The 107311-nt window shown below is 58.7% G+C and overlaps 8 protein-coding genes and 2 long non-coding RNA genes across 17 annotated transcripts; 6 read left to right on the forward strand and 4 right to left on the reverse strand.

Annotated features, from left to right (window-relative positions):
• The first annotated feature begins 14720 nt into the window (after window positions 1-14720).
• On the forward strand, window positions 14721-42381 carry CADM3 (cell adhesion molecule 3). Its single transcript, XM_068174821.1, has 9 exons — window positions 14721-14897; window positions 28317-28457; window positions 29566-29718; window positions 31421-31558; window positions 33537-33707; window positions 34631-34721; window positions 36003-36172; window positions 38511-38636; window positions 39278-42381. The coding sequence occupies exons 1-9, from the start codon at window positions 14822-14824 to the stop codon at window positions 39394-39396; spliced, it is 1185 nt and encodes a 394-aa protein (XP_068030922.1). The 5' UTR covers window positions 14721-14821; the 3' UTR covers window positions 39397-42381.
• Window positions 42382-43082: 701 nt separating this feature from the next.
• ACKR1 (atypical chemokine receptor 1 (Duffy blood group)) lies at window positions 43083-45534 on the forward strand. The gene is made up of 2 exons (XM_068174830.1): window positions 43083-43760; window positions 44594-45534. The coding sequence occupies exons 1-2, from the start codon at window positions 43740-43742 to the stop codon at window positions 45524-45526; spliced, it is 954 nt and encodes a 317-aa protein (XP_068030931.1). The 5' UTR covers window positions 43083-43739; the 3' UTR covers window positions 45527-45534.
• A 2049-nt stretch (window positions 45535-47583) lies between these two features.
• LOC137463566 (serum amyloid P-component-like) lies at window positions 47584-48852 on the forward strand. Its single transcript, XM_068174835.1, has 2 exons — window positions 47584-47662; window positions 47865-48852. Exons 1-2 carry the CDS (start codon window positions 47599-47601, stop codon window positions 48482-48484), a joined length of 684 nt encoding a protein of 227 aa, XP_068030936.1. The 5' UTR covers window positions 47584-47598; the 3' UTR covers window positions 48485-48852.
• A 54-nt stretch (window positions 48853-48906) lies between these two features.
• On the forward strand, window positions 48907-50165 carry LOC137463567 (serum amyloid P-component-like). Its single transcript, XM_068174836.1, has 2 exons — window positions 48907-49062; window positions 49486-50165. Exons 1-2 carry the CDS (start codon window positions 48999-49001, stop codon window positions 50079-50081), a joined length of 660 nt encoding a protein of 219 aa, XP_068030937.1. The 5' UTR covers window positions 48907-48998; the 3' UTR covers window positions 50082-50165.
• A 2553-nt stretch (window positions 50166-52718) lies between these two features.
• DUSP23 (dual specificity phosphatase 23) lies at window positions 52719-54140 on the forward strand. The gene is made up of 3 exons (XM_068174838.1): window positions 52719-53050; window positions 53741-53922; window positions 54029-54140. The coding sequence occupies exons 1-3, from the start codon at window positions 52781-52783 to the stop codon at window positions 54045-54047; spliced, it is 471 nt and encodes a 156-aa protein (XP_068030939.1). The 5' UTR covers window positions 52719-52780; the 3' UTR covers window positions 54048-54140.
• A 2658-nt stretch (window positions 54141-56798) lies between these two features.
• On the forward strand, window positions 56799-74646 carry LOC137463766 (transgelin-2-like). 6 transcript variants are annotated; one of them, XM_068175150.1, is made up of 23 exons: window positions 56811-57138; window positions 57547-57738; window positions 60920-61072; window positions 61201-61352; window positions 61507-61624; window positions 61759-61900; window positions 62060-62205; window positions 62311-62453; window positions 62948-63088; window positions 63166-63282; window positions 63658-63808; window positions 63907-64030; window positions 64102-64277; window positions 64369-64619; window positions 64703-64787; window positions 65143-65313; window positions 65441-65486; window positions 66100-67296; window positions 67806-67951; window positions 73513-73722; window positions 73803-73977; window positions 74048-74150; window positions 74228-74646. In XM_068175150.1, the coding sequence occupies exons 1-22, from the start codon at window positions 57087-57089 to the stop codon at window positions 74112-74114; spliced, it is 4155 nt and encodes a 1384-aa protein (XP_068031251.1). In that variant the 5' UTR covers window positions 56811-57086; the 3' UTR covers window positions 74115-74150; window positions 74228-74646. The 6 variants fall into 6 exon arrangements, with proteins under 6 accessions (XP_068031254.1, XP_068031255.1, XP_068031252.1 ...); XM_068175151.1 differs by lacking the exon at window positions 74228-74646 and having other exon boundaries at window positions 56809-57138; window positions 74048-74151; XM_068175152.1 differs by lacking the exon at window positions 57547-57738 and having other exon boundaries at window positions 56812-57138.
• A 1496-nt stretch (window positions 74647-76142) lies between these two features.
• On the reverse strand, window positions 76143-95136 carry LOC137463539 (Fc receptor-like protein 5). Its single transcript, XM_068174780.1, has 14 exons — window positions 95013-95136; window positions 94299-94319; window positions 93981-94211; window positions 93557-93823; window positions 93161-93439; window positions 92024-92326; window positions 79860-79880; window positions 79541-79771; window positions 79118-79323; window positions 78690-79032; window positions 77868-78137; window positions 77476-77778; window positions 77268-77351; window positions 76143-76614 (listed from the first exon to the last, which is right to left on the reverse strand). Exons 1-14 carry the CDS (start codon window positions 95041-95043, stop codon window positions 76505-76507), a joined length of 2700 nt encoding a protein of 899 aa, XP_068030881.1. The 5' UTR covers window positions 95044-95136; the 3' UTR covers window positions 76143-76504.
• LOC137463572 (uncharacterized) lies at window positions 84575-85045 on the reverse strand. The gene is made up of 2 exons (XR_010993944.1): window positions 84953-85045; window positions 84575-84867 (listed from the first exon to the last, which is right to left on the reverse strand). It is a non-coding gene; the product is annotated as an uncharacterized lncRNA (long non-coding RNA).
• FCER1A (Fc epsilon receptor Ia) lies at window positions 85605-88303 on the reverse strand. Of its 2 annotated transcripts, XM_068174837.1 has the most exons (3): window positions 88119-88303; window positions 86584-86841; window positions 85605-85974 (listed from the first exon to the last, which is right to left on the reverse strand). In XM_068174837.1, exons 1-3 carry the CDS (start codon window positions 88165-88167, stop codon window positions 85667-85669), a joined length of 615 nt encoding a protein of 204 aa, XP_068030938.1. In that variant the 5' UTR covers window positions 88168-88303; the 3' UTR covers window positions 85605-85666. The 2 variants fall into 2 exon arrangements, 1 of the variants encoding a protein (XP_068030938.1); XR_010993941.1 differs by lacking the exons at window positions 85605-85974; window positions 86584-86841 and adding an exon at window positions 87296-87420 and having other exon boundaries at window positions 88119-88256.
• Window positions 95137-100387: 5251 nt separating the features above from the next.
• LOC137463573 (uncharacterized) lies at window positions 100388-101229 on the reverse strand. Of its 2 annotated transcripts, none has more exons than XR_010993946.1 (3): window positions 101177-101229; window positions 100683-100703; window positions 100388-100594 (listed from the first exon to the last, which is right to left on the reverse strand). It is a non-coding gene; the product is annotated as an uncharacterized lncRNA (long non-coding RNA). The 2 variants fall into 2 exon arrangements; XR_010993945.1 differs by having other exon boundaries at window positions 100683-100795; window positions 101177-101200.
• Between the last annotated feature and the right edge of the window lie 6082 nt (window positions 101230-107311).

A 107311-nucleotide genomic window follows, 5' to 3' on the forward strand; every position in this document is an offset into this window, starting at 1 on the left:
GCCATGTCCAGGGATGTTCTCCTGCTGGATGTCACCTGGTGTCACCCAGGCCATGTCCAGGGATGTTCTCCTGCTGGATGTCACCTGGTGTCACCCAGGCCATGTCCAGGGATGTTCTCCTGCTGGGTGTCACCTGGTGTCACCCAGGCCATGTCCAGGGATGTTCTCCTGCTGGATGTCACCTGGTGTCACCCAGGCCATGTCCAGGGATGTTCTCCTGCTGGATGTCACCTGGTGTCACCCAGGCCATGTCCAGAGATGTTCTCCTGCTGGATGTCACCTGGTGTCACCCAGGCCATGTCCAGGGATGTTCTCCTGCTGGATGTCACCTGGTGTCACCCAGGCCATGTCCAGGGATGTTCTCCTGCTGGATGTCACCTGGTGTCACCCGGGCCATGTCCAGGGATGTTCTCCTGCTGGATGTCACCTGGTGTCACCCAGGCCATGTCCAGGGATGTTCTCCTGCTGGATGTCACCTGGTGTCACCCAGGCCATGTCCAGGGATGTTCTCCTGCTGGATGTCACCTGGTGTCACCCAGGCCATGTCCAGGGATGTTCTCCTGCTGGATGTCACCTGGTGTCACCCAGGCCATGTCCAGGGATGTTCTCCTGCTGGATGTCACCTGGTGTCACCCAGGCCATGTCCAGGGATGTTCTTCAGCCTCCTGAGCAGGATGCCCATTGCAGGGTCCAGCAGTGTCCCTTGTCCCACCAATCCCAGCATGATCCCAAACCCTGGAGCTCCAGCTCTCCCCATTCCAAGCCTGTGACAGTTATGATGTCCAGCAGTGCCTTTTGTCACACCAATCCCAAAACGATCCCAAATCCTGGAGCTCCTGCTCCACCCATTCCAAGCCTGTGACAATTATGGGGTCCAGCAGTGCTCCTTGAACCAATCCCAAAAAGATCCCAAATCCTGGGGCTCCTGCTCCACCCATTCCAAACATGCATATATATAATATATAGAAATTAAATTAGAATAAATTATAACCAACATAAATGATAATAAATATAAATTTAATTTAATATAAATCAGATTAAAGTATAAAAATAGATATTAAGTATTTTATATTATATTATTTATATTTAATGCATTATATGAAATATGAAAATATGTATTTTAAAAATATACATTTTAAAAATAAAAATAGGAGCACAGGCTGGAAATTAATAGGATTTTAACCACCAGAGAAACTGGTTCTGAAAACCCCAAGCCAGGCAAGAAACCCTCCCGATTCCAGGATGGATTTGCACCTTTCCTGGTTCGTGGGAGGACAAGGACAAGAGTGGACGAGGCTTTAATGGCCAGAAATCCGTGTGTACAAACACTAAAAACACAGCAAACAGGAGGAGCTCAAATTCTTCACACAAAGCAAAATTCTGATTTAATTGGCAGAACAGGCTCGTTGGGATAACTTCTGTCTGGAATATTAATATCCGACTGGATATTGTGAGGCAAGGGCAGGCAAGGAGAAAAAGGAGGATCTCAAGAGCAGAGGTGCACACTGAGCAGGGGGCTGAGAAGGGAGGAGGCATTTAATGAGAATTAAAGAGGGGAAAAATGGGAGTTGCTACAGCAGAGGCACCAGGAATTGGCTGGGAAGAGCTATTTGAAGCATTTAATTCTTAAAAAAACAGGATTTGGTGGTAGCAAGGGATTTCTCTCCCAGGTGGGGCTTGGGATTTATCGGGGAGCCTCCTTTCTCTTTCCTCTTCCCCTTTCCCTTTCCCTTTCCCTTCCCCTTTCCCTTCCCTTCCCATTCCCCTTCCATTTCCCTTTCTCTTTCCCTTTCCCCTTTATCTTCCCTTCCCCTTCCATTTCCCATTTCCCATTTCCCATTTCCCTTATACTCTTCCCTTCTTTTCCCCTTTTCCCCTTTTCCCCTTTTCCCCTTCCCTTCCCTTCCCTTCCCTTCCCTTCCCTTCCCTTCCCTTCCCTTCCCTTCCCTTCCCTTCCCTTCCCTTCCCTTCCCTTCCCTTCCCTTCCCTTCCCTTCCCTTCCCTTCCCTTCCCTTCCCTTCCCTTCCCTTCCCTTCCCTTCCCTTCCCTTCCCTTCCCTTCCCTTCCCTCCTCTCTCATTCCTTCTGTCTCATCCTTCCTCTCTCCTCTCATCCTTCATCCTCCTCTCTCATCCCTTCTCCTTCCTCTCTTTCCTCTCATCCTTCCCCTGTCCTTCCTTTCCCCCTCTCTTTCTCCCCTCTCCTCCTCCTCTCCACTCCCATTTTCCCAGGACTCAGCTCTGTCCACGGATAACTCCTGTGAAATCCCAAAGCAAAGTTTTTTTTTGTTTTTGTTTTGTTTTTGGTTTTTTTTTTTTTTTTTTTTTTTTTTTTTTTTTTTTTTTTGTTGGGGAGGAATTTGGGCTGTGAAATCGGGCTTAAAAACGAGCAAACCCGACCCCCTTAAGTGTGGAGTCCTGAGCCGGGTTTAAGAGGCTGCAAATCCCCGCCTGCCACGGCGGGGGATGGCCCGGGAGGCTCGGACTGGTCCCACCCCAGCTGCCAGGGCTGCCAGCCTGGAAATAATTTGCCTTTCCTCTAATTAATGACTCCCGTGTCTCACCCAAAGTGTCGGATCTGCTCCTTCACATGGAAAATTCCCCCTGTCCGTGCTCATCCCGGCCCTTCCTGGGAACAGTGAAGGGCTGGAGCAGCTGCCTGAGGAGCCCAAAGGCCCCAAATTCCAGCTGGAAAAGGAGGTGGGAACCTGGGGGAGATGGGGCTGAGGTTTGCGACACCACCAGGGGGTGAAGGAAGAGCTGCCCTTCCCCCAGAATTCCACAGAATTCCACAGGTTCCCAAAGAATTCCACTGAATTCAACAGGTTCCCACAGAATTCTACAGGTTTCCTCCTAATTCCACTGAATTCCACAGGTTCCCACAGAATTCTACAGGTTTCCTCCTAATTCCACAGAATTCCACAGATTCCCGCAGAATTACACAGAATCCCACAGATTTCCACAGAATCACACAGATTTCCACAGAATTCCACAGAATTCCACAGATTTCCACAGAATCCCACAGATTCCCACAGAATCCCACAGATTCCCACAGATTTCCACAGAATTCCACAGAATCACACAGATTTCCACAGAATCACACAGATTCCCACAGAATTCCACAGAATTCCACAGAATCCCACAGATTTCCACAGAATCACACAGATTCCCACAGATTTCCACAGAATTCCACAGATTTCCACAGAATCCCGCAGATTCCTGCAGAATTCCACAGATTTCCACAGAATCCCACAGATTCCCACAGAATTCCCCAGAATTCCCACAGGAGCAGAACGGTGTGCTCTCAAAACCAGGAGGAGAGGATTTAAAGATGAGAAAATGAAGTGATGCTCACACAGCAGGAAGTGAGAGGAGGGTTAGGTGGGATTTTGGGAATAAATTCTTGCCTGTGATTATGGCGAGGGGCTGGGATGGATTTTCTGTGGAAGCTGGAGCTGCCCCAGCCCTGGAAGTGTCCAAGGACGGGGCTTGGAGCGGCCTGGGATGGTGGAAGGTGGCCCTGCCATGGAAGAGAGGTGGGATGAGGTGATATTTAAGATTCTTCTGACCCAAACCATTCTGGGATTCTGGGGTTCCAACGGAGAGTGAGGAACTTGCTGCTGGAGCAGACAGAGGAAATCCAGGGTGAGAAAAGCACCAGAAAATGGCAAAAATCCTTCAGCAGAACCTGCTGGCAGCACACAGGGACATCTCCAACATCCCCGACCCAACAACTTCCCAGTATTCCTGCCCTGAGCCCACTCAGCAAGGCCAGGAATGTCTGGGATCCTGGGCTTTGCCATGAGCTGTTCCCTGACCCCAAGCTGAGGACAAATGTTGTTTTCTCGTAGGAGCAACGCAGCTGGAAGGCAGGAACCAAAATATTTATCAGTGATTCAAGCTCTGGAGTCTCACTTTTTGGAAAGATGATTTTAAAGCTGTGTTTTTAGGTGATGAACTCCTTTGGGAAAGTGATTCTTCAGGAGGGGCAGCTCCCTGTGAGCAGGTCAGCACCCCAGGATGCTGGGGATGTGGCAGGGGGGCTTAGGAGGATTTCAGGATGGAGGTTTAGGAGGTTTAGGTTGGATTTTAGGGAAAGGTTCTTCCCCCAGAGGGTGGCAGAGCTCCCTCCCAGGCACAGGGTGGGAATTCTGGGGCTGTGCATGGCCCGGGGATGGATTCAGCCCTTGTGGGGCCCTTCCATCTCAGAATATTCCATGATTTTATGAGGATAAAATGCTTTGGGAGAGCCAGGCATGTTTCTGAGCTGCTTTTTGGGATGAGCTGCTCTGAGCATCCAAAAATCATCCCTTTTCCCCCCTCCCCTGAGCAAGATCTGTGTCCTGCTCCTCCAGGACTCAGCAGGGTGAGGATTTCCACACTTCAAATTTCCCTGAAATGTTGTCCCAGTTCTGGAAATTGGGATAATCTGGGAGGGTTTTAGGGGTCAAGAAGGATTTGGGGATGGGGCTGGGAGGGCCGAGGATCTGGGGTATCCCCTTCCCCAAATTTGGGGAATCTTTGGGATAATTTAGGGGGGGTCTTGGTGTCATTTTTAGGGGGGTATGGGGGTCTTTCTTGGGGGAAGTTGGGGGAAATTGGGATAATTTTGGGAGGGTTTTGGGGTCAAGAAGGATTTGGGGAAGAGGCTGAGGGAGTCAGGGATTTGGGGCATCCCCACCCCAAATTTGGGGGTCTTGGTGTCATTTTTAAGGGTTTATAGGGGTCTTTTTTGGGGGAGCTTGGGGGGGGGATTGGGATAATTTTGGGGTCAAGAAGGATTTGGGGAAGAGGCTGAGGGAGTCAGGGATTTGGGGCATCCCCACCCCAAATTTGGGGAATCTTTGGGATCATTTGGGGGGGGGTCTTGGTGTCATTTTTAGGGGAGTATGGGGTCTTTCTAGGGGGAGGTTGGGGGAAATTGGGATAATTTTGGGGGGGTTTTGGGGTCAAGAAGGATTTGGGGAAGAAGCTGGAGGAGCCGGGGATTTGGAGCACCCCCATCCCAAATTTGGGGGGGGGGGGTCTTGTTGTCATTTTTAGGGGGTAGTTTTTGGGGGAGGCTGGGGGGAAATTTGGATAATTTTGGGAGGATTTTGGGGTCAAGAAGGATGTGGGGATGGGGCTAGGGGGTGGGGATTTAGAGCATCCCCACCCCAAATTTTGGGGGTCTTGGGGATCATTTTCCCGACTCTCCCGGCGTGGGAATTCTCCTTCCCAGTGCCGGGGGAATGGGACGTGGCTGGAATAACCCAGCCCTGAGTGGGAATCGCTGCGGAGAGAAGGAACCGCTCGTTTCGCGGATTTTGCTGTTTTTTTGATGTGGATGTGCCCCTCCCTCGCTCCCTGCGGAGCTCGGGGTGGGGACAGGGGCTGGGAACTCCTCCCGCTGGGAAATCCCGGTGATTTACCTCTTGTTCTCCATCCGTGCCCGTTCCCCGGGGGGAAATGTCTCGGTGGCAGGGCAGGAGCAGATCTTTTCCAGCCTGAGATCATTCCCAGCTCCAGGCAGGATTTTGTGTGATTGAAGCTGTGCTGGACACAGCCCAGGCTGCTCTCAAGGGAAATCTAGAAATCTCTGGAAAGGGTTAAATGGCTGAGGGGGTTGGGAATGGGGCTTAGCCTGGAGAAAAGGGGGATCATGGGGTCCTTGTGGCTCTGCACAGTTCCTGACAGGAGGGGACAGCCGGGGGGGTCGGGCTCTGCTCCAGGGAACAGGGACAGGAGGAAAGGGAGAGATTTAGATTGGATATTAAGAAGAATTTCTTCCTGGAAAGGGTTTTCAGGCCTTGGAAGGGGCTGCCGAGGTGGAGTCCCCATCCCTGGAGGTGTCCAAGGAACATCTGGAGGTGGCACTCAGTGGGGACAAGGTGGGGATGGGGCACAGCTTGATGATCCTGAAGGTCTTTTCCAACCTCAGTGGTTCCATGATTCACCCTGAACTGAACTTTCTGGGCCGTGATTTGGGCTGGGACCTGGTTTTGGGCAGGCCCTGCTTCCAACCCTCGGGCTCATGGGGAGGTGGATCCATGAGGAGACAGGAAGGGATTGGATCCATAAGGAGATGGGATTGGATCCATCTCCTCTCCCAGGTGAGAAGATTCTCCTCCTCACCTGGTGGGAAATGCCAACCCGGTGGTGTCACCTCTCTTGAGGCATTTGCTCCACTCCCTTCCCTTCTCCCCGAGCTGGGCACTGCCTCAAACTTTCCAGAGCAGCCAGTCCTGCCCTCCTGGCCAGAATTCCCATTCCAGCAGAATTCTCCTTCCTGCAAAATTCCCATCCCTGTAGAATTCAAATTCCTGCAGAATCCCCATTCTTGCAGTCCTGCCCTCCTGGCCAGAATTCCCATTCCTGCAGAATTCCCATCCCTGCAGAATTCTCCTTCCTGCAGAATTCCCCTTCCTGCAGAATCCCCATTCTTGCAGTCCTGTCCTCCTGGGCAGAATTCCCATTCCTGTAGAATTCCCATTCCTGTAGAATTCCAGTTCCTGCAGTCCTGTCTTCCTCACTAGAATTCCCATTCCTGAAGAAATCCCGTTCCTGCAGAATTCCCATTCCTGCAGAATTCACATTCCTGCAGTCCTGCCCTTCTCACCAAAATTCCCATCCCTGCAGTCCTGCCCTCCTGGCCAGAATTCCCATCCTTGCAGAATTCCCATTCCTGCAGAATTCCCATCCCTGCAGAATTCCCCTTCCTGCAGAATTCCCATCCCTGCAGAATTCCCCTTCCTGCAGAATCCTCATCCCTGCAGAATTCCCATTCCTGCCCCAGCCATTCCCCTGCAGCAGACACCATCCCCTCCCTGAGCTTCCTTTGGATCTGGCTTCCCAGGGATTTCAATTGGATGCAATCTGCCATTCTCTGCATGAGCATCATGGGACCCTCTTCAGCTCCTTGCATTCAGCCCCTGATTTGGCTCTCCTGAATCGTTTTTATCCCTCCAAATATTCCAGCTCCCTATTCACAGCCTCCCTGAATGCTCTGAATGCCATCAGAGCCCCCTGCACGCTGCCAGAGCCTCCAGACTCCTGCAAACAAACCTCAATCCATGGTCTCTCAATCCCTTCAGCCCTTAAAAATCACCTTTCTGTAGGTCTGGGATGTGGGAATTCACCCGAAATGTGCCAATCCTCATGGAAAACGGGGCTGCTCCAGCCCTGGAAATGTCCAAAGCCAGGCTGGAGGGGCTCGGAGCAATCTGGGATAGTGGGATGGGATCAGCTTTAAGGTCCTTTCCCACCCAAACCCAAATTCTGGCATTCCATGAGTTTCAAGGGTACAAACTTCTCTGAGCTCCCACATTTTTCTCAAGGAATAACCAATAAAACCCCAAATAAATCTCCAAATAAATCCAAATAAATCTCTTAATTCCAGCAGCCATTAAAGGTCTCCCACCTCATTTTTTCCAGCAGTTTAAATATCAGCTCTGCTCCCTAAAGCCCTCTCACCCCCTGACATCCCATCCCTGCATCCCACAGGGGTTGGTTTGGGTAGGAAAGCACCAATCTGGGGGTGGATAAAGAGATTTGGGGTGAAATCATGGGGTGAATTTCCAGCCTTGGAGGAATCCCCAACCCCGGGGAGGTTTAAAATCCACCTAAATGTGACACTTGGGGACATGGGGCAGTGGTGGCTCGGCATGATGACTTTAGAGGGCTTTTCCAAGCTCCGTGATTCCAGGGTTGCTCCAAAAGCTCCTCAGCATTTGGGTTTTTGAGGGCTCCCCAGCCCTTGTCCCCCTGGACAGGGGACGCGGGGATGGCCCTGGGAGCAGCAGCTGGTCTCTGTCCGCTCCCTGCCCCTGACGGGGTGGAGTTGCCTGGATTTGCCTCTAAAAATTGTCCTCATCAAAGGATTTTGAACCTCAAAATGCGGCGGCAGAAAGGGAATGAGAACAAAACCTCACTGGGAGCAGGGGGAGCTCAGCCCGGCAGGGTTGCTCCATCCTTCAGCCTCCATCCAACAGCAATTCCTGCTCCCAGAGCTTACAGAGCTCCCAGAGCCCCCATTCCTGTTCTCAGAACCCCCATTCCTGCTCCCAGAGCTCCCAGAGCCCCCATTCCTGTTCCCAGAACCCCCATTCCTGCTCCCAGAGCTCCCAGAGCCCCCATTCCTGCTCCCAGAACCCCCAATTCCTGCTCCCAGAACCCCCATTCCTGCTCCCAGAGCCCCCAGTCCTGTTCCTAGAGCTCCCAGAATCCCCATTCCTGCTCCCAGAACCCCCATTCCTGCTCCCAGAGCTCCCAGAACCCCCATTCCTGCTCCCAGAACCCCCATTCCTCCTCCCGGAACCCCCATTCCTGTTCCTAGAGCTCCCAGAACCCCCATTCCTGCTCCCAGAGCCCCCATTCCTGTTCCCAGAGCCCCCATTCCTGCTCCCAGAGCTCCCAGAACCCCCATTCCTGCTCCCAGAACCCCCATTCCTCCTCCCGGAACCCCCATTCCTGTTCCTAGAGCTTCCAGAACCCCCATTCCTGCTCCCGGAACCCCCATTCCTGCTCCCAGAGCTCCCAGAACCCCCATTCCTGCTCCTGGAACCCCCATTCCTGTTCCCAGAGCTCCCAAAACCCCCATTCCTGCTCCCAGAACCCCCATTCTGCTCCCAGAACCCCCAGTCCTGTTCCCAGAACCTCCATTCCTGCTCCCAGAACCCCCATTCCTGCTCCTAGAACCCCCATTCCTGCTCCCAGAACCCCCATTCCTGCTCCCAGAGCTCCCAGAACCCCCATTCCTTCTCCTGCTCCCAGAACCCCCATTTCTGCTCCCAGAACCCCCATTCCTGCTCCTGCTCCCAGAACCCCCATTCCTGCTCCCGGAACCCCCATTCCTGCTCCCAGAGCTCCCAGAACCCCCATTCCTGCTCCCGGAACCCCCATTCCTGCTCCCGGAACCCCCTTTCCTGCTCCCAGAACCCCCATTCCTGCTCCCAGAGCTCCCAGAACCCCCATTTCTGCTCTCAGAACCCCCATTCCTGCTCCCAGAACCCCCATTCTGCTCCCAGAACCCCCATTCCTGCTCCCAGAGCTCCCAGAACCCCCATTTCTGCTCTCAGAACCCCCATTCCTGCTCCCAGAGCTCACAAAACCCCCATTCCTGCTCCCAGAACCCCCAGTCCTGCTCCCAGAACCCCCATTCCTGCTCCTGCTCCCAGAACCCCCATTCCTGCTCCTGCTCCCAGAACCCCCATTCCTGCTCCCGGAACCCCCTTTCCTGCTCCCAGAACCCCCATTCCTGCTCCCAGAGCTCCCAAAACCCCCATTCCTGCTCCCAGAGCTCCCAGAACCCCCATTTCTGCTCTCAGAACCCCCATTCCTGCTCCCAGAGCTCCCAGAACCTCCATTTCTGCTCTCAGAACCCCCATTCCTGCTCCCAGAGCTCCCAGAACCTCCATTTCTGCACGCAGAACCCCCATTCCTGCTCCCAGAGCCCCAAAACCCCCATTCCTGCTCCCAGAGCTCCCAGAACCCCCATTCCTGCTCCTGGAACCCCCATTCCTGTTCCCAGAGCTCCCAGAACCCCCATTTCTGCTCCCAGAACCCCGATTCCTGCTCTCAGAGCTCCCAAAACCCCCATTCCTGCTCCCAGAACCCCCATTCCTGCTCCCAGAACCCCCATTCTGCTCCCAGAACCCCCATTCCTGCTCCCAGAGCTCCCAGAACCCCCATTCCTGCTCCCGGAACCCCCATTCCTGCTCCCAGAACCCCCATTCCTGTTCCCAGAGCTCCCAGAACCCCCATTCCTGCTTCCAGAATCCCCATTCCTGCTCCCAGAACCCCTATTCCTCTTCCCAGAGCTCCCAGAACCCCCATTCCTCCTCCCAGAACCCCCAATTCCTGCTCCCAGAACCCCCATTCCTTCTCCCGGAACCCCCATTCCTGCTCCCAGAGCTCCCAGAACCCCCATTCCTGCTCCCAGAACCCCCATTCCTGCTCCCAGAACCTCCATTCCTGTTCCCAGAGCTCCCAGAACCCCCATTCCTGCTCCCGGAACCCCCATTCCTGTTCCCAGAACCCCCAGTCCTGCTCCCAGAACCCCCAGTCCTGCTCCCAGAACCCCCATTCCTGCTCCCAGAGCTCCCAGAACCCCCATTCCTGTTCCTAGAACCCCCATTCCTGCTCCCAGAACCCCCATTCCTGCTCCCAGAGCTCCCAGAACCCCCATTCTGCTCCTAGAACCCCTATTCCTGCTCCCAGAGCTCCCAGAACCCCCATTTCTGCTCCCAGAACCCCCATTCTGCTCCCAGAACCCCTCCTGCAGCTCCAGCAGGTCCTTCCCTGGCTCCAACCCCTGATCCCCCCGGATCTCCTGCTCCATCCCCACCCCTTCCCGCCCACAGCCCCACCAGTGCTCCAGATGTTCCTCCAGAGCTCCTGCAGCACATCTGGGCCAGCAGAGGACACGGAATCCTGGCTCCAGAGCTTCCCTTTCGATGCTCCCCACGGCAGAGCTGAGGATTTCATTCCCTTTAATCTCCTTTTAACCAGCTTCCTCTTTTTATGCCATTTCAAGACGTTTTGCAAATTCCTGCAACTTTTCTTGGCTCCTTCCCCTCCCAAGGATGTTGGATTTGAGTACATTAGACTCAGTGTATAAATACATATATATATAAAAAAAAGGAAGCATCTCTTTGATAGTGAAATATTGATCCAGGCCCTGTTTATTACCTGGAATAAATCAAAAGTTATTTCTCCCTGTAAGGACTTGGCCTGGCTGCCTCACCAGTTGTCATTTCCAGTGTTTAAAACTCATTTTCTGCCCCCACAGAAGCTCCTCCAACCTCGAATTTCACCCAGTTGTTCAAGGTATTTTCCCCAGAATAACAAAAATCTCATTTTCAGAGGTGAGGACGGCAAACGTGGCTCTATAAAATGTCAATGTTTCATGGATTAAACCAGAATTTCACTTAGGACACACGTGGGGAATAACCAGGAGTTCCTCTAAACAAGCTTCTGAATTGTGCTCTGAAGTGGGAGAGTTACCAAGGAGAAAGTTCTGCTGCATTTATCTTTTTTTCTGCTAATTTTCCTGACAGCTTTTCAAAGCCCATTTTCTTTTGGCCTGTTTGTTTTTTTTTCCCCTTGGTTTGCAGCTCACTTTTGACATCAGATGCGCTCATATCAAATACGCATATAACATTAAATACATATTATTATTATTAATATAATATTAATTAAACAATATAAAAATTAAAATAATTAATATTAATAATATAATATGAATATATTGCAGAATTTTCCCCATTCCCAGAGTGGATTTTTCCTGTTCCCAAAGAAGATTTTTCCCGTTCCCAGAGTGAGAGGGAGGGGAGGGAGGAAGGGAGGGAGGTGGGGATGGACCCAGCACCACAAATTCTGCTCCGCAATCTGCGAATTCTCTGCAGGAATTTGATTTAGGCCATTGGTGATGGAATGATGCCTGAGGATTTTAGCTTTTCTAATTGTCATACGTTTGTAATCCTGCAGTTCTTTAGTGCAGAACTCTAATAACATAATAATTCTAATATAATAATATATAATAAACATATGTAGCTGTAATAAATAATATAATACAAGATAATATAATATAATATAATATAATATAATATATAATATTTATATAAAATAATATATTATATATTATAAAATATTATATATTATACTAGATACTATTTATATTATATTATATTATATTATATTATTATATTATATTTGCAATATAATACACAAGATTATAATATACAATATATATAATGATATTATACAATATATAATATACAATGGCATTATATAAGATATAAGATATAAGATATAAGATATAATAAATAATACAATATATTATATATTATATGCTATACATTATAATACATTATATTATATCCCAATTTATAATATAAAATATATAATATAAATATATAAATGTTATATTATATATATATAATATAATATATAACATAATATATAATATATACTGTATTATATATAATGTATTTGTATAATATATAATATATAATATATAATATATTATATATTATATATTATATATTATATATTATATATTATATTATGTGTATATATATATAATATAATATAGTATATTGTATATTATATATTATACATTATATATTATATTATATAAACATATACAATATAATTATACACAATAATTTACACAATTATATACAATATAATTTATATACAATATAAATAATTATGTACAATATAATTTGTATTTTATATTATATTTTAAAAATTTTATATTATATATTTTTTATTTTATATAGAATATATAGAATATATATTTTATATTATATAAATAAAATAATTCTTAGTGTATAAATCTGAACTCCATATGAGGGTTTAGAGAAGAATTCTCTGCAAGAATTTGGGACTCTGCAACCCCCCCTGCTCCTCTCTGCTCTGCTGCTGCCAGCCAGGAGTGAGTTCTGCAGGGTGGAAATGGGTTCAGGGGAGATGAGAGACCCCAAATGAGAAGCCCTAAATGAGAAGCCCCAAATGAGAAGCCCCAAATGAGAAGCCCTAAATGAGAAGCCCTAAATGAGAAGCCCCAAATGAGAAGCCCTAAATGAGAAGCCCTAAATGAGAAGCCCCAAATGAGCTCCGTCGAGCACGGACATCCCAGGGAGGCTGGCGCATCCCAAAAAAAACCCCAGGAGAGCCAGCGCCACCCAAATCCCCCCTTTCCTAGAGGAAACGCCCCCCCAGCGCTGCGTGCGGGGCCAGGAGCCACCCACACCCCCCAGACCTGCCCCAGCCCCCCCATCCCACGGGAGCCTCTCCCTGCTCCAGGATTGTGACTAACGGAGCCATCTCTGGCACAGCTCCGGTGCAGGAGCCTCGGAGCAGCTCCTGAGAGGAGCCCGTGAGGGGTTGGTGCCTGTGGGAAATGGATTTGTCGAGTTCTTAGGTTCATTGGAATGAAAGTTTTTAAAGCGCCTCTCAGTTGCCCCATCTCTGGGTCAGAAAAGGGAATTGTCCGACAGGTGCCGACCTGGGGAAGGGCTGCACGTGAACACTCCCACAAGGGGTTAATTCTCCTCGGGAAACGAGCTGGGGATGTTCCCCCGGAGCCCTGAAATCCTGCAGAGCTGGAAACGCCTGGGTTGGCATGAGCCAGAGCCCGGGGGTGATGGGTGAGACACGGTTGGGTGAGGGTGGAGAAAGGAGTTGCCAGGGAGATGCCAGGGGACAGCCAGGACTGGACTGTGACTTTTAGGGATTGGCACAGAACGGGCTCCAGCTGCGAGGTGCGTCGTGGGACTGGGTGGGACAAGCTGCAGGGACAGGGACAGGCTGGGCCACACAGGTGACACCCCAGCATAGGTGACAGCCCAGCACAAGTGACATCCCAGCATAGGTGACATCCTAACATGGGTGACACCCCAGCACGGTGACAGCCCAGCACAAGTGACAGCCCAGCACAGGTGACACCACAGTGAGAGGGACACCTCGGTGACATCCTAGCAAGGGTGACATCCCAGGACAGGTGACTTCCCACTGAGAGCAACACCCCACCACGAGTGGCACCCGAGCATAAGTGACATCCCAGCAAGGGTGGCATCTTAACATAGGTAACATCCCAGCACAGGTGACACCCCGGTGAGAGTGACATCCCAGCACGGGTGTCATCCTAGCATAGGTGACATCCCAGCAAGAATGGCATCCTAACACAGGTGACATCCCAGCACGGGTGACATCCCAGCACAGGTGACATCCCAGCAAGAATGGCATCCTAACACAGGTGACACCCCAGCAAGAATGGCATCCTAACACAGGTGACACCCCAGCACGGGTGTCACCCTAGCATAGGTGACATCCCAGCAAGAATGGCATCCTAACACAGGTGACACCCCAGCACGGGTGACACCCTAGCATAGGTGACATCCCAGCAAGAATGGCATCCTAACACAGGTGACACCCCAGCACGGGGGACATCCCAGCACGGGTGACATCCCAGCAAGAATGGCATCCTAACACAGGTGACACCCCAGCACGGGTGACATCCCAGCACAGGTGACATCCCAGCAAGAATGGCATCCTAACACAGGTGACACCCCAGCACGGGGGACATCCCAGCACAGGTGACATCCCAGCAAGAATGGCATCCTAACACAGGTGACACCCCAGCACGGGTGTCACCCTAGCATAGGTGACATCCCAGCAAGAATGGCATCCTAACACAGGTGACACCCCAGCACGGGGGACATCCCAGCACGGGTGACACCCCAGCATCTCTGCTCCGGCCCCTCTCCCTGCCAAGGGGACCCTACTCCATCCACCCAGCTGGGTGACAGTGACAGGGCCCATCCCGGGGACACCGCGAGCCCAGAGGGGACCCGACCCAGCGGCGCCCTGCGGTGGGACCGGTCCCGCTTCCGCCGCCAGACCGGCGAGACCCCCTGCCTCGGCGGGGATCCGGTCTGGGGACGACACCCTGAGGCATGGGCGCTCCGCTCGGGGGCGGGATGGAGACCGAGGGCACCGCGGGCACCACGGGCGGCCCCGCTCCCGCCGCCGCCCCGCGCGCACCTGCCTCCCGCGGGGAGCCGCGCATGCGGCGCGCACCACCGCGCCTCAGCCCGCGGGGGGGGCCGGCGGCCGGAGCGGGCGTGTTTACACGGGGGCCGAGGGGGGCGGCATCGGCGCGGCCCCCCCCGCCCTCCCCCCCCGGCACGAATGGTCTCTTCCTCGCGCTCTATTTAATCCCCGCCGCTGCCGCACCGCCGGCTCCAGAGCGGAGGGAGCAGCGGAGAGAGCAGCGCCCGCCGCCCGCGCTGCGGCTCGGTCGCGCCGGCCCCGCGGGCTCCCGCCGCCGCCGCCGCCATGCAGCCGCCCGCCCTCGGCATCCTCCTGCTCATCGCCTGCTTCGGCAGCGCCCGGGGAAACCTCTCCCGCGACGGTGAGTGGCGGCACCGCGAGCGGGAGAAGCTCCCTCCCCGTCCCCGCCGCTCACGGCGGGGGATGCGGGGAACCGAGCGACAGGTGCGGGGAGCGGCGCCGATATGTGGGTCAGGCAGGTGCCGCCCGCCCCGCCCCGCCCGGCCCTCGGGGCCCGCCCCGCCGCCGCCTGCGGGTGCGGCTCCCCGGGCGGCCGGCGGGGCTCAAGGTCACGGCGGCGCCGGTGCTGCCCGTCGTGTCCCCCCATGGCCGCGGCGGAAGGTTCCAGACATGCCCCGGCGGGCGGCGGCGGCGGCGCTCGGCCCCTCCCGGCGCTGCCCGCGGAGGAAGGGGGGGGGGGGGCGGATGGACAGTCCCCGGTGCGGCGGAGCCGCCCCGCCGCGAGGGTACCGGAGCTCGGCGGTGACCCGCGGAGGGGGGACAGACACCGCGGAGGGGCGGATGGAGCCCCCGGGGAGCGGCGGTGACATCCGCGCCGCGGTGGGGCGGGTCCCTGGTGCCTCCGGTGGGAGCCGCCTCCCCGGGATGGGCGGGGGGCTCGGCAGCGGCGGCCGCTCCCCGTCCCGCCGGGATGTGCGGGGCGCGGCGGAGCGGGGCTCGCCAGACAAAGGGGGTTCACCGGCGGCGGCGGGCGGGGGTGATTTCTGTCGGGGCTCGCCGGTGGCAGCGCCGCGTCCCCCGTCGCTGCGGGTCCCTGTGGGGTGGCCCCGGTGGCTCGGACCCGCCATCCCTGTCTGGCTGCTGGCGGCTCCGTTTGCCGTGTCGGGAGTCGTCTGTCGTGACAGAACCGATGCTGCTGCGTGTGTTTGGGTGGGGAGGTGCAGCCGCCGGCCGGGGGCTGGGCTGGACCCGCCGTGTTGTGGTCTGGGGGTGCTGGGGGGACTGGCGGTGGCTCCGGTCTCCATCCACATCCCTGCGGCCCATCCGGAGCAGGGAGGGGGTTCTGGAGCAGCATCGAGGGTCCCGAGGGCTGTGCGGGTGGGAGGTGACACGGTGGGGACAAGGGCTGAGCCCGCAGCCCCCACGGCTCCCCCGCACCCATCTCTGTTGCTGTCACAGCCTCTGGGGGCTGGTGGCTGCATTCCCATCCACGAATCCCGGGATTTGTTCTGGTTTTGGCCACGGTCCTCCCACGGGCACCTGAAAGAGTCATTTAGGTGTGGGTGATGCTCAGCCCCACGGTGTGGGGACGCCCTGGCAGCCCCAGTGTGGGGGTGCTCAGCCTGTGGGGCTGGGGATGGCCGAGCATCCCGGGAGGGGACGTGGCCGTGACCCGGAGCTGTCCTGGGACAGGATGCAGCCTGGATGGTGACACTGCAAGATTTCCTCCTGGGCTGGCCTGTGCTGTGGCCCAGCCCTGGCCACCAGTGGCAGGGTCCAGCACAGCTGGACAAACAGACCCTCAGAAAAATCCCTTAGGAGCAGAGGAGATGCTTAGAAAGAAGTTGTTGTGTTTTCATGGTTGGTGTCTCATCCTGGAGCCCCTGAGCCATCCCAGCGTGACATCCCCTCCTTGGCACCTGTCCTGGGGAGGGATGGAGTCTCCTCCTTGGAGAACATTCCTCCAGAGCTGTGGATGGCTCCACTACAACCATGGCAGGGTGTGGAGGAACCTCTGGAAGCCACCCAGGCCCTGCTCCTGCACAAGAGGGCCCTGTCTGAGCTCTTGGCTGCTGTTGTGCTGCTGTCGGCACATTTGGCTGTTTGGGCTGGTGCGTGGTTGTCCTTGTGTGAGGATCATTCTCTCTCTGCAGGGTTATTCCACTCGGGAGTTGTGTAACCCTTTTGTTTGGACAATGCCCTGGGAGGCCACCACGGGGCCAAAACCAGATGACTTGGGGCTTTTTTTTCCCCTGGGGCATTGGAGGACATGGGGAGGTTTGCAGAGAAGCAGGTTCAGGTCACTGTCCCTGTCCTGCAGGGTGGTTTTGTCTCTCTGGAGCTGCTGGAGCTCTCTGCTTGACCAGGCCATCCAGAGAAGCTCCCTCTCTCCTGGGGAGATGCCCTGATGTCCAGGGAGCAGCCTCCCAGCCTGCCCTGCCCATGTGGGATGGGGTCTAGCAGGCTGGGAGAGGCTGAGCTCCCATGGGGCTTTTGCCATGCCCAGCCTCCGAGCAGGTGACATCTGCAGGTCCAAACCCTTTTGTTTGGACAATGCCCTGGAAGACCACCACGAGCCAAAACCGGATGACTTGGGGCTGGTTTTTTCCATGGGGCACTGGAGGACATGGGGAGGTTCAGGGCATTATCTGTGTCCTGCAGGGTGGTTTTTTCTCTCTGGAGCTCTCTGCTTGGCCAGGCCACCTAGAGAAGCTCCTGTGGCCTGGGAAGATGCCCTGCTATCCAGGCAGCAGCCTGCCCTGCCCGTGTGGGATGGGGTCCCACGGGGCTTTTGCCATCCCCAGCCTCCAAGCAGGTGACATCTGCAGGTCCTGGAATGTGGGAGAGCCCAGGGGCACGGTGGGATGGTGGGAGCCTGATGTTGTCTGGAGCAGCAGAATTCTTTGCTTGGTGCTTTTCCCCGAGGAATGTGTGCGAGAGCCCCCGTTCCCAGTGCCATTAGGGCTGTCCATATGCTCCCAGTGCTTGTGCCAGCAGCAGCCCTTGGCTCCAGAGCCGAGGAAGCAGTGACAGCCCTGGTGAGGCACGAAAGAAAGGGAGGGCGACCTCTCTGCATCACTCACTACCTGCTTGGCCTGATTTCGGATGACTTGGATCAGCTGCCTGGGGGAAAGGAGCTGTTCCAGGGCTGGGATCAGTACTCAGCCAGAGGAGAGGGGAGGGAGCAGAGCATCCCTGTGCAGGCAGCTGGCTGGAGAGCACGGAATCCACCACTCAGCTGTCTGGCACAACGCGTTAGGCTCAACAGGCAAGGCTGGATTTTAGGACAAAGCCTGGGATCAGGCTCTGCAGAGGTGCCCAGACGGTGAGGGATGTGCTGGCACCGCTGCCAGGACAGGAATTCTGCCGCTGGCCTCACAATGCCGTGGGGTTTGGCATGGCCAAACCTCTGTTGGTGCTGTTTGCTGGGAGCCTGCCTGGCCTGCAGGCTGGAGGAGAAACCCCAAAGGAATGGGGAGATGCTGCCAGAGCACGAGCTGAGCATCCCCAGGTGTGGGTACCCATCCTCCTCTGGAGGGAAAACGCCCTGTTTGTCCAGGATTCCCTGCCTGGGAGGTCTCCTGCCTGCAAGATGCTGTGCCTGACGTTCTCGCCTCTCCAGGGGTGTTGGGATCACTGGAGGAACCGGAGGCGGCTGCATCTGGGGAGTCACCCCGGTGCTGGCACGGCAGCCGTGCAGCCAGATGGAGGGAGCTGCAGCAGAGCTGTTCCTGTTTGTTTTCCCTGCGTTGGTTCCTAACCTTGTTTTATGCCAATCCAGGGTGTCTCGTGCCCATCCGGGTCCCTGCAGGAGAGGAGCAGGGCAGGATGTGGGCCCCTGTCAAGGTGGTTTTGGTGGTGGTGCCAGCTGGGAGCTTGGTGGGCTCTGCTTGTGGTGTTGGGCTTGTTCTCCTGTGCCAGTGTCTGGCCTGGCACTGCCTGGTCTCCACCTGAGCTGCTTTCCCAGCCCTGCTGATGCCTTGGCTGTGCAGGTCCCCCAGTGCTGGTTCTGCACAGATTGAGTGGAGTCCTCGTTGCTTTGGCTCTTCGGTGGGCCCTGGAAGGTGCTGCCAGCTCTGTGACACCCCCACAGTCAGATGGATCTGCTCCTCCTCCTCCTCCCAGTTACTGGGTCAGCTCAGCTTGAACCATCTGGTCCAGTTCTGGCCCCTCTGCTCTTGGCTGGGCACCGGCAGCCCAGACCAGCAGAGCCTTCATCGGGTGGTGATGCTGGGGTGGGAGTGACCTCTCTGGTGCCCCAGCTCCTCCACCCACCTGTGAGGGGCTGCGATTCTCCATCCCCCTCCCAGAGAGCTCCTATTCCCCCCGGGGGGATGGGGAGCCCAGGCAGCGTTGGAGGTAGGAAGGCTCCGTGCTGTGTTTGGGCAGCACCAACCCAGACAACCCAAAGGCAGCCGGGGACAGCGGAGGGAGGCGGGGAAGCCGAGGCTGTGAGGAGGGACGGGCAGGAATGTGTTTAACCATTCCAGTCACCTGCCCAGTCACGCTCCGCCTGCGCCGGGATGCGGCCGAGGGCGCAGGACCGCGGGCAGGTGGGGGATGCTGAGGCTCCCGCGGAGCCTCTGCGGTGTCTGGACGTGCTGGAGGGTGGCAGGGCTGGCAGCAGCAGCATTTCCCAGGAGTTTGGCTGGGGAGCAGCTGAGCTGTGTCCCTGCAGCACTCCGGGAGCTGCCCCGTCCTCGGGTGATGCTCCAGGCGGTGCTTGAGCTGCAGATGCTTTTCCTCACCTCCAACACGAACGGCGTTTGCTGGCAATCTCAGCTTTTCCAGACCGCTGCTTTCAGACTGGGATTTCCAGGGAAATGACTTCTCACACTGCTGGTCCGAGTGGCCACTGGCAGGGAGAGCAGCAGGTCGCTGGGCCAGGTGCTGCTCAGAAGACAGGACTTGCTGGGACCCCCACTGACCCCGGGGAGATGTTCCAGAGCTGGGATGTGCTTTGGGGTGTCTGCACTGGTGTCCAGAGCTGCAGCTCCTCCTTCTCCCCCCTGCTGCCACCAGGATCTTGCTCTGCTACTCCTGCTCTGAAGCTACGAGGAGGTGGATCCAGGAGTGCTCCCGAGGTGCTCCAGCATCAGCTGCTGCTGCTCTGAGCTTCCCTGAGCACCTGCACCCCCGTGGCACTCCTGGAGGCTCCATTTTGTCTCACCAACTTTGGGTTGTGGGTTTTTTTTTGGTTTTTTTTTTCTCCCTGTGGTTCTGGGCACTCCAAAAGGCACAGAACACTCTGCAGCAGCAGCAGAGGTGACCTGCTGGGCCACAGCTGGTGTGGAGCACATTCCTGGTCATCCTTTGGGATGTGGGGAGTCTCCAGGACCTGCTGGAATAACTCGAGCTGTCTTAGGGCAGGTTTAGGTTGGATATCAGGAAAATCATCTTTCCCCAGAGGGTGGTGGAGCACTGAGCAGGCTCCTCAGGGAATTATCACATTCCCAAGGCTGCTGGAGCTCCAGGAGAGTTTGGACAACGTTCCCAGGCACAGGCTGGGATTGTTGGGGTGTCTGTGGATCCTTTGCCACTCTGGCCATTCCATGATTCTATTTCTGGCAGGTCGGGAGGAGGCGTTGGCTGTGCTGTCCCCCAGGGGAGGAGCAGAGCTGCCAAGGCTTCCCCATGTCTCAGTTCTGTTTAAAAATAAATATCCTCTCACACAGCCCCCTGTGGTTCATCCTCGGGCACCGGGGGGTGCCAATTGCTCAGGACACCGGGGTCGAGGTGGCTTCAGGGCCACCAAACCCCGTGCCAGGGCATCCAGCTGGGCTGAGACACCTCGTTGGGCAGGGAGATCCTTAAAGCAGAACTGTCAAAGCACGGAGCTCGTTCCCTTGGCAACAGTCATGTTGGAGATTGGCCTTAGGGTAGGAGCTAAAAACCCACTCAAAAATAGGAGTTCTCAGCTCCTGGCTGGCACACTGAGGGAGGGTGCTGGCACAGGGGTCACCCTACCCTGTGCCCCGGGGTCTTGGGGGAATTCTCTCCTTTTGGGGGCCCTCGGGGAGCTGTGACACCGGGAAATGCTGGTAGGATGCTTGGGGGATTTGGGGTGGCTCAGAACTGGGGGGGTTTCCCTGTGCTCTGCCCCCTCTCAGCACTCAGGGTGTGACCAGCTGGCTCTTGGCTCTTCTGCTGCAGCTCTGAGCCTTGGTGGGGTGGCAGGAGACCCCAGGAGCTGTGGGGTGGCATTGGAAGGAGGTGATGCTGATGTCCTGGGATTTCCTGAGGATGCCACTGCCTTTTCCTGAGTGAAGAGAGCACCAGCCTGGTGTGAACATGGAAATGGGGCCGTCCAAGGGGTTCCCCTGATCCCATCCCAGCTCCCCTCTGGCCCTGGGGGTGCTGGGAGAGCAGGGGGGGTTAGGGAGGAGGAAGAGGAGAGAAGCTGCAGTGAGGATGGAGCTGGAGTCACACTGGGAATGTTGGCTCTGAGAGCATCTGGCCAGGGCTGGAGGAGGAAGAGGAGGAGGAGAGGAGCATCCTGTGGTCCCAGAGCACTTGGAACCAGCCTCTCTGGAGCTGCTGATTAATGCTAATTGCTGGCTGTGTCTCAGCTGCCGAACCCTGGGCAGGTGTCACCAGCAGCTCTTGGCTGTCCCCTGGGCAGGTGTGGCAGGAGGTGACAGTGTCCCTCTGGGCACAGGGGTTTGTGGGGTCACATCAGTGCCCCTCAGGCCAGGAGCCTGCCCTGGGGGCTGCTGGGGCCCATCCCCGTGCCTTGGGAGACCCCAGGGTTCAGAGCAGGTGGTGATGAGAAGCTGTGGTGTCTCTTGCTGTTCCCCTTCCCAGGAATGCTCATTTTCAGGGAAATCCTCGGGATTTTGGGGTTTGGGGTGAGGATATTTCACGTGGGAAGGTGTGCAACCCCTGGAGTCAGGGAATGCTCATTTACAGAGAAATCCTTTGGGGTTTGGGGGTTTCCTGTGGGAAGGAGTAAAGCTCCTGGAGTCAGGGAATGCTGATTTACAGGGAAATCCTCTGCAATTTGAGGTTTGGGGGTTTCATGTGGGAAAGTGTGCAGCCCCTGTAGTCAGGGAATGCTCATTTACAGAGAAATCCTCTGGAATTTAGGGTTTGGGGTGAGGATATTTCATGTGGGAAGAATCTTCTTGCTGTTCCCCTTCCCAGGAATACTTATTTGCAGTGAAATCCTCAGGAATTTGGGACTGGATTTGGGGGTTTCATGTGGGAAGGTGTGAAGCCCCTGGAGTCAAGGAATGCTCATTTACAGGGAAATCCTCTGGAATTTGGGTTTGGGGTGAGAATATTTCATGTGGGAAGCATCCTCTTGCTGTGCCCCTTCCCAAGAATGCTCATTTACATGGAAATCCTCGGGAATTTGGGGTTTGGGGGTTTCATGTGGGTGGGTGTGAAGCCCCTGGGGTCACAAGCTGTGGGATCCCATCCTGCTGGAACATTGGGATCCCCCATGAACCTCTGGATCTCACAGGTCCCATCACCCCTGTCCGTGGCACAGCCAAGCACACTCAGGGCTGTGTTTCCCACTTTTAGGGAATATTTTCATTCCTGTGACAGTCCCTGTCACCGTGTCACCAAACCCTTCCCTTGTGGGAGGGAGGGAGTGGCTGTGGGGGCTGGAGGTGCGAAGGTGGGAGCTGCCAGAAGGAACTTGAGGCACCAGTGGAGTTTCTGGATGGATTTATCCCTGTGAGGAGAACAGGAACACGCTGAATTCTGCAGCTCCTGCGTCCTGCCCGTACCCACACACGGGATGTCTGTTGGAGTCCTAAATGCTAAGAATTTCAACTTTCTGACCCCAAAGAGAACGCTGCATTTTACCTAACCCCGCGTGGAGCCCTGTCCTCGATCCCTCCACCTTTCACTCCAAGCCTGCTCCAGCATCTTCTCCCTGCCTGGATCTGCGTTTTGGGGACAGCCTGGGTGGATCCCAAGGGACATCTGGATGCCACTGGACTGGGGAAGGAACCAGCCCTGGAGCTGTAGGAGGAGCTCCCAGAGGGATGGGATGTCACTGTCACAGCACCGAGGTGGAACAGAGCAGATGCACCCAAACAGGAGCAGGCTTCCCTCTCCTGGGAAATCTGGAGCTGCTCAGCTGCCTGGAATTTGAGCTCTGGCTATTCCAGACTGTGGATTCACACCCTGCAAAAATCAGCCTGCAAAAGGATGTGCACAGCAGATGTCTGAGGTTTCCTGATCCGTGAGTTCAAAATTCCCACCCTGCCAGGGCTGATTCCTGCAGGAAAAGTGGGGATGGAGCTGAGGAGGGAATTCCTGGAACACAAAGTCCTTGGAAAGGAGAAAAAGGAGCCTTAGAAAACATTTGTGCCCACGGGGATGAATTGGATCTTTGTGATGCTGAACCCGGAGTAAATGAAAATGAAGGAGGGAAATGAGGATTTTTGGGAAAGGAGGAGGGAAAGGAGAAGGGTTTTTTGGGAAAGGAGGAGGGAAAGGAGAAGGGTTTTTTGGGAAAGGAGGAGGGAAATTTTGGGAAAGGAGGAGGAAAAGGAGAAGGGTTTTTCTGGGAAAGGAGGAGGGAAATGAGAAGGGGTTTTCTGGGAAAGAAGGAGGGAAATGAGAAGGGTTTTTTTGAGAATGAAGGAGGGAAATGAGAAGGGGTTTTCTGGGAAAGAAGGAGGGAAATGAGAAGGGTTTTTTTGAGAATGAAGGAGGGAAATGAGAAGGGGTTTTCTGGGAAAGAAGGAGGGAAATGAGAAGGGGTTTTTTGAGAATGAAGGAGGGAAATGAGAAACATTCTTGGGCTGTGACTGTAAACCAGAGGTGTTGGAGGCCTTGGAGCAGTGGGAGGTTTTCCCTGGGGTTATTTCTGCCCCAGAGATGCTTTCCTAGCCTGGAAAAAAGCTGGGATGGGGTGGACACTCCTTGGAGAGGATCCTGCAGCTCCAACCTCATCCCCCACATCTGCTGGGCCCTTGCCAGGCCTCTCTCCCTGCTTCCCTGAGGATGCTTCAGGTGAAGAAAAACTTCTCATTTTTTATCTCTAGCAGGTGAAGCTGCTCTGGGCAGGCAGCACCGTGGCTGTGGTGCAGAATTTCTGGGATGCAGAAAATCAATTTTTCCTTGTGGGAGCAGAGGCCCAGAGCTGCAGAGCTTTGGGGACAATCACTCCTGGATGGGAACACTCCTTGTTGGATGGGGACAATCACTCCTTGTTGGATGGGGACACTCCTTGTTGGATGGGGACACTCCTTGTTGGATGGGGACACTCCTTGTTGGATGGGGACACTCCTTGTTGGATGGGGACAGTAATTTCTGGATGGGGACAGTAATTTCTGGACAGGGACACTCCTTGCTGGATGGGGACAGTAATTTCTGGATGGGGACACTCTCTGTGGGATGGGGACAGTAATTTCTGGATGGGGACTCTTGTTGTTAGCTGGGGCCAGTTGCTTCTGGATGGGGACAGTAATTTCTGGATGGGGACACTCTTTGTGGGATGGGGACAGTCACTGCTGGATGGGGACACTCTCTGTGGGATGGAGACAGTAATTTCTGGATGGGGACAGTAATTTCTGGATGGGGACTCTTGTTGTTAGCTGGGGCCAGTTGCTTCTGGATGGGGACAGTAATTTCTGGATGGGGACTCTTGTTGTTAGCTGGGGCCAGTTGCTTCTGGATGGGGACAGTAATTTCTGGATGGGGACACTCTTTGTGGGATGGGGACCGTCCCTCCTGGATGGGGACACTCTCTGTGGGATGGGGACAGTAATTTCTGGATGGGGACAGTAATTTCTGGATGGGGACACTCTTTGTGGGATGGGGACAGTCACTGCTGGATGGGGACACTCTCTGTGGGATGGGGACAGTCACTGCTGGATGGGGACATTCTTTGTGGGATGGGGACCGTCCCTCCTGGATGGGGACACTCTCTGTGGGATGGGGACAGTAATTTCTGGATGGGGACACTCTCTGTGGGATGGGGACACTCTCTGTGGGATGGGGACACTCTCTGTGGGATGGGGACAGTAATTTCTGGATGGGGACAGTAATTTCTGGATGGGGACACTCTTTGTGGGATGGGGACAGTCACTGCTGGGTGGGGACACTTGCGCTGGGCTGCAGGAGCAGCAGAGATGTCAACATCATTTTGCTCCATCGTTTTTCCCCTCATAAATATGAGCACAGCCCCTGTGTGAAAATGCCCGGCTCTAATTAATGAAATATTGATTTTTCTGGAGCTCCAGATTTTCCCTGGCTCCGCTGCACCAAACCAACACGGGCAGCAGCTCTGGAGATTTTTTGGGGTGGCTCTGACTGGTCCTGGAGCTGGGGCTGTATCTGAGCCCTCCTGTGCCAGGTCTGGTCCCTCTGGATGGTTCCAGGGAGGGGTGGCAGAGTCCCCAGGCTGCCAGGAGGCCTTGCTGGAATGAAGTTCTCCCCTTATTAAAAAAAAAACCAACAAAAAAAAATTGGAAATTACATAAATATATACAAATATATGTTAAATTTGTATAAATATATAAATATACAAAAGTATCTAATACATAAAATATATTAAATATATAAAATATATTAATATATAATAAAATATATTTAAAATATAACATATCTATAAATATAAAATATATTAAAAGATAAAAATATATATTTATATATAAATATATATTTTATAGACATATATTTATATATATTTATATATAAATATATATGAAATCTATATAAAACATTTTAAAATATATATAATATATAAAGTATATATTTAAAATATATATTACAAATATCTATATAAAATATATGTAACATCAATAGAAAATCAATATAAATATATAAAATATCTAATAAAATAGAAAAATATTTTATATATATATATATAAAAATATATTTAAAAAAAAATATATATATTTCCACTGAAAAGAACTTCTCCATCTCCCTGAGCAGGGGCTGGAGGGGGCCCTGAGGGGTCCCTGCAGCCCCCAGGCCGTGGCAGTGGCACGGAGGGGGCGAGGGGACAGTGCCAGCCCTGTCAGGTGGCAGCAGCCCTGAGCTGGCAGCGCTCGCTGGCACGGGCAGGGCGGATGCTCCCGGAGCGCCCAGCACCTGGCACAGCTCTTGGTGCCAGCACAGCCCAGGAGCTTGGCTGCAGAGGGGTGGCACCCAGGGGACAGTCCCTGCTCCGAGGCCCCTGGGCTGGGCTCAGGCTGGTGCTGCTGCATTGGAATTATTTCTTTATTTGCATTTATTTATTATTATTTGTATTTATTTATTGGAATTATATTTTATATTTCAATATATATATAATTCTATTTATTTGTGAAATCATTGTTGCTTTTATTTGTTTTTATTATTAAATTTATTTTTATAGTGGTATTATTTTTTGTTTGTTTGTTTTAAATAAATTTATTTATTTATTTACTCATTATTTATTCCTTCCCAAAGGAATTCCTCTTTTCCAAGGGTGGGCAGGCCTGTGGCTGCTCCATCCCTGGCAGTGCCCAAGGCCAGGCTGGGCAGGGCTTGGAGCAGCCTGGCACAGTGGAAGGTGTCCCTGCCAGGGCAGAGGGTGGCACCTTTAGGTCCCTTCAACCCAAACCATCCTGGCATTCCACGAGTCCCTCCCTGGCCAGGATTTCCAGAGAAACCTCAAACTGGGAATAAAACCATTCCCAGCGTCCCTTCATCCCCATCACCACTTCCATCCTCGCTGGCCGAGTTTCTCCTGCTCTTTGCCCTTCCCTGACCCATCCCCTGCTCTCTCCATGCCCTGGCAGGACCCCCAGGACCCCCACGCTGGGCATGGCATGGGGCGAGCAGGACCCCAGCAGTGCCAGGGTGGTGCTGTGCCCCCCTCCTCCCCCAGGTGTGCCCCAGTTTTGTCACTTCCAGAAGCTTCCAGCTGTGGGGTTGGATTAAATCCTGGCCATTCCCATCTGTTCTGGTGGAGCCCCCCAAGGATCTGGGTTGTGCCCCCCACCCCAGCGTGGGGGTCCTGCCAGGGCATGGAGAGAGCAGGGGATGGGTCAGGGAAGGGCAAAGAGCAGGAGAAACTCGGCCAGCGAGGATGGAAGTGGTGATGGGGATGAAGGGACGCTGGGAATGGTTTTATTCCCAGTTTGAGGTTTCTCTGGAAATCCTGGCCAGGGAGGGACTCGTGGAATGCTAGGATGGTTTGAGTTGAAGGGACCTAAAGGTGCCACCCTCTGCCCTGGCAGGGACACCTTCCACTGTGCCAGGCTGCTCCAAGCCCTGCCCAGCCTGGCCTTGGGCACTGCCAGGGATGCAGGGGCAGCCACAGCTGCTCTGGGCACCTGTGCCAGGACCTGCCCACCCTCACAGTGGGAATTTCCTTCCTAAAAATTCTTTCCTTGGCTGCTTCCAGCCCAGCCTTTCTGGATTTTAATAGGAAAGCTCAGCAGCCTTGTCATGCCCTCCTCCAAAAGCTCCTTCCTGAGCTTTGAGGAGTTTGTGATGGGAGCAAAAGGATAAATTTCCCTTCACCTTGTATGTGGAAAATGAGGAAATTCAAAACCAGGTGCTTCCAGCCCTCTCCATTTGCTGGGCCTGGCGATTGTGCCATGTCCCCCTTGTCCCTCTGCAGCTCCACTCCTTGGCACGGCAGCTTCCCAAAAATAGCTGTCCTTGGGCTGGTGGGGGGTTATCTGATCCTGGAGCTGCTCTTCCCTGCCCTTGGGCTGCTCCAGGAGCTCGAAGGAAGGGGAGGAGGAGGAGCTGAGGGAACACAGCCTGGGCAGGGACACGAGCACGTCCTTGCCCTCCGGAGTGGGACACTGGCACCCACAGGTGGCACTCCATGGGCTGGCGGTGCCTTTGCCAGGTTGGAGGTGGTGAGTGGAGCTCCCCGGTGCCTGGCAGGGAGCCCCAGGGCTATGGGTCAGGGCTGGGTGCCTCCCCAGGTGCCTCCAGGCAGTGCCAGGCTGGGCAGGGCTTGGAGCAGCCCAGGACAGTGGAAGCTGTCCCTGCCATGGCAGGGGTGTGTGGCAAGCACATTTCTCTCTCTCTCTCTCTCAGGATTTTTCATAGAGGTGCACAGAGAGAAAGAAAAGCAATTTGTATTTCTGCTCCTTGTTTTTCCTGTGTGGAATGTGTTTGGAGAATTGTTTCCCTGGGGTGACTGCTTGGTTGGATTCTGGTGAGGATTGTTTGAGCTGATGGCCAATCCAACCCACCTGTGGCTGCACTCTCAGAGAGGGTCACCAGTTGTTAGCTGGTTAGAGATGGTAATTAGAAAAGTAGGTTTGTAGTTTTAGTATCTCCTTTAAACAGTATATTAATGTATTATAGTATAGTTATAATAAAGAAATCATTCAGCCTTCTGAACTGGAGTCAGACATCAGCATTTCTTCCCACTGGGTTCACCTGCATTAACAATAGGGGGTGGCACCTTTAGGTCCCTTCAACCCAACCCATCCTGGCATTCCATGAGTCCCTCCCTGGCCAGGATTTCCAGAGAAGCCTCAAACTGGGATTAAAACCATTCCCAGCATCCCTTCATCCCCATCACCACTTCCATCCATCCTCAAATCCGGGATGCTCTGCAGGGATCTGCTCCTGGCAGGATCCTCCAGCAGCTCTGAGGCCGTTCTCCTGTCCCTGTGAGCCTCCCTGGGGACAGCAGTGTCCCCTGTCCCCGTGGGTGCTGCAGGTGGGGTTGCAGGACCCATCCCAGCCTCACTCCCTGCTCAGGAATGGGGCGAAACCCCCCTGGTTTTTGGGACAGGGAAAAAGCCCATGCCTACAGAAGGACAGGGGCATCACAGAGCTGTGCTCAGGTGGCTTCTGGGGACATTGCTGGAGGGAGGTGACACCCAGGACCCCATTCATTCCCCTTTTCCATGTGCAGAGAGCCAGCCTACGACATCGGACGAGACCGTGGTGGCCGGGGGCACGGTGGTGCTCAAGTGCCAGGTGGAAGATCCCGATGACTCCTCGCTGCAGTGGTCCAACCCTGCCCAGCAGACCCTGTACTTTGGGGAAAAACGAGGTAAAACCCCATTTCGAGGTAAAATCCCACAGTTGGGGGAAAAAGGAGGTAAAATCTCAATTCGAGGTAAAATCCCACAGTTGGGGAAAAAAGGAGGTAAAACCCCAACTCAAGGTAAAATCCCACAGTTGAAGAAAAAGGAGGTAAAATCCCAACTTGAGGTAAAATCCCACAGCTGGGGAAAAATGAGGTAAAACCCCAACTTGAGGTAAAATCACACAGCTGGGAAAAGAAACGAGGTAAAATCCCAATTTGAGGTAAAACCCTAACTCGAGGTAAGATCCCACAGTTGGGGGAAAAGGAGGTAAAACCCAAGAGCTGGGGAAAAAGGAGGTAAAATCCCAACTTGGGGTAAAATCCCACAGTTGGGGAAAAATGAGGTAAAATCCCAACTTGGGGTAAAATCCCACAGTTGGGGAAGATGAGGTAAAGCCCTACAGCTGGGGGAAAAGGAGGTAAAACCCCAAGTCAAAGTAAAACCTCACAGCTGGGGAAGAAAGGAGGTAAAACCCCAAAGCTGGGGAAAAATGAGGTAAAACCCCACAGCTCCAGGATGGAGCCACGATGGGGTGGGAAATGGATTTGTAGAAAATTCTCAAAACCTAAAAGAAGGCTTACATAATGTGCATCTGTATGTAAACTTTGAGACAAAAAATTATTATTTAGAAATATTATAGAATAGGACAGACATTGTTGAGAGAGAAAAGGAGCTAGAAACACATTTTAAAGGGTGGTTTTGTAAATAAGACTAGGTACTTCAGAGAAATAGAATTATTAAAGTAATTTTAGATTATTTGCTTTAAGGTATTTACAGCATGGTGTGGCTAAAGCTGATAGGCCAAGAAATGCTTCTAGTGTATTATTAATTAGGAAATAATTAGCTTCTGATTATGATAACGTGAATTATAACATCTGTATGTCTCACCCTTCAAATGAGACTAAAAATAAGTTTTTAGAGCACCTCTCAGTTGCCCCATCTCTGGGTCAAAAAACAACGTAGTCCAACACGAGGGGACAGCAGGGAGGGTGACATCCCTGGTGCTGCCACCCCTGGGTGCTGGTGATGGGTGGGGTGGAGGCACTGAGCCCGTTGTCCCTTTGCCCCCAGCTCTGCGGGATAACAGGATCCAGCTGGAGAGATCCACCCCCAACGAGCTGACCATCAGCATCAGCGACGTGGTGCTGGCCGACGAGGGCGAGTACACCTGCTCCATCTTCACCATGCCCGTGAGGACGGCCAAGGCCCTGGTCACCGTGCTGGGTAGGACACGGGGACAGCCCTCAACTGTGCCACTCTGGCTAAAAGATTTCCCTCTGTTCCGAAAATCCAGACTGTGCCACCCTTGCTAAAAGATTGCCCTCTGTACCTAAAGTCCAGACTGTCCCTAAAGCCCCAGACTATGCCTAAAATCCAGGCTGTGCCACCCTTGCTGAAGGATTTCCCACTGTCCCTAAAGTCCAGGCTGTGCCTCAAGTCCAGGCTGTGCCACCCTTGCTAAAAGATTTCCCACTGTCCCTAAAGTCCAGACTGTCCCTAAAGTTTGGACTGTGCCAGCCTTGCTAAAAGATTGCCCACTGTCCCTAAAATCTAGGCTGTGCCACCCTTGCTAAAGGAACTTCCACTGTCCCTAAAGTCCAGACTGTCCCTAAAGTTTGGACTGTGCCAGCCTTGCTAAAAGATTGCCCACTGTCCCTAAAATCTAGGCTGTGCCACCCTTGCTAAAGGAACTTCCACTGTCCCTAAAGTCCAGACTGTCCCTAAAGTTTGGACTGTGCCAGCCTTGCTAAAAGATTGCCCACTGTCCCTAAAATCTAGGCTGTGCCACCCTTGCTAAAGGAACTTCCTCTGTCCCTAAAGTCCAGACTCTGCCACCTTTGCTAAAAGATTTCCCAGTGCCAGGGGAAGATTTTGGAGTACCCAGGGCCAGGATTTGGGATGCCAGGGCCAGGATTTGGGATGCCAGGGCAAGATTTGGGGTTCCAGGGGCTGGATATGGGGTGCCAGGACAGGATTTGGGATGCCAGGTGCAGGATTTGGGATGCCAGGTACAGAATTTGGGGCACCAGGTGCAAGATTTGGGGTTCCAGGGTTAGGATTTGGGGTGTCAGGGTCAGATTGGGGGTTCCAGGGTTAGGATTTGGGGTGTCGGGGCAGGATTTGGAGTTCCAGGGACAGGATTTGTTGCGCAAGGGGCTGGATTCGGGGTGCCAGGGGCAGGATTTGGAGTTCCAGGGGCAGGATTTGGGATGCCAGGGGCAGGATTTGGAGTTCCAGGGGCAGGATTTGGGATGCCAGGTGCAGGATTTGGAGTTCCAGGGGCAGGATTTGGGATGCCAGGTGCAGGATTTGGAGTTCCAGGGACAGGATTTGTTGCGCAAGGGGCTGGATTCGGGGTGCCAGGGGCAGGATTTGGAGTTCCAGGGGCAGGATTTGGGATGCCAGGGGCAGGATTTGGGATGCCAGGGGCAGGATTTGGAGTTCCAGAGACAGGATTTGTTGCGCCAGGGGCTGGATTCAGGGTGCCAGGGGCAGGATTTGGAGTTCCAGGGACAGGATTTGTTGCGCCAGGGGCTGGATTCGGGGTGCCAGGGCAGGATTTGGAGTTCCAGAGGCAGGATTTGGGATGCCAGGTGCAGGATTTGGAGTTCCAGGGGCAGGATTTGGGATGCCAGGTGCAGGATTTGGAGTTCCAGGGACAGGATTTGTTGCGCTAGGGGCTGGATTCGGGGTGCCAGGGCAGGATTTGGAGTTCCAGAGGCCGGATTTGGGATGCCAGGTGCAGAATCTGGGATACCAGGCCAGGATTTGGCTTGCCAGGGCAGGATTTCCCTGAGGACAGAATTCCACAACCGCCCCATCAACAGCTCCCAAATCCCATCCCCGTGTGCGTGTCACATTTTGGGGTGGCACTGCACGCCCAGCTCCCAGATTTGTGATTTTTTGCCTCCTCCTCCTCCTGCAGGAATCCCCCAGAAGCCCCAGATCTTCGGCCACGAGCAGCCCATCGATGAGGAGAAGGTGGCCCGGCTCCTCTGCCGCTCGTCCGGCAGCAAACCCGCGGCGCAGCTGCGCTGGAGGAAGGGCAACAGGGACATCAAGGGTGAGTGGTGCTGTCCTGGCGCGGGGACACCGCGGCGGTGGCGTTGTCGCCGTTGGCAGTGGCGGGTGGGGCCGTTCCCGGTTTGGGGACGGTTTGTGGTGTGGATGAATGTCAGGTTGGGAGGTTTCGGAGGAGGATTTGGTTACAGAGCAAAGGCGGTCGCAAGGTTCGTTGTTAGGAGATAATGTGTAAATTTGCTATAATATAACATAAAACGTAAGTTAATGTAATATAACATAGCATAACATAATGTAATGTAATATAATATAGTGTAATGTAATATAAATTTAATTATATAGATAGTATATTATCATGTATTAGGTATATAATCTATAATATATTAATATAATATACTAAAATTATATTATATTATATTATATTATATTATAGTATAGTATATTATAGTATATTATAGTATATTATAGTATAGTATATTATAGTATAGTATATTATATTATAATATAGTATAGTATATTATAGTATATTTATTATAGTATAGTATATATTATGGTATATTATGGTATATTATGGTATATTATGGTATATTATGGTATATTGTAGTATATTATATTGTAGTATATTATATTATACAATAGTGTAGTATAGTATATTATAGTATAGTATATTATAGTATATTATTTAAACTAGAAAATATAGACTATATAATATAATGGTTATATAATATATAATTAGGTGTTATATTATATAGTCTATATATTATTATATATTAAAATATACCTTATTATATAATATATAATTAATAACTTTCTCAACTAATATATAACTTTCTCAACTAATATATAACTTTCTAAACCAATAGACAGTTGCTACAGATTTTATTGTATTTTTCTAACCTATCACCTTTACTTAACTTCTGCTGCACTGAGGATACATTTATCCGGTGGCTTCTGTCTCCCTTCTGTTATAACTTCTAAACTGTTCGCTTATTCCATACACCATAAACCCTTCACCCTCTTATCTAAAGTTTCTCACTTATTTAAAGCATATTCTCACTTACAGCTCCAAAAATATAAATTAATGATTTTTCTGCTTAATGTCTGTGTCTTGTATTTTTCAAATTATAATAATACAGTTATAATGTGGTTTTAATACAATTATAATACAGTTATAATACAATTACAATAATATTTATAATTTCTCACTTATTTAGAGCGTACTCTCACTTACAACTCTAGAAATATAAATTGATGATTTTTCTGCTTATAGTCTGTCTTGTGTTTTTCAAACTATAATACTACAGTTATAATGTGGTTTTAACATAATTATAATACAGTTATAATGCAATTACAATAATATTTATAATTTCTCACTTATTTAAAGCTATGCTTTAACATACAAATATACAAATATATATATTCTTACTTACAAATATAGAAATGTAAATTTATTATTTTTCTGCTTAATGTGTGTGCATTGTATTATTACAATTATAATAATGCAGTAGTAATGCAGTAGTAATGCAGTAGTAATGCAGTAGTAATGCATTTATAATGCCATAATAATGCATTTATAATGCAGTAGTAATGCAGTAGTAATGCAGTAGTAATGCAGTAGTAATGCAGTAGTAATGCAGTAGTAATGCAGTTATAATGCAGTTATAATGCAGTTATAATGCAGTAGTAATGCAGTTATAATACAATTATAATGCCGTTAAAATGCAGTAATAATGCAGTAATAACATAGTTAAAATGCAGTTATAATGCAGTTATAATACAATTATAATGCCGTTATAATACAATTATAATCTAATTATAATACAATTATAATTCAATTACAATACAATGACAATAATATTTTTACAATATTTCCATCAATCCAAGCTTCTCCTGCAGCTGCAGCTCAAGCCCTTCCATGTCTCTGGAAGTTTCTATTTTTCCCCATGCCCACCCACCCAGGGCTGTCCCCTGCTCCATGTGACACGTGTGTCCCCAGCTGTGACTGTCCCCTGTCCCCACAGACTCGGGCACCGAGGTGGTGGAGGACCCCAACGGCAAGACCTTCACGGTGACCAGCAGGGTGGAGTTCCGTGTCACCAAGGAGGACAACGAGGTCGAGGTCACCTGCACGGTGGACCACGAGTCCCTGCAGAACTCAGAGAGGTCGACCACACAGAAGCTGCAGGTCCACTGTACGTGGGAGGGGACATTTGGGGTGTGATGGGCCTTCAGGAGACCCCACACGGGTGGCCTGGTGTGCTCAGGGACATGCAGCCATCGTGGTCCTGTCACCCTCGGGCCACAGTGACACTTCCCCTGCATGGTGACACACACCCCCTCAGCTTCCCACCCCTGTCCCCAAATCCTGCTTGTCCCCATCTCCAGGGGTTTGTCCCTGCACCACTTCCCTCATCCTGTCCCCAAATCCTGCTTGTCCCCATCTCCAGGGGTTTGTCCCTGCACCACTTCCCTCATCCTGTCCCCAAATCCTGCTTGTCCCCCATCTCCAGGGTTCCAGGGGCAGGATTTGAAGTGCCAGGTGCAGGATTTGGGGTTCCAGGTCAGGATTTGGGATGCCAGGTGCAGGATTTGTGGTGCCAGGGCAGGATTTGGGGTTTCAGGTGCAGGATTTGGGATGCCAGGGCGGGACTTGGAGTATGAGGTGCAAGATTTGGGATGCCAGGGCAGGATTTCAGGTTCCAGGTGCAGGATTTGGGATGCCAAGGCAGGATTTGGGGTTCCAGGTGCAGGATTTGAAGTGCCAGGTGCAGGATTTGAAGTGCCAGGTGCTGGATTTGGGGTTTCAGGGGCAGGATTTGGGATGCCAGGGGTAGGATTTGGGGTTCCAGGGTCAAGATTTGGGGTGCCAGGTGCAAGATTTGGGGTGCCAGGGTTAGGATTTGTCGTCCCAGGTGCAGGGTTTGGGGTGCCAGGTGCAGGGTTTGGGATGCCAGGTGCAGGATTTGGGATGCCAGGTGCAGGATTTGGGATGCCAGGTGCAGGGTTTGGAGTTCCAGAGGCCAGATTTGGGATGCCAGGTGCAGGATTTGGGGTTCCAGGTGCAGGATTTGTGGTGCCAGGCACTCACCCCAGTGTTTCTCTCCCCTTTTTCCAGACAAACCCACGGCGAAGATCGAGCCGCACCCGCAGTACCCACGGGAGGGGGAGAAGCTGCAGCTGCAATGTGACGGGCAGGGCAACCCCATGTAAGGTCTTCCTCACCTCCCTCCTCCTCCTCAGGGCCTCCCCTCCCTCCGCCAGGTCCCACATCCCACCCCAGGAGGTGCTGGCTGGGTTTGGGGTCTCCCTGTACCCGGGGGGTTCCATGAGAGCAGACAAAGCTCCCTGTCCTCTCCTGGGGCAGCAGATCCACCCTGGCTCGTCCCTAAATTAAACATTTCCCCCTCTGTGTCCCTGGGTGATGCCTCAAGGAGCTGGAACCAGATGGATTTAAGAGGAATAAAGTGAATTTTTCTTGAAATGCCATCAAAAATCACACCCTGGCAGTGCCCAGATGGCTCCAAGATGGCAGCAAAAGAGGGCTTGGTCACGAGATCTCACATTTTGATAAGTTTTAGTCTAGTTTGTAAGTTTTAGTCTAGTTTATAAGTTTTATTTTGGTTTATTTGCATATAGGAGTTAATTGTCCAATTAATAGAAAAACCCCAAGGAATCAGCTGACCCCATCCCGTTCCTATAGGATTTTATCTTCCCCATCCTCTGAAAAGATCCCAGTAACATTAATATAAAACTAAAAGCTGCACACCAAAACAGAACAGAAAAACTGAAACCCAAGGAATCAGTTTATCCCCATCCCATTCCTATGGGATTGTTTAATCTTAACCATCCTATAAAGAGATCCTAGTAATATTAAATACAGCTAAAAAGAAAAACCCCAAGGTATCAGTTTACTTCATCCTATTCCTATAGGATTTTATCTTTCCCACCCTGTGAAAAGATCCCAGTAACATTAATAGAAAAACAGAACAGAAAAACTTAAACACAACAGAAAAACCCCAAGGAATCAGCTGACCCCATCCCGTTCCTATAGGATTTTATCTTCCCCATCCTGTGAAAAGATCCCAGTAACATTAATATAAAGCTAAACAGAAAAATAGAAAAATTTAAAACCCAGGGTATCAGTTTATGCCCATCCCATTCCTATGGGATTGTTTTATCTTGTTTTACCTTGTTTTATCACCACCCTGTGAAAAGATCCCAGTAACATTAATTCAAAGGTAAACAGAAAAACAGAACAGAAACCCTGAAACCCCAAGGAATCATTTTGTGCCCATCCCATTCCTTTGGGATTTTTTCTTCCCCACCCTGTGAAAAGATCCCAGTAACATTAATTCAAAGGTAAACAGAAAAACAGAGCAGAAACCCTGAAACCCCAAGGAGTGAGAACAGAAACCCTGAAAGCCCAAGGAGTCAGAACAGAACCCTGAAAGCCCAAGGAATCATTTTGTGCCCGTGCTGTGTCTCAGCCCGCAGGAATTCCTCTGGGAGAAGGAGGGCAGCGATGCTCCCCTGCAGCTCAGCTCCGACAGCGTCCTCATCTTCCCCTTCCTCAACAAGAGTGACAGTGGCACCTACGTGTGCACGGCCACCAGCTCCATGGGCAGCGTGGTGGCCAAGTACAACCTGGACGTCAGCGGTGAGTGTGGCTGGAGTGGCCAGCTGAAGGGGCACGGGGTCACTGCATCCTGTGTGCCCAAAAAGTGTCACTGTGTCACCTGTCCTGGAGTGGGAAGGGGCACACGGTGCTGTCCCCTGACTGTGCTCTGCTTGTCCCCGTGTCCCCGTGCCATGTGTCACACCTGGAGCAGGGCTCTGTGTGTGTGTCCCCAAGTCCCGGTGTGTCACATGTGGTTCAGGGCTGTGTGTGTGTCCCCGTGTCCCCGTGCCATGTGTCACATGTGGTTCAGGGCTGTGTGTGTGTCCCCATGCCGTGTGTCACATGTGGTTCAGGGCTGTGTGTGTGTCCCCATGCATTGGTGGGACAGGGTTCTGTGTGCGTGTCCCCATGCTGTGTCACACATTGAGCAGGGCTGTGTGTGTCCCCATGTTCCCTTGCCGTGTCACATGTGGTTCAGGGCTGTGTGTGCTGTGTGGTGCTGCCAGTGCCCACCCCTGGCTGCCATCCCAGCTCCCCGTGCCCATCCCAGCCCTTTCCCACACCACGTGATCCCATTTCCCTGGGATTTTCCCTTGCATTTGGAAAATCCAAAAAAAATCCAAAGGTTCCCGCTCTTCTCCCCCCTCTCTCCCTCTCTTTCTCCCAGCCTTGGACTTTCCCTGTTCCAGCTCTTCCCTTTCCTACCTCCTTCCCCTGCAGTGGCACCTCAGTGGCACTTTGTCCCGTGTGTCCCCTCATTCAGCCTGTCTGGAATGAGCACCCAAATGCCCAATGCTGTGCAGTCACTCCTGTGTCACCCTTGTGTGTCCCCTGTGTCCCCTGAGTGAGCACCCAGAGCTCTCTGCACCCATCCAGGAGCTCACCCCGGGTGCCTTGTGCTGTCCTTGAGAGGTGCCACCCACTGTCCCTTGCCCACCTGGTGGCACCAGCCCTGTCACAGCAGATGAGCTCTGTATCCAGGCTTGGTGGAATTCCCACTTTTGTCCCTAAAGCCACTCATGTCTCAGGCCCTGGGAGCCACCTCCATGCCCAGCTGAGCTCTCCAACCTTGCCCACCTTGGTGCCACCCCTGCCCAGCACCCTGTGGTCCCCAAGGATGTGCACAGATGGCACCTCGTGATGGGTGACACCACAAGGGTCCCTCAGGGGGTAACCAGGGCCTGGCAGGACAGGATATGGGAGAGCAGAGGGACCTGTGGGGTCCCTAAAGCTGCTCGTGTCTCAGGGACTGGGAGCCACCTCCATGCCCAGCTGAACCCTCCAGTTTGCCCACCTTGGTGCCACCCCTGCCCACCACCCTGTGGTGACACCTCACCATGGGTGACACCACAAGGCTCCCTCGGGAGGTAACCAGGGACAGACAGGACAGGAGATGGGAGAAGATGGTCACAGCGTCCCAAAGGTTGGTGGCAGAAGCAGAGGGACCCATGGGGTCACGGATGGACCCGCTGAGGGTCCCCTCAGGGCTCTGTCACCTTGCTGGACCTTCGTGGCATTGATTCCTGTCCTGTGTTTTTGTTGTCCTCCCCAGATGTTCCCCAGCTCCCTACCCCACACGTTCACTCCACTCGGGGCCCTTCCCAGCCCATCTCTCATGCTTCCATGGTCTCCGCTCCATCCTTCACTCCAGCTCCCATCCAAGGTACTGTAAGCTCCTTTTCTGTCTCTTTGCGGACCCGCTGCTCCCCAGCCCGGCTGGAGAAGCTCCACAGGAGGATGGTGGCCCTGCCTGGCCTGGGGACAGCCCTGCCAGGTGGCTCCAGTCCCTCAGTGTGTGTGGATTTTGGCGTTTTCCACGAGGAACTCTGAGCAGCAGCTCCCCGAGCTGTCCCTTGTCCTGTGTGTCCGTGTGCTGTGTTGTCCCTCTGTGCTGCTGCCTCCCCTGTGTCTCTCCAGCCTTGTCCTTCCCAAATTTGGCTCTGTCCCCACCCTGAACTGATGGGGCACAGCGAGAGGAGGATTTGTCGCTGTGCCCCAGGGCTGGCACAGGATTCCAGCAGGGAATGGAATGTCTTTTCACTGCATTCCCCATCCAGGACAGGATGTGGCTGACTCGGGACTACCTTTGGGGTCCTGCCATCCTTGGGGTGCCATCACCTCTTGGGGTACAACCTGTGGCCGTGCCAGCCTGCATGTCCCCTCCCACCCAAAGCTCATCCTCCCTTTTTGGGGCCAAAACCCTACTGTGGAGGATGGGATTTCCCCTTTGCTTCCCCCGTTCTCGCTGCCAGGACCCACAGCAGGATGGAGCTGCTGGCACAGAATGGAGCTCCTGGTGGGGAGCAGCAGCTTCTGCTGCCCAGCAAGGTCTCACTCAGCTCCTTCTTGTCTCTTTTCTCTCCCCCTGCCTGGGCAGATGCCAGCCCGGTGCCCTCGACCTCCAGCACCTACCACGCGATGATCGGTGGCGTGGTGGCCGTCATCGTCTTCCTCCTGCTCAGCCTCCTCATCGTGCTGGGACATTACCTGATCAGGCACAAAGGTACGGCCTGGGGGGGTGCAGGGGGGGCTCGAGGAGCCCTCGGGGGTCTCGGGGCAGCGGGGCGGGGGGGAAGGGAGGCAGCTCCTGGTCCTGCCCATGGCGGTGGGGATGTCAGGAATGTCCCAGGGAATGCAGGGGGAGGCAGCTCAATTCCCTGTTCTCTATCTCTGCTCCACATCCACTGTCCAGGGATTGTCCCTGTCTCCATGTTCCCCTCACCTCCTCCCTCTTCCTGCTGCTCCCTCTGCCTTCCTCCTCCTCCTTCCCCTCCACCTGCCCTTTTCATGCGCAGCAGGTTTGTGCCCCTGCCCTGGGGACACGGTGACACCCCACCATCAGCCACCCCTGGTGCTGATGTGTGAGTAGAGCCCCCGACCCTGCTCTGGGGGGGCAGCCAGGACCCCCTGTCCTCCAGGAGGGGTTTGGGGGGGGGGGGGTCAGGAGCCTGACTGGCATTGGTCACTCCACAAGTGGACACTGCCCAAAAATTTGGAGCACCCCAGTGAGTCTGCATCCCATCCCATCCCAGTGACTTCTCCATTGCAGCCAAGCCCAGCGGAGCCCTCCTGGCACCCTGGTTGTGTGGGAGGGGGCGCTGGCAGAGCCCCCAGTGACCCCAAACCCTGTCCCCCCCTCTCCAGGCACGTACCTGACCCACGAGGCCAAAGGCTCGGACGATGCTCCGGATGCTGACACCGCCATCATCAACGCCGAGGGCGGCCAGGCCGGCGGCGACGACAAGAAGGAATATTTCATCTAAAGGTGTCAGAGAGAGAGAGAGAGAGAGAAAAATGGAGCCAAGAGAACCCCGATGGCAACAGCAACCAGACCACAAACCCCACAAAACCCAACAGATTTTCTCTGGCGCCCGGCATGGGCGGACGGACGGACGGACAGAGGGATGGCGGGACAGAGAGCAGGGAGAGCCACAGGCCTTGAGGCGCTGCTGACGCTTCTTGAACTTGTACAAATCCTTCACTCCAACAGCGAGAGCCCCGGCCCCGTTTGCTTGCTTGCACCTCCATCCCCACGCCCCGACCCCACAGACCAACCCGTGAGTGAGCGACTTCTTCCTTCTTCCTTTGGACCTTTTTTTGCTTTGGTTTTGTGGCTGCTCTTTGCTTCGGGCCCTTGGTTGGGGTGTTGGGCTGGGGTCGATGTAGCTCTTCCCTTTGTTTCTCTCCGTTTTGGTTTCTTTGATATCCAAGGATAAAATCAGCTCCGGGTTCCTGGGGCGAGCTTGGGACCCTGGGTGTCCCCGTTTGTCCCCTCCCGTGGTGGGGGGTGACTCCAGCTGGGAGCAGAGCGAGGCCCTGCCCCGATTTTATCCTTGGTGGTTCTTGTGGAGCAGTGTCCATGCAGGAGCAGAGCTGTCCTCGTGCAGTCAGTGTGTGAAAGGGGGTGAAAATCCAGGGTGGGACCCCCAGAGAGACCAGGAGCCCCCACAGCTCCCTGGTCCCACCCCAGCGGGAGGGGGGAGGGCTGAGATTTATTGTGAGGGGGCAAATCTAGAGGAAAAGCCCTCGATTTTTTTTTTAAATTTATTTTTCTTAAATTCTCTGATTGGAAATGCCAATTTTAACCATCTATTGAGATGTTCAGTGCAGGAGGCAGCACCCTCGGGGCTGGGGCTGCTTCCCTGAGACCCCTGGAGCAGGGGTGGGGCTCTGCCAGGGTCTCTCTGCCCCTCTTCCCTCCCCAGCCCCTTCCCAGGACAGGGATGAGCTTGGAAAGGGCTGATTTTCTTCTTGGCTCTGAGAACCCCAACCAAAACACCTGGATTTGGGGTCTGGGGAGTTCGGGGTCGCCACAGAGGCTTGGAGGGGGGTTCACCCTTCCTCCTTGCCCTTCCTCCTGCCTCTTTCACCTTCACTTCAAGACAAAACCAAACACCTTTCCCCACCTCTGCAGCACAGCCCCAGCTCGGCCTCTCCCCAGACCAGGCACCCCCGGGATGGGGCTGCTCCCCCTGGCATCCTTAGGGCACCCCCAGCCTTGGCATGAGGTTTCCTGGGATCCCACATCCCAGTCTGGGCACAAGGGGGGTTGAAGGAGATGCCCTGGGGCTTGGAAGCCCATGGATTTGGGGTTGTGTGGAGGAGGGGAGCCCTTTGGGAGGGGTAACCTCAGTTGGGAGGCCACCCCAAGGATTTGGGGTCGTCTGGAGGATGAGGGGGCCCTTCAGGAAGGAGGTGGGGTGGGAAATCTCACCTGGGAGGTGCAGGAAGAACTTTATCACCTCTTCCACGGGGCTGGAAGTGTCAGCTCCCCAAACCCTGCCAGCACCTGGCATCTGTGTCACCTGTGGGAGCACGAGAGGGGCTCAGGTGAGGCAGAGGAGGCCCAGCTCGGTGCCACACACAGGTGGCAGCGAGGGATGTGACACTGGGGACACTGCAGAGGTGACCAGGCTGCCGTGGCTCAGCTGTGTCAGGAGCAGTGCTGGCACTGGGAAGGAGCAGGACACGGAGGTTTTTGAGGTTTCCTTTGCAGGGTACAGCTGTTTTTGGGGTGGTTTTCCTCCTTCCCAACCTCTCGGAGTGGGGGATGCCCCCAAGGCAGCTCCAAGCTCGGGCTGGGGGATGAATCCCAGGGCTGCCAACACCCGAGGTCCACAGGACTGAATAATTCCTGCAAATAAAAACAACCAGATGTGTTCTGAAGCAGAATTCCATCTCCTGGTGGGCTGGAGGGATCCCAGGCAGAGCCAGGAGCAGGGATGGCAGTGGGGTGGGTGGTCCCTGGGGCAGGGAGGTGGGAGCTGCCAGGGACAGGGAGGCTTTTCCCTCTTGGAATTCAGTTCCTGGCGGGGTCCGCTGCTCCAGAGTTGCTCCAAGGGCTGGTGCCAAGGAAAACAGACTGGATTGGTGGTTTTGAGGTGATTTTGAGGTGCCTCGTGCTGTGGGGTGTGGCAGGGCAGCCCGGGGAGCAGGCAGGGACATGTGGAGGTGTCACCTGGAGGTCACAGAGAGGGGCTGGGACAGGGGCTGGGAGGGGTCAGAGGTTCCATCTGAGGCCACTTCTGGCAGTGGGAGCCAAAGGGTTTGGTGGAGGTGGGAGCAGTGGAGGAGATTTGAGTCACACTTGGGGGTGACAGCAACACTGGGTCACACCAGTGTGGCCGTGGGGTGACAGGGACCCTCCCGACCTGGGAGGATTCCAGGTGGAAGCTGTGACTGGGACATTCCATGGCAAAGCCACCTGCTGACAGCGAGCCCCTGGCCCTTTTGGGGTCACTGTGTGCATTCCTTGGGGGTGACGGACACCCCATGTCACAGAGGAGCAGGGGCTGGGTGGCCAGGGGGTGACAGGGTGGGGGTGGCCCCTGTCCTTGTCCCCTTGGGGGTCGGTGACACCATGTTACAGCTACGAGAGGTGTGACACCGCACAGGGGGGAGGGTGGCACCGTGTCTGGGAGAGCCCAGGCCACCACCCCGTCCTCGGGGTCCTGTTGGTGGCCCCACATCCATCCAGTCACAGGGTTGGGTCACGAAGATTTGGGACCCCCTGGGAGGCTGTGGCCGCTTCCCGGCCGGCACTGAACTCTCAATAGACACGAAAGCCATATTTTGGGGAGCTCTGGAGAGGCCGGGGCAGGGGGCAGAGGCTGGGCTGTGTTGTTGTGCTGTGTTTTTTTTGTCTGTACATAAAGGGAGCCAACGACCGTCGATGTGACTTTATAACCTTTCTAATATCCTGTGCTAATCTCGGAAAATAATCCTATAAATATATCTGGATTACACACGTCACCTGCCTGGCTCTCTGCATTTGGGGATGGGGGGTCAGGGGGAGCTGGGAGCGGGGGTGTGGGACAGGGTGACAGAGCTCAGCCCCCCTCAAACCTCCCGAGTCCCCAAACCTCCCACCCGGCCTCCACACCCACCAGAGTCACCCTGATCCTGACCCTCAGCACCTCCCCCCAAAGAGCACTAACCCAAATTCCCAACCCCTGGGGATCCCCAGGCTTTTCACCCCCAAATCTGCCCCTTAATCCCTCCAAATTGCCAATTCCCAGATTCCTCCTCAGCCCTTCCCCCCCCAAATCTGCCCCTCAGCCCTCCCCAAATTGCTAATTCCCAGATTCGCCCCAACCTTTTTACTCCCAAATGCCCTCCCAGCCCCTCAGACCCACCAGAACCTCCCCAGCCCTGACCCTCAGCCCCTCCCAAATTCCCAGTTCCCCCCCAAGAGCAGTAAACCCCCAATCCCAAACCCTGGAGGCTCCCAGCCCTTTCACCCCCAAATCTGCTCCTCAGAGACACCCAAATCCTGGCCCCCAGCCCTCCCCAAACAGCAGTGCCCCCAGTTCCCAACCCCTGGAGCTCCCCAGGCCTTTCAGCCCTAAATTTGCTCCACATCCCCTCCCAAGCTGTCACTTCCCAGCACTTTCACCCCAAAACATTCTCCTAGCCCCTCCCAAATTACCACCAGCAACCCTAATTCCCAACCCCGGAGCCCCCCAGCCCTGCTCGTCTCCAGGAATGTTCCTATAAGGATGTCCCTGAAGGCCATCAACCCTGTCACCAAGCTAGTCCAATGCCACAGGATGACCCCTGGGAGCCCTTCCTCCCAGGCCCTCCTTCCTCCCGAGGAAAAACCAGGAAATTCCAGGATCCAGGGGGGTCCCCTGAGTGCCCACCCCCATCCTGCACCCCTAACTCTTCCCTGGAGCTGGCACACCCCACCGCCAGCCCCGGGAGCATCTCCGGAGCGCTTGGAAAGACAATTCCTAATTAATTTCGGTTGTCCTGCCAAGAACTGATAGTTTCCTGCTCGAGAAATTGTGGCTTTCCCGGCAGCGCCATTCCCTGTTTTCCGCCGGGTGCCAGGGTGAGAGAGGGCAGGGCGGCTCTGGGGCAGCTCTTATCTCCTGCCCGCAGTCCTTGGCTCCCTTTTGGAGCAGGAGGAGCGGAGCCGAGGCAGGGAGAGCAGAGAAGTCACCCCCGGACACCACCTGGCACGTGGGTGCCCTGAGTGGCCACCCCTGAACTACGGGTGCCTGTCCGAGTGGCCACCCCTTAGTGGCCACCCCTGAGCCCCAGTTGCCACCCCCAGCACCCAGCAGAGCCCCCAGACTCGGAGGAGCATCGTGGGAAACCCATCATGGGCAACTGTATCCCCGTGGTGAGTGACCCCCCCCCCCCCCAAATTCCTGTCCCTGGTGGTGTCCCAGCCCCACGGAGGGGAGGGCTGGGGGTCCTCGGTGTGAAGAGGATCACGAGAATCTCCAGTGGGATTTAGGGGAGTTGAGTGGGGTTTAGGGGATCCCTGGTGCTGAGCAGGACCACGGGAATCCCCAGGACTCAGTGGGGTTTAGGGGAGTTTAGGGGTTTAGGAGTCCCCAGCACTGAGCAGAGCCCTGAGGGTCCCCAGTTCTGAGCAGGAACATGAGGGTCCTCAGTGCTCAGGAGGATCACAGGGGTCCCTGGTGCTGAGCAGGACCACCAGAATCCCCAATGGGATTTAGGGGAGTTGAGTGGGGTTTAGGGGACCCTGGTGAGGAGTGAGGAGTCCCCAGTTCTGAGCAGGATCATGGGGGTCCCCAGTTCTGAGCAGGACCACTGGAATCCCCAGTGCTCAGTAGGGTTTAGGCGAATTTAGGAGTTTAGAAGTCCCCAGCACTGAGCAGAGCCGTGAGAGTCCCCAGTTCTGAGCAGGAACATGAGGGTCCCCAATTCTGAGTAGGATCATGGGGGTCCGTGTCCCCACACAGGGTCTGTGTCCACCCTCCGGGCTCTGCATCCTCGCCATGTCCCTCCTGTGAGAAAACGGCCCCATCCCGCAGGCCGGCTGTCCCAGCCGTGCCCCCCGTGTGTCCCTCCCTGATAACTCGCCCTGCCCTGCCCAGCCCGCCCCGGGGCTGCCCGCGATCCCCGCACCGGCAGCGGGGCAGCCCCAGGGCCGGGATCAGGGGGATGTGGCACCTGCCCGATGCCCATGCCCCTCCTCACCCGCAGACCCCCGGCATCCTGGAGACCCCGGGCACCCTGGACCTGGAGGAAATCATGGGCGACCTCTCCTCCTACAACGACACATTCAGCAACGACACCTTCCTGGACTACGACGCCACACCCTGCCACAACCGCTTCTGTCCCCTCTTCCAGCGAGTGGCTCCCCCTTTCCTGGCCGGCACCTGCGCCGCGGCCGCGCTGGCCACCGGCGCCTTGCTGGTGGCCCTGGCCAAGCGTCCCCAGGCGTGGCGGTGGCCGCAGAGCCGCGCGTTGGTGGCACAGCTGGCGCTGGCCACGGCGCTGTTCGCGGCGCTGCTGCCGGCGCTGGCCGCGGGCGTGGCGTGGGGCTGGCACCTTGGCACGGGGCTGTGTCGCCTCACGCACCTCCTGTGGTACTGGAGCGTCTTCGCCCAGGCGCTGCTGGTGGCCAGCGGCTCCTGCGGCACCGCCTGGGCTCGCTGGGACCCCCGGAGCCGCCGCCTGGCCGTGGCCCTGTGGGCAGTGGCGCTGCTCTTGGCCACGCCGGCCGCTCTGGTCAGCGGCGTGGCGGCGGACACCGCCTGCGTCCAGCGCGGCGTAGGCATCCTGGCACCGGCGTACCTGCTGCACCTGGCCCTGTGCCTCTGCCTGCTGCTGCTGCTGCCCGCGGGGCTGCTGCTGGCCGCGCTGGCAGTGCCGCGCCTCAGGGCGAGCTGGGCGACCGGAGCCGGGCTCACCTGGCTCTTCCTGGGGCTCTGGGGGCCCTACGGAGCGGGGCTGGCCGCGGAGTTCCTGCTGCAGGCCGGGCTGCTGGAGCCCACCTGCGGCTCCTTCGAGCACTTCGACCTCGCGCTGGGGCTGAGCGAGGGGCTGGGGGTGCTGCACTGTGGCCTCGGGCCCCTGGCGCTGCTCCTCGCCCGGCGCTGCCGCCGCGATGCCGGTGCTGCCGGGGGCTGCTGAGCTCCGGGATTGCCGAGCTCCGGGGCTGCCGAACTCCGGGACCGTTGAGCTCCGTGGCTGCCGAGCTCCGGGGCTGCTGATCTCAGGGACTGCCGAGCTCCAGGACTGCCGAACTCCGGGACCGTTGAGCTCCGTGGCTGCCGAGCTCCGGGGCTGCTGATCTCAGGGTCTGCCGAGCTCCGGGACCGCTGAGCTCCGGGACTGCTGAGCTTCGGGTCTGCCGAGCTCCGGGGGCTGCCGAGCTCCGGGACTGCTGAGCTTCGGGTCTGCCGAGCTCCGGGGGCTGCCGAGCTCCGGGACTGCTGAGCTTCGGGTCTGCCGAGCTCCGGGACTGCTGAGCTTCTGGTCTGCCGAGCTCCGGGACTGCTGAGCTCGGGGGCTGCCGAACTCCGGGGACTGCTGAACTCCAGGGGCTGCCGAGCTCTGGGGGATATTGAGTTCCGGGGCTGCCGAGCTCTGGGGGCTATTGAGTTCCGGGACTGCCGAGCTCCGGGGGCTGCACTGCAGAACCAAACGGACCCACGGCACCGGACTTGGACCCCCAGCGGTGAGCCCCGGCCTCCTGGCACCAGACTTGACACCCTGGATCCTGCCCCCACCCGCAACAGCCTCAGATGCCCCAGCACCAATCCCTGTGCTCCCACCACTGACCCCCAGCCTGGCCTGGGCCACCCAGAACTGACCCCTGGCCACCTGGCACAAGCCTTGGTATCCTGGCACCTGCCTCTGGGCACTGACCCCTGGCCCCACAGTGCCCCCCCAGCCCCACAGCCTCTGTCCCACACCCAACACTCCCCCAGGACCCCCCGTTCTGTGCCCTCTGTCCCCTCCCTTGGGGTCTCGGCCCCCTCTTTGGGGCTAGACTCTCCAACTGGCCAACACAGAAAGCCCTGGGGTGCCTCAGGCTGCCTGGGGAGGTCACCCCAGACTCCCGGGGGATCCCCGAGGTTCAGCCCCGGCCCACCCCCCTCCCCCAGCTCCAGGGGGAGATTTCGGAAATGATGGGATTTTTTCCGTCTCTCCTGACAAGCCAAGAGGATCCAGTGGGAATTCCACACAATAAACACAACTGCCAGAGGCACTCGTCCAGCCCAGTTAATGGACTGGATGGGACTGGGCGGTGATGGGGGGACGGGAAATGGGGTGTGTGTGCTCCTTGTACCTCCAAATTGGCAGGAAAAGTTCCTAAGGAAGCTGTGCAGCCTGCCAGGAGGAAGTGGGGGCATTTATATCTAGAGCCCACGAGGGCCGGGCGCGTGCAGTCACGGGTGTGACACGGGCACAGGATGGGGACAACGGGGCTGCTCTGCCTGAGCCAAGCCCTGGAGGAGATGGGGGCTCAACCCCACTAAACTGGGGGACTGATCAGTGGGGAATGAGCCCACGTTGTCCCCAAAACTGGGGATCCATCAAATCCCTGCAGGAATTCTACACCCCCAGCCCAGACTCCGGCTCCTCTGCCCGGCACCATCATCTGGGGCAGGCAAAACCTTTCCCATCTACAACACCTTCCCATCTGCCTGTCCCCTTGGGTCACCATGGTCACTCCAGGACACCTGGCCACCCGATGTCCACGGCTCCATCTCTGTCCCCTCGGGCAGGACAGGGAGAGCAAAGCCCACAATATGCCCCCGAGCTGTGGCTCAGGGCAGGGGGGCAAGGGGAGCCTTTCCCTGCAACCCTCTGATGATCCCAAATCAAACTACATCCCTCCAATGGGAGTTTGCCCAGAGCAGGCACACCTGGGGAAGGAGTGGCCGGGGTGTCCCCACCCCACCACCCGGGTAGACACACGGGTGGGGGGTCCCTGTCCCCTTGGGGGGGCGGGGGTGGGGGGAAGACACACACCCAGAGCCAAGCTCCAAGGGGAGCCTCGTGCAGGCAGGTGATCCCAGGTCTTGTGGCTTGGCCGCGTGATGGCATGAAATCACCCACCCTGGGCATGAAATCGCCCTCCCGGGCACGCCAAGCTGCTGAGGATGGGATTGGGGACATCCCCCCACAGTCCCCTCCCCTCCTCGGGCACATAAACCCGGCAGCAGCGCCACACCCGCCCAGCTCCAGCACCGACCATGGGCCACCTGCAGCTCTGGCTGCCCGTCCTGGCCGGGCTCGTGGGGATCATGGCCCAGGAAGGTAGGGGGGACATCGGCGTGGGGGGACAGAAGCCAGCATGGGACAGGGCAGGTCCAGAGGGGACATGGCAGCAGCTCCTGGATCACTCTCGGTCAGCAGGGCTGGAGGATGCTGGAGCAGAGGATAGAGGAAGGCTCGGGGACAGTCAGAGAGGACTATGGGACACCCCAGCCTCCCAGCAGGTCCCCTCTGTTGTCCCCAGACCTGTACCGAAAGGTGTTCGTGTTCCGGAAGGATCCCAGCGATGCCTTCGTGGTGCTGCGGGCGCGGCTGGAGCAGCCCCTGCACAACTTCACCGTGTGCCTGCGCTCCTACACCGACCTCACACGGCCCCACAGCCTCTTCTCCTACGCCACCAAAGCCCAGGACAACGAGATCCTGCTCTTCAAGCCCAAACCCGAGGAGTACCGCTTCTACGTGGGGGGGAAGTTTGTCACCTTCCGCGTCCCCGAAGGCCGCAGGGACTGGGAGCATGTGTGTGCCAGCTGGGAATCCGCCACCGGTGTGGCCGAGTTCTGGCTCAACGGGAAGCCCTGGCCGAGGAAGGGGCTGCAGAGGGGCTACACAGTGGGGGCCACGGCTGCCATCCTGCTGGGGCAGGAGCAGGACAGCTTCGGTGGTGGCTTCGATCTCTACAACTCCTTCTCGGGGGAGCTGACCGACATCTACCTGTGGGACACGGGGCTGTCGCCGGACAAGATGCGCGCAGCCTTCCTCTCCCTGCGCCTGCCGCCTGCGCTGCTGGCCTGGAACAGCCTCAGCTACGAGGTGAAGGGAGATGTGGTGGTGAAACCCCGGCTCCGGGAGGCACCGCAGGCCTGAGGACTGCGGGGTCTGGGGCAGGGGTGGCCTCGGTTCCCGCTGTCCCCTCCTTATCCTCATCTCTCACACCCATCTCCCCAGCACCCAGCACCCCTTCACCTCTACAACCCACCATGAGGAAGGTTCCCTAGCTGGGGACAGGGTCCCCCTGAGTGCCACCAACACCTGGGGCACCCATTCCCCTTCCCACACCCCCTGAGCTGTCCCACGGTCGTCCTTGCATGGGCAGGACACAGATCCAGCGGCTCCAGCACTGCCCAGCCCCACGTGGTGTCAGGAATGGGAAGGGCCCTCCCTTGGGGACAAGGGGACTGTCCCCAAAGCCAGTCCCCGCACTCACACGCCATCCCCGGGCTGATTTCCCAATAGCCCTGGGGCTCGGGGACGAAGGTCAGTGTCACCACAAAAGTCACTGTCACTCTTGGGTGTCCTTGGAGCAGCCTCTGAGCAGCTCCGGGTGGCTCCGAGGTCCTCCCTTCTTACGGTGGTGACAGTGGCTGGGTTCGACGGTGCCATGGGGCTGCTGTGGCTCTGCCTCCTCATCCTCGCTGCGCTCTTTGGTCCCACGGCCCCACAAGGTTGGACACTGGGACCCCCCCCCCCCACAGGACATGGGGATAGGGGGGTGCAGAGGGGGGCATGGGGACATGCAGGGGGGCAGTTATGGGGGCAGTGGGGCACCCTGAGTGCCAAAAGGGTGTGGGGTGGGGGCAAAGGGGGTATGGGGGAGCCCACAGTAACCATGCAGTGAAAGGGGCACCCCGAGCTCTGCAAGGGAAGGCTGTGCAGGGCACAGCAAGGGGTCTTGGCAAGGGTGGCAGGAGGGGACATGATGGCAAAGGGGCACCCTGAGGACTGAAATGGGGGGAAAGCAGTGAGGGGTGGCAGGGACTCTACACCCTGTGCCACAGCTGGTGGTAGTGGCACCTGCCCTGGGGGCTGATGCTGGAGGTCACCTCCAGCGATGGCAGGAGCAGCCACCTCTGTCTCACCTCTCCCAGACCTGGGCAGCTCGGTGTTAGTGTTCCCCCAAGAGTCCCAAAGCGCCCACGTGCAGGTGACGGCAAAGCTGGAGCAGCCCCTGAACAACTTCACCGTGTGCCTGAGGTCCTACACCGACCTCACACGGCCCTACAGCCTCTTCTCCTACGCCACCAAAAAACAGAGCAACGAGATCCTCCTCTTCAAGCCCAAACCTGGCCAATATGAGCTCTCTGTGGGGAACAAGTTCTTGTCCTTCACGGTGCCTGAAATTCTCGGGAAGAGCGAGCACGTCTGCGTCAGCTGGGAATCCTCCACGGGCATCGTGGGTTTCTGGTTCAACGGGAAGCCATGGCCAAGGAAGGGGCTGCAGAAGGGCTACACGGTGGGAGTGCCGGCGTCCATCCTGCTGGGGCAGGACCAGGACAGCTTTGGAGGTGGTTTCGATGCCAAGCAGTCCTTCGTGGGGGAGATTTCGTCCGTGTACATGTGGGACACGGGGATCTCCGACTCGGAGGTGTTGTTGGCCATAGATGACACACCTGGCCAAACTCCCATTTTTGGCTGGAGGAATTTCCCCTACAAAATCGTGGACGAGGTGTATCTGAAGCCCTGAGGCTGTGGGGGTGTCCCCGATCCCTGCTGTGTAACCCCCTCCCCCAAAGCCACCCAACATCGCATAAATGGAGAAATGGGTTTTTAGGGTGCTGGTGGTGTTTAGGGGTGGGGGAATGGGTTGAATCCAACCAAGGCACTGCAGGCCTCGGGTGATGGATCCAGGCTCAGAAGCTCCCTAGGGTGAGGGGGGAAGGGGGAAAGGGCTCCCAGCCCAGTGCTTTGCTCTGGTTTGGGGACATGGGGCTGAGCTAGGGACAGGGTAGTCCTGGGGGGTATGTGCACCCCTGGCAGCCCCCAGGCAAAATTCAGGGAGCCAGAACTGTTGGGGGGCAGCCCTGGGACAGCCCAGTGTCCCCAAGCTTGGGGAGGTTCAGTCCCATGTCCCAGAGCCCTGGGGGTGCAGTCCTGGAGCTCTTGGGGTGCAGCCCCATGTCCCTGGGGATTCAGCCCCATGTCCTGGTGGGGCACAGTCCCATGTCCTGGAGGATTCAGACACAGAGCTCTGGGGGTGCAGTCCTGGAGCCCTTGGGGGGTTCAGCCCTGGAGTCCCAGGGGGTGCAGCTCTGCATTCCGGGGATTCCACCCTACAGCCCCGTGTCCCACACACATCTGGAGGGTCCAGCCTTGTGTCCTGCTGGTGCAGTCCTGGAGCCCCGAGGGTCAGTCCCAGCGTCCCGGGGTGGCAATCCCATATCCCGCGGGCCTCAGTCCCAGAACCCTGGGGGGCTCAGCCCCCTGTCCTGGGGGATTCAGCCCCCCAGTCCTGCAGACCCCTGTCCCAGGAGTTCTAGCTCGCTGTTCCGGAGGTTCAGCTCCGTGTCCCACGGCCCCGTGTCCCGGAGGCTCGGCCTCGCAGCCGCGGGTCCCCTCCTTGTCCCCCCGACACCCACCCGACCTCCCCCGTGTCCCCATTGTCCCCTGTGTCACCCCCGCGCCGCCTCCGTCGCTCGCTGCGGCCTCTCCCGGCCCTCTCCGGCCCCGCTCCCCCTCAGCTCGGGCCCGGCTCCGGCCCCGCTCCGCCTCAGCTCGGGCCCGGCTCCGGCCCGGCTCCGCCTCAGCTCGGGCCCGGCTCCGGCCCCGCTCCGCCTCAGCTCGGGCCCGGCTCCGGCCCGGCTCCGCCTCAGCTCGGGCCCGGCTCCGGCCCCGCTCCCCCTCAGCTCGGGCCCGGCTCCGGCCCCGCTCCCCCTCAGCTCCGGCCCCGCTCCCCCTCAGCTCCGGCCCCGCTCCCCCTCAGCTCCGGCCCGGCTCCGGCCCGGCTCCGCCTCAGCTCGGGCCCGGCTCCAGCCCCGCGCCCCCTCAGCTCGGGCCCAGCTCCGGCCCCGCTCCCCTTCAGCTCCGGCCCGGCTCCGGCCCAGCTCCGGCCCGGCTCCGCCTCAGCTCGGGCCCGGCTCCGCCTCAGCTCGGGCTCGGCCCGCTCTCGCTCCGCCCTGCGCGGCCTCCCCGGTACGGCGGGGCCGGGGGGACACCGGGGGAAACCGAGGGGAGCAGAGCAAGGCCGGGGCCAGCGGGGCCCAGCCCCGGAGCTGCGGCCTGTGGGGACGGGGGGGTCCCGGAGCTGGGCCCGGGGCGCTGAAGGGGGGTCTCGGGGGCTGATGAGGTGGGGGGGGCTGAATTGGGGGAGCCGGTTAAACTCTCCTGAGGGATGGGTGTGGGGGTCCTGACATGAGGGGTGTCAGTTGAGGGGTCTGAATTTGGGCTTTATTTGGGACTCCTGGCCAGGGGCTGCAGGGGAGTTTGGGGTACCCTGGCCACAGTCTCCAGACTGTGGTTTTGGGGGGCCCAGGGGTCCTGGGGGTCCTGACATGAGGTGTCTCTATTGAGGGGTCTGGGGGATTTATTTGGTGGTCCCACGTGTCCTGGCAAGGGGCTGCAGGGGAGTTTGGGGGACCCAGGCCACATTCTCCAGGGTGTGGTTTTGGGGGTCGTGATATGGGGGGTCTGAACTGGGGAGTCTGGGGGTCTTGACCTGGGCGTCCTGGGGATCTGGGCAGGTTCTCCAGGGGCTTGGTTTTGGGGGACCAGGGGTCTTGATGGGCAGGGTCTAAGCTGGGGGTTTGGGGGCTTTATTTAGGGGTCCCAAGGGTCCTGGCCAGGGGGTTTTGGGGGTGGTGTTGGGGTTTTTGGAGGCATGCCGGGTTCTCCAGGGGGATAGTGTTGGGGGGTCTGGAGGCCTGAGCTGGGGGTCCCAGGGGCCTGAATGGGGGTTTGGCCATGTTCTCCAGGGGTTGGAATTGGGGGTCTCAGGGGTCCATGCTGCGGTCCCTGGGGAGGTGGTAATGGGGTCTGAGGTCCTGACCTTGGGGGTCATGGAGGCCTGGTCAGGAGGTCCCAGGGGACTGAACTGGGGATCCCAGGGGGCCTGGCCATGTTCTTGGAGGGGAGGGGGTTGTACTGGGGTCCTGGGGATCCTGGAGGCTTGGTCATGTTTACTGGGGAGGGGGTGTTGGGGGTCTCTGGGGACCTGATTTGGGGGCCTAGCCACATTCTCCTGAGGGTGATATTGGGGATCCTAGAGGTGCTGACCTGGGGGTCTTGGCCAGGGGATCTTTGCTGGGGTCCCGGCGTCCGAAATGGGGGTTCCAGGGCTCCTGACCTGGGGACTCTGACTTGGGGCTCCTGTGGGCCCTGACCTGGGGGATCCGAGGGGATCTGCCCCAGGAGTCCCCTGAGCAGCAGTGTCCCCTGTCCCCACAGGCGATGGGTGCATGCAAGCCCCCGAACTTCTCATGGGTGGTCGAGGGGCGGCTGGCGGGGCTGGCCATGCCACGGGAGCCAGGGCACTACCGGTACCTGCGGGAGCGCGGCGTGCGACACCTGGTGTCCCTGACCGAGCGGGCCCCACCCCACCACGGCTGCTGTCCCCAAATCCAGCTCCACCGGCTCCGCGTGGCCGACTTCACCCCCCCGAGCCCTGAGCAGATCCAGAGCTTCCTGCAGATCGTGGAGGAGGCCAATGGTCGCGGGGAGGTATGGCCAGGGACACCTGGGGGACAGCTGGGGGAGACTGGAGGGGGCAGTTGGGGTGGTGACACTGGAGGGGGGGAAATCTAGGAGGGGATACCTGGGGGAAGACACCCATGTATTCCCTGGAGAGACACCACAGGAGGGAACACTAGGGAAGACATCTGAGGGAACACTTAGGGGACACCTTGAGGGTGTGGCATCGCAGGGTGCGGAACACCTTGAGGGGTGGAGGGAGACCTCAGCAGGATGACACCTTGAGGGGGCAATACCTTGGGTGGGGGGGTGACACCTCAGTGGGAGGGTCACCTTGAGGAGGGACATTTGGAAGGATGGCACCTTGGTGGTGGGGGACACTTTGGAGGGGGTGGAGGGCGATGACATCTCGGGGGAGTGGCACCTCAGCGGGGGAGATACCTTGGGAGGGGGACATGACTTGAGGAATGACACCTTGGGAGGGTGACACCTGGAGGGCAACACACACCTGTGGTAAGGCTGTGACACCTGGTAGTTGTGACATCTCAGGGGGTTGACACTTCGAGAGGGGACACGTGGGAAGATGAGGGGAGGGGGTGAGAGAAGGTGACACCAGGCAGAACTTCCATGAGGGCAGCGCCAAAGTGGGCATCACCTGTCACCCAGGGGGGCATGTGAGTGTCCAGCAGTGCCACCCACCCGCCATGTCCCTGTGCCCAGGCCGTGGCAGTGCACTGCATGCTGGGCCACGGCCGGACGGGCACGCTGCTGGCCTGTTACCTGTGCAAGGAGCAGCACCTGGCCGCTGGTGACGCCATCCGCGAGATCCGGCGCCTCCGACCCGGCTCCATCGAGACTGCAGAGCAGGAGCAGGCCGTGCTCCGCTTCTGCCAGTGCCTGTGGTAGGTGCCAGCCTCCCCAGGGTGTCATCATGGGGGTCCCCTCCCCCAGCTCTGACTCCCAAATGTCCACAGTCCTGGCTCACCGGTGGTATTTGCCCCTCCACAGCACTGGCGAGGAGACCTGAGCACATGGATGGCATCCATGGAATTGGGCACCTCAAAGTGCCAGGTGTGCCCAGCCCCAGCTGTCCCCTCCTGCATTAAAGGACTGGCCTGTGGCTTGGCTTCTCTCCAGGTCTGGTTTTGGGGTACACATTGGGGGATGCCTGGCCAAGGCTCTGCTGGGCACCCCCAGACCTGGCTTGGTTGGCAGCTGCATCCTGGGTTTTGGGGTCCTGGGTTTGGGGTTCCTCGGGGTTCTACTTCTGGATCCTGGCTTTGAGCTCCCTCAGGGCCCTGGTTTTGAGGTCATTTAAAGTCCTGATTGTGGGGTTATTTGGGATCCAGGCTCTGGGGTCCCTTGGGGTCCCAGCTCTTGCCTCCTGGCTCTGGATCCTGGCTTTTGAGTCCTGGTTTGATGTCCCAGCTCTGTGTCCTGGCTCAGGGATCCTTCAGGGTCCTGGTTCCAGGATCTTGAGTCTGGGGTCTCTTAGGGTTGTGGTTCTGGGATACCTTGGTGTCCCAGCTCAGGAGTCTCTCTGGGTTCTGGCTTTGGGGTCTCAGCTCTGGGTTCTGGCTCTGGGATCCTTTAGGCTACTTGTTCTGGGGTCTCTCAAGCTTCTGGTTCTGGGGGTCAGCTGGAGTCCCAGCTCTGGGTACTGGCTCTGGGTTCTGGCTTTGGAGTCCTGGCTTTGAAGGGGCCTTGGCTTTGGGATCCCAGGTCTGGGTTGTGGCTCTGGGTCCTGACTCTAGGGTCCCTCAGGACCCTGGTTCTGGAGTCCTGGCTCTAGGTTCCCTCAAAGTGCTGTTTCTGGGGTCCCATGGGATATAGCTCTGGGTGGTTCTGGCTCTGGGATCCTTCAGGGACCACAAGCAGCCCCCACAGAGCACCCCCAGAGCTTGTCACCCGCCAGAGCCCCGAGGCCACGTGGAGGGTGACAACCGTGTCAGTGCCCGGGGGCCGACCCGGGACGTTGATGCTTAAAGTGTAGCTTAGCCGGAATTGAGACATCTCCATCCAAAAATCCAATCCTGGAAATCTCTTCTCAGCTGCTCCTAACCTTGGTGGCATTTAAATCCTGGTTGGAAGCAGTGTCACCGTCCCCGTTTCCGGGCGGGTGGCACATGGCTGGGAGAGCCCCAGGCACAACTGGGGCCAGCGCCTCAACCAGCAGCTTCACAGTCCCCCAAAAGTTCCTTTGGAATGCCACAATGTCACCATCCTCCCTGGGGGACAAGGTGCCAGGGTGGTGACACTGGGGTGGTGACACCAGCATGGTGACACTGGGCACTGCTGGCAATCCAGCTGTGCCCTGCCCAGATGTGACCAGAATTGGAAAGGGGGCTCACCACAGGGTGTGGGGTCACTCCAAAACTCTGGGGCCACACAGCTGCCCCTGGTGCCCCGTGGTGGGGTTTGGGGACACCTGCGTCCCCCAAGTGAGGCCACACCAGTGCATGGGGCTGTGTGGGGGGCACATGCCCAGGGCACAGCCAGTTTGGGGTGCCCAGCCCTATGTGGGGGCCAGCAGGGGGACAATGGGGACACAGTGGGGACGATGTGGCCGCGGTGGGGACACTGTGGCCACGGTGGCAGTGCTGGACAGAGATGTCCAGCCTAAGCTCACATGGGCCGGAGCGGCCAAAAGCTGCTTATGGCAGAATTATTGCCCTTAACCCCACTGACTCCGCATTGTCCTCAGAGTCCCCCTGGCTCAGGGGGCCAGGCCGGGCAGGGGGGGCTCCACGAACCCCCCACCCCCTCCAAGGGGGGCTGCGCTGGGGGGGCATCGCCCCAGTGACGTTCCCGGGGCTCCCGTGTGGCCAGGCTGGTGTCACACGTGCGGGGTTTGCTCGTCCCTCGATCCCGGCTCTGCGCCTGGGACACATCCAGGACACATCCTGCTGTGTCCCCTCCTGTCCCCCCAGGCTGGCGAGTGGCCCAGCTCCGGCTCAGCCCGCGGGATGGGGACATGGCACTGGTGGATGTCCCCATGTGGGGACACATTTAGGATGGGATTAGAGAGTGGGAGCTGGGACGGGGAAGGGTGAGCGGAGGGTGCTGGCACAGAGGGACACGCAGAGGGGACAGAGGGGACGTAGGGCTGGACTGCTTGTCACAGCCCCCAGTGCCACCCGCCTGTCCCTGTGTCCCACGGGGGGATCACACACCCAAACCCCACCCACTGTCCTGTCCATGTCCCATCCATGTGTCCCATCCATGTCCGACCTGTATGTCCCCTCTTTGACCCATCACAGTCCCACTCCTGTGTCCCACCTGTGTCCCCTGTGTACCTACCTGTGTGTCCCAGGAGTATTTTGCCTGTGTGTCCTGCCCATGTGTCCCACTCGTGTCCCATCTGTGTCCCCTCCATGGTCCCACGTGTGTGTCCCACTCGTGTGTCCCACCCATGTGGCACCCCTGTGTCCTATTCATGATCCCCCGTGTCTCCCCGTGTCTCACCCCATGTCCCACGTGTGTCCCACCCATGTGTCCCACTCGTGTCCTCCCTCTAGATGCCACTCCCGCAGCCCCCGTGTCTGCCCCGGTTCCATCTATGCTCCCCGCTGTGTCCCCCCATGTCCCCCTCGCTTTCCCCCCCATATTCCCCTCCGTGTCACTCCACACTCCCCCCGCTCTCCCTGCGCCATTCCGAGTACTACATTTCCCAGCACCCCTCGCTCCCCGCTGCCTCGTTCCGCCATTGGCCGCCTGGGGACGCGCTCAGCGGCGTCTCCTGATTGGCTGTCGCCGCGGCAACAGGCGGCGGGGGGCGTGGCCAGGGCGGCCCCTCCCGCCATCGCGGGTTTGTTTGCGGCCGCCCGGCGGCGGCGGCCGGAGCCGAGCGGACCCGGACGGACCCGAACCGAGCCGGAAAGAGCCGAAAGCAGCCGGGAAGAACCGAGCGTAGCCGAACGTGGCCGGCCGGGCATGAGGAACGGCGGGACGCGGAGCCCCCCGCGCCCCCCGCCCGGGGCCGGTGCCCCCGGGGCTGCCCGGCCGAGCCCGCCGGTTCGCGGGCCCCGGTGACGCCGCGGGAGCCGCCGCAGAGGGGGCCTGGGCTATGCGGTGGTGGCTGCGAGCCGCCGTCCTCAGCCTGCTCGCCGGAGCCGGGGGTGAGGGGCCGCCCCGGGGAGTGGGGGGGGGGCGGGCGGCGGGGCCGGTCTGGCCGGTGCCGGGCCGCGGGGCTCGGGGGCGGGGAAAGGGTCCCGGTGTGTTCCGGCGTGTCCCGGCCTGGCCGGTCCTGCCAGTGCCGGGTGCCAGGGAAGCGTGAGGAGGCGGGGGGCAGCTGGGGGCAGCGGGGGCGGGGGGCTCCGTGGGCGGGAGGAAGGCCCCGGTGTGTCACGGTCTGTCGCGGCGGGGTCGGTTTGGCCAGCGCCGGGTCCCAGAGAGTCGGGGGCGGGGGGTTCCGTGGGCAGGGGAAGGGTCCCGGTGTGTCCCGGTGTGCTCCGTTCCGTCCCGCCCACATCCCGCTTCATCCCGGCGTGTCCCGTCTCACCCGTGGCCCGGTGCCGGTCCCGCAGGCAGCGGCCGGAGCGAGCCCCGGGCCGTGGTGGGGCGCGTCGGGGGCAGCGCGGTGCTGGGCTGCGGGCTCCTGGGCGCACACGAGGCGCGCCCGCCGCTCTACGTGATCGAGTGGGTCCGCTTCGGCTTCGTCCTCCCCATCTTCATCAAGTTCGGGCTCTACTCGCCGCGCGTGGACCCCGAGTACGCGGGTGAGTCGCGGGGACGGGGCGGGCGGGGGTTCCCGTGGGGTGTCCCGTGTCTCCACTCGCTGTGGTTGGGTCAAACCGGGTGCTGCTGGTGTTTCACCACATTAATCCCACTCCCAAGGAAGTGGGGGGCTCTTCTGGGGGTCTCGGGGGGCGGGAGGGGACGGTGAGGGGCCGGGGAGGTCCCTGCAGCAGGTGAGTGCCAATTCCCATCCCCAGGGATGGGGGTGCCCAGCTGGTAGAGGGGATGCAGATCCCTGCCCAGCCTGGCAGCGGGAGGGATCCCCACAGGGTGAAATCTGGGAAGAGCCCCCCAGCCCACCCCCGTGGCTGTTCGGGCATCTCCCGCAGGGTGGAACGGCCGAGCCCTGCCGTGTCACCACGGGCCGGTGCTACCGGGGTGTCCCGTGCCCGGGGGTTGCAGGCGCTGCCTCGGCCCGTGCGGGTCGCCTGAAGGTTGAGGCTGGGGAGGGGATTTCGGGGGCGCTGCTAATTGGAGCAAAGCTGGGCCGGGAACGGGCTGGGCGTGGGAGGGGGATATTGACTGCTTTAGCGGGTATTTAAAGTGAGCGGTGGCAGAGCCAGAGGAATCCCAGCGAGAGGATATCTGCGAGCACGAGGGGAGACCCACAGGAGTGTCCCCTGGGCATGGGGAGGGCTGGCAGCCCGTGGGTGATTTGGGCTGAGCCCAACCCCGACGTTGTGTGCCAGCCACGTACCAAAATCCGTGCTCCGACCCTTGCTCTCAGGGGGCCATATCACGACCCAAACCTTGCTGCCAAAATTGTCCCCTGCCTAAAAATCACCTCGGTTGGGATGTCCACTCTCCACCCTGGCCGAATGGGAGGGTACAGATTTTGGGAGACACCTGGGGACGCTTTCAGCAGCTCCGACTTGGCTCTGGGGGACCAGCGGTGACAACGAACCCCCAGGCAGGACAAGGCACCTGCTCTCCCGAGAGACCTGGGCTGAGCTCCTGTTACCTGAGCGCCGAGGGGCCCCGGGGCTGCTGCGGCTCTGGTTACCCAGGAAGGGGCTGGCAGTGCCCTGCCTGGGCTGCCCGCAGCCCCCCTCCCCCATGTCCCCTCGTCCCTGCCGCCAGCGCGGCCCCAGGGCTGCGGGAGCAGATTGGGATCAGCGCTGGGGGAAGGGGCTGGTGGCTGGAATGAGGGCGAGCTGGGTGGGCAGGGGGGCTGGCGGCCGTCGCCATGGCAGCGGGGCGGCTTGTTTTCCGTCGGCTGGGAAGGGATGGGTGCTGGGAAGGGCAGGGGTGGTGGGTGCAAGGCGATGCCAACCCCCTCTCTCCAGCGCTTCCCAGGTGGATCAGATCAGGTGTCACCACTGCTGTCACCAGTGTCACTCCTGGGGAGATCGGGGGGGGGGGTCCTGGGGACAGGGTGGTCTGCAGCTACCTCTGTCACAGCGTTTGGTGGGATGGGGTGGGACCTCCCCTGGGTGCCACCACCACCACCCACAGTGTCACGGGCCACTGTTCCCTGCCCTAGAAAAGGGTCGGTGGTCTTTGGCCTGGCTCAGACCCCCTCTCCCCGGCTCTAGCCGCGTGGCAGGGGCTGCAGCCCCCTTTGTGTCCCCCCCCCCCTTTTTGTCCCGCTGAATGTCGGTTGCCAGGCGCGGGGGGATGCTGGGCCACAGGGTTTTGTTTTTGCAGGGCGGTGGAGGAGGAGGAGGGGGCTGGGGCCGGCACAGGGGGATTAGGGGGAGGCTGAGGGGCGTCCCCAGGCCGCTCTGATCCCTTCCAAAGGGACCTTTGTTCAGGAGCCGGCTGCTCCCGCCGCGCCTGGGGCTGGGGGCTGGCAGCTGCTGGGGCTTCCCAGAGCTGTCCCACTTCCCAGGTCTGGCGGACCCCTCGTCTCACAGCTGTGGGGTGAAGGCAGAGGGGTGGGAGACAGCTCTGGGCGCTGTGGGAAAGGTTTGCACGTGTTGGTGTGCGGGGTTCGCACGGCTCAGGGTGGATCTCGGTGCCCAAACCCGCCTGCCCGGCTCCTGCCACTCCTCCACCTCCTCCTCATCCTTGCCGGGCTCGTGTGGCGGGACACGGAATCCAGCGGGACACGGAATGCCAATCCCGCTGCCAGCGGCGCCCATGCGGTGCCAGCCGGGACTCCGGTGCCTCCGGCACTGCGTGGGGACTGCCTGTGACACAGGTGGAGCTGGCAGCGGGGTTCCCCAAAACTTCCTGTGTTGGGAACCCCTTGGGAAGCTGCATGTCCTGGGATGCTGATGGAGCATTGTGGGCTGCTCTTGTGCTGCCGGTGCCATGTCCTTACCGTGGTGTCCCGGGACCAAAGTCACCTGGCATGGCCCGGGGGTGCCGGGGTGGCAGGGAAGGATGGATGCCCACGGAAGGGGGTGCTCCGGACAGTGGGTGCTCCGGACAAGGGGGTGCCGGTGCGTTCGTTGGGGGCCGCTGCCCGCGCACCCCGGTCTGGGCTGAGCCAATTGCCCGCTGCACCGTGAGCCGATTATGGCTCTGATAATAGCCCGGGGGATTAACGGACTGCGCCCGCTCTCGCTTCGGCCCTTATCCCTCTCCTCATCAAAGAGGCCGCGGGGCGTGGGGCTGGCGCGGGGCGAGGACCCCACGGCCTGGGGGAGCCCCGGTCACCGTGTCCCTCCGGGGAGCTGCAGAGCTCGTTCCTGCGAGGCGGGTGGGGGTTCACCGTGACCCCCCGTGCCGCGGGGAGCGGGGCCGCTGCGGGGGTGCCGGGCTTAGCACGGCTCCTCAGGGTGAGAGCGCCGGGGGGGCTGCCAGGGGGAGGGAGAGTCCTCGTGAAGGGGGAAAAGGGGTCGGGGGGGAGGGGGGTGGGCAGCTGGAGGGATGCTGGGACCAGTCCTGCCCGGCCGCTGGAAGCGATGCTCGAAGTGCGTGGACCCGCTGTGCTGGGGGACCCCGCCGAGGCCACCCTGCGCGAGGGCGGGTGACAGAGCCATTGTCGCCTCCTCTCCGTGTCAGCCATGTAGTGTAGTGCTGGATGTCGCTGTGACCAACTTCTGGCACCGCCGTTCCCAGCCCCCCGCGGTGCCAGCGTGGGCGGACACCCCGGGGAGGGGGTGGCCCCGGGGAGGGGGTGACTCGGGAGAGGGATGGCCCGAGGAGGGCGTGACCCGGGGGAAGGGGTGGCCCGGGGACGTGGCTGTCCCTGAGCTGCTGCCGGGCGCGCAGGTCGTGTGCGGCTGGAGGAAGGTGCCTCGCTGCGCCTGGACCTGCTGCGTGCTGAAGACCAGGGCTGGTACGAGTGCCGGGTGCTCTTCCTCGACCGGCACAGCAGTGACGCCGACTTCCAGAACGGCACCTGGATCCACCTCACCGTCAACGGTACCGGCCCGTCCCACCCTCAGCTGCTCTGCTCACATCTCCCATGGCTGGCACTGGGAGTGCTGGGCTTCCACACTGAGTTGAGCCAGATTTGGGGATGAGGGTTTGGATCTGGATTTGCCTTCCAGCACCCCCTACATTCCTGGAGACACCCCCTGCGTTTGTAGAGGTGCAGGACCAGGCTGCACTGAGCCTCACCTGCAGGGCTGTCGGCAACCCCCAGCCTGTTGTTACCTGGAAGAGGAGTGACCTGCCTGTCCAGAGCGGGGACACGGTGCAGGTGAGGGTGACAAACCCCTGGTCAGCCTTCTGTGGGGTGTGGCCAGGCTCTGGTGCCCATCCCCGCTGTGGTGGCACCTGCCTGCTGTGACCACCCCGTTCACAGGGCACGTTGCTGTCCCTTGGTGGCCGTGCCACAGCTGGTGCCATTGCAGGTGAGGAACGGGACGCTGAGCATTGCCGCTGTGGAACGTGCCAGCGCGGGCACCTACACGTGCCACGCGTCCAGCAAGGAGGGCACTGTCACCCACACCACCCGTGTGCTCGTGCAGGGTAAGGACAGGTGATTTCCCAGCCCTGCCCCGTGGGCTGGGGACACAGAGGGAGCCATGGCATGGTCGGTTTTGGGATCAGCTGGGGCCGTCACCTGTGCCCAGCCCTCACTGCCCCTCTGGCCTGCACCCCAGGGCCACCCATCATCGTGGTGCCACCCCAGAACGTCACCGTCAACATCTCCCAAGATGCCTTTCTGGCGTGCCAGGCTGAGGCGTACCCAGGGAACCTCACCTACACCTGGTTCCAGGGCAGCAGCAACGTCTTCCACCTCAGGTATGGCAGCAACGAGGAGGGCACCAGGGCTGCTGTGCCCCCAGACCTGGCCCCAAGTGCCAGGGCCAGGCTGGGTGTGTGGCAGGGGCAAATCCATCACTCCAGGGCAGCAGAGACGGTCCCAACTGTGCCATTCACGGCTGTGCCATCCCTTCCCAGCCACCTCCAGGCTCGGGTCCGTGTTCTGGTGGATGGGAGCCTCCTGCTGCAGCGAGTGACCCCGGATGATGCTGGGAAATACACCTGCACCCCCAGCAACGGGCTCTGGAAGCCGCCTTCTGCCTCAGCCTTCGTCACAGTGCTCTGTAAGACCCCCTCCTGCACCCCTAGGCCCTAGGGGGCCCTGCTGTCGGGGCTGTGGTAGGAACAGGGGTGCCCCATGGGGACCCCAGCCCCGTGTGTCCCTGCAGACCCAGCGCAGGTGACCACCATGCTCCCGGAGACCCACTTGCCCAAGGGCATGCGGGGCGTGATCCGCTGCCCCTCCAGGGCCAACCCCCCCCTGCTCTCCGTCACCTGGACGAGGGATGGGCGCCCGCTGGAGCTGGACAAGGTAGAGCCACTCCCAGCACCTTTCCCAAATCCCTCCTGCTCACCCATTCCCCTCTCCCACCACCCTTCCCACCTTCCCAAATCCCTCCTGCTCACCCATTCCCCTCTCCCACCTCCTTCCCACCTTCCCAAATCCCTCCTTCTCACCCATTCCCCTCTCCCACCTCCTTCCCACCTTCCCAAATCCCTCCTCCCCTCGGTTCCCCTCTCCCAGCTCCCCGGCTGGTCTGTGCGGCCACTCCCACTCCCACTACCCTTCCCACCTTTCCCAAATCCCTCCTGCTCACCCATTCCCCTCTCCCACCACCCTTCCCACCTTCCCAAATCCCTCCTGCTCACCCATTCCCCTCTCCCACCTCCTTCCCACCTTCCCAAATCCCTCCTCCCCTCGGTTCCCTTCTCCCAGCTCCCCGGCTGGTCTGTGCGGCCACTCCCACTCCCACTACCCTTCCCACCTTCCCAAATCACTCCTCCTCACCCATCCCCCTCTCCCAGCTCCCCGGCTGGTCCCTGCGGCCCGACGGCTCCATCGTCATCGCCACAGGCAACGACGACGCGCTGGGGCTGTACCGCTGCACGCCCTACAACAGCTACGGCACCGCCGGCGAGTCCCGGCCCACACGCGTCCTGCTGAAGGTGAGGAGTCCCTCGGGGTCCCCTCCTGGCTCTGCACCCCCTGCCAAGCCCCCCCAAACTGCCCCTCTGCCTTGCAGGACCCTCCTGCCTTCACGGTGCGGCCCAAGGAGGAATATTTCCAGGAGGTGGGCCGGGAGCTGGTGATCCCCTGCGCGGCTCACGGGGATCCCCCACCCACCATCACCTGGGTGAAGGTAGGGGCTGCTGTTTTGGGGGGTCAGCTGAGCCCCCCCCGGGGACAGAGACTGCTTTTGGCCTCCAGGGCATAATTTCTGGGGCAGTATTCTTGTCCCTACATCACTCCTGGGGCTATGTTCCTGTCCCCACTGGGTCCCATCCCAAACTGGGGTCCCATCACATGGTTCCTAAAGGGCCTGAGGTCACTTTGCTTGGCTGTCCTCTAAAAAATTGACAAAACCCTGCCCCTTGCCCTCCAAACCAGCCCCAGCATGGTGGGCCATGTCCCCCTTTTCAAATCCCCTTGTCCCCAGTGTGGCAGTGTCACAGTCCCAGCCCTGCACGGGGGTGGGTTGATGGTGGCCCCCCATCAGCGTGAACATGCCCCACAGGTGGGCAGCGTGGGGAAGAGCAGTGCCCAGGTGGATGGGAACAGCAGCCTTGTCCTCCACCCCCTCATCAAGGAGCAACACGGAGTCTGGGAATGCACGGCCACCAACCAGGTGGCCAGTGTCACCACTGCCACCTCTGTCCACGTACTGGGTGAGCTGCCTGTCACTGGTGGGCTGGGATGGTCCCGGGGTGGGCACGTGCTGGAAGGGGTGGTCCAAGCCCCCCAGTGTGACACTGCTGCTTGCCAGGTACCAGTCCCCACGCTGTCACCAACGTCTCTGTGCTCCCACTGCTGCTGGCAGCCAACATCTCCTGGGAGCCAGGCTTTGATGGAGGCTACTTCCAGAGGTTCAGCGTGTGGTACACCCCACTGTGAGTGCCCACCCCCACCGTGTCCCCCCAGGGGCCTCAGCTCTGGGCTCACGGGTCCCTCCTGTCCCCAGGGTGAGGTACCCACCACAGGCACACCACGACTGGGTGTCACTGTCGGTGCCAGCGGGGGCTCAACACCTTTTGGTGGAGAACCTGCAGCCAGACACCAATTACCAGTTCAGCGTCCTGGCCCAGAACAAGCTGGGCAGTGGCCCCTTCAGCCAGATTGTCACTTCCGTGCCCAGGGGTAAGTGAAGCTCCCCAAAACACCCCCGGTGCCCCCAAGCACTCGGGATGCTCCCATTCCCACCTCGTGCCAACCTCTGCGTTCTCCCCAGGCTTCCCAGTGACCACAGTGCCTCCGGAGCCACCAGCCATGACTGTGCACGTCTTCCTGTCCCCACCCCGGGCTCTGACGGCCAACGAGACCATGCGGGGGGTTCTGCTGCGCTGGGACCCCCCTGCCCGTGCCTCAGTGGCCCTGAGCGGGTACGCGCTGGAGCTGCGACAGGACAAGGGCGGCTGGGAGGTGCTGGAGCGCTCCATCCCCGGCACTGACACCCAGGTGCTGGTGCCAGGGCTCATCAAGGTAAGGTCTGACCAGGTGCTGGGGTGGGTTAGGGCTTGGTGGCCACTGTGGCCACATGGCTCATGGCCCTGTGTCCTCCCCAGGACGCCTTCTATGAGTTCCGACTGGTGGCCTTTGCTGGCAGCTACATCAGTGACCCCAGCAACACGGTGAACGTCTCCACAGCAGGTAAGGCTGGGCTGCCATGCTGGGGACAGAAACCAGAGGTGGGAAACATCCAAATTACTAAAGGAGAACCCCCTTCATGCTGTTCCCACTCCTGTGGCCCTGCTGCTGAACTGGGGGCATGGACAGAGCAGGACCCCCAAGGCTAAAGCTGGGGCAACAGCTATCAGGACTGCTGGCTTCAGCCTCAGGGAGCAGAGCATCCCTTCCCCTGGTGCCCATGGTGGGGGTCACAGTCCCTCCAAGGGCAGAGCAGCCCTGGTGGGGCAAGAGCTGAGCCTTTGCTGTGTCCCCACGATGCAGGTGACACGTGGGGGGGGGGCTGTGCCTGCCTGATGGGGTGCCCTGTGTGTGGCAGGGATGGAGGTGTACCCGTCCCGCACGCAGCTGCCGGAGCTGCTGCCACAGCCGGTGCTGGCGGGGGTCATCGGGGGGATCTGCTTCCTCAGCGTGGCCGTCATCTTCAGCACCATGGCCGCCTGCATCATGAACCGGCGCCGTGCCGCGCGCATCCGCAAGCGCCGCCAAGGTACCAGGGGACAGGGGGCAGGGGACAGGCCAGCCAGGGTGGGGACCGAGTGGGTGCCGCCGTCTTCTCCTCATCACGTTTTGAGTTGCTCGCCGTGTGATCCCCCTGTGTTCTCATGGCCTTCCAGATCCACCACTCGTCTTCTCCCCCAGCAAGAAGCTTCCTCCTCCACAGTAAGTCACGCCACACCATTGCCACGCTCCCTGCCTGTCCTGCCATGTCATTGCCGTGGTCCCTACATCCCACTCCCTTCCTGTCCTGCTGCCACCATGCCACGTTCCCTCCCTGCCATGCCATGCCACACTCCCTCCCTGTCCCTCTCTTGCCATGCCATGCTCCTCCACATCCCATTCCCTCCCTGTCCCACTCCTGTCATGTCACACCTCTGGCTTTCACTCCCCCAAATCCTGCTGTCTCTCATCCTACTCCTGGCCATGCCACACTCCCCTCCCTCTCCCACTCTCTTCATGTCATTCTCCCTTCCATCCCTCTCCCTCCCTGTCCCACTCCTGCCCATGCCATGTTCCTATCCCTGTCCCTCTCCCTGTCCCATCCCACTGCACTCCTCATCATCCCTCTGCCACTGGCTGGGGGCACAGGGACAGCCTGGGGACAGCCAGCCCCTGCTGCCACTGCCCAAGGGTGTTAGGAGTGGGGTGCTGGTGCCGGGGCTCCCCACTGTGTGCTCCCTCCGGGCAGTTTTGGCTGAAGAAAAGATCAGGAAGTGCAGGAGCAGGGCCTGGCAGCACAGCAGGGGGTGCTGCAGCTGCTGCCTCTCCCTTGCAGCAATGCTCGTGGCCCTGGTAGCCCCGATAGCACGGTGAAGCTGAAGCTGCAGCCATCGCCGTGCCGGAGCCTGCAGCGGACGCTGCTGTGGGGTGAGAAGGCCGGCACCAGCCTGGGGCTAAGCATCGCTGGCTCCCGCTACCCCGGCTACGAGAGCCACGGCCGGGAGCACGTCCCACTGGAACGCATCTGCCGTGGCCCCGATGGGCGCTTCGTGGTGGAGACCGACCCACAGCTGGAGTCGGAGCCTGTGCAGGACCCCCTGCAGCCCTACCACCAGCTGCCCGCTGAGGAGGAGGAGGACGAGGAGGAAGAAGAGGACGACGACGAGCCCGTGTGGCACAGGGGGGTCTCGCTGCGCCCCCGGCCTGTGGGACTGCCCCGCTGGGGTGCCCGGGCCTCCGGCCACCGCCACGGCCGCTACTTCGGCTACGGCAGCAGCAGCCCCGTGGCCGAGGCCGTGGCGTTGAGCATCACCGACGTCAGCCCCGTGGACTCTGCCACTGCCACCCTGCCTTACAGCACCGTCCAGGAGCCCCCCGGGCCCTGCCACGGCCCCCCCTGGGACTCACCGCCCCGCCAGGGCTCCCCCCAGCCGGCCGCCGGCACCCCAGTGTCCCCTGGCCCCCCGGCCATCAGCGGGATCCTGCAGTACCTCAGCCTGCCCTTCTTCAAGGAGATGTGTGTGGATGGCGACTGGCCCCCCCCGGAGGAGCCAGGGGAGCCCCCCGGTGCCGGTGCCCGGCCGGAGCCCCCCGCCAGCCCCCCGCACATGGAGCGGACACTGTGCCCGGACTGCATTGACACAAGTGCCAACGCCACCTCCCCCCCCGCCACCGCTGCGTTCCTTGCGCCCCCCCGGCTGCCCCTGGGCCCCGCCAAGGCCTCGCTGCCCAGCTCCCCCTCCTGGCCCTGCTCCCCCAGCCCTGGACCTCCCCCCCAGCCAGCCCCACATTTCCGGACTGAGGCCCCGGGGCGGCTGCCGGATGCTGCAGTCCCGGAGAAGCTCCCGCGGGGCAGCCTGACCAGCCAGAGCAGCGGCCGGGGCAGCGGCTCCTTCCTGCGGCCCCCCTCGCTGGCACCGTCCCTGGGGGGCACCTTCCTGGGCATCCCCGTCGGGGACGGGGGCAGCTGGCACAGTGGGGGCTCAGCAGCGGAGGAGGGACGGGGCAGGACGGATGCTGGCGCCGGGAAGAGGTGAGCCATGGGCAGGGCAGTGGGATGAGCTCCTGCAGCGTGCTGGGGCAGCTCTGGGCCTGTCCCACGGAGCTGGCATGGGGTGTCCTGGCACGGAGCCACTTCGCTGCCTCCCAGCCCTGCAGTGCCCTGGGCACACCCCCTCCCCTCTGTCCCTGTCATGAGAGACCACTCCAGGTCTCCCCCAGCATTCCTGCCAGCTCCCCACATCCCTCGGGGTGGTGCCCCTGATGCTCATCCCTGGGATCTGACCTTGGGATGTGCCCCAGACACCCATCCCTGGGCACCTGTGGCTTGGGGTCTTTCCTGACATTCATCCTTGGGGTCTCATGCCCATCCCTGGGCTCTGACACCTCAGGGTCTGCCCTGACCTCCATCCCTGGGCTCTCCTATCCATCCCCAGGGTTTTACACCCATCCCCGGGGTTTCACTTTTTTGGGGTCTCCCCTGGAGCCCATCCCCGGGGTCTCACGCCCTCGGGGGCCGTGCCCCTCGCCCCCTCTCCGCAGGAGAAACACCTCGGTGGACGAGAACTACGAGTGGGATGCGGAGTTCGCGCTGGAGTCGGAGCTCCTGGAGGCGCTGCAGCTTTACCGGGGCGCGGCCCCGGCCCGGCCCGGCTCCTCCATCGCCCTGCGGGACCTGCAGCGGCACAGTGAGTGCGGCCCCACGGCGCCCCCCACCCCCGTGCCCAGGGCCCCGTGGCCGCCCCGGCGGGTGCCGCGGCGGGGCCGGACGTTGCCTATCTCCCCGCAGAGCCCAGCTCGGCCCCGGTGAGCTCGGTGTCGGCAGAGGCGTTGGGGACCGGGGGTCCCCCGGAGCGCGGCCAGACCCCCCGCCCCGAGGGCTTGGGGGCGCGGCGCCGCAGGGAGGGGGCCCAGCAGCGGCGGCAGCGGGTGGGCGCCCGCGGGTGCTGCTCCGAGCGCTTCGAGGTGGCCACGCTGCTCTAGGGACCCCCCGGGACGCCCTGGGATCCCCCGAGTCAAAGGATGGGCGGGGGGGGAATAAAGAGGCGTGAGAGCAGCTCTGGCTCCTGTTGGCGGGGGGTGATCCCCAAGGCATCCAAGGTTCTGCCACGTCCTCCCTCCTTCTAAACCCCATCTGTCCCATGTCTTCCACTCCATCCTAACCCCCCCCTCCATCTTCTCAGTTGCTCCCCATCTTCTCGGTGTCCCCCTCCCACCTCGTCCTGCTCTCCGTGCCTTGTGCAAGCTCCCCCATTCTCCTGTGTCCCCATCTTCGCCATTCCCCACTCGCATCTTCCCGGCCTCCCCCTATCAATCCCACCACCCCCCCATCTTCCTGGTACCCCCAATTTTCTCGTGTCCCCCTGCGAATTGCTCTGTACCGCCGTTTTCCTCATAGTCCCATTTTCCTTATGTCTCCCCTCATCTTCCTCCCTTGGGGTGTTCCCCCATCTTCTCGCTACCCCTCCCCATTTTCTTAGTGTCCCCCCATTGGGTTTTCCCCCCATCCTATCGTGTCCTCCCCATCTTATCCGGGTGGCCGCCATTCCTGTCCCCTCTCCAATGTCCCTGTCCCCTCCCGCTTTCCTCAGTTTCCCCCCGCCCCTCCCCGTTCCGGTGTCCTTCCCTCGGGAGGGGCGGGGCCTGGCAGCGGCTCCGCGCGCGCGGGAGGGGCGTGGCCCGCGCGCGCTCATGCCCTTATATGGCCACGGCGCGGGAGCGCGTCACCGAGGGGCGGGGACGGGCGATGACATCACTGGGGGTCGCGCGTGGGCTCCGGCGCGGGTCGCGTGGGGTCACGGACGTTGGTCACCCCCCCCATACCCCCATCCTGTCCTCCTGCCACACCCACCCCACGTCCCCCCATTATCTCCCCTCGTGTCCCCCTGCTACATCCACCCCACGTCCCCCCATTATGTCCCCTCGTGTCCCCCTGCTACATCCACCCCACGTCCCCCCATTATCTCCCCTCGTGTCCCCCTGCCACACCCACCCCACGTCCCCCCATTATGTCCCCTCGTGTCCCCCTGCCACACCCACCCCACGTCCCCCCATTATCTCCCCTCGTGTCCCCCTGCCACACCCACCCCACGTCCCCCATTATATCCCCTCGTGTCCCCCTGCCACACCCACCCCACGTCCCCCCATTATGTCCCCTCGTGTCCCCCTACCACGTCCACCCACGTCTCCGTGTGTCCCTCTGTTTTTTCCTCCTGTGTCCCGTGCCATGCCCACCCTATGTCTCCCTGCCACACCCACCCATGTCCCCATGTGTCCCCCTGCCACACCCACCCCATGTCCCCTTTTAGTTCCTCCTGTGTCCCCTTGCCCTGCCCACTTCATGTCTCTCCATATTCCCATCGTGTCACCCTGTCACATCCACCCCTGTCCCTCGGTGTCCCCCCATCATGTCCTCCTGCGATGTCCACCCCATGTCCCCCTGCCTGCTGCCCATTGTCCCCTGGCCCTGCCCCACATCACACCGTGCTCCCTGCTCTGCCCTTGTGTGCCCCTCATCCTGGCCTCTGTCCCTGCCTGAGTTTGTCCCCAAGGTCCCCTCCCCCCTACCCCCCACTGTGCCCTTTGGGTGACCCCCACATCGTCCCTGCCTGTGTCCCCCCAGAACGTGCCCTGTGACACCCCATCACTTCCCTGTAGACCCCAGCCTTGTCCCCCCCAGCTCATGCCCTGTGCCACTGCTGGGGGTCCTGTCCCCAAACCATTCCCTGTGTCCCCTGGCTGAGCCCTCCGAGGATCCTGCCCCAGTGTCACTCCAGATCCCTTGGGACCTTCCTGCTCTTGTTCTGTGTCACCCTGGGCCACCCTCCCGTGGGTCCTTCCCCCTGTGTCACCCCTAAATCTCCTGCTTTGTCGCCCCTAGGTCCTGCCCCTGTGTCACCCCTACCCCAGTTCCTGCACCTCCCTGTCACCCCCTGACCTTGTTCCCCCTATGTCACCCCTGTCCCATGGGTCACCCAGTGCCACTCCCTGCCCTGCTCCCCTCCTCCACGTGTCCCCCCACCCATGTCCCCAAAGCCACAGGAAACACCACCCGAAATCCCCAGGGGACAACCACAACCCTTAGAGGGTTAAAGTCACCCCACCCTGTGGCACCCGTGGGTGCAGGGAGGGCAACGGGACACTTCTGGGCTGGTCCACAGTGTGACAGTGCCATCACAGCCGAGCTCTGGTGGCACCCCAGCTGAGCTCCGGGTGGGCTGGGCAAGGCGGGTGCTGAGCTGAATGCTGAGGGGTGGGTGGGGTGACAGGGACACTGCAGCAGTGGCCCTGCCACCGGTTCCGGAGGCAGCCGGTGGCCTCAAGCCGAGGTTTTGTTTGTTGTTTTGGTGGCGCTTGCCATGGAGACAGGACTTGTGCAAACGCCGTCATCTCTGCCGGCACCACCAGGGACACTGCGGGTGCTGCAGAGGCCACGTCCTCCCCCCGACCCTCAGCTGTCCCCTTGCCACCAGAGCCAGGCCCTGGTTGTCCCCATCATCATCACAGCAGGGTCCTGGCACCCACCACGTGTCACTGTGGGCATTGTCCCCATCACAGCCTCATTCCTTGCTGCCACCATGAGAGGTTTTGTCACCACAGCCCCCACCAAAATCCTCAGGGGGGTTACGCCCAGCCTGTCCCTGTCATGGTCACTTTGTCCCTGCTACTGCAGCCACGCTGTCCCCACCACAGCCACTGTCCCTGTGTCCCTCTGCCACCACAGCCACTGGCCCCTGTCCCCACTGCAGCCATTCAGGCTGCACCCCAACCATCCCATCCTCATCTCGACCACCACAGCCACACTGTCCCCACACAGCCCTGTGTCTGCCTGTCACCACTGTCTCTGCAACAGCCACCCCATCGTCACCTCAGCCACTACAGTCACCCTGTGTGGCACTGTCACCACAGTCACGCTGTCCTCACCTCAGCCACCACAGCCAGCCACCGTGTGTGACGCTGATCACCAGAGTTACCCCCATCCTGACCTCAGCCACCACAGCCACCCTGTCCCCATGCAGCCCCCGTGTCCCCCTGCCACCACAGCCACCCTGTCCCTGCCACAATCCCTGTCTCCACCACAGTCACTCCATCCTCACGTTGGCCACCAGAGCCACCCCGTCCCTACCACAGCTACATTGTCCTCATCACAGCCACCCTGTCCCCACCACGACAACCCTGTCCCCGCAACGGCCACCCTGTCCCCGTGCCCCCCCGTGTCCCCTTCCCGGGGCGGGGCTGCCCCGGGGCGCGGTGCCGGCTCGGTCCCAGCCCTGGCCGCGGGCCCCGGCGGATCCCGCCCCGGGGGGCGGGCGGTGCCGGGCGGTCCCGGTGACATCAGCCGTAAAAGGGCGCGGGCGGCGGCATCCGGCACTGCCGCCCCGGGAGCGCGGGACCGGCGCCGCAGGTAGGGAGGGGCTGGCACCGGGCACCGGGCGCAGGTGGGCACGTGATGGATGGGGATGGCACCGGGCACCGGGAGCGGCACGGGCACCGGGAAGGAGATGCGGACCGGGACAGCGACAGGGCGGAGATGGGAACCGGCTCGGGACCGGCCACCAGTCCCCGGGGCGCGCCCAGTGTCCCCCCGGCGTGTTCCACCCCCACCCCCCCCCCCCGGCCCCGGTAGCGGTTGCGGCCGGACCGCGCCCGCGGAGCCGCCGGGACACGCGGCCGCGCCCGGGAAACGGGACCCGGGTGCGGCTTCCGGCCCCGCCGTGCCGGGAGCCCCGGGGCGCGCCCGCAGGGCTGGCTCCGGTCCCCTCCCCGCCGCCGCCGGGGTGGCTGTGGTCCCCACGATGTCCCCTCCCCGCTGCCCCCGGGGGGCTCTGGGCACCCTAGGGTGGTCGAGCCCTGGGTACAGCCTCTCGCTGCTGTCCTCGGGGTGTGTCAGGGGTCCCCAGGGTGGCCTTGTGCTGGTTGGGGTCCCCTTCCTGTCGGCACTGGAGGGTCTCGAGGGTCCCCAGGGTGGCTCGATCGTAGCGGGGCTGGGTACAGCCCTTTCCCTGCCAGTCCTAGGAGAGAATTCGGGGGTGCCCAGGTTGTCCCTCGAGACCTCCGGGTGGCTGCCCCATAACTGGGACCTTCTCTACCCCCTCCGGCCATCGTGGGGGCGCAGCCCCTCCCGCGGAGTCCGGAGGTCGCTGGGGCAGCGGGGCTGGGTCCGGGTGTGTTCCCATCCCGCCTAGGCAAGCTCCGGGTGGGTCGGGAAATGATCCCAGTTCCAGCTCCTCTTTGTTTCCCAACGCCTTGGCCCCCGGCCGGCCGCTCCCCACGCCACCCCCCCGCGGGGTCCCCATGTGCCAGGCCTGGTCCACGGTGGCCCAAGGCTTTGGCTCTGGGGGCACAACTGGCGGGGTCGGTTTTCCTCCTGTCCCTGAGAGCAGCACGTCCTGGGGCTGCTCCTGGTGACAGGACCCCCGACCATGAAGCCCAGTGTGTGACAGGGGTGAACTCTGCCCCGAGCTGAGCCTGGCACCCCCGGGTGTGGGCTGGGCAATCCCCGGGCAGCAACTGCTACCTGTGCCCAGCTGGGACAGGGGACACTGGGCAGGCAGGGTCACCTGCATGTGTTCTAGCTTCTTGGTGCCCCCAAATGCCAGTGGGGCAGGGCAGGGCGTGGGGGCAATGCACGTGTAGGCAGCTTCATGTGCCCACCACGGCAGTGGTGGGCAGAGGGGATGGAGAGACCCCGGGGGCTCGGGAAACCCTGGCTGTATGGGCAGGGCCACTCTGCTCATGTCCCCCGAGGACATTGTCTCCAGCATGGGTGGCACCGCTCCAGTGGCACCTTGGCACAGCACCTGGCCAGGGGTGGGGTCTGGCTGTCCCGCCGGGGGTGGGGACACCGCCGCCATCAGCCCTGGCCCCACGCTCCTGCGCCAGTCCCGGATCTGGCTCCGGGCCCGAGCAAACGGGCGAGATCCACAAACAAGCTCCGACCGGCCCCCGGTGCCTGCCGGTGCCTGCTCGCGGCGACGGGGCCGGGCCGCGGGATGGGGATGCTCAGACTGGCACAGAGGGGTCGCAGTGCTGCCCACCCTGCCCGGGGACAGCTGCCCCTCGGGTGGGCACAGACCCAGTGTTTGCTCCCGGCCAGCTGGGCAGGAAGAGGGCAGAGCCTGGGCAGCGCCTGGCATGGGCGATAAGGCTCCACACCGGACATCAAGGCAGGATGGGGCTCTGCCATGCTGAGGTGACGGGGTGGGTGCTTCAGACCCACCAGAGCCACTGATGGGTGCCATCCCCGCAGACCCTTCTGCCGTCAGCATGGCGAACCGGGGGCCCATCGTACGGGCTGAGCCGGGAGGTGCAGCAGAAGATCGACCGGCAGTACGACCCCGAGCTGGAGCAGGTGCTGGTGCGCTGGATCCTGGCGCAGTGCGGCGGCGATGGCGGCAGCGCGGTGGCACAGCCGGCGCCCGGCAGGGATGGCTTCCAGCAGTGGCTGAAAGACGGCACGGTGAGTAGCCCTGGGGCCAGCCGGGATGGGGGCTGCACACCAGACCCTAACCCTAACCCTGTCCCTGTCCCTGCCTGCAGGTGCTGTGCCGGCTCATCAACAGCCTCCACCCACGGGGACAGGCGCCTGTGGCCAAAATCCAGGTGTCAGCCATGGCCTTCAAGCAGATGGAGCAGATCTCGCAGTTCCTGCAGGCGGCCGAGCGCTACGGCATCGCGGCCACCGACATCTTCCAGACCGTGGATCTCTGGGAAGGTGAGTGACCTGGAGGCTGTGGGGTGGGACGGGGATGGAGACGGAGCTGAGTCTGCTATGGGTCTTCCAGGGAAGAACATGGCGTGCGTGCAGAGGACCCTGATGAACCTGGGCAGCCTGGCCGTGGCCAAGGGTGATGGGCTCTTCGTGGGAGACCCCAACTGGTTCCCCAAGTAGGTGGGGGTGCTGTAGGGGGAGGAGGCCGGGCTGTGGGGTCCCTTGGGGATGCTGACACCCCCTGTGCCCGCAGAAAGTCACAGGAGAACCGGCGCGTCTTCTCTGAGGACAAGCTGAAAGAGGGGCAGAGCGTCATCGGGCTGCAGATGGGCACCAACCGGGGCGCCTCGCAGGCTGGCATGACAGGCTACGGGATGCCCCGCCAGATCCTCTGAGCCTCTCCGGACCCCCCCAGGCCTCTGCCTGCCAGGGGCCCCCCCAAAATGCCTTAACCCCTCACCGTGGACCAGCTGGGTGTCCCCCAGCCTGGGCAGCTGCCCCCTCGCCAGTTTTGTCAGGACCAAAGTAATTTTTTATTAATATTATTTGGCTGGGTGGGGGCGGTGCCGCTGTGCCCACCCCACCGCCCCGCAGTGCCTTGGGGGCTGCTGGAGGGCCCCCCCAGCATGTTGGGGAGCAAACCCTGTGCCCCAATAAACAGATCCTCTTCTTTCCGGGCCTGGATGGTCGTGATTTGGGGCTGGGCGAGGGCAGCGGGCTCCTGCTGGGTTACAAGGGGGGGCCCCGGTCTGGGGGTGCAGGGACCCCCACGGCCACGTGGAGGGGCGGGGCCACGACCAAGGGGCGTGTCTTGGGGCGGGGTCAGGAGAGACTGGGCGGGGCAAGAGCAGGGCGACTGAGGGGGTGGGGCAGTGAGAGGGCGGGGCTTTGTTGCTGCTGTATCGCAGCGCCCCCTGCTGGTCGGGCGTGATCCCTTCAGCGCCCCCTTCTGGCCGGGAGCGCTCCCTGCAGCGCCCCCTGCCGACCATGGTTATAACTGCACCAAAGATGAAAAAACCTCTTTTTTCCTCCTGAGCAGGTGAGAAAGTTATGGTTTTGTGTGGTTTGGTCTGTCCTACTTATTTTCTAGTAAAGAGCTGTAATTCCCTTTTCTACACTTTTCCCTGAAAGCCACGTATTTTTGAAGTTATAATAATTCACAGCAAGGCGGTCTTCTTTTCCATTCCTGCTCTCCTTGGCAGACATTTGTCTTTCAAACCAAGACGCACAGGAAGGAAAGTATTCCACCCCCATTTCCTGGGGGCAGCTGAGAGGTGGCCTCCGGGATTCCAAGGGCAGCCGGAGCCATTTTATCTGGGAGCAATCCTCGGGTATTTGTTATAGATTTTGAGGGACTGGGAAAATGAGCAAAACTCGCCAGCTGTAGCTTGATTACATTGACCTACAGCCTTCAGAACACTAAATAAATATGAAGGATGGATGAGTCCTGGCTATTGGCTCTGGTTCCAGGACAAGGAATAGACAAAGTCAGCACAGGTGGATTGTGCAGGAGCTCAAACCTGCCTGCGTGAAGGTTCAGCCAAAGGATGAAGCAGAGTTTGGGTGTTGACCTCCAACCTATAAAATGGCGAATAAATGGATTCTCCTAACCAGTTTAATCCCCTAAAATATGGAAAAAAGAGGTATTTCCCTTAATTTAAATATCTCAAATGAAGGGGAAAGGGGAATTTTCTCAATTTAAACCCTTAATAAGGAAAGACAAAAGGGTTTCCCCCCTCACTTTAAACTTTAAGATGATGAAAATAGGGGGTTACCTTAAATTCAAACCCAAAAAATGCCATCACCAAAGGATGTGATGATGATGGAATCATATAAAATTGAAGTAAAACACCCAAAATAAGCACTGTAGTTCAGAATATCGAACAGCAGGTGGCAATGCTACTCCACGGGAAATATAAAGGACTGAAAAAAATCCAAGAAATTCTGGGTGCCTGTGAAAACCAGAGTTCAGTCCGTAGAATTTTTAAAAGTTTAATAACAGGATTAAAAAAGGACAATATTTCCAGATCTGGGGTGTTTTTGACGAACAGCCAAAGAGCACTCAAAAAGCTTAAAATCATATTCTCTATATATTGTCACATTGCTGGGGTTACACAAATATTCATTAGATTAAACATTATTTAAACATTCCCAAGAGCTTTTGACGCTGCAGGGAGAAGAGAATCCAGAGCCTCCTGAACGCTGCTTTGGCCATCAGAGCAAGGAAGGTCCAGGGCCCTGCCAGGTTCCTCTGGTGGAGGAAACATGGTGGGGGAAGTGTCCAGGGTTTGTTCGCTGTCGGGGCTTTCCATGGAAGTCGTTCCTTTTGTGACCCTTGGGACTCAGAACCTTGTTGCTGTTGCTGTTGGTTTTATTCTCTCGTTGCTGTTTCAGGAAATCGTTCTTCTCTCAGCCCTTTGGGATCTTTGTTCCTCCACGGGGAGGGAGAGGGGCAGTTTTTAGGAGCAGCACACACATGTGTAGCTCCCCATAGGTGGGGACCCCCAGTGCCCCCGAGCTCCCCCCAGTGTCACAGCACATTCCCGTAGATGTCACCGGGTCCCTGAGGTCGCCCGTGGGGTCCCCGCAGCTCCGCGTAGGTCACCTGGGGATCCTGGAGTGTGGTGGCATGGGGGGACGCTGCGAGAGACACGGGCTATGGGATCTGGGTGGGGTGACAATCGCAGGGGACGTGTCCCTCTGCATGTGTCCGCCCCGTACTCACCCCCTGTCTGCTTGGTGATCACGACAGGGGTGTAGAGCACCTCCCCCTCCTCTGGGGGATCTGGGGGGTCCCTGAGGGAATAAAGGGGATGTGTGGGAAAGGATGGAGAGCTGTGGTGTGGGGTAAAAGGGGATTCATGGCTGGAGAGCAGCACTCACCGTTCCTGGTGCTTCCTGGTGGCTGCAGAGGAAAGAGGGCAGGGGTGACTGTGGGGTCCCCAGGGCTCTGACCCCTCTCATGATTCCTGAGCACCCATGGGACCTTCAATTCCCCTCATGACCCCCAAACATCCCTGGAGCCCCTGAGAATTCATTAACATCCCCAGTGCCCCCCACCAACTCAAGTGTCAAGAACCCAAAGCCTGGCAGGGACAGAGACCCCCTCAATCACACCCAGGGCCCCTGAAAGAACCCCCAACATCCATGCAGGACCCTCCAGCATCTCCCCAAACCCTACAGGACCCCAGCCAATGTCACATTTCTGGGGCTGTGGGTGCTGCCCTATCGCTCCCCAATTCTGGGGGCTTCCTACCGATCCCTGGGACCCCCGTCCCCCCATTGTCACCCACCCACACGGTGCCACCGGTGCCAGGCCACAATGACACCAACGAGCAGGACCAGGAACAAAAGGGCCCCACCGACCCCTGCGGCCACTGCAAGAAACAGAGGGTCACACATCAGAAACATCAGAATGCAAGAAACATCCATGCAAGAAACATCAGGGTCACCCATCACCTCGGGGGTGCTGCACTCCCTGGTGACCCTGTGTGACCCCACCTGTGTCCTTGTGGCCCCACAGTGTCACCTCCAGGGCCAGCTCTGGGCTGAGTGCCCGGAACACGCGGTGCCCGTCCTGTCCCAGCTGGTTGGTGGCCACGCACTGGTAGGTGCCCCAATGTCCCACATCAACGTCACCAAACTCCAGGAGGGGACCCTGGGCCACCTCCTGGCCGTTGTGCAGCCAGGTGAAGGTGACAGGGGCTGAGCCCACCTGCACCGAGCAGTGCAGGGTCACAGCGTCACCTGCGCGCACCCGGTGTGCCGGGGGACCGGGGGTGATGGTGGCATTGGCCACGGGAACTGCGGGGACACAGACAGGGCTGGCACCGGGCGAGGTGGGATGGGGGTGACATGGGTGGGATCACCCCCAGCCCGAGGGTCCCGCTCACCCAGGACGGTGACATTCAGGGGGTCACTCTCGGAAACGCTGTCCCCATCGCTGACCCGGCACTGGTACTGTCCGCTGTCATTGTCCCCAACGTGGGGCAGCTCCAGCTGGGGGCCGGTGCCCAGCGGTGCCGCCGAGCCCTCCCGGTGCCAGGAGAAGGACAGGGGACCTGTTCCTGTGGCCACTGTGCAGTTCAGCACCAGGCGGTCCCCCAGTGCCACCTGTCCCCTGGGAGGCTGCACCGACAGGGACACCCCCGAGGGTGGGACACCTGCTGGAGGGGGGACACCAGGGGACAGTGAGGGACGAGGCGGGTCACGGAGGCGCAGGGGGACCCCAGTCAGGGAGAGGGGGCGCAATGAGGAGGGGGCTTGGAAAGGAACTCAGACAAGGATGGGGGGTCCAGGGAGGGGACACTGGGAGAGGGAGGGGGGGCGACACCAGGAAGGGGTGACAGAACCCAGGCAGGGGATGGTGGGACCTGGGGACCCATGGAGTGACCTCAGAGAGGGGTGGGGGGACCCAGGGAGGGGTGAGGGGAGCCGGTGATGGATGGGAAGACAAGAGCCAGGAATGGGGGGACCTGGGGAGGGACCCGGGGCAGGGATGGCAAGAGACGGAAAAGGTGTCGGGAAGGATGGGGGTAACCATGTAGGGCTGGTGGACCCGGGGAGGGACCCGAGAAAGAAGGGGTGGAGCCAGGGATGGATCCGAGAAAGGTTGGGGGCCCCAGGGCAGGTGTCCGGCAGGGCTAGGGTGCCTAGGCAGTGGTGGGGGAACCGGGGAGGCTGTGGGAGCTCCCTGTGTCCATCCCCGCACTCACTGCGCACACTGACGCTGAGCCGGGCGCTGCTTTTCCGCACAGACCCCCCCTCGGAGTGCACCTCGCAGCTGTAATTCCCCGAGTGGGAGACCCCCACGGCGGGCACCAGCAGCTGCGGGGACCCCTGCGGGCCCCCCACCACCTGCCCGTCCTGGTAGAACACGTGCAGGAGGGGGGCTCGGGGCCGCAGCGGACTGGGGGTGCTGAGGCAGCTGAGAGTCAGGGATGACCCCTCGGTGGACTTGGTGGGACCCTCCAGCACCGGCACTGAGAAGAGCTCTGGAAAGGAGAGGGGAGGTGAGGACTGTGACTCAGAGTCCGCTGGGAAGTGGCTTTGGAGGTGTCAGGATTTTGGCGTTCCAGCCGTGGGGGTGCTCACCGTGCACTGTCACTGTCACTGCTGCTGACTGTGGCCCATGTGAGCTCACCCAGCCTTTGCAGCGGTAGCGGCCGCTGTGGTTCAGCTGCAGAGGGGACAGGGTCAGCTGGGTCCCCTTGAGGAACTGCCTCAGATCCTTCTCATCCCGGAAAAATTGCACTCTGGTGACTGGGTTGTCCTGCCAGCCCCGGCAGCGTAGTGTCACCGTGTCCCCCTCCAGCAGCGCCTGTGCTGGCACCTGCAGCACCAGCCAGTCTGTGGGACAGGAGGGCCCCATCACACTGAGAGGATCGAGACAGGTCCGAGGTGGGTGCTCCCAGCACGGGGGACATCTGGGTGCACTGGGATGCACTGGGATGTCCCTGTGTGCAGGGGACAGGATCTCACCACAGGAGGGGTGTCAGGCCACCCATGGAGTGGTGCCCACCCAGATCTATCTGGGGCCACCCTAATCATTTAAGACCCCCCTCACCATTTGTGACTCTCACGGGGGGGCTGAGCCCTGTGCTGGGTCTGTCACACCAGTAGGTGCCACTCTCGGTGACAGTGAAGCGGTCATGTCCCTGCTGTCCCCAGCGCTGCCCGTCCTTGTACCAGGTGGTGGCACCAGCGGTCCCCGAGCCCTGGCAGGTCAGTGTCACCCGCTCCCACAGCACCGCTGGCAGCCAGGGGGGCTCTACAAGGAGCTGGGTGGTCTGGGCACCTGCGGGTGACAGGGGACACCAGCCTGCCAGGGCCAGCGAGGGGCTGGGGACATCGGGGTGGGGACATGGCATCCCCCGAGGACTCACCAGTGAGGCCGAGGGTCTGGGCTGCAAGGGAGAAGGGACAGGGCTGGGTGGGGGTGGCATCGCAGGGACAGCACCACCCAGGGTACAGAGTGTGGGGGCTGTCCCCAAACTGTCCCCGTGGGGACAGCGGTTCTTGTGAGAAAGTGCGTGGGGTGGTCCCAAACAGATTTGGTGAAGCCAAGGGACATGCCTGTGTCACAGCCACCCCTGCACCACATCCGTGTGGCACGGATGCCTTGGGAACAGGGACACCGAGGCCACCCAGGGCTGAGGCAGAACATGGGGACAGTGTGGACATCCCGGGCACCAGGACACCATAGACAGACTCCATGCTGGCCCAGGTCACCCCCACCAGCTCCTGATCCTATCCCCATGATCCCATCCCCATGGCCACATCCTCACCCTTCTTGTCCCCTTCTGTCCCTGCATCCCATTTCCCTTGTCCCTGTGCCCAGAGCTACCTGAGCCCAAAGGTGCCAGTCCCCACATTCCTGTCCCCACATTCCCACCCCCAGATTCCTGTCCCCTCTTCCTGTCCCCAAAGCCACCCTACATCCCCAGTCACCCCAAGCTGCACTGTGGACAGCATGGACTGGCACTGCTGGCCTTGGGGACCTCAGGGGACCCCGCAGCCCCCCTGTGCCCCCTCCCCACTGCTCTCTGCCTCACCAGGGCCCATCCCCGGGCTGGCAGGCCCGTGCCCGGGGCACTCACCCCACAGGAGCAGTGCCACCTTCCCGGCCATCCCGGTGTCCCCAGCCATGCGGACTGGCTGTCACTGGCTGCTGTGGCCACCGCTCCCCTGGCTGGCGGCTCTTCGGATGAAGGGGAAGGAAGCGAGGTCACGTCTCGTCCCCATGTGTAGGTGGCCCTTGGTGGGGGCAGGGTGGCCACAAGCTGGGGACAGGGTGGGTACAGGATGGGGACAAATCTGGGTGACACTCAGTGGGACGTGGGGTTCCCTGGAGTGGAGGGCTCAGAGAGTTTGGGGTTCCAGGGATGGGTGTCCAGGGGAATGGGGATCCCCTGAGGAGGGGAACCCTGGGGATGGGGGTGCCATGGGAATGGGGGCCCCCAGGGCTGGGGGGACTCAGGGATGGGAGTCCCAGGGAAACTTGGGATCCAGAGATTTGGGGTCATGGGGTCCTAGGCATGAGGGTGCCAGGGGAATGGTGGGTCTTGGAAGAACCAACGTCCTGGCGGAAGGAGGCTTGTAGGGGATGGAATGAACAGGAGAGTGTTCCATGGGAATGGGAATCCTGGGCCATGAAGATCCTGGGGAATGTGAGTGCTGGGATGGGGGGTCCAGAGAGGGTGGGATGTACGAAATGTGGGTCCCATGTTTTGGTTCCCAGGGGAAGGGGGTGCCAGGGATGGGCAGTGGCTGGGTGGGCACGGGGGTCACAGCTCCTTCACGCAGTGCCTGAGATTTTGAGGTGACCCAGAGCCCAGCACAGCCCCCACAGGCCTGGCAGTCACCCCAGGCAGATTCCGAGGGGTTCTGCGTCTGTGGAGCTGCTGCAGAGGTGAGAATTCTGTGGGCGGAAATGGCCTGGCTGTGGTTTGCTCAGCCCTGCAAGAAGCACAAAACCCACAGGGAGCCCAAGCAGTGGCTCTGAGAGGGCCCTTGATGGTTTTCAGAGCAGGGCTGGCTGGAAACCCCCCCGTGCAGGGGCAGCTGTGGGGGAACCAGTCCGGAAATGCAGCAACTGATCATGTTATCCCTTGCAGCAAGGGTCTCCGATAGCTCCAAAAACCCTGCAAAGACAAGAACGTTTTGCACAACAAACTGACCAGGTCCCTCCTCCTTCCTGTCTCAAACCTGCAGCTCTGTGGAATATCCTGGAAAGAATATTTGGGTTTTGGCTCTGCTGCCCGACAAGAGGGAAATGTGTGGAAATATCGAGCAGTGGTTCTGTTCCACGGCTGTGCCGGGGCTGTGGGGAGTGACCCTTTCTGGATTGCAGTTGTCCCCAGAGCTGCTCCATCCCTGCCCTCCTCACCTGCACGGGGCACGGGGAATAGACAGCGCTCTGCCCCGTCCCTTCCAGGGTACCCCTCCACTCCCCGCAGCTGTGGGGGCGTTACCCTGGCAGCGCTTGGTCCCGACACATCGCGACAGTGCCTTCGGACACGCTGCCACAGTCGGTTCGGACAGCCCGTGACCGTCCCGGCACTTGCAGTGCGATGGCAGCCGGGCCCCTTCCCGGTGCTCCGGGACCACCATGGCGGTCCCTCCTTTCTGCTGAGCCCCCCGCAGGCTCTCTGCTCCCCCGCCGTCCCGGGGTCTGCCCTACGCCATTTCGCCCCCTCCACACTCGGGGCTCCCCAGTGCGGTCCCGGTCCCTCCATGCCGGCATCTCCCACCCGCTGCCCCCCAGCCCCTGCGGCCGCGCCCCCGACAGCCCCGGGGCCGGCACCAGCAGAGGCTGCCGAGCTGCTGCAGGATGAGACGTTCCTCGGGCAGCGCTGGCTGAGTGGGGCCCGGCTCCCTCCCGCCGTCCTTGCCTGCAGCACTTGGGCTCCAGCAGCCCCAGGCTGCTCCTTCGGGATGTGCCGACTGCTCCCGGAGCGCTGCCCTTTGTCAGGAATGAGCCTGGGAGCACCTGAATCATCCCCAAGGCCTGGGCTGGGACCTCCTGTGAGGCTGTGCCCAAGCCCCAAGTGGTTTGGGAGCCCGATGGGTGTCACTGCTCTGTCCCAGAATCTGGGGGAAGCAGGAATGGAAGCGGTGCCCCAGCATGACCCAGCCCCGTGGGCCTCAGCTGAGCACCCTGCGGAATTCCCGGCACTCCTGCTCCTCCTGCATGGCCAGGTGCTGTTCCCGTGGGCCACCTGCTTCAGCTGCTCCTGCCTCAGCTGCAGAATCCCAAAATCCCCGGGAGAGGCAGCAGAGCCCTCTGTTTGTGCACAGGGATTCTTCAGGAGCACGGCTGAACTTTAGTAATGCCAGCCCTAATTACAACACCTCTGCAAGGGTCTGCAGCTCCCAGAGCAGAACAGGGACATTGGCCCATCCTGCTCCAATTTTGCCCCATTTTGCCCTCCCAAGGCGTTGCTCCCGGCCCGGGCTGTCCCTGTGCTCCAGCTGCAGCTGCAGATCCCTCAGGGCTGTGCCTCTGCTCTCCTCCTCCTCCTCCTCCTCCTTCTCCTCCCCCTGTGGCTGCTGTGTCGGGACCAGCAGTGGCCCAGGAAGAGCAGGAATTACGAACGTGCTCTTGAGCCCCCTGAGGAGCCCTGGCAGAGTCAGCACCGAGCACCAGCTTTCTTCAACTTCCCGGGGCAATTCAATATTCTGCTGTGCCTGGGCTGAAGGTGGAGAAGGGAGTGAAAGGCTGAGGGTTGGCAGGAATTGTGGTATAAAGGCACCAGAGGTGCTGTTGTGGACCTGAGACATGCCTGGGGTAAGGTGCTGCCTTTCTTTCCATCCAGGATCATGGAGAGCAGTCGCGGGTGTTGCCCAGGACGTGTTCCTGGCCCCAGGACACTGCTACGCTTCCACTGGGCACTGGGATCAAACCTACTGCCTTTGTGGCTTCTGCCCGCTGCCGGTGGTGTTGCCGGGACCGATTGGTGCCGGTGAGTTTGCAGAAGGAGCGATTTCCCCTCCTCCCTCCCGACCGAGGCCGCCATCGGCCCTGCGGGGATCGAGCTCCACCGGGGCGCCCCCTGCTGGCCGGGAGCGCTCCCTGCAGCGCCCCCTGCTGGCCGGGAGCGCTCCCTGCAGCGCCCCCTGCTGGCCGGGAGCGCTCCCTGCAGCGCCCCCTGCTGGCCGGGAGCGCTCCCTGCAGCGCCCCCTGCTGGCCGGGAGCGCTCCCTGCAGCGCCCCCTGCTGGCCGGGAGCGCTCCCTGCAGCGCCCCCCGCTGGCCGCGGTCATCACTGCACCAAAGAGGAACAGAGAGACCTGAGCGGGAGGGGAAGTTCTGGGTTTGTGATGTTTGTTCTGTTCCGGTTGATAAATTTCCTAGTAAAGAGCTGTTATTCCTTTCCCTGCGCTTTTGCATGGAAAATCCATCAGTTTTGACATTAAAAAATGTTCTTGTGAGGGGTCTTCTTTCCATTCCCAGAATGTTCCTCCTTTCCTTGGCAGATATTTCTCATTTAATTGAGGGGCCAATTCCTGGGTTCCAGTGTGGATGGGACAGAGACTCCAAGAGGAGACAGGGTCGGGGTCTTGGCCACCTCATGCTCTGCCTTTTAAGCCAGTTGGGCCACCAGTGGCCCTCACCCCAGCTGGTCACTCGGGCACTCAGGAGCTGACTTTGTCAGAGCGTCACACTGTCCCCAGTGTGCCGTGGCTGACAGACTGATTGACAGACTGGGCTCTGTCTCACTAAAAGCAAGGCCTGACCCACCCCTGCCAAACACAGGTGTTCCAAAATGTCTCGAGACATCAAACCTTTCCTGTCTTTGACTCCCCACTCTGTGCCATGGCTTGATCCCAACTGCCCTGGAATAGGGGGAGGCTGCAGAACCCCCACTGGGCCTTTGTGACATCCTTGGGAGGGGAAAATGGCAGAGGAGGGGATTGGGACAGGGGAGAAGAGAATCCAGAGCCTCCTGAATGCTGCTTTGGCCATCAGAGCAAGGAAGGTCCAGGGCCCTGCCAGATGCCTCTGGTGGAGGAAACATGGTGGGGGAAATGTCCAGGGTTTGTTCCTTGTTGGGGCTTTCCCTGAAAATCATTCCTTTTGTGACCCTTGGGACTCAGAACCTTGTTGCTGTTGGTGTTGGTTTTATTCTCTCTCGTTGCTGTTTCAGGAAATCGTTCTTCTCTCAGCCCTTTGGGATCTTTGTTCCTCCACGGGGAGGGAGAGGGGCAGTTTTTAGGAGCAGCACACACATGTGTAGCTCCCCATAGGTGGGGACCCCCAGTGCCCCCGAGCTCCCCCCAGTGTCACAGCACATTCCCGTAGATGTCACCAGGTCCCTGAGGTTGCCCGTGGGGTCCCCGCAGCTCCGCGTAGGTCACCTGGGGATCCTGGAGTGTGGTGGCATGGGGGGACGCTGCGAGAGACACGGGCTATGGGATCTGGGTGGGGTGACAATCGCAGGGGACGTGTCCCTCTGCATGTGTCCGCCCCGTACTCACCCCCTGTCTGCTTGGTGATCACGACATGGGTGTAGAGCACCTCCCCCTCCTCTGGGGGATCCGGTGGGCCCCTGAGGGAATAAAGGGGATGTGTGGGAAAGGATGGAGAGCTGTGGTGTGGGGTAAAAGGGGATTCATGGCTGGAGAGCAGCACTCACCGTTCCTGGTGCTTCCTGGTGGCTGCAGAGGAAAGAGGGCAGGGGTGACTGTGGGGTCCCCAGGGCTCTGACCCCTCTCATGATTCCTGAGCACCCATGGGACCTTCAATTCCCCTCATGACCCCCAAAGATCCCTGAAGCCCCCCAGAATTCATAAACAGCCCCCATGGCCTTGACCAACTCAGCCTCAAGAACCCAAAGCCTGGCAGGGACAGAGACCCCCCCAAATGCCCCCAGGAACCTCTGAAAGAACCTCCAATATCCATGCAGGGCCCTCCAGCATCTCCCCAAACCCTACAGGATCCCAGCCAATGTCACAGTTCTGGGGCTGTGGGCCCCGCCTTATTGCTTTTCAATTCTGGGGGCTTCCTACAGCTCCCTAGGACCCCTGTCCCCCACTGTCACCCACCCACACGGTGCCACCAGTGCCAGGCCACAATGCCACCCATGAGCAGGAACAAAATGGCCCCACCGACCCCTGCAGCCACTGCAAGAAACAGAGGGGGACTCATCAGGGTCACCCATCACCTCGGGGGTGCTGCACTCCCTGGTGACCCTATGTGACCCCACCTGTGTCCTTGTGGCCCCACAGTGTCACCTCCAGGGCCAGCTCTGGGCTGAGTGCCCGGTGTCCGTCCTGTCCCAGCTGGTTGGTGGCCACACACTGGTAGGTGCCCGAATGTCCCACATCGATGTCCTCAAGCTCCAGGAGGGGACCCCAGGCCACCTCCTGGCCGTTGTGCAGCCAGGTGAAGGTGACAGGGGCTGAGCCCACCAGCACTGTGCAGTGCAGGATCACGGCGTCACCTGCGCGCACCCGGTGTGCCGGGGGACCGGGGGTGATGGTGGCATTGGCCACGGGCACTGCGGGGACACAGACAGGGCTGAGGCCACAATGGAGGACTGGCAGCTGGTGTGGGGGTATAGGGACGTGATGGGGGGGATGGGTTCATGGGGGATGTCAGGGATGGGGTTGCACACATAGGGATGAGGGGATAAAGGGAGTGATGGAAGGAACAGTGAAATGTGTCTGGGGCACATGGAGGTGCCCAGGCAGGGACTCGGGGAGGCTGTGGGGCCTCCCCGTGCCCATCCCCGCACTCACTGCGCACACTGACGCTGAGCCGGGCGCTGCTTTTCCGCACAGACCCCCCCTCGGAGCGCACCTCGCAGCTGTAATTCCCCGAGTGGGAGACCCCCACGGCGGGCACCAGCAGCTGCGGGGACCCCTGCGGGCCCCCCACCACCCGCCCGTCCTGGTAGAACACGTGCAGGAGGGGGGCTCGGGGCCGCAGCGGACTGGGGGTGCTGAGGCAGCTGAGAGTCAAGGGGGACCCCTTGGGGGGCTCAGGGGCACCCTCCAGCACCGGCACTGAGAAGAGCTCTGGAAAGGAGAGGGGAGGAGGATTTGTGACCCCGAGTGCCTGGGGAGGGGCTGTGGGAGTGTCAGGGTGGCGGCTGTGGGGTGCTCACCCTGCACTGTCACTGTCACTGGCGCTGACTCCTTCCACCCCAATGATTTCACCCAGCCTTTGCAGCGGTACCGCCCGCTGTGGTTCAGCTGCAGAGGGGACAGGGACAGCTCGGTCCCATCGTGGAGCACCCCCAGTTCCATCCCCTCACGGTAGAAGGACACCCTGGTGACCTTCATGTTCCGCCAACCCCGGCAGCGCAGTGTCACCGTGTCCCCCTCCAGCAACGCCCACGCCGGCACCTGCAGCACCAGCCAGTCTGGGGGACAGAGGGCTCCTGTCACATCCGATGGCACCGGGAGCCCTCACTGGGTCACACCAGCGTACCAGGGGTCCCCAGTTTCATCACGGGGTCCCCCCTCACTGAGATTCTCTGGGATGTCTCTAGAGCAGGGGACAGGCTCTGGTCACACCAGGGGAAGACCCATGGAGCGGAACCCATCCAGAACCCTCAGGGTCCCTGTGGGTGCCAGGCTGGGATACCCAAACCCCCTTCACCATCTGAGACGTTCACAGGAGGGCTGAGCCCGGCGCCGGGTCTCTCACACACGTAGGTGCCACTCTTGGTGACGTTGAGGCGGTTGCGTCCCTCCGGCCACCAGTGCTGCCCATCCTTGTACCAGATGGTGGCATCAGCGGTCCCCGAGCCCTGGCAGGTCAGTGTCACCCAGTCCCACAGCACTGCCGGGCTCCAGGGGAACTCCACGAGGATCTGGGTGGTCTGGGCACCTGCAGGTGATGGGGGACACCAACCTGCCAGGGCAACTGTGGGGCTGGGGACAGCGGGGTGGGGACATGGCATCCCCCGAGGACTCACCAGTGAGGCCGAGGGTCTGGGCTGCAAGGGAGAAGGGACAGGGCTGGGTGGGGGTAGTACCATAGGGACAGCAGCACCCGGGGTACAGGGTGTGGGGGCTGTCCCCAAACTGTCCCCATGGGGAGAAATTTCAGTTCTTGTGAGAAAGTGCATGAGGGTGGTCCCCAAAAGATTTGGAGAGGCAAGGGGACATGTCTGTGTCACAGCCACCCCTGCACCACATCCGTGTGGCACGGATGCCTTGGGAACAGGGACACCGAGGCCACCCAGGGCTGAGGCAGAACATGGGGACAGTGTGGACATCCCGGGCACCAGGACACCATAGACAGACTCCATGCTGGCCCAGGTCACCCCCACCAGCTCCTGATCCTATCCCCATGATCCCATCCCCATGGCCACATCCTCACCCTTCTTGTCCCCTTCTGTCCCTGCATCCCAGTTCCCTGGTCCCTGTGCCCAGAGCTACCTGAGCCCAAAGGTGCCAGTCCCCACATTCCTGTCCCCACATCCCCACCCCCAGATTCCTGTCCCCTCTTCCTGTCCCCAAAGCCACCCTACATCCCCAGTCACCCCAAGCTGCACTGTGGGCAACATGGACTGGCACTGCTGGCCTTGGGGACCTCAGGGGACCCCGCAGCCCCCCTGTGCCCCCTCCCCACTGCTCTCTGCCTCACCAGGGCCCATCCCTGGACTGGCAGGCCCGTGCCCGGGGCACTCACCCCACAGGAGCAGCGCCACCTTCCCGGCCATCCCGGTGTCCCCAGCCATGTGGACTGGCTGTCACTGGCTGCTGTGGCCACCGCTCCCCTGGCTGGCGGCTCTTCAGATGAAGGGGAAGGAAGCGAGGTCACATCTCGTCCCCATGTGTAGGTGGCCCTTGGTGGGGGCAGGGTCGGGGAAGGGTGGAGACACAGCGGGTGACAGGCTGAGGACATTATGGGATAGTCTGGGCACATCATGGGGGATGCTGATACCAGGAGTGGGGGGCTCGCTCAGGGCATGTGGGGAGAAGTTGACCAAGAATAGGTGTCCAGGAGAATGGGGGTGCAGGGGAATTGGGGCCTCCATGCCGGGGGGGGATTCAGGGATGGGGCTCCTGTGGGAACATGGTCCCCAGGGATTTGGGGTCATGACATGTGAATGCCAGCGTGGGGGTTGCGGGGGGGAAAAGGGGCTCCTCAAGAATAGGGGTTCTGGGGGAAGAAGCAGCCCATGGGATGGGATCAAGGCAAGGATGGTCCTGGGCAATGGCAGTCCTGGGATGGGGGTCCCCAGGGAAGAGAGACCAAGGCAATGGTGGTCCCAGGGTTGGGGTCCCAGGGGAATGGGGGTGCCAGGGATGGGCAGTGGCTGGGTGGGCCCATGTGTCACAGCTCCTTCTCTGGGATGCTTTAGATTTTGGGGTGACCCAGGGCCCAGCACAGCCCCTGGGGAGCTCATTTCCTGGGCAGGCATCACATGGTGGTCTTGGGCAGCTCTGCCTCTTTGCCCTCCCCAGCCCTTGACTTTTACCTCTTTTTATTTCTCTTTTTTCCTTATTTTCCTCACTTTTGTGCCATGTCCCCTCACCCCCAGTTTCTGGCTCAGCAATCCTGGAGAGCACCTGAGCAGGGAACAGGTTGAGGGGACCCAGGGGAGGGGGAAAATGGCGTACGGGGGTGCAGGGAAGGGTGGGGAGGATGTGAGGGATAGAGGTGTTGAGCTGTGCCCCCTCAACACTTTCACTTTCTTTTTCCTGGACAAGAAGGAAGAGGCCATTTGTGCTGAGAGTCAGATGGGAAAGGGAGAGTGGGTTCTGTCCTGGGGGAATACCAGGGGTGTCCTGTTCTGGGAAGTCTCTGTTCTGAAGGGATCCAGGCCAGGGGTGACACATCCTGGCATGGGGGGTCCTGTCCCAGGGAGTGGCACTTCCAGAAATGTCCCTGCACATTCCTGGCTGGGTGCCTGTCCCAGGGCTGGCTCATCCTGGGCACCCCTGTCAATCCAAGGCTGGGGCCCATCCATGGCCCGGCCCCACTGCACAGGGGTGGCCATTGGCCAGCCCTGCTCTGGCCAGCCCCAGGTGGCCGCCAGGGCCTGAGGGTCCCCCCTGCCCCCTTGGCTTTGATTCTGGCAGCTTTAGAGCTGCTGCAGAGGTGAGAATTCTGTGGGGGAAATGGCCTGCCTGTGGTTTGCTCAGCCCTGCAAGAAGCACAAAACCCAAAAGGAGCCCAAGCAGTGGCTCTGAGAAGGACTTTGATGGTTTTCAGAGCAGGGCTGGCTGGAAACCCCCCCGTGCAGGGGCAGCTGTGGGGGAACCAGTCAGGAAATGCAGCATTTGATCATTTTGTCCTTTGCAGCAAGGGGCTGAGAAAGCCCCAGAACTACTGCAAATCCCACAACAATCTGTTCTACAACCTGACAGGGACCCTCCTCCTCCTTCCTGCCTTGCCGTGGGTGGGCAGTGGCAGGATGCCCTGCACCCACCACAGCCGCTCTCTCGCTGCCCTCCACACCTGGATGGGGAGAGAAATTTCAACAAATGCTTCCTGGGCTGAGACAAGCACCAGCAGAGATCACTCATCAAATCTTGTCTCAGGGAAAACAGCCTCGCAATTAGAGATATGAATTGAATTTATTGCTGACAAAATCAGAGCAGGATTAGGAGAAGTCAAATCAACCCTTCAACACACCTTCTCCCTGGTACGGATAACTATGTAGTCATTGGCTTTCACTATTATATTGGCTTTTCCAAATCATTTTGGTATAATACAGTTTGTATTATACTTTTTAACTGCTTTTGGTACACTACAATTTTTCAGCCTTTTACCCTAATTCCTCTGTAGAATATATATTTTAGTCTGATAAATATATTACAGTGTAGGCTTTCTCAAATTATCAAGATAGAGACAATGTCCTGTGTATTATAACATTAAGTGTTGCAGAAATAGCTAATGCCTTTATTTGTGTAACTAAATGACAATTGTCAGAATAATTTTGTGAAATAGCTAATGTTGATTTCTTGTACTGGTGGAGTATATTATCTGTATGATAAGATAACACTGAAAAGAAGCAACTAAATAAACATCAAAAGAAAGAATGGAAAGAGGAATCTACCACTGACCCTTCGGTTATCAGAAACTGTCAAACCACAGAACAGGGGGGCCTTGTGAGGATATAAAATATATAAATTTAATCTGCAGTAAGGCATGCACTTTATGAAAACGGATCAAGGGTCAAACCAAGCAAAAGAAATCCCAGAACATGTAAACTGGAAAGAAAGTTTGAATATGTGTAATCCTCATAGGTATCTATTTAACCAATACAATGGTCTAGAAGAAGAATTGCTGCAGTTAACCCTGTCCCTCTGGCAGTTGCCAAGCACCCAGCACGCTGTTTACTGTCCCTTTTATCCCTTATTCAACATTTACAAATGTTAAAGAGTGAGCCTTGTTTCTCCCACAGTTTAATCAAAAAGCTGTACTTTGGGTACAATAAGAGTGAAAAGGGTTGTGTGCCGGCCCCAGCACTGGGAGGGGGAAGGAGGAGCCCCGTGGGGTGCTGTGAAGAGGAAGAAGGGACCCCTGAGGGGAATCAATGCCCCCCAGTGCCCCCAGGGTCACAGCACGTTCTCGTGGTCATGGAGGTCCTGCTGTCCCTTGTGGGGTCCCAACAGCTCCGCCTTGGTCACTCGTGGACCCCGAGGTGGGGCAGGGCCAGGGGACACCCGTGGGTGACGTGTCCCTGTGTCCCCCCTCCCCTGCCCACTCAGTGCCCATGACGTGGGGGTCCAGCACCATCCCCTCCTCCGGGGGGTCCTGTGGGGATAAGGGGGAGTCTGGGTGGTGTCTGGGGAGGGGGAAAGGGGAGTCCCTGCAAGAGCCCCCTACTCACCTGTCCTGGGGCTTCCTGGCAGCTGCAAGGGAAAGGGGAGGGGGTGACCATTGGGACCCCAGGACCCCTGAACGTTCCTGGGACCTTGGCAGCTCCAACCACCCATGGGACCCCCAAGTCCCCACTGCAGCCCCAATTACCACAGGACCCCTGACTCCCCCAGGACTCTCCAAGCACCCCTGAACCCCCCAGAACTTCTGCACCACCACAGTGCTCCCAACCCACCCGGTATCCCTGACCATTTGAATCCCAGAACCGCAAGCCTGGCAGGGAGGGGCACCCCCAAAACTTCCCCATGACCCCAAAAAGATCCCCCAACATCCCTGCACGGCCCAGCAAGAGCTCCCCAAACCATCCAGGAGCTCCCTGTGCCACCCCAATGTTCCCCAAAGCCCAGCCAGGGATGGCCCTGGAGTCCAACCAAGACCCTCCAAATTCCCCCCAGATCCCCCAGCACCCCCGGCCAAGGTCACTGCAGCCTCAGTTTCCCCCAGCTCAGGGGCCCTGGGTGCTGCCGATCTCTGCCCCCACTCTGGGGGCTTCCTCTCACTCCAGGACCCCCATCCCCCCCCACTGTCACCCACCCCGGCGGTGCCACCAGTGACAGCCCCCGATGACAGCCAGGAGCAGGAGCAGGAACAGGAGGGTCCTGCCGACATTCACAGCCACTGCTGGGGACAGAGGGGGACACACTGGGGTCACCCTGAACCTCGGGGGTCCTGAACACCCCGGCGTCCCCATGTGACCCCACCTGTGAGCCAGGAGGAGCCAGGTGTCACCTCCAGGGTCAGCTCTGGGCTGAGTGCCTGGAACACGCGGTGCCCGTCCTGTCCCAGCTGGTTGGTGGCCACGCACTGGTAGGTGCCCGAATGTCCCACATCGATGTCCTCAAGCTCCAGGAGGGGACCCCGGGCCACCTCCTGGCCGTTGTGCAGCCAGGTGAAGGTGACAGGGGCTGAGCCCACCTGCACTGTGCAGTGCAGGGTCACGGGGTCACCTGGGCGCACCTGGTGTGCCAGGGGACCGGGGGTGATGGTGGCATTGGCCACTGGAACTGTGGGGGGAGACATGGGGCTGAGGCTGGAGGGAAAGGCTGGGACCCAGTGTTGGGTAGGGGTATGGGGAGCGATGGGGAAGATATGGGAGGCTGTGGATGAAGGACACCCAGAACCATTACTGCATGGAACCAAAGGTTCCTGCTCCCACAGAACTCTGTCCTGTGGTGGTGGTGGGCATTACTTAAAGTGGGATGCCATGGGTGGGGTGAGGGTGGGATGGCTGCTATGGGGGATGCTGTGGGTCCTGCACACCCAGGACGGTGACATTCAGGGGGACACTCTCGGCCACACTGTCCCCATCAGTGGCCCAGAAATTATAGAGGCCACTGTCCTCGTCCCCCATGTGGCACAGCTCCAGGCAGGGGCTGGTGCCCTGTGGTGCCCTTGAACCCTGGTGTCAGGAGAAGGACAGGGGACCTGTCCCCCTGGCCACTGCACAGCTCAGCACCAGGTGATGCCCCAGTGGCACATGTCCCCCAGGGGGCTGCACCCACAGGGACACCCCTGAGAACAGGAACCCTGCGGGGGGAGACGACATGATCAGGGGAGGCAGGGAGGTGCAGAGGGGGGTTGGTGTAGGAGGGGAGTAAAGGGGAGTCCAGTGTAGGAGAACAGTCCCCAGGGAGGGCTTTGGTGACCCAGGCAGTGACAGGGAACAAGAGAACGGACAGAGGGGATTCAGGGAGAGACATGGTGGGCTCAGAGAGTTGGGGTGGGTCCCTAGGGGTGAATGAGGGCACCAGAGAAAGAATGGAGAGAATACGGGGGGGTTCTCAGGTAGGGCTGGAGGAGTTTTTGGTGTGGCACCTCGTGCCCATCATCGCACTCACTGTGCACCGTGATGCGGAGCTGGGCGCTGCTCTTCCACACGGCCCCCCACTCGGAGCGCACCTCGCAGCTGTAATTCCCCGAGTGGGAGACCCCCACGGCGGGCACCAGCAGCTGCGGGGACCCCTGTGGGCCCCCCACCACCTGCCTGTCCCGGTAGAACACGTGCAGGAGGGTGGCTCGGGGCCACAGGGTGCTGGGGGTGCTGAAGCAGCTGAGACCCAGGGGGGACCCCTTGGGGAGCTCGGTGGGACCCTTTAGCACCAGTACGGGTAAGAGCTCTGGGAAGGAAAAGAAAGGACAGTCGTGACCCCCAGCCTGGGGAGGGGCTGGGGGAGTTTTTGGTGTGGGGGTGTTGGGGTGTCCGGTTGTCCAGGTGACAGCTGTAGGGTGCTCACCGTGCACTGTCACTGTCACTGGCACCGACTCCTCCCACCGTGGTGATACCCTGGAGCCCACCCAGCCCCCGCAGTGGTATCGGCCACTGTGGTGAATCTTCAGGGGGAGGAGGGACAGCTCAGTCCCTCTGAGGGACACTCGCAGATATTTCTTATCGTGGTAGAAGCGCATGCCAATGACCAACTTGTTCCACCAGACCCGGCAGCGCAATGTCACCGTGTCCCCCTCCAGCAGTGCCCGTGCTGGCACCTGCAACACCAGCGAGTCTGTGGGACAGAGGATGCACTGCTTTGTGCTGGGATGCACTGGGGTGTCCCTGTGTGCAGGGGATGGGCTCTTCTCACATGATTGCAGTGAGGCCACCCACACAGTTAAGCCCACCCGGAGCCCAGAGGAAGGCACTCATCTCTCTCACCCCCTCACCATCTAAGACTCTCACGGGGGGGCTGAGCCCACTGCCAGGTCTCTCACACGTGTAGATGCCTCTCTTGCTGACGGTTAAGTGGTCACGTCCCTCCTGCCCCCATCGCTGCCCGTCCTTGTACCAGGTGGTGGCACCCACACTCCCTGAGCCCTGGCAGGTCAGTGTCACCCGGTCCCACAGCACTGCTGGGCTCCAGGGGGGCTCTACAAGGAGCTGGGTGGTCTGGGTACCTGCGGGTGACAAGGGACACCAGCCTGCCAGGGAAACCGTGGAGCTGGGGACAGCGGGGTGGGGACAGGCATCCCCCGAGGACTCACCAGCGAGGCCGAGGGTCTGGGCTGCAAGGGAGAAGGGACAGGGCTGGGTGGGGGTGGCATCGCAGGGACAGCACCACCCAGGGTACAGAGTGTGGGGGCTGTCCCCAAACTGTCCCCGTGGGGACAGCAGTTCTTGTGAGAAAGTGCGTGGGGTGGTCCCAAACAGATTTGGTGAAGCCAAGGGACATGTCTGTGTCACAGCCACCCCTGCACCACATCCGTGTGGCACGGATGCCTTGGGAACAGGGACACCGAGGCCACCCAGGGCTGAGGCAGAACATGGGGACAGTGTGGACATCCCGGGCACCAGGACACCATAGACAGACTCCATGCTGGCCCAGGTCACCCCCACCAGCTCCTGATCCTATCCCCATGATCCCATCCCCATGGCCACATCCTCACCCTTCTTGTCCCCTTCTGTCCCTGCATCCCAGTTCCCTGGTCCCTGTGCCCAGAGCTACCTGAGCCCAAAGGTGCCAGTCCCCACATTCCTGTCCCCACATTCCCACCCCCAGATTCCTGTCCCCTCTTCCTGTCCCCAAAGCCACCCTACATCCCCAGTCACCCCAAGCTGCACTGTGGGCAACATGGACTGGCACTGCTGGCCTTGGGGACCTCAGGGGACCCCACAGCCACCGTGTGCCCCCTCCCCACTGCTCTCTGCCTAACCAGGGCCCATCCCTGGACTGGCAGGCCCGTGCCCGGGGCACTCACCCCACAGGAGCAGCGCCACCTTCCCGGCCATCCCGGTGTCCCCAGCCATGTGGACTGGCTGTCACTGGCTGCTGTGGCCACCTGGCTGTTGGGTGGAGGCTCTTTGGTCAGAGGAAGGAAGCGAGGTCACGTCTCATCTTCATGTGTAGGTGGCCCTTGGTGGGGGCAGCGTGGAGGCAGGCTGTGGACAGACTGGGGATCTTGGTGGGGACACGATGGTACATCATTTTCCCAGGAGTGGGGGTCTCAGGGGAGCTAAGGATAGGTGTTCAGTGGAATGGGATTTCCACGAGAATGGGGGTAAAGGGAATGGGGGCTTTGAGCAGACAAATCACAGGGTATGGGGTCCATGGGAATGGGGTCCCCATCACTGGGGGTGCTCAAGGATGGGGTTCTCATGGCAATCTGGGTAACAGGGATTTGGGGTATGGGATGGGGGGACTGGGGAAAAGGAGGGCCCTGTGAGAATTGGGGTAGTGGGGAGGGCATTGTTGGGAATGGAGGTCCTGGGAAGTGGCAGTCCTAGGACAGGGATGTCAGGGAAGAGAGGCCTAAAGATGGAGGGTGCCATGGTTGGGTTCCCAGGAGAATGGAAGTCCCAGGGATGAGCAGTGGCTGGGATGGGCAGTGTCTGTGTGGGCCTGTGCGTTGCAGCTTCTTCACTGGGTACCTCAGATTTTGGGGTGACCCTGAGTTCAGGGCAGCATTCCTCAGGGTGCTCATTGCTTGGTGGGCTCCCCTGAGGGATTCCTGGGGGCTCTGGGAGGCTCCAAGGCTGTGTCTCCCATACTTCATGAGGTTTTTCTGTCTCTTTACTTCTAATTTATCCATATTTTTCTCACTTTCATACCTCCTCAGTTCCTGGTTTCTCATCCCAGGGAGCACCTGAGCAGGCACCAGTTTTAGGGGACCATGGGGAGGAGGGAAAAGGGGGTGAGGGGGTGCTGGGAGGGGTGGGAGGGCTGTAGGGGATGAGGGTGTCTGGCTTTGCCCCCCAGACATTTTCAGTTTCTCTTTCCTGCAGCAGAAGGAAGAGGCCATTTGTGCTCAGGGTCAGATGGGGCGGGGATGCGTGGCTTGTGTCCTACGGTGTCCCCATCCCAGAGGTGGCACATCCTGGGGACCCCTTTCCCAAGGCGCTCTGCCACCCCCCACTGTCCCCAGTGCTGCACTTTGACCTCTGGGGTGCCACAACCTTGGATGTGCCCTATCCCTTCTATGCCCCCCCCCCCCATTTCCCCTTTGGGAAACATTCCAGGTGCATTCTGCTGCCCCATCCCACAGCCCCCAGAGACCATCCTGGGGGTGAGGAGCCACCAGGGGGTGGCAGTGGGTAGTGACATGGGGTGGGTGTCAGTCAGGCACAATCTCCCTCCACAGTCTCCCTTAAACACCCCCACCGCCCCACCCCCCGCAGCGTCTCAATGCTAGGAATGAAGAGACAGACAAGACCCTCTAAAAGAAACACTCGTGACCTCCCTGACCATCCCCCCTGCGTCCTGAACACCAAAGGACCATCCTGCCCCCTGCCCCCCAGCACTGGGATAGAAAAATGCAGCATTATTGCCTTGGAAATGTCTGACTTGGGCCAAATTGATGCTTCGGAAAGGAAGGAGCTCCCAAACTCCTTCACCTTGAAGCCAGTAGCCATCCAAGGCTGGGGTGCAGCCCCACTGCACAGGGGTGGCCATTGGCCAGCCCTGCTCTGGCCAGCCCCAGGTGGCCACCAGGAACTGAGGGTCCCCCCTGCCCCCTTGGCTTTGATTCTGGCAGCTTTAGAGCTGCTGCAGAGGTGAGAATTCTGTGGGGGGAAATGGCCTGCCTGTGGTTTGCTCAGCCCTGCAAGAAGCACAAAACCCAAAGGGAGCCCAAGCAGTGGCTCTGAGAGGGACTTTGATGGTTTTCAGAGCAGGGCTGGCTGGAAACCCTCCCTGCAGGGGCAGTTGTGGGGGAACCAGTCAGAAATATAGAAATTGATAATTTTGTCCCTGTCCCCAAGGGACTGAGAGAACCACAAAACTACTGCAAATCCCACAACAATCTGTTCTACAACCTGACAGGGACCCTCCTCCTCCTTCCTGCCTTGCCGTGGGTGGGCAGTGGCCGGATGCCCTGCACCCACCACAGCCACTGTCTTGCTGCCCTCCACACCTGGATGGGGAGAGAAATTTCAACAAAATGTTTCTGGATTGTGACAAGGACCAGGAGAGATCACTCATCAAATCCTGTCACAAGCAAAACAGCCTTGGAATTAGAGATATGAAATGAATTTATAGCCCATAAAATCAGAGCATTATTAGGAGAAGTCAAATAAACCCTTCAATACACCTTCCCCCTTTTATAAGTAACTATGTCATCAATGGCTTTCACTATTATATTGGCTTTTCCAAATTATTTTGATATAATACAGTTTGCAATTACTTCTTAATATCTTTTGATACACTACAATTTGTCAGTCTTTTTACCCTAATCCCTGTGTAGAAACCCTGTGTTATATATTTTAGCACGATAAACATATTATAGTTCAGACTCTTGCAAAATATCAAGATAGAGACAATGCGCTGTGTATTAGAACATTAAGTGTTGCAGAAGTAGCTAATGCTTTTATTTGTAACTAAATGGCAAATTGACAATTGTGAGAATAACTCAGATAATTTTGTGAAATTGTGTCCTGGTTTAGGATAATTTTGGAAGAAAAACCTCTATAGGGGTTTCCTCTAGAAAAACAAATTCAAGTGACCCGTCCCCCAGCTGGTTCTGGAAAAAGATTTCCTTGGAGAAAAGTGGAAAAAAAATTTATTTAATAGGCAAAGCATTCACCAGTACAAAAGCTGAACAATATTCAACAATAAAACTTCTTGCCGTTCCAAAAGAGATGACAACCACAGAAAAGTCCCTTTTGTGGTCTTTAGCTCGGCTTACTCCAGCTCTTATCAGTCCCTCTGGCACTGGAAATGCTGTGGCCCAGGCCTGGCCCTGTGAGCCACAGGTGTGAGCTCCCAGTGCTCTTCTGGGTGTTTAGTCCAGAGCAGGTTTAAACAGGTCTAAAGACAAAGAAAACCCACAGTCCAGGGAACATCTCTGCCTCAGCTAGCTAAAAACTAACTAAAAGCAAAGGAGAGCTCTGTCCCGCTGTCTGTCCATCCGCAGACAACACAGTCCAGGAGGAGGATGCAGGGGAGCAAGTGATGTTTCTGGTAACAAACTCCACGCTTCTTCTCTCCCCACTTTGCTCTTGGAACCAGTCTTAAATGTGCACAACTTATTATCCAGCATAGACAGAACACATAATTTGGGATACAAGCATCATATAGCCAACCCAGGACAAATAGCTAATGTTGACTTCATGTACTGGTGGAGTATCTTAGCTGTATGATAAGATAGCATTGAAAAGAAGTAAATAAACAGCAAAAGAAAGAATGCAAAGAGGAATTTACCACTGACCCTTTGGTTATCAAGAACTGTCAAACCACAGAACAGGAGGGCCTTGTGAGGACATAAAATATATAAATTTAATCAGCTGTATGGCATGTACTTTAAGAAAACGGATCAAGTGTCAAACCAAGCAAAAGAATTCCAAGAACATGTAAACTGGAAAGAATGTTTGAATATGTATAATCTTCTTGAGTATGTATTTAACCAATACAGTGAAAAGGTCTATAAGAATTGCTGTAGTCAGCTCTGTGCCTCTGGCAGTTGCCAAGCACCCAGCACGCTGTTTACTGTCCCTTTTATCCCTTATTAAATATTTTAAAATGTTAAAGAGTGAGCCTTGTTTCTCCCACAGTTTAATCAAAAAGCTGTACTTTGGGTACAATAAGAGTGAAAAGGGTTGTGTGCCGGCCCCAGCACTGGGAGGGGGAAGGAGGAGCCCCGTGGGGTGCTGTGAAAAGGAAGAAGACACCCCTGAGGGGAATCAATGCCCCCCAGTGCTGCCAGTGTCTCCCAGTGTCACAGCACCCTATCGAGGGTGTCACAGGGGTCCTGCTGTCCCTTGTAGGGTCCTGACAGCTCCATGTTGGTCACTTGTGGATCCCAAGTTAGGGCAGGGCTGGGGTACACCTGTGGGGCAGATGCCAGTTGTGGGAGCCAGGGTGGAAGGTGACAATCGTGGGTGATCTGTCCCTGTCAACCTCAAACTCACCCCCTGCCCACTCAGTGCCCATGACGTGGGGGTCCAGCACTGTCCCCTCCTCTGGGGGGTCCTGTGGGGATAAGGGGGAGTCTGGGTGGTGTCTGGGGAGGGGGAAAGGGGAGTCCCTGCAAGAGCCCCCTACTCACCTGTCCTGGGGCTTCCTGGCAGCTGCAACAGAAAGGGGAGGGGGTGACCATTGGGACCCCAGGACCCCTGAACCTTCCTGGGACCTCAGCAGCTCCAACCACCCATGGGACCCCCAAATCCCCACTGCAGCCCTGATTCGCAGTGGATCCCTGATCTCTGCTCTCACTCTGGGGGCTTCCCCTAACTCCAGGACCCTCATCTCCACCCATTGTTAACCCACCTAGGCGGTGCCACCAGTGACAGCCTCCGATGATAGCCAGGATCAGGATCAGGAACAAGAGGGTCCTGCCGACATTCATAGCCACTGCTGTGGACAAAGGGGGACACATCAGGGTCAGCCTAAACCCCGAGGGTCCTGAACAACCTGGCGACCGCGTGTGATTCCCACCTGTGACCAAAACTGAGCCTCCCTCCAGGGCCAGCTCTGGGCTAAGTGCCTGGTGCCTGTCCTAGCTGGTTGGTGGCAATGCACTGGTAGGAGCCCAAATGTCCCACATTGACAGCCCCGAGCTCCAGGAGGGGACCCAGGGTCACTGCCTGCCTATTGTGCTGCCAGATGAAGGTGACAGGAGCTGAGCTCACCTGCACCGAGCAGCGCAGGGTCACGGGGTCACCTGCACACAGCTGGTGTGCCAGAGGGACCGGGGGTGATGGTGGCATTGGCCACGGGCACTGCAGGGACAGAGACGGGGCTGGCACATGATGAGGTGGGTTGGGGGATGCTGGGAGTGAAGTCACCTTGAGCCCAATGGTCCTGTTCATCCAGGATGGTGACATTCAGGGGCAAACTCTCGGCCACATTGTCCCCGTTGCTGACCTGGCGCTTGTAGTGGCCGCTGTCATTGTGTCCAATGTGCCACAGCTCCAGGTGGGTTCCCCATTGGAACACATCCAACACACCAGGGATGCCAAATTCCACAAACAGGGTCCCCCTGCTAGGGATGCTCTGGGATGTCCCTGTGTGCGGGGGACAGGCTCTGGTCTCACCATGCGGGTGACCCATGGAGTGGAGCCCACTCAGAGTGCCAGGGTCACCGTGGGTGTCAGGTTGGGGACACCCAAAACTACCTCACCATTTAGGACGTGAGGGAGCTGAGCCCACTGCCAGGTCTGTCACACATGTAGGTGCCACTCTCCATGACAGTGAAGTGGTTGGGTCCCTTCTGCCCGCATCACTGCCCATCCTTGTACCAGGTGGTGGAAGTAGGCATCCCTGGGCCCTGGCAGGTCAGTGTCACCCGGACCTACAGCACCGCTGGCCTCCAGGGGGGCTCCACAAGGAGCTGGGTGGTCTGGGCACCTGTGGGTGACAGGGGATACCAGGCTGCCAGGGCCAGTGTGGGGCTGGGGACAGCGGGGTGGGGACATGGCATCCCCCGAGGACTCACCAGCGAGGCCGAGGGTCTGGGCTGGAAGGGAGAAGGGACAGGGCTGGGTGGGGGTGGCACCGTGGGGACAGAGGCATGGGGGACAGGGTGTGGGGGCTGTCCCCAAAAGGTCTCTATGGGGTCACTGGTATGGCACTGGTATGGAGATGCCAAGCTGCCACAGGTCACCCCCACCAGCCCCACGGCCTCTCTCCCTATGGTCCATCCACATGGTGATTGTCCCCTTGTCCCTGTCCCTGCATCCCTGTTTCCTGCTCCTTGTCCCCACAACTACCCCAGCTCCAGGATGCCTCTCCCCACATTCCTGTCTCTACAGTCTCATTCCCCCTTCATGTCCCCACGGCCACCCCACGACCCCGGTCACCTCATGCACTGGCTCTGCTGGCCTTGGGGACCTCAGGGGACCCCGCAGCCCCCCTGTGTCCCCTCCCCACTAGTCTCTGCCTCACCAGTGCCCATCCCCAGGATTTCAGGCCCATGCTCGGGGCACTCACCCCACAGGAGCAGCGCCACCTTCCCGGCCATCCCGGTGTCCCCAGCCATGTGGGCATATTCATCATGCATGAGAACAATCTTAGAGAGCAGAGAAAACAAACACTTTGTTACACACATCAAAATTTTTAAAATGGCTTTCTCAGAGCCCACTCCACCAATTGTCAGACACTTCACAAAAAGCACACAATCAAAACTAAAGGGTTCTCCCTAGTTCTCCCTAGTTCCCTTTAGTTTTGATCCGAAACCCAGAGACAGGACAAATTGAAACCCCATTCTCATTAATCACTTGGGACAAGGGTTTAGCTTGTATCTCCACAGGGCGAGGACTGAAGTGGGTGTCAGCAAGGCACGTGAAACCTTATCGGACGCAGACGCAAGCGAACGTGGATCCAAGAAGCAAAGAGGCAAGCGCATAGACGAAAGCAGACGACGACACTGCGGACATCTCACCAGACAACGATTGACAACTCAGAGACTTGGGGTTTTTCTTGGGACTCGAGTGTCATTCGGGTGTTGCTGCACTGCAAGGTCTCTCACGGGGAGTGAGGACATGGGCATGGGGTTCAGTCAGATAGTGTTCATGTGCTCCATTCTCTTTCCTGTTGCCTTGGGCAATGGGACAGATTTTCCCATGAGACAACCAAAGGGGAATGTGTGGGAGACTTTGGCAAAGGCAGCGGGTCTGGACAGCATTTGTCTGACCCATTCAAGACCAGGGAAGCCATTCTCAACATGTCTGGTAGGTGTGCCGGTGAAGGAATGGCTGATCCCAAAAAACATCCCTCCAAAGGTTCTGAAGACATTTTCAGACCCTGTGGAAGGATGGCATGTTTGGACACAGTTCCTTCCTGTGGCTCATTTTGAACCTCAGGAACTGGACATCTTTGGGTCAACAAGAATGAAGTTCTGCATCATGTTTGATCCATTGAGAGTGACAGAGACAGATAACTACACAATAGATGTCTCTCCAAGCCAGCTCTTTTATAGAAATGCATCATCCTGGTGCAGTTATACCAAGATGATGAGCAAACCATCCCTCCAAAGTCCAGCCATTTTACCAAAAGGGATGTTCTTGATTTGTGGGGACAGAATTTGGCCTGCTATACCTGCAAAAATCAAGGGTGGTCCATGCAGCATTGGAGAACTCTCATTGACAACACCCAATTTGAAAATTTGGAAGGAACAGGCAGGCACGCAGGGAAATCAGATCCATTGAACAATACAGTCCAAATTGTGATGATGAAGTTTATACCTGGAACAAGGCTCGGAGAATTGCAGTAGCAATTTTCTCACCCCAAGCAGCATCGGGGGTGGCCTTGACACAATTGGACCACATGGCGTGTTGGTTGAGCAAACATACTCATGCCATTTCCTCTGCACTGAGTGACATGTTAACAGACATCGACAGTGCAAGGCAAGCAACACTTCAGAACAGGGCGGCAATTGATTATTTGCTGCTATCACATGGGCATGGGTGTGAAGAATTTGAGGGAATGTGCTGCATGAACTTGTCCGATCACTCAAAATCTATCTATGAAAATATAAAACAAATGCAAAACAGCATCAGCAAATTGCAAAAAGTTACAGGATCCTGGTGGGAAGATTTCATTAACCTTTTTAGTCTCTCACCGTTGTGGAGGGAGCTTTTGAAAATAGCATTTTATATTCTTATAGGAATTCTAGTTCTTCTGCTTGTTTTGCCATGCATTTTTTTATGCATTCGGTGGGTCATGGACAAAGTGGCAAGGCAGGTTTTCTTGGTGCAAACAGGAGGGGAAGATGTCGGAACCCAGAATGTCCCTTGGACACTCTTGGATGTTCCGGGCCCAGGTCAAAAGCATTTGAGGCCCTGGAATGCAGCCACAGACCCCTGTGGCTTTGAACCTGATCCATGGAACAATTTACCAACCTTGCAGGAAGAACAAGAAATCACAAAAGTTTAGATATTATAGTAGAAGTAGTCACAAAGTGAAAGGAAGAGTTTTTGAGTGCTGTACAGGGGGATTTTAGGCCTTGTACAGAGGGGTCTGAGTTTTGTACATGGGGGTCAGAAGTTCTAAGATGGAGGGACTTGGGTGTGCCCTGTCCTTTTTCCTTCTTCTTCCTAACCTCCATGTTCTTGGTGATGTTGGCATTCACAGATTGGTTTAGAGTAGAAAGTCACTGTTCAATATAGGTGATATGCATTGGGGAAAAACCATAAACATTTAACATGTAATATGTGATATAAAAGAGGGCACCAGCCCCCTGGGCATTGGAGTGTGCCCTTGCCTGACTGCTGAACGGACCGCAGCAGCTCAGGGAGAAATCTTTTAGATAACATACAATAAACTACCTTGAGACCGGACAACAGAAGACTACTGAGTCTTTCTGTGGAGACACGGGTTGGAGGAGAGACTTTTCCACCTTTCCGGGCCACTCCAACCAGGGGGTGAGGCCCGACAGCAACAACGACAGACCCCGCAGATAGATTAGAGAATTATTTACATTCTTTCCCAACTGTCTCCCAGGCTCTCACCTGGTTAGAAAACCCCTCTCTTTTTCTCTCTGACTGAACTGAGAGTATCCACATCCATGCATGGTCATATTCAGGGATGGAGGTCCTGTGGGAATATGGGCCCAGGGATTTGGGCTCATGGCATGTGGTTGCCAGGGTTGGAAGTGCAGGGATGAAAAGGGGACCCTCAAGAATAGGGTTTCTGGAGTAAGAAGCAGCCCATGGGATGGGATCAAGGCAAGGGTGGTCCTGGGCAATGGCAGTCCTGGGATTGAGGTCCCCAGGGAAGAGAGACCAAGGCAATGGGGGTCCCATGGTTGGGTTCCCAGGGGAATGGGGGTGCCAGGGATGGGCAGTGCCTGGGTGGGCACGGGGATCAGAGCTCCTTCATGCTGCAGAATTTGGGGTGACTCAGAGCCCAGCACAGCCCCAACACTGGGGCATCCCAGGGCTGTCCTGGGAGGCTCTGGGTCTCTGCCCCACACAACCCTGGGCTTTTTCCCATCCCCCCAGTTTCCTGGCTCACCCATCCCAGGGAACACTTCAGCAGGTAACAGCTGGGGGGAATCCTCAGAAGGGGAAAAAGGGGGGTGGGGTTGCAGGCAGTGGTTGAGGGGCTGTGGGGGATTAGGCTCTCTGTCTGTGACCCCCTCACACTTTCTCTTTCCTGCAGCAGAAGGCAGAGGCAGTTTGTGCTGCGACGAGGATGTGAATTCTGTCCTGGGGGCGTTCTGCCAGAAGCGTTCTGCCCTGAGGGAAAAGGGCTCCTCTGCTGTGGTGACACCTAGCTCTTGTCCCAGGCTCTTGTTCCAGGGGGGGTCCTCGTTCTGGGGGTGCCACAACCTTAGGGATTCCTGTCCCAGAGTTGGCACATCCTGGAGACCTCTTTCTTGGTGGTGGGGGGTGGGGAGGGGGCTGAGCATTCTTCCTGTCCCCAGTGGGGGCCTGTGACCTCTGGGGCACCCAAACTTAAGGGGGCACCTTTTATGACCTTGCCCTGATGGTGATCAATCCCAGGCCCAATTTGATTGCCTTCCCTGATGCCCAATTTCTTGAGACAAAATTATACATCCATAGAATAAAGAAAAAAATATTTTCCCACACCACTATTTTCCTAATAAAAAACAAACTCAGAAAAAATCAAACTGACAAGTCATAAAATGCTCTGCTTTATAGGATCATTTGAATCACTGCTCGCCCAGCAAGTCTCTCACTATAAAACCACAGACAAATCACAAAGAAATGAGACTTTTTGGTTCCCTTTAGGAGCTCCTTGGTGCATCCCACAGCAGTGTTTGCTTGTGGATAACACAGAGTGTGGAATCTCCCTGAGTGTGCAACAGCTCCATGGGATTGTTCCCTGCCTGCTGGGCAGCAACCCAGCCCATAAAGAAGCCTTTTGTTGGGCCATATTTAGGAACTCTCCCCATTTTTGTAATTCTTACCCTGAAACTTGATTTACTTCCCATGGAGTATGAGGAGAAGCTCTGTCCATCCTTGGAACAGTGCCCAGGAATCTGTGGAAATGCCCGTGTGTGCCTAAGGGTCTGATTCCCTGGTAATTCCCAGTCTGCCCTGAATTCCCCTGCCTGGGCATTCCCTGCTCCTGCTGTGACACCCCTGTTCCCCAGGCCTTGCTCAATATTTCCACACTTTTCTCTCTCTTCTGGTGTGCACATCCAGAACACAAACATTCTTTCTGGGAGGTTCCAGAAGGCTGCAGGTTTTCTTGAAGAAGGACGGTCCAGGTCAGGCTGCCGAGCAGAGTGCTGTTGTCTTTGCAGTAGTTCTGGGGCTCTCTCAGTCCCTTGCCAATAAAGACAAAATGATCAATTGCTGCATTTCCGGACTGGTTCCCCCACAGCTGCCCCTGCACGGGGGTTTCCAGCCAGCCCTGCTCTGAAAACCATCAAAGTCCCTCTCAGAGCCACTGCTTGGGCTCCCTTTGGATTTTGTGCTTCTTGCAGGGCTGAGCAAACCACAGGCAGGCCATTGCCCCCACCGAATTCTCACCTCTGCAGCAGCTCTAAAGCTGCCAGAATCAAAGCCAAGGGGGCAGGGGGGACCCTCAGTTCCTGGTGGCCACCTGGGGCTGGCCAGAGCAGGGCTGGCCAATGGCCACCCCTGTGCAGTGGGGCCGGGCCATGGCTGGGCCCCAGCCTTGGATGGCCACTGGCTTCAAGGAGCAGGAGTTTGGGAGCTCCTTCCTGCCTGGGGCTCCATTCCCAAGCTACTCCTTCCGGCTCAGATCCTACAAGATGAGCAAGAATGGAGAAGTCTGGAACAGGATTTCTCCCAAAACCCAATAAACCCAAAGTGTCCCAGTCCTTCAGGACAGAAACTCCATGAAGAGGATTGTGGGGAGCATGAGAGGGAAGGGACAGCCGCCAACAGCTTCCTAAATGTTTCATGTGGAGGGTCTCATCCATCTCCTGATGTCCTGCAGGGATTTTGGGTGTGGGGGCAGTCTTTGGGTGCTTTGGGGTGTCTGTGCCCTCCCTGACAGACACCAGCCCATATCGACCCCCCAGCCAGCCCTGTTGGGGTTTCTCACCCACAGAATGATCCTCATGGGCTGGGGAATGGGGCCGAGGTGCTGCTCCTGTGAGGGTTCCCAAATGGGGATTGAGGGCTCCCAAATGGACATGGGCTGTCAATGAGGGGGTGTAGAGTAGGCAGGTCACACCCAAAGTTGGGGCACCCAGAGGTCACAGTGCCCCAGTGAGGACAGAGGGGGTTGGCAGGGCACTTCACCCCAGGACAGGGGACTCCAGGATGTGCCCCTCCTTGGACAGGGACTTCCTCAGGGAATGTGTCCAGGGGCCCTGCCCAGAACCGCCATCCCCCAGGACAGGATCTTCCCCTCTGGGATGTGTCACCAGTGGGAGAAAATGTCCCCTGGATGTGTCACCCCCAGATCTGGGACCCCTCAGGACAGAGACCCTCTGGATTTGTCCCATCAGGAGAGAACCTGCCCCCCGTGTGACACTCAGCACAAATGGCCTTCTCCTTCTGCTGCAAGAGAGAGAAACTGAAAGTGTTGAGGGGGCACAGCTGGACACCCCCATCTCCCACAGCCTCCCCACCCTTCCCTGAACCACACCACACCCCATTTTCCTCCTCCCCTGGGTCCCCCCAACCTGTTCCCTGCTCAGGTGCTCCCCAGGATTGCTGAGCCAGGAACTGGGGGTGAGACGACATGGCACAAAAGTGAGGAAAATAAAGAAAAAAGAGAAATAGAGGAAAACTTCAAGGGCTGGGGAGGGCACAGAAGCAGAGCTACCCAGGACCCCCATGTGATGCCTGCCCAGGAAACGAGCACCCCAGGGGGGCATCACTGGGCCCTGAGTCACCCCAAAATCTGTGGCGCTCCATGAAGGAGCCGTGACCCCGTGCCCACCCAGCCACTGCCAATCCCTGGCCCCTCAATTCCCCTAGAACCCCAACCAAGGGATCCCCATTCCTTCTGTACCCCCTTCCCTGGGACCCCCATCCCTGGTCTGCAATTCCCCAGGACCCCCATTCCCACAGAACCCCATCCTGGTAATTCCAGTGCCTGAGACCCCCCTTCCCTTGCGGACATTTATTCCCCCAGGACCCCCATTCTCACAGGGCCCTCCTTTCCCCTGCCCCCCCC

This window comes from Anomalospiza imberbis, chromosome 29 (genome assembly GCF_031753505.1).
Source record: "Anomalospiza imberbis isolate Cuckoo-Finch-1a 21T00152 chromosome 29, ASM3175350v1, whole genome shotgun sequence".
Taxonomy (NCBI): domain Eukaryota; kingdom Metazoa; phylum Chordata; class Aves; order Passeriformes; family Viduidae; genus Anomalospiza; species Anomalospiza imberbis.

Coding starts and splice junctions, on each gene's coding strand:
- CADM3 (XM_068174821.1), top strand. CDS start 14,822: ATGCAGCCGCCCGCCCTCGGCATCCTCCTGCTCATCGCCTGCTTCGGC. Junction 31,559..33,536: donor GGGCAACAGGGACATCAAGG/GTGAGTGGTGCT, acceptor CTGTCCCCACAG/ACTCGGGCACCGAGGTGGTG. Junction 38,637..39,277: donor TTACCTGATCAGGCACAAAG/GTACGGCCTGGG, acceptor CCCCCTCTCCAG/GCACGTACCTGACCCACGAG.
- ACKR1 (XM_068174830.1), top strand. CDS start 43,740: ATGGGCAACTGTATCCCCGTG. Junction 43,761..44,593: donor TGGGCAACTGTATCCCCGTG/GTGAGTGACCCC, acceptor CCTCACCCGCAG/ACCCCCGGCATCCTGGAGAC.
- LOC137463566 (XM_068174835.1), top strand. CDS start 47,599: ATGGGCCACCTGCAGCTCTGGCTGCCCGTCCTGGCCGGGCTCGTGGGG. Junction 47,663..47,864: donor GGGGATCATGGCCCAGGAAG/GTAGGGGGGACA, acceptor TGTTGTCCCCAG/ACCTGTACCGAAAGGTGTTC.
- LOC137463567 (XM_068174836.1), top strand. CDS start 48,999: ATGGGGCTGCTGTGGCTCTGCCTCCTCATCCTCGCTGCGCTCTTTGGT. Junction 49,063..49,485: donor TGGTCCCACGGCCCCACAAG/GTTGGACACTGG, acceptor CACCTCTCCCAG/ACCTGGGCAGCTCGGTGTTA.
- DUSP23 (XM_068174838.1), top strand. CDS start 52,781: ATGGGTGCATGCAAGCCCCCGAACTTCTCATGGGTGGTCGAGGGGCGG. Junction 53,051..53,740: donor AGGCCAATGGTCGCGGGGAG/GTATGGCCAGGG, acceptor CCCTGTGCCCAG/GCCGTGGCAGTGCACTGCAT.
- LOC137463766 (XM_068175151.1), top strand. CDS start 57,087: ATGCGGTGGTGGCTGCGAGCCGCCGTCCTCAGCCTGCTCGCCGGAGCC. Junction 63,089..63,165: donor CCACACGCGTCCTGCTGAAG/GTGAGGAGTCCC, acceptor TCTGCCTTGCAG/GACCCTCCTGCCTTCACGGT. Junction 63,283..63,657: donor CCACCATCACCTGGGTGAAG/GTAGGGGCTGCT, acceptor CATGCCCCACAG/GTGGGCAGCGTGGGGAAGAG.
- FCER1A (XM_068174837.1), bottom strand. CDS start 88,167: ATGGCTGGGGACACCGGGATGGCCGGGAAGGTGGCGCTGCTCCTGTGG. Junction 86,842..88,118: donor GGTGGCGCTGCTCCTGTGGG/GTGAGTGCCCCG, acceptor TCTGTCCCCCAG/ACTGGCTGGTGCTGCAGGTG. Junction 85,975..86,583: donor AGTGACAGTGACAGTGCAGG/GTGAGCACCCCA, acceptor GTGTCCCCGCAG/TGCCCGTGGCCAATGCCACC.
- LOC137463539 (XM_068174780.1), bottom strand. CDS start 95,043: ATGGCCGGGAAGGTGGCGCTGCTCCTGTGGG. Junction 79,324..79,540: donor CCCCGTGAGAGTCACAAATG/GTGAGGGGGGTC, acceptor CCTGTCCCACAG/ACTGGCTGGTGCTGCAGGTG. Junction 77,779..77,867: donor CCTGAATGTCACCGTCCTGG/GTGAGCGGGACC, acceptor GTGTCCCCGCAG/TTCCCGTGGCCAATGCCACC.